The sequence below is a fragment of the Hyla sarda genome, chromosome 11 (assembly GCF_029499605.1).
Source record: "Hyla sarda isolate aHylSar1 chromosome 11, aHylSar1.hap1, whole genome shotgun sequence".
In the NCBI taxonomy this organism is placed as follows: domain Eukaryota; kingdom Metazoa; phylum Chordata; class Amphibia; order Anura; family Hylidae; genus Hyla; species Hyla sarda.
In genome coordinates, this window is record NC_079199.1 from 83,233,333 (window position 1) to 83,377,511 (window position 144,179).

Consider the following 144,179-nt stretch of genomic DNA (forward strand, 5'->3'; position numbering starts at 1 on the left):
CTGGGGGCTCTGTGGGGTGAAACAAACCCCATCTTTATGTTATTAACTTACTACTTGGGTGACAAACTGTAACAAACCTCCTCCTCATTTTTTTCTCCTAACTACTGCGGTGACACACTGTAACAAACCCCATCCTCATATTATTAACTTACTACTGGGTGACAAACTGTAAAAAAAAAAAAAAACATTGTCAAGTAATCACCTTACGACTGGGGTGAAACACTGTAACAAACCCCATTCTTATATTATTAACTTACTACTGGGGTGATACACTGTAACAAACCCCCTCGTCATGTAATCTCCTTACTACTGGAGTGACACACTGAAACAAACCTTCCCCTCATGTAATCTCCTTTCTACTGGGGTGACACACTCTAACAAACCTTCTCATCATGTAATCTTATTACTACTGGAGTGACACACTGTAACAAAACTTCACCTCATGTAATCTCGTTTCTACTGGGGTGACCCACTGTAACAAACCCCATCTTCATATTATTACCTTACTACTGGGGTGACACATAGTAACAAGCCTACTCCCCATGTAATCTCCTTACTACTTGGGTGACACACTGTAACAAACCTCCTCCTCCTTTTTTCTCCTATCTACTGGGGTGACACACTGTAACAAACCCCATCCTCATATTATTAACTTACTACTGGGTGACAAACTGTAAAAAAAAAAAACTCATCGTGTCATCTCCTTACGACTGGGGTGACACACTGTAACAAACCCCATTCTTATATTATTAACTTACTACTGGGGTGACACACTGTAACAAACCTACTGCCCAAGTAATCTTATTAGTAATAGGGTGACACACTGTAACAAACCTCCTCCACATGTAATCTTATTACTACTGAGGTGACACACTGTAACAAACCTCCACCACATGTTATTAACTTACTACTGGGGTGACACACTGTAACAAACCTTCTCCTTATGTAATCTCCTTTCTACTGTGGTGATACACTGTAACAAACCTCCTCCACATGTAATCTTATTACTACAGGGGTGACACACTGTAACAAACCTCCTACACATGTAATCTCCTTTCTACTGGGGTGACACACTGTAACAAAACTTCTCCTCATGTAATCTCCTTTCTACTGGGGTGACACACTGTAACAAACCTCATCATGTTATTAACTTATTACTGGGGTGACACACTGTAACAAAACTTCACCTCATGTAATCTCGTTTCTACTTGAGTGACCCACTGTAACAAACCCCATCTTCATATTATTAACTTACCAATGGGTTGACACACAGTAACAAGCCTACTCCCCATGTAATCTCCTAAATACTGGAGTGACACACTGTAACAAACCCCATCCTCATATTATTAACTTACTACTGGGTGACATACTGTAAAAAAAAAAAAAACCTCCTCATGTCATCTCCTTACGACTGGGGTGACACACTGTAAAAAACCCCATTCTTATATTATTAACTTACTACTGGGGTGACACACTGTAACAAACCCCCTCCTCATGTAATCTCCTTACTACTGGGGTGACACACTGCAACAAACCTTCCCCTCATGTAATCTCCTTTCTACTGGGGTGACACACTGTAACAAACCTCCTCATGTTATTAACTTATCACTGGGGTGACACACTGTAACAAACCTTCTCATCATGTAATCTCCTTACTACTGGGGTGACACACTGTAACAAACCTTCTCATCATGTAATCTCCTTACTACTGGGATGACACACCATTACAAACCCCATCCTCATGTAATCTCTTTACTACTGGGATGACACATTGTAACAAACCTTCTCATCATATAATCTCCTTTCTACTGGGGTGACACATTGTAACAAACCTTCTCATGTTATTAACTTATTACTGGGGTGACACACTGTAACAAACCTCCTCATCATGTAATCTCCTTACAACTGGGGTGACACACTGTAACAAAACTCCTCATCATCATGTAATCTCCTTACAACTGGGGTGACACACTGTAACAAAACTTCTCCTCATCATGTAATCTCCTTTCTACTGGGGTGACACACTGTAACAAATCTCCTCATGTTATTAACTTATTACTGGGGTGACTCACAGTAACAAACCTTCTCATTATGTAATCACCTTACTACTGGGGTGACACACTGTAACAAACCCCCTACTCATATAATCTCCTTACTATTGGGGTGACACACTGTAACAAAACTTCTCATGTTATTAACTTATTACTGGGGTGACTCACTGTAACAAACCTTCTCATCATGTAATCAGCTTACTACTGGGGTAACACACTGTAACAAACCTCCTCCTCCTCATGTCAACTCCTACTACTGGGGTGACACACTGTAACAAACCTTCTCCCCGTGTAATCTCCTTACTACTAGGGTGACACACTGTAACAAACCTCCTCCTTATGTAATCTCCTTACTACTGGGTTGACACTCTGTAACAAATCTCCTCTTCATGATTTTTCTCCTAATTACTGGGGTGACACACACACTGTAACAAACCTCCTCCTCATGGATCTTCCTTACAACTGGGGTGACACAATGTAACAAATCTCATCATGTAATACCCGAAATAAAAAAATGTCAAATTCCTGGTTATAGGCCAGGGGGAGGTGTGGGTCCATGTGCCCAGGAAGGTCAACCTTACCTGGGCAAGTCCTCCTGAAGTGTCCCCTGACTGACTTCCATGCCTAACAATAATTGAAAAACTGAGAACCAGTATGAGATCGGATTTGAAAGCTGAATCCAGCTCATAGTTCCACGAGCTGGGCATGTCCGAGTGGTATGTCCGAGTGCGTTCATAAAACTGTATCGCAGCATCACGAGTTGGTACCTTTGAACGGCCACCTGCCTCAGAATAGCAGGAGAGCAAGCCGTCCGGCTGCTTTCTCAGGGTACGCCAGGGCCGAGCGCGGGCTCCCCTGGGGTCGAACCCCTGGTTTCTCCCTTGATATTTTCCAAGGGGATTGGGATGGTTAAGGTACCCGAACCGGGGCAGGGCTGTCCCCGGGTGAAACCTCTGGAAGGGTCCCCTGAAAGGCTTCCATGCCTGTTGACTTTTGACATGCAGAGAACCAGAGACGCTATAAGGGGTGGGAGGCACGGGTCCCTGTACACAGGCAGGGCGTGCCGTCCTTGGGCACAGGATTGGTGACGCGGACCCCCTGGCGACGGGGAGCAGAAGCGTCGGGCGAGTCGGCAAACATTGGTGGGCGGTCTACCAAGGCACCCCGGCCCTCCGGAGGCGAAATTAAAAATTCCAGGTTGTCGGCCAGGGGCAGATGCGAGTCCAAATGCACAGGAGGGTCAACAGAACACGGGCAAGGCCTCTGTAAGGGTCTTCCATGCCTGTAGACTTTTGAAACACAGAGAACCAGAGAAGGCTATAAGGGCGGGAGGCTCCGGTCCCTGTACCCAGGTAGGGCGCGCCGTCCTTGCGCACAGGATCGGTGACGCGGACCCCAGGGTTGCGGGGAACAGAAGCATCAGGCGAGTAAGAATACATAGGCGAGCGGTCCACCGAGGAGATTCATCCCCAGGGGAGCCCGTACTCAGCCGCTCTCTCAGGTTACGCCAGGGCCAATCGCGGGGTCCCCTGGGGACGAACCTTCAGGTTTTTCCCTTAGTATTTTACAGGGGGAAAGGGCTGGTTCATGTACCCCACCCAGGGCGTGGCGGTCCCCATGCGAAGCCTTTGAAACAGTCTCCTGACAGGCTTCCATGCCTGTAGACCTTTGACATGTAGAGAACCAGAAATGGCTATAAGGGCGGGAGGCGCAGGTCCCTGTACCCAGACAGGGCACGCCATCCTTGGGCACAGGATCGGTGATGCAGACCCCCCAGCGTCGGGGAGCAGAACCGTCAGGCGAGTCGGCAAACATCGGCGGGCGGTCCGCCGAGGAGGTTCATCCCCACGGGAGCCCGTACTCAGCCGTTCTCTCAGGGTATGCGAGGGCCGAGCGTGGGCTAACCTGGGGACGAACCTTCCGGTTTCTCCCTTGGTATTTTCCAGGGGGATTGGGCTGGTTCGTCCCCGGGCGAAACCTCCGGAACGGTCCCCTGGCAGGCTTCCATGCCTGAAGACCTTTGACACGCAGAGAACCAGAGAGGCTATAAGGGAGGGAGGCGCGGGTCCCTGTACCCAGACAGGGCGTGCCGTCCATGGGCACAGGATCAGTGTCGCGGCCCTGGCGTAACCTGAGAGAGCGGCCGAGTACGGGCTCCGGTGGGGATGAACCTCCTCGGCGGACCGCCCGCCGATGTTTGCCGACTCGCCCTACGCTTCTGCTCCCTGACGCTGGGGGGTCAGCATCACTGATCCTGTGCCCATGGACGGCACTCCCTGTCTGGGTACAGGGACCCGCGCTTCCCTCCCTTATAGCCTCTCTGGTTCTCTGCGTGTCAACGGTCTTCAGGCATGGAAGCCTGTCAGGGGACCGTTCCGGAGGTTTCGCCCTGGGACCACCCAGGCCTGGGCTGGGTACATGAACCAGCCCAATCCACCTAGAAAATACCAAGGGAGAAAACGGAAGATTCGTCCCCAGGGGACCCCGCGCTCGGCCCTGGCGTAACCTGAGAGAGCGGCCGAGTACGGGCTCATCTGGGGATGAATTTCCTCGGCGGACCGTTCGGGAGCAGAATTGTCGGGCGAGTTGGCAAACATCGGCCGGCGGTCCGCCGAGGAGGTTCATCCCAACGGGTGCCTGTACTCAGCCGTTCTCTCAGGGTACGCAAGGCATGGAAGCCTGTCAGGGGACCGTTCCGGATTTTTCGCCTTGGGACCACCCAGCCCTGTACTCCCATACTCAGCCGTTCTCTCAGGGTACGCAAGGGCCTAAAGCGGGCTCCCCTGGGGACGATTCTTCAAGTTTCTCCCTTGGTATTTTACAGGGGGAATGGGCTGGTTCATGTACCCCACCCGAACTGGGCGGTCCCTGAGCAAAGCTTTTGTAACAGTCCTCTGACAAGCTTCCATGCCTGTAGACCTTTGACACGCAGGAAGGGTCCTCTGGAAGGGTCCCCTGAAAGGCTTCCATGCCTGTTGACTTTTGACATGCAGAGAACCATAGACGCTATAAGGGGCGGGAGGCACGGGTCCCTGTACACAGGCAGGGCGTGCCGTCCTTGGGCACAGGATCGGTGACGCGGATCCCCTGGTGACGGGGAGCAGAAGCGTTGAGTGAGTCGGTAAACATTGGCGGGCGGTCCACCAAGGCACCCCGGCCCTCCGGAGGCGAAATTAAAAATTCCAGGTTGTCGGCCAGGGGCAGATGCGAGTCCAAATTCACAGGAGGGTCAACAGAACACAGGCAAGGCCTCTGGAAGGGTCTTCCATGCCTGTAAGTTTTGACACGCTGAGAACCAGAGAAGGCTATAAGGGCGGGAGGCGTGGGTCCCTGTACCCAGACAGTGTGTGCTGTATTTGGGCACAGGATCAGTGATGAAGACCCCCCAGCGTCGGGGAGCAGAAGCGGCGGGCGAGTCGGCAAACATCGGCGGGCGGTCCTCCGAGGAGGTTCATCCCCAAGGGAGCCCGTACTCAGCCGCTTTCTCAGGGTACGCCAGGACAGAGCGCGGGCTCCCCTGGGGACGAACCTTGAGGTTTCTCCCTTGGTATTTTACAGGGGGAAAGGGCTGGTTCATGTACCCGACCAGGGGCTGGGCGGTCCCCGGGTGAAGCCTCTGAAACAGTCCCCTGTAGACCTTTGACACGTAGAGAACCAGAGAGGCTATAAGGGTGGGAGGCACGGGTCCCTGTACGCAAGCAGGGCGTGCCGTCCTTGGGCACAGGATCAGTGATGCGGACCCCTGGCGATGGGGAGAAGAAGCGTCGGGCGAGTGGGCAAACATTGGCGGGCGGTCCACCAAGGCACCCCGGCCCTCCGGAGGCGAAATTAAAAATTCCAGGTTGTCGGCCAAGGGCAGATGCGAGTCCAAATGCACAGGAGGGTCAACACAACACGGGCAAGGCCTCTTGAAGTTGTACACCCCGATAAATACGGTAATGTTCCCTTATGCTGCTATCCTTTTATAATCCATAATTTTTGGGCCAGGTAGTCTAATTACTTGGCGACATAATAACAGTATGAGTGCATGGTTTGGGAAAATAGATGCAGAAGGACAAATGGATGAAAGGATGGCCGCATCTGGCAACTTTACTGTTTGCTTTTTTTCAATGCAAAGGAGGAGCGTATAATTATTAAAAAGGGTATTTTTGGAGATTGACAGGCAGGCTGTAGGGGCGGAGGTAGGCCTGTATTTTGAACTTAAAAACTCAAATGGGTTTTTGGGTTCAAAATGTGTATTTTTCACTAATGCTGCTATCCTTTTATAATCCATAATTTTTGGGCCAGGTAGTCTAATTACTTGGCGACATAATAACAGTATGAGTGCATGGTTTGGGAAAATAGATGCAGAAGGACAAATGGATGAAAGGATGGCCGCATCTGGCAACTTTACTGTTTGCTTTTTTTCAATGCAAAGGAGGAGCGTATAATTATTAAAAAGGGTATTTTTGGAGATGGACAGGCAGGCTGTAGGGGAGGAAGTAGGCCTGTATTTTGAACTTAAAAACTAAAATGGGTTTTTGGGTTCAAAATGTGTATTTTTCCCTTATGCTGCTATCCTTTTATAATCCATCATTTTGAGGCCAGGTAGTCTAATTACTTGGCGACATAATAACAGTATGAGTGCATGGTTTGGGAAAATAAATGCAGAAGGACAAATGGATGAAAGGATGGCCGCATCTGGCAACTTTACTGTTTGCTTTTTTTCAATGCAAAGGAGGAGCGTATAATTATTAAAAAGGGTATTTTTGGAGATGGACAGGCAGGCTGTAGGGGAGGAGGTAGGCCTGTATTTTGAACTTAAAAACTCAAATGGGTTTTTGGGTTCAAAATGTGTATTTTTCCCTTATGCTGCTATCCTTTTATAATCCATAATTTTGGGGCCAGATTGTTCGATAACTTGGCAAAGTGAAAACAGTATGAGTGTATGATGGTTTGGGAACATAGGTGTAGAAGCACAAATTGATGAAAGGATAGCAACATATGGCAACTTAACTGTTTGTTTTCCAAAGCAAACGAAGAGTGTATAATTATTAAAAACTGTATTTTTGGAGATGGACAGGCAGGCTGTAGGGGAGGAGGTAGGCCTGTATTTTGAACTTAAAAACTCAAATGGGTTTTTGGGTTCAAAATGTGTATTTTTCACTAATGCTGCTATCCTTTTATAATCCATAATTTTTGGGCCAGGTAGTCTAATTACTTGGCGACATAATAACAGTATGAGTGCATGGTTTGGGAAAATAGATGCAGAAGGACAAATGGATGAAAGGATGGCCGCATCTGGCAACTTTACTGTTTGCTTTTTTTCAATGCAAAGGAGGAGCGTATAATTATTAAAAAGGGTATTTTTGGAGATGGACAGGCAGGCTGTAGGGGAGGAGGTAGGCCTGTATTTTGAACTTAAAAACTCAAATGGGTTTTTGGGTTCAAAATGTGTATTTTTCCCTTATGCTGCTATCCTTTTATAATCCATAATTTTGGGGCCAGGTTGTTCGATAACTTGGCAAAGTGAAAACAGTATGAGTGTATGATGGTTTGGGAACATAGGTGTAGAAGCACAAATCGATGAAAGGATAGCAGCATATGGCAACTTAACTGTTTGCTTTTCCAAAGCAAATGAAGAGTGCATAATTATTAAAACAGGGTATTTTTGGAGATGGACAGGCAGGCTGATGGGGAGGAGGTAGGCCTGGATTTTGAACTTAAAAACTCAAATGGGTTTTTGGGTTCAAAATGTGTATTTTTCCCTTATGCTGCTATCCTTTTATAATCCATAATTTTGGGGCCAGGTTGTCCGATAACTTAGCAAAGTGAAAACAGTATGAGTGTATGATGGTTACCCCTGCTATCGGCGCTGCTGCCCCTTCTCTCCCCCTGGCTATCAGTGACGCTGCCCCATTGCCGGCGCCGATAGCCAGGGGTAGAGAAACGGCGCCGGCAATGGGGCAGCGTCGTCGACAGACAGGGGGAAAGAAGAGGCAGCGGCACCCATTGCTGGCGCCGCTGCCCCGTGTCCCCCCACCGGAGGCCTGAAGCAGCACGGACCCGACCCCGGCAACATTGTAATTATACAACTAGGGATGGGGGAGGCAACGGGGCAGCGGCATCGGCAATGGGTGCCCCTGCCCCTTATCCCCCCCTGGCTATCGGTGCCGTTGCCCCATTGCCGGCGCCGCTTCTCTCCCCCTGGCTATCGGCACTGGCAATGGGACAGCGGCATCGATAGCCAGGGGGAGAGAAGGGGCAGCGGCGCCGATAGCAGGGGGAGAGAAGCGGCGGTAGCAGGGCTCTAGACCCCAGAAAAGGCAGGGGGAGAGAAGCAGGCAGCGATGGCCTCTCTCCCCTGCCTTTCCTGGGGGCTCTGTGGGGTGAGAAGCAGTGTATCGGGGTATACACATGCACACACACGCACCCTCATTTTATGAAGGATATTTGGGTAAAAAACTTTTTTTAACTAAATATCATTGGTAAAATGAGGGTGCGTGTTATAGGCCAGTGCGTGGTACACCCCGATAAATACAGTAATTTTCCCTTATGCTGCTACCCTTTTATAATCCATAATTTTTGGGCCAGGTAGTCTAATAACTTGGCGACATGATAACAGTATGAGTGCATGGTTTCGGAAAATAGGTGCAGAAGGACAAATGGATGAAAGGATGGCTGCATATGGCAACTTTACTGTTTGTTTTTTTTCAATGCAAAGGAGGAGCGTAAAATTATTAAAAAGGGTATATTTGGAGATGGACAGGCAGGCTAAAGGTGAGGACGTAGGCCTGTATTTTGAATGGGTTTTTGGTTCAAAATGTGTATTTTTCCCTTATGCTGCTATCCTTTTAAAATCCATAATTTTGGGGCTAGGTACTCCGATAACTTGTTAAAGTGAGAACAGTATGAGTGTATGATGGTTTTGGAACATAGGTGTTGAAGCACAATTCGATGAAAGGATGGCCGCATATGGCAACTTTACTGTTTGCTTTTTTTCAATGCAAAGGAGGAGCGTTTAATTATTAAAAAGGGTATTTTTGGAGATGGACAGGCAGGCTGTAGGGGAGGAGGTAGGCCTGTATTTTAAACTTAAAAACTCAAATGAGTTTTTGGGTTCAAAATGTGTATTTTTCCCTTATGCTGCTATCCTTTTATAATCCATCATTTTGGGGCCAGGTAGTCTAATTACTTGGCGACATAATAACAGTATGAGTGCATGGTTTGGGAAAATAGATGCAGAAGGACAAATGGATGAAAGGATGGCCGCATCTGGCAACTTTACTGTTTGCTTTTTTTCAATGCAAAGGAGGAGCGTATAATTATTAAAAAGGGTATTTTTGGAGATGGACAGGCAGGCTGTAGGGGAGGAGGTAGGCCTGTATTTTGAACTTAAAAACTCAAATGGGTTTTTGGGTTCAAAATGTGTATTTTTCCCTTATGCTGCTATCCTTTTATAATCCATAATTTTGGGGCCAGATTGTTCGATAACTTGGCAAAGTGAAAACAGTATGAGTGTATGATGGTTTGGGAACATAGGTGTAGAAGCACAAATCGATGAAAGGATAGCAGCATATGGCAACTTAACTGTTTGTTTTCCAAAGCAAACGAAGAGTGTATAATTATTAAAAACTGTATTTTTGAAGATGGACAGGCAGGCTGTAGGGGAGGAGGTAGGCCTGTATTTTGAACTTAAAAACTCAAATGGGTTTTTGGGTTCAAAATGTGTATTTTTCACTAATGCTGCTATCCTTTTATAATCCATAATTTTGGGGCCAGGTTGTCCGATAACTTAGCAAAGTGAAAACAGTATGAGTGTATGATGGTTACCCCTGCTATCGGCGCTGCTGCCCCTTCTCTCCCCCTGGCTATCAGTGCCGCTGCCCCATTGCCGGCGCCGATAGCCAGGGGTAGAGAAACGGCGCCGGCAATGGGGCAGCGTCGTCGACAGACAGGGGGAAAGAAGAGGCAGCGGCACCCATTGCTGGCGCCGCTGCCCCGTGTCCCCCCACCGGAGGCCTGAAGCAGCACGGACCCGACCCCGGCAACATTGTAATTATACAACTAGGGATGGGGGAGGCAACGGGGCAGCGGCATCGGCAATGGGTGCCCCTGCCCCTTATCCCCCCCTGGCTATCGGTGCCGTTGCCCCATTGCCGGCGCCGCTTCTCTCCCCCTGGCTATCGGCACTGGCAATGGGACAGCGGCATCGATAGCCAGGGGGAGAGAAGGGGCAGCGGCGCCGATAGCAGGGGGAGAGAAGCGGCGGTAGCAGGGCTCTAGACCCCCAGAAAAGGCAGGGGGAGAGAAGCAGGCAGCGATGGCCTCTCTCCCCTGCCTTTCCTGGGGGCTCTGTGGGGTGAGAAGCAGTGTATCGGGGTATACACATGCACACACACGCACCCTCATTTTATGAAGGATATTTGGGTAAAAAACTTTTTTTAACTAAATATCATTGGTAAAATGAGGGTGCGTGTTATAGGCCAGTGCGTGGTACACCCCGATAAATACAGTAATTTTCCCTTATGCTGCTACCCTTTTATAATCCATAATTTTTGGGCCAGGTAGTCTAATAACTTGGCGACATGATAACAGTATGAGTGCATGGTTTCGGAAAATAGGTGCAGAAGGACAAATGGATGAAAGGATGGCTGCATATGGCAACTTTACTGTTTGCTTTTTTTCAATGCAAAGGAGGAGCGTAAAATTATTAAAAAGGGTATATTTGAAGATGAACAGGCAGGCTAAAGGTGAGGACGTAGGCCTGTATTTTGAATGGGTTTTTGGTTCAAAATGTGTATTTTTCCCTTATGCTGCTATCCTTTTAAAATCCATAATTTTGGGGCTAGGTACTCCGATAACTTGTTAAAGTGAGAACAGTATGAGTGTATGATGGTTTTGGAACATAGGTGTTGAAGCACAATTCGATGAAAGGATGGCCGCATATGGCAACTTTACTGTTTGCTTTTTTTCAATGCAAAGGAGGAGCGTTTAATTATTAAAAAGGGTATTTTTGGAGATGGACAGGCAGGCTGTAGGGGAGGAGGTAGGCCTGTATTTTAAACTTAAAAACTCAAATGAGTTTTTGGGTTCAAAATGTGTATTTTTCCCTTATGCTGCTATCCTTTTATAATCCATCATTTTGGGGCCAGGTAGTCTAATTACTTGGCGACATAATAACAGTATGAGTGCATGGTTTGGGAAAATAGATGCAGAAGGACAAATGGATGAAAGGATGGCCGCATCTGGCAACTTTACTGTTTGCTTTTTTTCAATGCAAAGGAGGAGCGTATAATTATTAAAAAGGGTATTTTTGGAGATGGACAGGCAGGCTGTAGGGGAGGAGGTAGGCCTGTATTTTGAACTTAAAAACTCAAATGGGTTTTTGGGTTCAAAATGTGTATTTTTCCCTTATGCTGCTATCCTTTTATAATCCATAATTTTGGGGCCAGATTGTTCGATAACTTGGCAAAGTGAAAACAGTATGAGTGTATGATGGTTTGGGAACATAGGTGTAGAAGCACAAATCGATGAAAGGATAGCAGCATATGGCAACTTAACTGTTTGTTTTCCAAAGCAAACGAAGAGTGTATAATTATTAAAAACTGTATTTTTGAAGATGGACAGGCAGGCTGTAGGGGAGGAGGTAGGCCTGTATTTTGAACTTAAAAACTCAAATGGGTTTTTGGGTTCAAAATGTGTATTTTTCACTAATGCTGCTATCCTTTTATAATCCATAATTTTGGGGCCAGGTTGTCCGATAACTTAGCAAAGTGAAAACAGTATGAGTGTATGATGGTTACCCCTGCTATCGGCGCTGCTGCCCCTTCTCTCCCCCTGGCTATCAGTGCCGCTGCCCCATTGCCGGCGCCGATAGCCAGGGGTAGAGAAACGGCGCCGGCAATGGGGCAGCGTCGTCGACAGACAGGGGGAAAGAAGAGGCAGCGGCACCCATTGCTGGCGCCGCTGCCCCGTGTCCCCCCACCGGAGGCCTGAAGCAGCACGGACCCGACCCCGGCAACATTGTAATTATACAACTAGGGATGGGGGAGGCAACGGGGCAGCGGCATCGGCAATGGGTGCCCCTGCCCCTTATCCCCCCCTGGCTATCGGTGCCGTTGCCCCATTGCCGGCGCCGCTTCTCTCCCCCTGGCTATCGGCACTGGCAATGGGACAGCGGCATCGATAGCCAGGGGGAGAGAAGGGGCAGCGGCGCCGATAGCAGGGGGAGAGAAGCGGCGGTAGCAGGGCTCTAGACCCCCAGAAAAGGCAGGGGGAGAGAAGCAGGCAGCGATGGCCTCTCTCCCCTGCCTTTCCTGGGGGCTCTGTGGGGTGAGAAGCAGTGTATCGGGGTATACACATGCACACACACGCACCCTCATTTTATGAAGGATATTTGGGTAAAAAACTTTTTTTAACTAAATATCATTGGTAAAATGAGGGTGCGTGTTATAGGCCAGTGCGTGGTACACCCCGATAAATACAGTAATTTTCCCTTATGCTGCTACCCTTTTATAATCCATAATTTTTGGGCCAGGTAGTCTAATAACTTGGCGACATGATAACAGTATGAGTGCATGGTTTCGGAAAATAGGTGCAGAAGGACAAATGGATGAAAGGATGGCTGCATATGGCAACTTTACTGTTTGCTTTTTTTCAATGCAAAGGAGGAGCGTAAAATTATTAAAAAGGGTATATTTGGAGATGGACAGGCAGGCTAAAGGTGAGGACGTAGGCCTGTATTTTGAATGGGTTTTTGGTTCAAAATGTGTATTTTTCCCTTATGCTGCTATCCTTTTAAAATCCATAATTTTGGGGCTAGGTACTCCGATAACTTGTTAAAGTGAGAACAGTATGAGTGTATGATGGTTTTGGAACATAGGTGTTGAAGCACAATTCGATGAAAGGATGGCCGCATATGGCAACTTTACTGTTTGCTTTTTTTCAATGCAAAGGAGGAGCGTTTAATTATTAAAAAGGGTATTTTTGGAGATGGACAGGCAGGCTGTAGGGGAGGAGGTAGGCCTGTATTTTAAACTTAAAAACTCAAATGAGTTTTTGGGTTCAAAATGTGTATTTTTCCCTTATGCTGCTATCCTTTTATAATCCATCATTTTGGGGCCAGGTAGTCTAATTACTTGGCGACATAATAACAGTATGAGTGCATGGTTTGGGAAAATAGATGCAGAAGGACAAATGGATGAAAGGATGGCCGCATCTGGCAACTTTACTGTTTGCTTTTTTTCAATGCAAAGGAGGAGCGTATAATTATTAAAAAGGGTATTTTTGGAGATGGACAGGCAGGCTGTAGGGGAGGAGGTAGGCCTGTATTTTGAACTTAAAAACTCAAATGGGTTTTTGGGTTCAAAATGTGTCTTTTTCCCTTATGCTGCTATCCTTTCATAATCCATAATTTTGGGGCCAGGTTGTCCGATAACTTGGCAAAGTGAAAACAAAATGAGTGTATGATGGTTTGGGAACATAGGTGTAGAAGCACAAATCGATGAAAGGATAGCAGCATATGGCAACTTAACTGTTTGTTTGTTTTTCCAAAGCAAATGAAGAGTGCATAATTATTAAAAAAAGGGTATTTTTGGAGATGGACAGGCAGGCTGATGGGGAGGAGGTAGGCCTGTATTTTGAACTTAAAAACTCAAATGGGTTTTTGGGTTCAAAATGTGTATTTTTCCCTTATGCTGCTATCCTTTTATAATCCATAATTTTGGGGCCAGGTTGTCCGATAACTTGGCAAAGTGAAAACAGTATGATTGTATGATGGTTACCCCTGCTATTGGCGCTGCTGTCCCTTCTCTCCCCCTGGCTATCAGAGACGCTGCCCCATTGCCGGCGCCGATAGCCAGGGGGAGAGAAACGGCGCCGGCAATGGGGCAGCGGCGTCGACTGACAGGGGGAAAGAAGTGTCAGCGGCACCCATTGCCGGTGCCGCTGCCCCGTTGCCTCCACCATCCCCGGTTATATAATTACCTGTTGCTAGGGTCGGGTCAGCACTGCTTCAGGCCTCCGGTGTGCATTCCCTGCGTCGTTGCTATGCTTTGCATGGCGCGGCGCAATGACGAGAGTAGTCACTCGTCATTGCGTCTCGCAACGCATAGCAATGATGCAGGGGACGCACACCGGAGGCCTGAAGCAGCGCGTACCCGACCCCGGCAACAGGTAATTATACAACTAGGGATGAGGTAGGCAACGGGGCAGCGGCGCCGGCAATGGGTGCCGCTGCCCCTTATCTCCTCCTGGCTATCGATGCCGCTGCCCCATTGCCGGCGCCGCTTCTCTCCCCCTGGCAATCGGTGCTGGCAATGGGACAGCAGCACCGATAGCCAGGGGGAGAGAAGGGGCAGCGGCGCCGATAGCAGGGGGAGAGAAGCGGCGGTAGCAGGGCCCTAGACCCCAGGAAAGGCAGGGGGAGAGAAGAAGGCAGCGACGGCCTCTCTTCCCCTGCCTTTCCTGGGGGCTTTGTGGGGTGAGAAGCAGTGTATCGGGGTATACACATGCACACACACGCATCCTCATTTTATGAAGGATATTTGGGTAAAAAAAAATTTTTACCCACATATCCTTTGTAAAATGAGGGTGCGTGTTATAGGCCGGTGCGTGGTACACCCCGATAAATACGGTAATTTTCCTTTATGCTGCTACCCTTTTATAATCCATAATTTTTGGGCCAGGTAGTCTAATAACTTGGCGACATGATAACAGTATGAGTGCATGGTTTTGGAAAATAGGTGCAGAAGGACAAATGGATGAAAGGATGGCTGCATATGGCAACTTTACTGTTTGCAATTTTTTAATGCAAAGGAGGAGCGTAAAATTATTAAAAAGGGTATATTTGGAGATGGACAGGCAGGCTGAAGGTGAGGACGTAGGCCTGTATTTTGAAATGTTTTTTGGGTTCAAAATGTGTATTTTTCCCTTATGCTGCTATCCTTTTAAAATCCATAATTTTGGGGCTAGGTACTCCGATAACTTGTTAAAGTGAGAACAGTATGAGTGTATGATGGTTTTGGAACATAGGTGTTGAAGCACAATTCGATGAAAGGATGGCCGCATATGGCAAGTTTACTGTTTGATTTTTTTCAATGCAGTGGAGGAGCTTATAATTATTAAAAAGGGTATTTTTGGAGATGGACAGGCAGGCTGTAGGGGAGGAGGTAGGCCTGTATTTTGAACTTAAAAACTCAAATGGGTTTTTGGGTTCAAAATGTGTATTTTTCCCTCATGCTGCTATACTTTTATAATCCATAATTTTAGGGCCAGGTTGTCCGATAACTTGGCAAAGTGAAAACAGTATGAGTGTATGATGGTTTGGGACCATGGGTGTAGAAGCACAAATCGATGAAAGGATAGCGGCATATGGCAACTTAACTGTTTGTTTTTCCAAAGCAAACAAAGAGTGTATAATTATTAAAAAAGGTATTTTTGGAGATGGACAGGCAGGCTGAAGGGGAGGAGGTAGGCCTGTATTTTGAACTTAAAAACTCAAATGGGTTTTTGGGTTCAAAATGTGTATTTTTCACTACTGCTGCTATCCTTTTATAATCCATAATTTTTGGGCCAGGTAGTCTAATTACTTGGCGACATAATAACAGTATGAGTGCATGGTTTGGGAAAATAGATGCAGAAGGACAAATGGATGAAAGGATGGCCGCATCTGGCATCTTTTTTTGCTTTTTTCAATGCAAAGGAGGAGCGTTTAATTATTAAAAAGGGTATTTTTGGAGATGGACAGGCAGGCTGTAGGGGAGGAGGTAGGCCTGTATTTTGAACTTAAAAACTCAAATGGGTTTTTGGGTTCAAAATGTGTATTTTTCCCTTATGCTGCTATCCTTTTATAATCCATAATTTTGGGGCCAGGTAGTCCGATAACTTGGCAAAGTGAAAACAGTATGAGTGTATGATGGTTTGGGAACATAGGTGTAGAAGCACAAATCGATGAAAGGATAGCAGCATATGGCAACTTAACTGTTTGTTTTTCCAAAGCAAATAAAGAGTGCATAATTATTAAAACAGGGTATTTTTGGAGATGGACAGGCAGGCTGATGGGGAGGAGGTAGGCCTGTATTTTGAACTTAAAATCTCAAATGGGATTTTGGGTTCAAAATGTGTATTTTTCCCTTATGCTGCTATCCTTTTATAATCCATAATTTTGGGGCCAGGTTGTCCGATAACTTGGCAAAGTGAAAACAGTATGAGTTTTTGATGGTTACCCCTGCTATCGGCGCTGCTGCCCCTTCTCTCCCCCTGGCTATCAGAGCCGCTGCCCCATTGCCGGCGCCGATAGCCAGGGGGAGAGAAACGGCGACCGCAATGGATGCAGCGGCGTCGACAGACAGGGTGAAAGAAGGGGCAGCGGCACCCATTGCCGGTGCCGCTGCCCCGTTGCCTTTCCCATCCCCGGTTGTATAATTACCTGTTGCTGGGGTCGGGTCAGCGCTGCTTCAGGCCTCCGGTGTGCATTCCGTTGTTGCTATGCTTTGCATGGCGCGGCACAATGACGAGAGACGTCACTCGTCATTGCGTCTCGCAACGCATAGCAATGATGCAGGGGACGCACACCGGAGGCCTGAAGCAGCACGGACCCGACCCGGCAACACGTAATTATACAACTAGGGATGGGGGAGGCAACGGGGCAGCGGCGCTGGTAATGGGTGCCGCTACCCCTTATCTCCCCCTGGCTATCGCTGCCGCTGCCCCATTGCCACCAATAGCCAGGGGGAGAGAAGGGGCAGCGGCGCCGATAGCAGTTGGAGAGAAAGCAGGGCTCTAGACCACAGGAAAGGCAGGGGGCGAGAAGCAGGCAGCGACGGCATCTCTCCCCTGCCTTTCCTGGGGGCTCTGTGGGGTGAAACAAACCCCATCTTTATGTTATTAACTTACTACTTGGGTGACACACTGTAACAAACCTCCTCCTCATTTTTTTCTCCTAACTACTGGGGTGAAACACTGTAACAAACCCCATCCTCATATTATTAACTTACTACTGGGTGACAAACTGTAAAAAAAAAAAAAAACATTGTCAAGTAATCACCTTACGACTGAGGTGAAACACTGTAACAAACCCCATTCTTATATTATTAACTTACTACTGGGGTGATACACTGTAACAAACCCCCTCCTCATGTAATCTCCTTACTACTGGAGTGACACACTGTAACAAACCTTCCCCTCATGTAATCTCCTTTCTACTGGGGTGACACACTGTAACAAACCTTCTCATCATGTAATCTAATTACTACTGGGGTGACACACTGTAACAAAACTTCACCTCATGTAATCTCGTTTCTACTGGGGTGACCCACTGTAACAAACCCCATCTTCATATTATTACCTTACTACTGGGGTGACACATAGTAACAAGCCTACTCACCATGTACTCTCCTTACTACTTGGGTGACACACTGTAACAAACCTCCTCCTCATTTTTTCTCCTATCTACTGGGGTGACACACTGTAACAAACCCCATCCTCATATTATTAACTTACTACTGGGTGACAAACTGTAAAAAAAAAAAACTCATCATGTCATCTCCTTACGACTGGGGTGACACACTGTAACAAACCCCATTCTTATATTATTAACTTACTACTGGGGTGACACACTGTAACAAACCTACTGCCCATGTAATCTTATTAGTACTAGGGTGACACACTGTAACAAACCTCCTCGACATGTAATCTTATTACTACTGAGGTGACACACTGTAACAAACCTCCTCCACATGTTCTTAACTTACTACTGGGGTGACACACTGTAACAAACCTTCTCATGTAATCTCCTTTCTACTGGGGTGATACACTGTAAAAAACCTCCTCCACATGTAATCTTATTACTACTGGGGTGACACACTGTAACAAACCTTCTCCACATGTAATCTTATTACTTCTGGGGTGACACACTGTAACAAACCTCCTCCACATGTTATTAACTTACTACTGGGGTGACACACTGTAACAAACCTTCTCCTCATGTAATCTCCTTTCTACTGGGGTGATACATTGTAACAAACCTCCTCCACATGTAATCTTATTACTACTGGGGTGACACACTGTAACAAACCTCCTCCACATGTAATCTCCTTTCTACTGGGGTGACACACTGTAACAAAACTTCTCCTCATGTAATCTCCTTTCTACTGGGGTGACACACTGTAACAAACCTCATCATGTTATTAACTTATTACTGGGGTGACACACTGTAACAAACCTACTCCCCATGTAATCTCCTAAATACTGGAGTGACACACTGTAACAAACCCCACCCTCATATTATTAACTTACTACTGGGTGACATACTGTAAAAAAAAAAAAACTCCTCATGTCATCTCCTTACGACTGGGGTGACACACTGTAACAAACCCCATTCTTATATTATTAACTTACTACTGGGGTGACACACTGTAACAAACCCCCTCCTCATGTAATCTCCTTACTACTGTGGTGACACACTGCAACAAACTTTCCCCTCATGTAATCTCCTTTCTACTGGGGTGACACACTGTAGCAAACCTCCTCATGTTATTAACTTATCAGTGGGGTGACACACTGTAACAAACCTTCTCATCATGTAATCTCCTTACTACTGGGGTGACACACTGTAACAAACCTTCTCATCATGTAATCTCCTTACTACTGGGATGACACACCTTTACAAACCCCATCCTCATGTAATCTCCTTACTACTGGGATGACACATTGTAACAAACCTTCTCATCATATAATCTCCTTTCTACTGGGGTGACACATTGTAACAAACCTCCTCATGTTATTAACTTATTACTGGGGTGACACACTGTAACAAACCTCCTCATCATGTAATCTCCTTTCTACTGGGGTGACACACTGTAACAAATCTCCTCATGTTATTAACTTATTACTGGGGTGACTCACAGTAACAAACCTTCTCATTATGTAATCACCTTACTACTGGGGTGACACACTGTAACAAACCCCCTACTCATGTAATCTCCTTACTATTGGGGTGACACACTGTAACAAAACTTCTCATGTTATTAACTTATTACTGGGGTGACTCACTGTAACAAACCTTCTCATCATGTAATCAGCTTACTACTGGGGTAACACACTGTAACAAACCTCCTCCTCCTCATGTAAACTCCTACTACTGGGGTGACACACTGTAACAAACCTTCTCCCCGTGTAATCTCCTTACTACTAGGGTGACACACTGTAACAAACCTCCTCCTTATGTAATCTATTACTACTGGGTTGACACTCTGTAAAAAATCTCTTCATGATTTTTCTCCTAATTACTGGGGTGACACACACACTGTAACAAACCTCCTCCTCATGGATCTTCCTTACAACTGGGGTGACACAATGTAACAAATCTCATCATGTAATACCCGAAATAAAAAAATGTCAAATTCCTGGTTATAGGCCAGGGGGAGGTGTGGGTCCATGTGCCCAGGAAGGTCAACCTTACCTGGGCAAGTCCTCCTGAAGGGTCCCCTGACTGACTTCCATGCCTAACAATAATTGAAAAACTGAGAACCAGTATGAGATCGGATTTGAAAGCTGAATCCAGCTCACAGTTCCACGAGCTGGGCATGTCCGAGTGGTATGTCCGAGTGCGTTCATAAAACTGTATCGCAGCATCACGAGTTGGTACCTTTGAACGGCCACCTGCCTCAGAATAGCAGGAGAGCAAGCCGTCCGGCTGCTTTCTCAGGGTACGCCAGGGCCGAGCGCGGGCTCCCCTGGGGTCGAACCCCTGGTTTCTCCCTTGATATTTTCCAAGGGGATTGGGATGGTTCACGTACCCGAACCGGGCAGGGCTGTCCCCGGGTGAAACCTCTGGAAGGGTTCCCTGAAAGGCTTCCATGCCTGTTGACTTTTGACATGCAGAGAACCAGAGACGCTATAAGGGGTGGGAGGCGCGGGTCCATGTACACAGGCAGGGCGTGCCGTCCTTGGGCACAGGATCGGTGACGCGGACCCCCTGGCGACGGGGAGCAGAAGCGTCGGGCGAGTCGGCAAACATTGGTGGGCGGTCCACCAAGGCACCCCGGCCCTCCGGAGGCGAAATAAAAAATTCCAGGTTGTCGGCCAGGGGCAGATGCGAGTCCAAATACACAGGAGGGTCAACAGAACAAGGGCAAGGCCTCTGGAAGGGTCTTCCATGCCTGTAGATTTTTGACACACAGAGAACCAGAGAAGGTTATAAGGGGGGGTAGGCGCCGGTCCCTGTACCCAGGCAGGGCGCGCCGTCCTTGGGCACAGGATCGGTGACGCAGAAGCATCAGGCGAGTAAGAATACATAGGCGGGCCAAGGAGGCTCGTCCCCAGGGGAGCCCGTACTCGGCCACTCTCTCAGGGTACGCCAGGGACAAGCGCGGGCTCCCCTGGGGACGAACCTTCCGGTTTCTCCCTTTGTATTTTCCAGGGGGATTGGGCTGGTTCATGTACCCAGCCCAGGGCTGGGTGGTCCCCGGGCAAAACCTCCGGAACGGTCCCCTGACAGGCTTCCATGCCTGAAGACCTTTGACACGCAGAGAACCAGAGAGGCTATAAGTGAGGGAGGCGCGGGTCCCTGTACCCAGACAGGGCGTGCCGTCCATGGGCACAGGATCAGTAATGCGGACCCCCCAGCGTCAGGGAGCAGAAGCGTCGGACGAGTCGGCAAACATCGGCGGGCGGTCTGCCGAGGAGGTTCATCCCCAGGGGAGCCCGTACTCAGACGCTCTCTCAGGTTACGCCACGGCCGAGCCCGGGTTCTCCTGGGGACGAACCTTCAGGTTTCTCCCTTGGTATTTTACAGGGGGATTGGGCTGGTTCATGTACCCCACCCAGGGCAGGGAGGTCCCCGAGCGAAGCCTTTGAAACAGTCCCCTGACAGGCTTCCATGCCTGTAGACCTTTGACACGTAGAGAACCAGAAATGGCTATAAGGGCGGGAGGCGCAGGTCCCTGTACCCAGACAGGGCGCGCCATCCTTGGGCACAGGATCGGTGATGCAGACCCCCCAGCGTCGGGGAGCAGAACCGTCTGGCGAGTCGGCAAACATCGGCGGGCGGTCCGCCGAGGAGGTTCATCCCCACGGGAGCCCGTACTCAGCCGTTCTCTCAGGGTATGCAAGGGCCGAGCGCGGGCTCCCCTGGGGACGAGCCTTCCGGTTTCTCCCTTGGTATTTTCCAGGGGGATTGGGCTGGTTCATGTACCCAGCCCAAGGCTGGGTGGTCCCCGGGCGAAACTACGGAACGGTCCCCTGACAGGCTTCCATGCCTGAAGACCTTTGACACGCAGAGAACCAGAGAGGCTATAAGGGAGGGATGTGCGGGTCCCTGTACCCAAACAGGGCGTGCCGTCCATGGGCACAGGATCAGTGATGCGGACCCTCCAGCGTCAGGGAGCAGAAGCGTCGGGCGAGTCGGCAAACATCGGTGGGCGGTCCGTCGAGGAGGTTCATCCTTAGGGGAGCCCGTACTCAGCCGCTCTCTCAGGTTACGCCAGGGCCGAGCGCGGGGTCCCCTGGGGACGAACCTTGGTATTTTACAGGGGGAAAGGGCTGGTTCATGTACCCCACCAAGGGCAGGGCGGTCCCCGAGCGAAGCCTTTGAAACAGTCCCCTGACAGGCTTCCATGCCTGTAGACCTTTGACACGTAGAGAACCAGAAATGGCTATAAGGGCAGGAGGCGCAGGTCCCTGTACCCAGACAGGGTGCGCCATCCTTGGGCACAGGATCGGTGATACGGACCCCCCAGTGTCGGGAAGCAGAACCGTCGGGCGAGTCGGCAAACATCGGCGGGCGGTCCGCCGAGGAGGTTCATCCCCATGGGAGCCCGTACTCAGCCGTTCTCTCAGGGTACGCAAGGGCCGAGCGCGGGCTCCCCTGGGGACGATTCTTCAGGTTTCTCCCTTGGTATTTTACAAGGGGAATGGGCTGGTTCATGTACCCCACCCTGGGCCGGGCGGTCCCTGAGCAAAGCCTTTGTAACAGTCTCCTGACACGCTTCCATGCCTGTAGACCTTTGACACGCAGAGAACCAGAGAGGCTATAAGGCAGGGAGGCGCGGGTCCCTGTAGCCAGGCAGGGCATGCCGTTCTTGGGCACAGGATCGGTGATGCGGACCCCCAGGCGACGGGGAGCAGAAGCGTCGGGCGAGTCGGCAAACATTGGCGGGCGGTCCACCAAGGCACTCAGGCCCTCCGGAGGTGAAATTAAAAATTCCAGGTTGTCGGCCAGGGGCAGATGCAAGTCCAAATGCACAGGAGGGTCAACAGAACACGGGCAAGGCCTCTGTAAGGGTCTTCCATGCCTGTAGACTTTGACACACAGAGAACTAGAGAAGGCTATAAGGGCGGGAGGCGCCGGTCCCTGTACCCAGGTAGGGCGCGCCATCCTTGGGCACAGGATCGGTGACGCGGACCCCAGGGTTGCGGGGAGCAGAAGCATCAGGCTAGTAAGAATACATAGGCGGGCGGTCCGCCAAGGAGGTTCGTCCCCAGGGGAGCCCGTACTCGGCCACTCTCTCAGGGTACGCCAGGGACAAGCGCGGGCTCCCCTGGGGACGAACCTTCAGGTTTCTCCCTTGGTATTTTACAGGGGGAAAGGGCTGGTTCATGTACCCCACCCAGGGCAGGGCGTTCCCCGAGCGAAGCCTTTGAAACAGTCCCCTGACAGGCTTCCATGCCTGTAGACCTTTGACACGTAGAGAAGCAGAAATGGCTATAAGGGTGGGAGGCGCAGGTCCCTGTACCCAGACAGGGCGTGCCATCCTTGGGCACAGGATCGGTGATGCAGACCCCCCAGCGTCGGGGAGCAGAACCGTCGGGCGAGTCGGCAAACATCGGCGGGCGGTCCGCCGAGGAGGTTCATCCCCACGGGAGCCCGTACTCAGCCGTTCTCTCAGGGTATGCAAGGGCCGAGCGCGGGCTCCCCTGGGGACGAACCTTCCGTTTTCTCCCTTGGTATTTTCCAGGGGGATTGGGCTGGTTCATGTACCCAGCCCAGGGCTGGGTGGTCCCCGGGCGAAACCTCCGGAACGGTCCCCTGACAGGCTTCCATGCCTGAAGACCTTTGACACGCAGAGAACCAGAGAGGCTATAAGGGAGGGAGGCGCGGGTCCCTGTACCCAGACAGGGCGTGCCGTCCATGGGCACAGGATCAGTGATGCCGACCCCCCAGCGTCAGGGAGCAGAAGCGTCGGGCGAGTCGGCAAACATCGGCGGGCGGTCCGCAGAGGAGGTTCATCCCCAGGGGAGCCTGTACTCAGCCGCTCAGGTTACGCCAGGGCCGAGCGCAGTGTCCCCTGGGGACGAACCTTCCGGTTTCTACCTTTGTATTTTCCAGGGGGATTGGGCTGGTTCATGTACCCAGCCCAGGGCTGGGTAGTCCCCGGGCGAAACCTCAGGAACGGTCCCTGACAGGCTTCCATGTCTGAAGACCATTGACATGCAGAGAACCAGAGAGGCTATAAGGGAAGGAGGCGCGGGTCTCTGTACCCAGACAGGGCGTGCCGTCCATGGGCAGAGGATCAGTGATGCGGACCCCCCAGCGCCAAGGAGCAAAAGCGTTGGGCGAGTCGGCAAACATCGGCGGGCGGTCCGCTGAGGAGATTCATCCCCAGGGGAGCCAGTACTCAGCCGCTCTCTCAGGTTACGCCAGGGCCGAGCGCGGGGTCCCCTGGGGACAAACCTTCAGGTTTCTCCCTTGGTATTTTACAGGGGGAATGGGCTGGTTCATGTACCCCACCCAGGCTGGGCTGTCCCTGAGCAAAGCCTTTGTAACAGTCCCCTGACAGGCTTCCATGCCTGTAGACCTTTGACAGGCAGAGAATCAGAGAGGCTATAAGGCAGGGAGGCGCGGGTCCCTGTAGCCAGGCAGGGCATGCCGTCCTTGGGCACAGAATCGATGATGTGGACCCCCAGGCGACGGGGAGCAGAAGCGTCAGGCGAGTCGGCAAACATTGGCGGCGGTCCACCAAGGCACCCCGGCCCTCCGGAGGTGAAATAAAAAATTCCAGGTTGTCGGCCAGGGGCAGATGCGAGTCCAAATGCACAGGAGGGTCAACAGAACACAGGCAAATCCTCTGGAAGGGTCTTCCATGCCTGTAGACTTTTGACACGCTGAGAACCAGAGAAGGCTATAAGGGCGGGAGGCGTGGGTCCCTGTACCCAGACAGGGTGCGCTGTCCTTGGGCACAGGATCAGTGACGAAGACCCCCCAGCGTCGGGGAGCAGAAGCGGCGGGCGAGTCGGCAAACATCGCGGGCGGTCTGCCGAGGAGGGTAATCCACAGGGGAGCCCGTACTCAGCCGCTTTCTCAGGGTACGCCAGGACCGAGTGCGGGCTCCCCTGGGGACGTACCTTGAGGTTTCTCCCTTGGTATTTTACAGGGGGAATGGGCTGGTTCATGTGCCCGACCCGGGGCCGGGCGGTCCCCGAGCGAAGCTTTGAAACAGACCCCTGACAGGCTTCCATGCCTGTAGACCTTTGACACGTAGAGAACCAGAGAAGCTATAAAGGGCGGGAGGCACGGTTCCCTGTACCCAGACAGGGCGCGCCGTCTTTGGGCACAGGATAGGTGACGTGGACATCCCTGCAGCGAGGAGCAGAAGCGTCGGGCGAGTCAAAAAACATCGGCGTACGGTCCACTGAGACGCCTAGGCCCTCCAGAGGCAAAATGAAAGATTACAAAGTCCAGGTTGTCGGCCAGGGGGAGATGCGAGTCCCTATGCCCAGGATGGTCAACCGAACATGGCAAGGCCTCTGGAAGGATCTTCTATGCCTGTAGACTTTTGAAACGCAGAGAACAAGGGAGGCTATAACAGTGGGAGGCACGGGTCCCTGTACCCAGACAGGGCGCACTGTCCTTGGGCACAGAATCGGTGATGCGGACCCCCCAGGATCGGGGAGCAGAACCGTCGGGCAAGTCGGCAAACATCGGCAGGCGGTCCGCTGAGGAGGTTCATCCCCACGCACTGGAGCCCGTACTCAGACGTTCTCTCAGGGTACGCCAGGGCCGAGCGCAGGCTCCCAAGGAAATTATTCTTCCGGTTTCTCCCTTGGTATTTTACAGGTGGAATGGGCTGGTTCATGTACCCGACCCGGGGCTGGGCGGTCCCCGAGCGAAGCCTTTGAAACAGTCCCCTGACAGGCTTCATTGCCTGTAGACCTTTGACACGTAGAGAACCAGAGAGGCTATAAGGGCAGGAGGCACGGGTCCCTGTACACAGGCAGGGCGTGCCGTCCTTGGGCACAGGATCGGTGATGCGGACCCCCTGGCGACGGGGAGCAGAAGCGTCGGACGAGTCGGCAAACATTGGCGGGCGGTCCACCAAAGCACCCCGGCCCTCCAGAGGCAAAATTAAAAATTCCAGGTTTTCGGCCAGGGGCAGATGCAAGTCCAAATGCACAGGAGGGTCAACAGAACACGGGCAAGGCATCTGGAAGGGTCTTCCATGCATGTAGACTTTTGACATGCAGAGAACCAGAGAAGGCTATAAGGGCAGGAGGCGCGGGTCCCTGTACCCAGGCAGGGCGCACCGTCCTTGGACACAGGATAGGTGACGCAGACATCCCGGCAGAGGGGAGCAGAAGCGCCGGGGGAGTCAAAAAACATTGGCGTACGGTCCACTGAGGCGCCTCGGCCCTCCAGAGGCAAAATGAAAGATTACAAAGTCCAGGTCTCTGGAAGGATCTTCCAGGCAAAGCCTCTGGAAGGATCTTCTATGCCTGTAGACTTTTGACACGCAGAGAACAAGAGAGGCTATAAGGGCGGGAGGCGTGGGTCCCTGTACCCAGACAGGGCGCGCCGTCCTTGGGCACAGGATCGGTGATTCGGCCCCCCAGCATCAGGGAGGATAACCGTTGGGCGAGTCGCCAAACATCGGCGGGCGGTCCGCCGAGGAGGTTCATCCCCACGGGAGCCCGTACTCAGCCGTTCTCTCAGGGTACGCCAGGGCCGAGCGCTGGCTCCCCTGGGGACGATTCTTCAGGTTTCTCCCTTGGTATTTTACAGGGGGAATGGGCTGGTTCATGTACCCGACCCGGGGCTGGGCGGTCCCCGGGCGAAGCCTCTGAAACAGTCCCCTGACAGGCTTCCATGCCTGTAGACCTTTGACACGTAGAGAACCAGAGAGGCTATAAGGGCGGGAGGTGCGGGTCCCTGTACCCAGGCAGGGCGCGCCGTCCTTGGGCACAGGATCGGTGACGTGGACATCCCGGCAGCAGGGAGCAGAAGCGTCAGGCGAGTCAACAAACATCAGCGTGTGGTCCGCTGAGGCGCCTTGGCCCTCCAGAGGCGAAATGAAAGATTACAAAGTCCAAGTTGTCGGCCAGGGGGAGATGAGAGTCCCTATGCCCAGGATGGTCAACCGAATATGGGCAAGGCCTCTGAAAGGGTCTATCATGCCTGCCTTTAGACTTTTGACATGCAGTGAACAAGAGAGGCTATACGGGAGTGAGGCGTGGGTCCCTGTACAAAGGCAGGGCGCGCCGTCCTTGTGCACAGGATCAGTGACGCGGACCCCCGGTGGCGTGGTGCAAAAGCGTTGGGCAAGTCGGCAAACATCGGGGGTGGGCGGTGGTGCCCTGGCCCTCTGGAGGCCAGTTGTTGGCCAGGGGGAGGTACGGGTCCCTGTGCCCAGGAGGGTCACTGGAGGTAACTCACTGTAACAAACCTCCTAATCTCCTTACTACTGGGGTGACACACTGTAACAAACCTCCTTCTCAAGTAATCTCCTTACTACTTGGGTGACAAACTGTAAGGAACTCATGTAATCTCCTTACTACTGGGGTGACACACTTTAACAAACCCCATTCTCATGTTATTAATTTATTACTGGGTTGACACAATGTAACAAACCTCCTCCTCATGTAATCTCCTTACTATTTGGGTTACAGACTGTAACAAACCTCCTCCATATGTAATCTCCTTACTACTGAGGTGACACACTGCAATAAACCTCCTCCTCATGTTATTGTGACACACTGTAACAAACCCCATCCTCATGTAATCTCCTTACTATTGGAGCGACACAATGTAACAAACCACCTGACCATGTATTCTCCTTACTACTGGGGTGACTCACTGTAACAAACCTCCTCCTCATGTCATCTCCTTACTGCGGGGGTGATACACTATAACAAATCCCCTGCTCATGGAATCTCCTTACTACTAGGGTGACACACTGTATCAAACCTCCTCCACATGTAATCTTATTACTATTAGGGTGACACACTGTAACAAACCTCCTCCACGTGTTATTAACTTACTACTTGGGTGACACACTGTAACACACCTTCTCCTCATGTAATCTCCTTTCTACTGGGGTGACACACTGTAACAAAACTTCTCCTCATGTAATATCCTTTCTACTGGGGTAACACACTGTAACAAACCTCCTCATGTTATTAACTTATTACTGGGGTGACACACTGTAACAAGCCTCCTTATCATGTTATCTCCTTACTAGTAGGGTGACACACTGTAACAAAACTTCTCCTCATGTAATCTAATTTCTACTGGGGAGACCCACTGTAACAAACCCCCTTTTCATGTTATTAACTTACTACTGGGGTGACACACTGTAACAAACGCCCTCCTCATGTAATCTCCTTACTACTGGGGTGATACACTGTAAAAAACCTCATCCTCATGTCATATCCTTACTACCGGGGTGACACACTATAACCAACCCCATCCTCATTTTATTAACTTACTACTGGGGTGACACACTGTAACAAACCCCTCCTCATGTAATCTCCTTACTACTGGGGTGACACAAAGTTACAAAACTCCTCCTCGTGTAATCTCCTTACTACTGGGGTGACACACTGGAACAAACCTCCTTATTTAATCTCCTTACTACTGGGGTGACACAAAGTAACAAACCTCCTGCCCATGTAATCTTATTACTACTAGTGTGACACACTGTAACAAACCTCCTCCACATGTAATCTTATTACTACTGGGGTGACACACTGTAACAAACCTCCTAATGTTAATAACTTATTACTGGGGTGACACACTGTAACAAACCTTCTCATCATGCAATCTCCTTACTACTGGGGTGATACACTGTAACAAACCTCCTCCACATGTTATTAACTTACTACTAGGGTGACACACTGTAACAAACCTTCTCCTCATGTATTCTCCTTTCTACTGGGGTGACATACTGTAACAAAACTTCTCCTCATGTAATCTCCTTTCTACTGGGGTGACACACTGTAACAAATCTCCTCATGTTATTAACGTATTACTGGGGTGACACACTGTAACAAAACTTCTCCTCATGTAATCTCGTTTCTACTGGGTTGACCCACTGTAACAAACCCCATCTTCATGTTATTAACTTACTACTGGGGTGACACACAGTAACAAACCTACTCCCGATGTAATCTCCTTACTACTTGGGTGACACACTGTAAAAAACACCCTCCTCATGTAATCTCCTTACTACTGGGGTGATACACTGTAATAAACCTTCTCCTTATGGAATCTCCTTACTACGGGGTGACACACTGTAACAAATCTCATCCTCATGTCATATCCTTACTACCTGGGTGACACACTATAACCAACCTCATCCTCATTTTATTAACTTACTACTGGGGTGACACACTGTAACAAAACCCCTCCTCATGTAATCTCCTTACTACTGGGGTGACACACTGTAACAAACCTCCTTATTTAATCTCCTTACTACTGGGGTGACACAAAGTAACAAACCTCCTGCCCATGTAATCTTATTACTACTAGGGTGACACACTGTGACAAACCTCATAATGTTAATAACTTATTACTATGGTGAAACACTGTAACAAACCTCATCCTCATTTTATTAACTTACTACTGGGGTGACACACTGTAACAAAACCCCTCCTCATGTAATCTCCTTACTACGGGGTGACACACTGTAACAAACCTCTCCTCATGTAATCTCCTTACTACTGGGGTGACACAAAGTAACAAACCCCCTCCTCATGTAATTTACTTACTACTGGGGTGACACAATGTAACAAACCTCCTTATTTAATCTCCTTACTACTGGGGTGACACAAAGTAACAAACCTCCTGCCCATGTAATCTTATTACTACTAGGCTGACACACTGTAACAAACCTCCTAATGTTAATAACTTATTACTGGGGTGAAACACTGTTACAAACCTCCTCCACATGTTATTAACTTACTACTGGGGTGAAACACTGTAACAAACCTTCTCCTCGTGCAATCTCCTTTCTACTGGGATGACACACTGTAACAAAACCCCCTCCTCATGTAATCTCCTTACTACGGGGTGACACACTGTAACAAACCTCTCCTCATGCAATCTCCTTACTACTGGGGTGACACAAAGTAACAAACCCCCTCCTCATGTAATCTCCTAACTACTGGGGTGACACACTGTAACAAACCTCCTTATTTAATCTCCTTACTACTGGGGTGACACAAAGTAACAAACCTCCTGCCCATGTAATCTCCTTTCTACTGGAGTGACACACTGTAACAAACCTCATCATGTTATTAACTTATTACTGGGGTGACACACTGTAACAAACCTCCTCATCATGTAATCTCTTTACTACTGGGGTGACACACTGTAACAAAACTTCCCCTCATGTAATCTCGTTTCTACTGGGGTGACCCACTGAAACAAACCCCATTTTCATGTTATTAACTTACTACTGGGGTGACACACAATAACAAACCTACTCCCCATGTAATCTCCTTACTACTTGGGTGACACACTGTGACAAACCTCCTCCTTATTTTTTTCTCCTAACTACTGGGGTGACACACTGTAACAAACCCCATCCTCATATTATTAACTTACTACTGGGTGACAAACTGTAAAAAAAAACAAAAAAAAAACCTTGTCATGTAATCACCTTACGACTGGGGTGACACACTGTAACAAACCTCCTAATGTTAATAACTTATTACTGGGGTGACACACTGTAACAAACCTTCTTATCATGTAATCTCCTTACTACTGGGGTGACACACTGTAACAACCTCCTCCACATGTTATTAACTTACTACTGGGGTGACACACCGTAACAAACCTTCTCCTTGTTCAATCTCCTTTCTATTGGAATGACACATTGTAACAAAACTTCCCCTCATGTAATCTACTTTCTACTGGGGTGACACACTGTAAAAAACCTCCTCACGTTATTAACTTATTACTGGGGTGACACACTGTAACAAACCTCCTCATCAAGTAATCTCTTTACTACTGGGGTGACACACTGTAACAAAACTTCCCCTCATGTAATCTCGTTTCTACTGGGGTGACCCACTGAAACAAACCCCATCTTCATGTTATTAACTTACTACTAGGGTGACACACAGTAACAAACCTACTCCCATGTAATCTCCTTACTACTTGGGTGACACACTGTAACAAACCTCCTCCTCATTTGTTTTTCTCCTAACTACTGGGGTGACACACTGTAACAAACCCCATCCTCATATGATTAACTTACTACTGGGTGACAAACTGTAAAAAAAAAAAAAAACCTTGTCATGTAATCACCTTACGACTGGGGTGACACACTGTAACAAACCCCATTCTTATATTATTAACTTACTACTGGGGTGACCCACTGTAACAAACCCAATGTTCATGTTATTAACTTACTACTGGGGTGACACACAGTAACAAACCTACTCCCCATGTAATCTCCTTACTACTTGGGTGACACACTGTAACAAACCTCCTCCTCATTTTTTCTCCTAACTACTGGGGTGACACACTGTAACAAACCTCATCCTCATGTAATCTCCCTTACTACTGGGGTGACACACTGTAACAAACGCCCACCTCATGTAATCTCCTTACTACTGGGGTGACACAAAGTAACAAACCTCCTGCCCATGTAATCTTATTACTACTAGGGTGACACACTGTAACAAACCTCCTCCACATGTAATCTTATTACTACTGGGGTGATACACTGTAACAAACCTCCTCCACATGTTATTAACTTACTACTAGGGTGACACACTGTAACAAACCTTTTCCTCATGTATTCTCCTTTCTACTGGGGTGACATACTGTAACAAAACTTCTCCTCATGTAATCTCCTTTCTACTTGGGTGACACACTGTAAAAAACCTCCTCATGTTATTAACGTATTACTGGGGTGACACACTGTAACAAAACTTCTCCTCATGTAATCTCGTTTCTACTGGGTTGACCCACTGTAACAAACCCCATCTTCATGTAATTAACTTACCACTGGGGTGACACACAGTAACAAACCTACTCCCCATGTAATCTCCATACTACTTGGGTGACACACTGTAACAAACACCCTCCTCATGTAATCTCCTTACTACGGGGTGACACACTGTAACAAACCTCTCCTCATGTAATCTCCTTACTACTGGGGTGACACAAAGTAACAAACCCCCTCCTCATGTAATCTCCTTACTACTGGGGTGACACACTGTAACAAACCTCCTTATTTAATCTCCTTACTACTGGGGTGACACAAAGTAACAAACCTCCTGCCCATGTAATCTTATTACTACTAGGGTGACACACTGTAACAAACCTCCTAATGTTAATAACTTATTACTGGGGTGAAACACTGTAACAAACCTTCTCCTCGTGCAATCTCCTTTCTATTGGGATGACACACTGTAACAAAACCCCCTCCTCATGTAATCTCCTTACTACGGGGTGACACACTGTAAAAAATCTCTCCTCATGTAATCTCCTTACTACTGGGGTGACACAAAGTAACAAACCCCCTCCTCATGTAATCTCCTTACTACTGGGGTGACACACTGTAAGAAACCTCCTTATTTAATCTCCTTACTACTGGGGTGACACAAAGTAACAAACCTCCTGCCCATGTAATCTCCTTTCTACTGGAGTGACACACTGTAACAAACCTCCTCATGTTATTAACGTATTACTGGGGTGACACACTGTAACAAAACTTCTCCTCATGTAATCTCGTTTCTACTGGGTTGACCCACTGTAACAAACCCCATCTTCATGTTATTAACTTACTACTGGGGCGACACACAGTAACAAACCTACTCCCCATGTAATCTCCTTACTACTTGGGTGACACACTGTAACAAACACCCTCCTCATGTAATCTCCTTACTACTGGGGTGATACACTGTAATAAACCTTCTCCTTATGTAATCTCCTTACTACTGGGGTGACACACTGTAACAAACCTCATCCTCATGTCATATCCATACTACCGGGGTGACACACTATAACCAACCTCATCCTCATTTTATTAACTTACTACTGGGGTGACACACTGTAACAAATCCCCTCCTCATGTAAACTCCTTACTACGGGGTGACACACTGTAACAAACCTCTCCTCATGTAATCTCCTTACTACTGGGGTGACACAAAGTAACAAACCCCCTCCACATGTAATCTCCTTACTACTGGGGTGACACACTGTAACAAACCTCCTTATTTAATCTCCTTACTACTGGGGTGACACAAAGTAACAAACCTCCTGCCCATGTAATCTTATTACTACTAGGGTGACACACTGTAACAAACCTCCTCCACATGTAATCTTATTACTACTGGGGTGATACACTGTAACAAACCTCCTCCACATGTTATTAACTTACTACTAGGGTGACACACTTTAACAAACCTTTTCCTCATGTATTCTCCTTTCTACTGGGGTGACATACTGTAACAAAACTTCTCCTCATGTAATCTCCTTTCTACTTGGGTGACACACTGTAACAAACCTCCTCATGTTATTAACGTATTACTGGGGTGACACACTGTAACAAAACTTCTCCTCATGTAATCTCGTTTCTACTGGGTTGACCCACTGTAACAAACCCCATCTTCATGTTATTAACTTACTACTGGGGTGACACACAGTAACAAACCTACTCCCCATGTAATCTCCTTACTACTTGGGTGACACACTGTAACAAACACCCTCCTCATGTAATCTCCTTACTACTGGGGTGATACACTGTAATAAACCTTCTCCTTATGTAATCTCCTTACTACTGGGGTGACACACTGTAACAAACCTCATCCTCATGTCATATCCATACTACCGGGGTGACACACTATAACCAACCTCATCCTCATTTTATTAACTTACTACTGGGGTGACACACTGTAACAAACCCCCTCCTCATGTAAACTCCTTACTACGGGGTGACACACTGTAACAAACCTCTCCTCATGTAATCTCCTTACTACTGGGGTGACACAAAGTAACAAACCCCTCCACATGTAATCTCCTTACTACTGGGGTGACACACTGTAACAAACCTCCTTATTTAATCTCCTTACTACTGGGGTGACACAAAGTAACAAACCTCCTGCCCATGTAATCTTATTACTACTAGGGTGACACACTGTAACAAACCTCCTAATGTTAATAACTTATTACTGGGGTGAAACACTGTAACAAACCTCCTCCACATGTGATTAACTTACTACTGGGGTGAAACACTGTAACAAACCTTCTCCTCGTACAATCTCCTTTCTACTGGGATGACACACTGTAACAAAACCCCTCCTCATGTAAACTCCTTACTATGGGGTGACACACTGTAACAAACCTCTCCTCATGTAATCTCCTTACTACTGGGGTGACACAAAGTAACAAACCCCCTCCTCATGTAATCTCCTTACTACTGGGGTGACACACTGTAACAAACCTCCTTATTTAATCTCCTTACTACTGGGGTGACACAAAGTAACAAACCTCCTGCCCATGTAATCTCCTTTCTACTGGAGTGACACACTGTAACAAACCTCATCATGTTATTAACTTATTACTGGGGTGACACACTGTAACAAACCTCCTCATCATGTAATCTCTTTACTACTGGGGTGACACACTGTAACAAAACTTCCCCTCATGTAATCTCGTTTCTACTGGGGTGACCCACTGAAACAAACCCCATTTTCATGTTATTAACTTACTACTGGGGTGACACACAATAACAAACCTACTCCCCATGTAATCACCTTACGACTGGGGTGGCACACTGTAACAAACCTCCTAATGTTAATAACTTATTACTGGGGTGACACACTGTAACAAACCTTCTCATCATGTAATCTCCTTACTACTGGGGTGACACACTGTAACAAACCTCCTCCACATGTTATTAACTTACTACTGGGGTGACACACTGTAACAAACCTTCTCCTCGTGCAATCTCCTTTCTACTGGGATGACACACTGTAACAAAACTTCCCCTCATGTAATCTACTTTCTACTGGGGTGACACACTGTAACAAACCTCCTCACGTTATTAACTTATTACTGGGGTGACACACTGTAACAAACCTCCTCATCAAGTAATCTCTTTACTACTGGGGTGACACACTGTAACAAAACTTCCCCTCATGTAATCTCGTTTCTACTGGGGTGAACCACTGAAACAAACCCCATCTTCATGTTATTAACTTACTACTGGGGTGACACACAGTAACAAACCTACTCCCCATGTAATCTCCTTACTACTTGGGTGACACACTGTAACAAACCTCCTCCTCATTTTTTTTCTCCTAACTACTGGGGTGACACACTGTAACAAACCCCATCCTCATATTATTAACTTACTACTGGGTGACAAACTGTAAAAAAAAAAACAAAAAAACCTTGTCATGTAATCACCTTACGACTGGGGTGACACACTGTAACAAACCCCATTCTTATATTTTTAACTTACTACTAGAGTGACCCACTGTAACAAACCCAATCTTCATGTTATTAACTTACTACTGGGGTGACACACAGGAACAAACCTACTCCCCATGTAATCTCCTTACTACTTGGGTGACACACTGTAACAAACCTCCTCCTCATTTTTTCTCCTAACTACTGGGGTGACACACTGTAACAAACCTCATCCTCATGTAATCTCCCTTACAACTGGGGTGACACACTGTAACAAACGCCCTCCTCATGTAATCACCTTACTACTGGGGTGACAAACTGTAACAAACCTCCTTATTTAATCTCCTTACTACTGGGGTGACACAAAGTAACAAACCTCCTGCCCATGTAATCTTATTACTACTAGGGTGACACACTGTAACAAACCTCCTCCACATGTAATCTTATTACTACTGGGGTGATACACTGTAACAAACCTCCTCCACATGTTATTAACTTACTACTAGGGTGACACACTGTAACAAACCTTTTCCTCATGTATTCTCCTTTCTACTGGGGTGACATACTGTAACAAAACTTCTCCTCATGTAATCTCCTTTCTACTTGGGTGACACACTGTAACAAACCTCCTCATGTTATTAACGTATTACTGGGGTGACACACTGTAACAAAACTTCTCCTCATGTAATCTCGTTTCTACTGGGTTGACCCACTGTAACAAACCCCATCTTCATGTTATTAACTTACTACTGGGGTGACACACAGTAACAAACCTACTCCCCATGTAATCTCCTTACTACTTGGGTGACACACTGTAACAAACACCCTCCTCATGTAATCTCCTTACTACTGGGGTGATACACTGTAATAAACCTTCTCCTTATGTAATCTCCTTACTACTGGGGTGACACACTGTAACAAACCTCATCCTCATGTCATATCCATACTACCGGGGTGACACACTATAACCAACCTCATCCTCATTTTATTAACTTACTACTGGGGTGACACACTGTAACAAACCCCCTCCTCATGTAAACTCCTTACTACGGGGTGACACACTGTAACAAACCTCTCCTCATGTAATCTCCTTACTACTGGGGTGACACAAAGTAACAAACCCCTCCACATGTAATCTCCTTACTACTGGGGTGACACACTGTAACAAACCTCCTTATTTAATCTCCTTACTACTGGGGTGACACAAAGTAACAAACCTCCTGCCCATGTAATCTTATTACTACTAGGGTGACACACTGTAACAAACCTCCTAATGTTAATAACTTATTACTGGGGTGAAACACTGTAACAAACCTCCTCCACATGTGATTAACTTACTACTGGGGTGAAACACTGTAACAAACCTTCTCCTCGTACAATCTCCTTTCTACTGGGATGACACACTGTAACAAAACCCCTCCTCATGTAAACTCCTTACTATGGGGTGACACACTGTAACAAACCTCTCCTCATGTAATCTCCTTACTACTGGGGTGACACAAAGTAACAAACCCCCTCCTCATGTAATCTCCTTACTACTGGGGTGACACACTGTAACAAACCTCCTTATTTAATCTCCTTACTACTGGGGTGACACAAAGTAACAAACCTCCTGCCCATGTAATCTCCTTTCTACTGGAGTGACACACTGTAACAAACCTCATCATGTTATTAACTTATTACTGGGGTGACACACTGTAACAAACCTCCTCATCATGTAATCTCTTTACTACTGGGGTGACACACTGTAACAAAACTTCCCCTCATGTAATCTCGTTTCTACTGGGGTGACCCACTGAAACAAACCCCATTTTCATGTTATTAACTTACTACTGGGGTGACACACAATAACAAACCTACTCCCCATGTAATCACCTTACGACTGGGGTGGCACACTGTAACAAACCTCCTAATGTTAATAACTTATTACTGGGGTGACACACTGTAACAAACCTTCTCATCATGTAATCTCCTTACTACTGGGGTGACACACTGTAACAAACCTCCTCCACATGTTATTAACTTACTACTGGGGTGACACACTGTAACAAACCTTCTCCTCGTGCAATCTCCTTTCTACTGGGATGACACACTGTAACAAAACTTCCCCTCATGTAATCTACTTTCTACTGGGGTGACACACTGTAACAAACCTCCTCACGTTATTAACTTATTACTGGGGTGACACACTGTAACAAACCTCCTCATCAAGTAATCTCTTTACTACTGGGGTGACACACTGTAACAAAACTTCCCCTCATGTAATCTCGTTTCTACTGGGGTGAACCACTGAAACAAACCCCATCTTCATGTTATTAACTTACTACTGGGGTGACACACAGTAACAAACCTACTCCCCATGTAATCTCCTTACTACTTGGGTGACACACTGTAACAAACCTCCTCCTCATTTTTTTTCTCCTAACTACTGGGGTGACACACTGTAACAAACCCCATCCTCATATTATTAACTTACTACTGGGTGACAAACTGTAAAAAAAAAAACAAAAAAACCTTGTCATGTAATCACCTTACGACTGGGGTGACACACTGTAACAAACCCCATTCTTATATTTTTAACTTACTACTAGAGTGACCCACTGTAACAAACCCAATCTTCATGTTATTAACTTACTACTGGGGTGACACACAGGAACAAACCTACTCCCCATGTAATCTCCTTACTACTTGGGTGACACACTGTAACAAACCTCCTCCTCATTTTTTCTCCTAACTACTGGGGTGACACACTGTAACAAACCTCATCCTCATGTAATCTCCCTTACAACTGGGGTGACACACTGTAACAAACGCCCTCCTCATGTAATCACCTTACTACTGGGGTGACAAACTGTAACAAACCTCCTTATTTAATCTCCTTACTACTGGGGTGACACAAAGTAACAAACCTCCTGCCCATGTAATCTTATTACTACTAGGGTGACACACTGTAACAAACCTCCTCCACATGTAATCTTATTACTACTGGGGTGATACACTGTAACAAACCTCCTCCACATGTTATTAACTTACTACTAGGGTGACACACTGTAACAAACCTTTTCCTCATGTATTCTCCTTTCTACTGGGGTGACATACTGTAACAAAACTTCTCCTCATGTAATCTCCTTTCTACTTGGGTGACACACTGTAAAAAACCTCCTCATGTTATTAACGTATTACTGGGGTGACACACTGTAACAAAACTTCTCCTCATGTAATCTCGTTTCTACTGGGTTGACCCACTGTAACAAACCCCATCTTCATGTAATTAACTTACCACTGGGGTGACACACAGTAACAAACCTACTCCCCATGTAATCTCCATACTACTTGGGTGACACACTGTAACAAACACCCTCCTCATGTAATCTCCTTACTACGGGGTGACACACTGTAACAAACCCCATCCTCATATTATTAACTTACTACTGGGTGACAAACTGTAAAAAAAAAAAAAAAAACCTTGTCATGTAATCACCTTACGACTGGGGTGACACACTGTAACAAACCCCATTCTTATATTTTTAACTTACTACTGGGGTGACCCACTGTAACAAACCCAATCTTCATGTTATTAACTTACTACTGGGGTGACACACAGGAACAAACCTACTCGCCATGTAATCTCCTTACTACTTGGGTGACACACTGTAACAAACCTCCTCCTCATTTTTTCTCCTAACTACTGGGGTGACACACTGTAACAAACCTCATCCTCATGTAATCTCCCTTACTACTGGGGTGACACACTGTAACAAACGCCCTCCTCATGTAATCACCTTACTACTGGGGTGACAAACTGTAACAAACCTCCTGATTTAATCTCCTTACTACTGGGGTGACACAAAGTAACAAACCTCCTGCCCATGTAATCTTATTACTACTAGGGTGACACACTGTAACAAACCTCCTCCACATGTAATCTTATTACTACTGGGGTGATACACTGTAACAAACCTCCTCCACATGTTATTAACTTACTACTAGGGTGACACACTGTAACAAACCTTTTCCTCATGTATTCTCCTTTCTACTGGGGTGACATACTGTAACAAAACTTCTCCTCATGTAATCTCCTTTCTACTTGGGTGACACACTGTAAAAAACCTCCTCATGTTATTAACGTATTACTGGGGTGACACACTGTAACAAAACTTCTCCTCATGTAATCTCGTTTCTACTGGGTTGACCCACTGTAACAAACCCCATCTTCATGTAATTAACTTACCACTGGGGTGACACACAGTAACAAACCTACTCCCCATGTAATCTCCATACTACTTGGGTGACACACTGTAACAGACACCCTCCTCATGTAATCTCCTTACTACGGGGTGACACACTGTAACAAACCTCTCCTCATGTAATCTCCTTACTACTGGGGTGACACAAAGTAACAAACCCCCTCCTCATGTAATCTCCTTACTACTGGGGTGACACACTGTAAAAAACCTCCTTATTTAATCTCCTTACTACTGGGGTGACACAAAGTAACAAACCTCCTGCCCATGTAATCTTATTACTACTAGGGTGACACACTGTAACAAACCTCCTAATGTTAATAACTTATTACTGGGATGAAACACTGTAACAAACCTTCTCCTCGTGCAATCTCCTTTCTATTGGGATGACACACTGTAACAAAACCCCCTCCTCATGTAATCTCCTTACTACGGGGTGACACACTGTAACAAACCTCTCCTCATGTAATCTCCTTACTACTGATGTGACACAAAGTAACAAACCCCCTCCTCATGTAATCTCCTTACTACTGGGGTGACACACTGTAACAAACCTCCTTATTTAATCTCCTTACTACTGGGGTGACACAAAGTAACAAACCTGCCCATGTAATCTCCTTTCTACTGGAGTGACACACTGTAACAAACCTCATCATGTTATTAACTTATTACTGGGGTGACACACTGTAACAAACCTCCTCATCATGTAATCTCTTTACTACTGGGGTGACACACTGTAACAAAACTTCCCCTCATGTAATCTCGTTTCTACTGGGGTGACCCACTGAAACAAACCACATTTTCATGTTATTAACTTGCTACTGGGGTGACACACAATAACAAACCTACTCCCCATGTAATCTCCTTACTACTTGGGTGACACACTGTAACAAACCTCCTCCTTAATTTTTTCTCCTAACTACTGGGGTGACACACTGTAACAAACCCCATCCTCATATTATTAACTTACTACTGGGTGACAAACTGTAAAAAAAAAAAAAAACCTTGTCATGTAATCACCTTACGACTGGGGTGACACACTGTAACAAACCTCCTAATGTTAATAATTTATTACTGGGGTGACACACTGTAACAAACCTTCTCATCATGTAATCTCCTTACTACTGGTGTGACACACTGTAACAAACCTCCTCCACATGTTATTAACTTACTACTGGGGTGACACACTGTAACAAACCTTCTCCTCGTGCAATCTCCTTTCTAATGGGATGACAAACTGTAACAAAACTTCTCCTCATGTAATCTCCTTTCTACTGGGGTGACACACTGTAACAAACCTCCTCACGTTATTAACTTATTACTGGGGTGACACACTGTAACATACCTCCTCATCAAGTAATTTCTTTACTACTGGGGTGACACACTGTAACAAAACTTCCCCTCATGTAATCTCATTTCTACTGGGATGACCCACTAAAACAAACCCCATCTTCATGTTATTAACTTACTACTGGGGTTACACACAGTAACAAACCTACTCCCCATGTAATCTCCTTACTACTTGTGTGACACACTGTAACAAACCTCCTCCTCATTTTTTTCTCCTAACTACTGGGGTGACACACTGTAACAAACCCCATCCTCATATTATTAACTTACTACTGGGTGACAAACTGTAAAAAAAAAAAAAACCTTGTCATGTAATCACCTTACGACTGGGGTGACACACTGTAACAAACCCCATTCTTATATTATTAACTTACTACTGGGGTGACCCACTGTAACAAACCCAATCTTCATGTTATTAACTTACTACTGGGGTGACACACAGTAACAAACCTACTCCCCATGTAATCTCCTTACTACTTGGGTGACACACTGTAACAAACCTCCTCCTCATTTTTTCTCCTAACTACTGGGGTGACACACTGTAACAAACCTCATCCTCATGTAATCTCCCTTACTACTGGGGTGACACACTGTAACAAACGCCCACCTCATATAATCTCCTTACTACTCGGGTGACACAAAGTAACAAACCTCCTGCCCATGTAATCTTATTACTAATAGGGTGACACACTGTAACAAACCTCCTCCACATGTAATCTTATTACTACTGGGGTGATACACTGTAACAAACCTCCTCCACATGTTATTAACTTACTACTAGGGTGACACACTGTAACAAACCTTTTCCTCATGTATTCTCCTTTCTACTGGGGTGACATACTGGAACAAAACTTCTCCTCATGTAATCTCCTTTCTACTTGGGTGACACACTGTAACAAACCTCCTCATGTTATTAACGTATTACTGGGGTGACACACTGTAACAAAACTTCTCCTCATGTAATCTCGTTTCTACTGGGTGGACCCACTGTAACAAACCCCATCTTCATGTTATTAACTTACTACTGGGGTGACACACAGTAACAAACCTACTCCCCATGTAATCTCCTTACTACTTGGGTGACACACTGTAACAAACACCCTCCTCATGTAATCTCCTTACTACTGGGGTGATACACTGTAATAAACCTTCTCCTTATGTAATCTCCTTACTACTGGGGTGACACACTGTAACAAACCTCATCCTCATGTCATATCCATACTACCGGGGTGACACACTATTACCAACCTTATCCTCATTTTATTAACTTTCTACTGGGGTGACACACTGTAACAAACCCCCTCCTCATGTAAACTCCTTACTACGGGGTGACACACTGTAACAAACCTCTCCTCATGTAATCTCCTTACTACTGGGGTGACACACTGTAACAAACCTCCTTATTTAATCTCCTTACTACTGGGGTGACACAAAGTAACAAACCTGCCCATGTAATCTCCTTTCTACTGGAGTGACACACTGTAATAAACCTCATCATGTTATTAACTTATTACTGGGGTGACACACTGTAACAAACCTCCTCATCATGTAATCTCTTTACTACTGGGGTGACACACTGTAACAAAACTTCCCCTCATGTAATCTCGTTTCTACTGGGGTGACCCACTGAAACAAACCACATTTTCATGTTATTAACTTGCTACTGGGGTGACACACAATAACAAACCTACTCCCCATGTAATCTCCTTACTACTTGGGTGACACACTGTAACAAACCTCCTCCTTAATTTTTTCTCCTAACTACTGGGGTGACACACTGTAACAAACCCCATCCTCATATTATTAACTTACTACTGGGTGACAAACTGTAAAAAAAAAAAAAAAACCTTGTCATGTAATCACCTTACGACTGGGGTGACACACTGTAACAAACCTCCTAATGTTAATAATTTATTACTGGGGTGACACACTGTAACAAACCTTCTCATCATGTAATCTCCTTACTACTGGTGTGACACACTGTAACAAACCTCCTCCACATGTTATTAACTTACTACTGGGGTGACACACTGTAACAAACCTTCTCCTCGTGCAATCTCCTTTCTAATGGGATGACAAACTGTAACAAAACTTCTCCTCATGTAATCTCCTTACTACTTGGGTGACACACTGTAACAAACACCCTCCTCATGTAATCTCCTTACTACTGGGGTGATACACTGTAATAAACCTTCTCCTTATGTAATCTCCTTACTACTGGGGTGACACACTGTAACAAACCTCATCCTCATGTCATATCCATACTACCGGGGTGACACACTATTACCAACCTTATCCTCATTTTATTAACTTTCTACTGGGGTGACACACTGTAACAAACCCCCTCCTCATGTAAACTCCTTACTACGGGGTGACACACTGTAACAAACCTCTCCTCATGTAATCTCCTTACTACTGGGGTGACACAAAGTAACAAACCCCCTCCACATGTAATCTCCTTACTACTGGGGTGACACACTGTAACAAACCTCCTTATTTAATCTCCTTACTACTGGGGTGACACAAAGTAACAAACCTCCTGCCCATGTAATCTTATTACTACTAGGGTGACACACTGTAACAAACCTCCTAATGTTAATAACTTATTACTGGGGTGAAACACTGTAACAAACCTCCTCCACATGTTATTAACTTACTACTGGGGTGAAACACTGTAACAAACCTTCTCCTCGTGCAATCTCCTTTCTACAAGGGATGACACACTGTAACAAAACCCCTCCTCATGTAAACTCCTTACTACGGGGTGACACACTGTAACAAACCTCTCCTCATGTAATCTCCTTACTACTAGGGTGACACAAAGTAACAAACCCCCTCCTCATGTAATCTCCTTACTACTGGGGTGACACACTGTAACAAACCTCCTTATTTAATCTCCTTACTACTGGGGTGACACAAAGTAACAAACCTCCTGCCCATGTAATCTCCTTTCTACTGGAGTGACACACTGTAACAAACCTCATCATGTTATTAACTTATTACTGGGGTGACACACTGTAACAAACCTCCTCATCAAGTAATCTTTTTACTACTGGGGTGACACACTGTAACAAAACTTCCCCTCGTGTAATCTCGTTTCTACTGGGGTGACCCACTGAAACAAACCCCATTTTCATGTTATTAACTTACTACTGGGGTGACAAACTGTAAAAAAAAAAAAAAAAAAACTTGTCATGTAATCACCTTACGACTGGGGTGACACACTGTAACAAACCTCCTCCTTATTTTTTTCTCCTAACTACTGGGGTGACACACTGTAACAAACCCCATCCTAATATTATTAACTTACTACTGGGTGACAAACTGTAAAAAAAAAAAAAAAAAAACCTTGTCATGTAATCACCTTACGACTGGGTTGACACACTGTAACAAACCTCCTAATGTTAATAACTTATTACTGGGGTGACACACTGTAACAAACCTTCTCATCATGTAATCTCCTTACTACTGGGGTGACACACTATAACAAACCTCCTCCACATGTTATTAACTTACTACTGGGGTGACACACTGTAACAAACCTTCTCCTCGTGCAATCTCCTTTCTACTGGGATGACACACTGTAACAAAACTTCTCCTCATGTAATCTTCTTTCTACTGGGGTGACACACTGTAACAAACCTCCTCACGTTATTAACTTATTTCTGGGGTGACACACTGTAACAAACCTCCTCATCAAGTAATCTCTTTACTACTGGGGTGACACACTATAACAAAACTTCCCCTCATGTAATCTCATTTCTACTGGGGTGACCCACTGAAACAAACCCCATCTTCATGTTATTAACTTACTACTGGGGTTACACACAGTAACAAACCTACTCCCCATGTAATCTCCTTACTACTTGGGTGACACACTGTAACAAACCTCCTCCTCATTTTTTTTCTCCTAACTACTGGGGTGACACACTGTAACAAACCCCATCCTCATATTATTAACTTACTACTGGGTGACAAACTGTAAAAAAAAAAAAAACCTTGTCATTTAATCACCTTACAACTGGGGTGACACACTGTAACAAACTCCATTCTTATATTATTAACTTACTACTGGGGTGACCCACTGTAACAAACCCAATCTTCATGTTATTAACTTACTGCTGGGGTGACACACAGTAACAAACCTACTCCCCATGTAATCTCCTTATTACTTGGGTGACACACTGTAACAAACCTCATCCTCATTTTTTCTCCTAACTACTGGGGTGACACAGTGTAACAAACCTCATCCTCATGTAATCTCCCTTACTACTGGGGTGACACACTGTAACAAACGCCCTCCTCATGTAATCACCTTACTACTGGGGTGACACACTGTAACAAACCTCCTTATTTAATCTCCTTACTACTGGGGTGATACAAAGTAACAAACCTCCTGCCCATGTAATCTTATTACTACTAGGGTGACACACTGTAACAAACCTCCTAATGTTAATAACTTATTACTGGGGTGAAACACTGTAACAAACCTCCTCCACATGTTATTAACTTACTACTGGGGTGAAACACTGTAACAAACCTTCTCCTCGTGCAATCTCCTTTCTACTGGGATGACACACTGTAACAAAACCCCCTCCTCATGTAATCTCCTTACTACGGGGTGACACACTGTAACAAACCTCTCCTCATGTAATCTCCTTACTACTGGGGTGACACAAAGTAACAAACCCCCTCCTCATGTAATCTCCTTACTACTGGGGTGACACACTGTAACAAAACTTCTCCTCATCATGTAATCTCCTTTCTACTGGGGTGACACACTGTAACAAATCTCCTCATGTTATTAACTTATTACTGGGGTGACTCACAGTAACAAACCTTCTCATTATGTAATCACCTTACTACTGGGGTGACACACTGTAACAAACCCCCTACTCATGTAATCTCCTTACTATTGGGGTGACACACTGTAACAAAACTTCTCATGTTATTAACTTATTACTGGGGTGACTCACTGTAACAAACCTTCTCATCATGTAATCAGCTTACTACTGGGGTAACACACTGTAACAAACCTCCTCCTCCTCATGTAATCTCCTACTACTGGGGTGACACACTGTAACAAACCTTCTCCCCGTGTAATCTCCTTACTACTAGGGTGACACACTGTAACAAACCTCCTCCTTATGTAATCTCCTTACTACTGGGTTGACACTCTGTAACAAATCTCCTCTTCATGATTTTTCTCCTAATTACTGGGGTGACACACACACTGTAACAAACCTTCTCCTCATGGATCTTCCTTACAACTGGGGTGACACAATGTAACAAATCTCATCATGTAATACCCGAAATAAAAAATGTCAAATTCCTGGTTATAGGCCAAGGGGAGGTGTAGGTCCATGTGCCCAGGAAGGTCAACCTTACCTGGGCAAGTCCTCCTGAAGGGTCCCCTGACTGACTTCCATGCCTAACAATAATTGAAAAACTGAGAACCAGTATGAGATCGGATTTGAAAGCTGAATCCAGCTCAGAGTTCCACGAGCTGGGCATGTCCGAGTGGTATGCGTTCATAAAACTGTATCGCAGCATCGCAAGTAGGTACCTTTGAACGGCCACCTGCCTCAGAATAGCAGGAGAGCACGCCGTCCGGCTGCTTTCTCAGGGTACGCCAGGGCCGAGCGCGGGCTCCCCTGGGGTCGAACCCCTGGTTTCTCCCTTGATATTTTCCAAGGGGATTGGGATGGTTCACGTACCCGAACCGGGGCAGGGCTGTCCCCGGGTGAAACCTCTGGAAGGGTCCCCTGAAAGGCTTCAATGCCTGTTGTCTCTGGTTCTCTGCATGTCAAAAGTCGCTATAAGGGGTGGGAGGCACGGGTCCCTGTACACAGGCAGGGCGTGCCGTCCTTGGGCACAGGATCGGTGACGCGGACCCCCTGGCGATGGGGAGCATAAGCGTGGGGCGAGTCGGCAAACATTGGTGGGCGGTCCACCAAGGCACCCCGGCCCTCCGGAGGCGAAATTAAAAATTCCAGGTTGTCGGCCAGGGGCAGATGCGAGTCCAAATGCACAGGAGGGTCAACAGAACACGGGCAAGGCCTCTGGAAGGGTCTTCCATGCCTGTAGAATTTTGACACACAGAGAACCAGAGAAGGCTATATGGGCGGGAGGCGCCAATCCCTGTACCCAGGGACCCCAGGGTTGCGGGGAGCAGAAGCATCAGGCGAGTAAGAATACATAGGTGGGCGGTCCACCAAGGAGGTTCGTCCCCAGGGGAGCCCGTACTCGGCCACTCTCTCAGGGTACGCCAGGGACAAGCGCGGGCTCCCCTGGGGAGGAACCTTCCGGTTTCTCCCTTTGTATTTTCCAGGGGGATTGGGCTGGTTCATGTACCCAGCCCAGGGCTTGGTGGTCCCCGGGCGAAACCTCCGGAACGGTCCCCTGACAGGCTTCCATGCCTGAAGACCTTTGACACGCAGAGAACCAGAGAGGCTATAAGTGAGGGAGGCGCGGGTCCCTGTACCCAGGCAAGGCGTGCCGTCCATGGGCACAGGATCAGTGATGCGGACCCCCCAGTGTCAGGGAGCAGAAGCGTCGGACGAGTCGGCAAACATCGGCGGGCGGTCTGCCGAGGAGGTTCATCCCCAGGGGAGCCCGTACTCAGCCGCTCTCTCAGGTTACGCCACGGCCGAGCCCGGGTTCTCCTGTTGACGAACCTTCAGGTTTCTCCCTTGGTATTTTACAGGGGGAAAGGGCTGGTTCATGTACCCCACCCAGGGCAGGGCGGGCGAAGCCTTTGAAACAGTCTCCTGACAGGCTTCCATGCCTGTAGACCGTTGACATGTAGAGAACCAGAAATGGCTATAAGGGCGGGAGGCGCAGGTCCCTGTACCCAGACAGGGCACGCCATCCTTGTCACAGGATCGGTGATGCAGACCCCCCAGCGTCGGGGAGCAGAACCGTCGGGCGAGTCGGCAAACGTCGGCGGGCGGTCCGCCGAGGAGGTTCATCCCCACGGGAGCCCGTACTCAGCTGTTCTCTCAGGGTATGCGAGGGCCGAGCGTGGGCTAACCTGGGGACGAACCTTCCGGTTTCTCCCTTGGTATTTTCCAGGGGGATTGGGCTGGTTCATGTACCCAGCCCAGGGCTGGGTGGTCCCCGGGCGAAACCTCCGGAACGTTCCCCTGGCAGGCTTCCATGCCTGTAGACCTTTGACACGTAGAGAACCAGAGATGGCAATAAGGGCGGGAGGCGCAGGTCCCTGTACCCAGACAGGGCGCACCATCCTTGGGCACAGGATTGGTGATGCAGACCCCCCAGCATCCGGGAGCAGAACCGTCGGGCGAGTCGGAAAACATTGGCGGGCGGTCCGCCGAGGAGGTTCATACCCACGGGAGCCCGTACTCAGCCGTTCTCTCAGGGTATGCAAGGGCCGAGCGCGGGCACCCCTGGGGACGAACCTTCCGGTTTCTCCCTTGGTATTTTCCAGGGGGATTGGGCTGGTTCATGTACCCAGCCCAGGGCTGGGTGGTCCCCGGGCAAAAGCTCCGGAACGGTCCCATGACAGGCATTCATGCGTTGCGTACCCTGAGAGAACGGCTGAGTACGGGCTCCGGTGGGGATGAACCTCCTCGGCGGACCGCCCGCCGATGTTTGCCGACTCGCCCGACCACTTCTGCTCCCTGACGCTGAGGGGTCCGCATCACTGATCCTGTGCCCATGGACGGCACTCCCTGTCTGGGTACAGGGACCCGCGCTTCCCTCCCTTATAGCCTCTCTGGTTCTCTGCGTGTCAAAGGTCTTCAGGCATGGAAGCCTGTCAGGGGACCGTTCCGGAGGTTTCGCCCTGGGACCACCCAGGCCTGGGCTGGGTACATGAACCAGCCCAATCCACCTGGAAAATACCAAGGGAGAAACCGGAAGATTCGTCCCCAGGGGACCCCGCGCTCGGCCCTGGCGTAACCTGAGAGAGCGGCCCAGTACGGGCTCCCCTGGGGATGAATTTCCTCGGCGGACCGTTCGGGAGCAGAATTGTCGGGCGAGTCGGCAAACATCGGCGGGCGATCCGCCGAGGAGGTTCATCCCCACGGGAGCCCGTACTCAGCCGTTCTCTCAGGGTACGCAAGGCATGGAAGCCTGTCAGGGGACCGTTCCGGATTTTTCGCCTTGGGACCACCCAGCCTTGTACTCCCATACTCAGCCGTTCTCTCAGGGTACGCAAGGGCCTAGAGCGGGCTCCCCTGGGGACGATTCTTCAAGTTTCTCCCTCGGTATTTTACAGGGGGAATGGGCTGGTTCATGTACCCCACCCGGGCTGGGCGGTCCCTGAGCAAAGCCTTTGTAACAGTCCTCTGAGAAGCTTCCATGCCTGTAGACCTTTGACATGCAGAAAGGGTCCTCTGGAAGGGTCCCCTGAAAGGCTTCCATGCCTGTTGACTTTTGACATGCAGAGAACCATAGACGCTATAAGGGGCGGGAGGCACGGGTCCCTGTACACAGGCAGGGCGTGCCGTCAATGGGCACAGGATCGGTGACGCGGACCCCCTGGTGATGGGGAGCAGAAGCATTGAGTGAGTCGGTAAACATTGGCGGGCGGTCCACCAAGGCGACCCGGCCCTCCGGAGGCGAAATTAAAAATTAAAGGTTGTCGGCCAGGGGCAGATGCGAGTCCAAATGCACAGGAGGGTCAACACGGGCAAGGCCTCTGGAAGTTGTACTCCCCGATAAATACGGTAATGTTCCCTTATGGTGCTATCCTTTTATGATCCATAATTTTTGGGCCAGGTAGTCTAATTACTTGGCGACATAATAACAGTATGAGTGCATGGTTTGGGAAAATAGATGCAGAAGGACAAATGGATGAAAGGATTGCCGCATATGGCAACTTTACTGTTGGCTTTTTTTCAATGCAAAGGAGGAGCGTATAATTATTAAAAAGGGTATTTTTGGAGATGGACAGGCAGGCTGTAAAGGAGGAGGTAGGCCTGTATTTTGAACTTAAAAACTCAAATGGGATTTTGGGTTCAAAATGTGTATTTTTCCCTTATGCTGCTATCCTTTTATAATCCATAATTTTTGGGCCAGGTAGTCTAATTACTTTGCGACATAATAACAGTATGAGTGCATGGTTTGGGAAAATAGATGCGGAAGGACAAATGGATGAAAGGATGGCCGCATCTGGCAACTTTACTGTTTGCTTTTTTTCAATGCAAAGGAGGAGCGTATAATTATTAAAAAGGGTATTTTTGGAAATGGACAGGCAGGCTGTAGGGGAGGAGGTAGGCCTGTATTTTGAACTTAAAAACTCAAATGGGTTTTTGGGTTCAAAATGTGTATTTTTCACTAATGCTGCTATCCTTTTATAATCCATAATTTTTGGGCCAGGTAGTCTAATTACTTGGCGACATAATAACAGTATGAGTGCATGGTTTGGGAAAATAGATGCAGAAGGACAAATGGATGAAAGGATGCCCGCATCTGGCAACTTTACTGTTTGCTTTTTTTCAATGCAAAGGAGGAGCGTATAATTATTAAAAAGGGTATTTTTGGAGATGGACAGGCAGGCTGTAGGGTAGGAGGTAGGCCTGTATTTTGAACTTAAAAACTCAAATGGGTTTTTGGGTTCAAAATGTGTATTTTTCCCTTATGCTGCTATCCTTTAATAATCCATAATTTTTGGGCCAGTGAGTCTAATTACTTGGCGACATAATAACAGTATGAGTGCATGGTTTGGGAAAAATAGATGCAGAAGGACAAATGGATGAAAGGATGGCCGCATCTGGCAACTTTACTGTTTGCTTTTTTTCAATGCAATGGAGGAGCGTATAATTATTAAAAAGGGTATTTTTGGAGATGGACAGGCAGGCTGTAGGGGAGGAGGTAGGCCTGTATTTTGAACTTAAAAACTCAAATGGGTTTTTGGGTTCAAAATGTGTATTTTTCACTAATGCTGCTATCCTTTTATAATCCATAATTTTTGGGCCAGGTAGTCTAATTACTTGGCGACATAATAACAGTATGAGTGCATGGTTTGGGAAAATAGATGCAGAAGGACAAATGGATGAAAGGATGGCCGCATCTGGCAACTTTACTGTTTGCTTTTTTTCAATGCAAAGGAGGAGCGTATAATTATTAAAAAGGGTATTTTTGGAGATGGACAGGCAGGCTGTAGGGGAGGAGGTAGGCCTGTATTTTGAACTTAAAAACTCAAAGGGTTTTTGGGTTCAAAATGTGTATTTTTCCCTCATGCTGCTATCCTTTTACAATCCATAATTTTGGCTCCAGGTTGTCCGATAACTTGACAAAGTGAAAACAGTATGAGTGTATGATGGTTTGGGAACATAGGTGTAGAAGCACAAATCGATGAAAGGATAGCAGCATATGGCAACTTAACTGTTTGTTTTCCAAAGCAAACGAAGAGTGTATAATTATTAAAAAGGGTATTTTTGGAGATGGACAGGTAACTTGGCAAAGTGAAAACAGTATGAGTGTATGATGGTTTGGGAACATAGGTGTAGAAGCACAAATCGATGACAGGATAGCAGCATATGGCAACTTAACTATTTGCTTTTCCAAAGCAAATGAAGAGTGCATAATTATTAAAAAGGGTATTTTTGGAGATGGACAGGCAGGCTGTAGGGGAGGAGGTAGGCCTGTATTTTGAACTTAAAAACTCAAATGGGTTTTTGGGTTCAAAATGTGTATTTTTCCCTTATGCTGCTATCCTTTTATAATCCATAATTTTGGGGCCAGGTTGTTCGATAACTTGGCAAAGTGAAAACAGTATGAGTGTATGATGGTTTGGGAACATAGGTGTAGAAGCACAAATCGATGAAAGGATAGCAGCATATGGCAACTTAACTATTTGCTTTTCCAAAGCAAATGAAGAGTGCATAATTATTAAAACAGGGTATTTTTGGAGATGGACAGGCAGGCTGATGGGGAGGAGGTAGGCCTGGATTTTGAACTTAAAAACTCAAATGGGTTTTTGGGTTCAAAATGTGTATTTTTCCCTTATGCTGCTATCCTTTTATAATCCATAATTTTGGGGCCAGGTTGTCCGATAACTTAGCAAAGTGAAAACAGTATCAGTGTTTGATGGTTACCCCTGCTATCGGCGCTGCTGCCCCTTCTCTCCCCCTGGCTATCAGTGCCGCTGCCCCATTGCCGGCGCCGATAGCCAGGGGTAGAGAAACGGCGCCGGCAATGGGGCAGCGTCGTCGACAGACGGGGGAAAGAAGAGGCAGCGGCACCCATTGCTGGCGCCGCTGCCCCGTGTCCCCCCACCAGAGGCCTGAAGCAGCACGGACCTGACCCCGGCAACAGGGTAATTATACAACTAGGGATGGGGGAGGCAACGGGGGCAGCGGCACCGGCAATGGGTGCCGCTGCCCCTTATCCCCCCCTGGCTATCGGTGCCGTTGCCCCATTGCCGGCGCCGCTTCTCTCCCCCTGTATTTTGAACTTAAAAACTCAAATGGATTTTTGGCTTCAAAATGTGTATTTTTCACTAATGCTGCTATCCTTTTATAATCCATAATTTTTGGGCCAGGTAGTCTAATTACTTGGCGACATAATAACAGTATGAGTGCATGGTTTGGGAAAATAGATGCAGAAGGACAAATGGATGAAAGGATGGCCGCATCTGGCAACTTTACTGTTTGCTTTTTTTCAATGCAAAGGAGGAGCGTATAATTATTAAAAAGGGTATTTTTGGAGATGGACAGGCAGGCTGTAGGGGAGGAGGTAGGCCTGTATTTTGAACTTAAAAACTCAAATGGGTTTTTGGGTTCAAAATGTGTATTTTTCCCTTATGCTGCTATCCTTTTATAATCCATAATTTTGGGGCCAGGTTGTTCGATAACTTGGCAAAGTGAAAACAGTATGAGTGTATGATGGTTTGGGAACATAGGTGTAGAAGCACAAATCGATGAAAGGATAGCAGCATATGGCAACTTAACTGTTTGTTTTCCAAAGCAAATGAAGAGTGTATAATTATTAAAAACTGTATTTTTGGAGATGGACAGGCAGGCTGTAGGGGAGGAGGTAGGCCTGTATTTTGAACTTAAAAACTCAAATGGGTTTTTGGCTTCAAAATGTGTATTTTTCACTAATGCTGCTATCCTTTTATAATCCATAATTTTTGGGCCAGGTAGTCTAATTACTTGGCGACATAATAACAGTATGAGTGCATGGTTTGGGAAAATAGATGCAGAAGGACAAATGGATGAAAGGATGGCCGCATCTGGCAACTTTACTGTTTGCTTTTTTTCAATGCAAAGGAGGAGCGTATAATTATTAAAAAGGGTATTTTTGGAGATGGACAGGCAGGCTGTAGGGGAGGAGGTAGGCCTGTATTTTGAACTTAAAAACTCAAATGGGTTTTTGGGTTCAAAATGTGTATTTTTTCCTTATGCTGCTATCCTTTTATAATCCATAATTTTGGGGCCAGGTTGTTCGATAACTTGGCAAAGTGAAAACAGTATGAGTGTATGATGGTTTGGGAACATAGGTGTAGAAGCACAAATCGATGAAAGGATAGCAGCATATGGCAACTTAACTGTTTGTTTTCCAAAGCAAATGAAGAGTGTATAATTATTAAAAACTGTATTTTTGGAGATGGACAGGCAGTTTGTAGGGGAGGATGTAGGCCTGTATTTTGAACTTAAAAACTCAAATGGGTTTTTGGCTTCAAAATGTGTATTTTTCACTAATGCTGCTATCCTTTTATAATCCATAATTTTTGGGCCAGGTAGTCTAATTACTTGGCGACATAATAACAGTATGAGTGCATGGTTTGGGAAAATAGATGCAGAAGGACAAATGGATGAAAGGATGGCCGCATCTGGCAACTTTACTGTTTGCTTTTTTTCAATACAAAGGAGGAGCGTATAATTATTAAAAAGGGTATTTTTGGAGATGGACAGGCAGGCTGTAGGGGAGGAGGTAGGCCTGTATTTTGAACTTAAAAACTCAAATGGGTTTTTGGGTTCAAAATGTGTATTTTTCCCTTATGCTGCTATCCTTTTATAATCCATAATTTTGGGGCCAGGTTGTTCGATAACTTGGCAAAGTGAAAACAGTATGAGTGTATGATGGTTTGGGAACATAGGTGTAGAAGCACAAATCGATGAAAGGATAGCAGCATATGGCAACTTAACTGTTTGTTTTCCAAAGCAAACGAAGAGTGTATAATTATTAAAAACTGTATTTTTGGAGATGGACAGGCAGGCTGTAGGGGAGGAGGTAGGCCTGTATTTTGAACTTAAAAACTCAAATGGGTTTTTGGCTTCAAAATGTGTATTTTTCACTAATGCTGCTATCCTTTTATAATCCATAATTTTTGGGCCAGGTAGTCTAATTACTTGGCGACATAATAACAGTATGAGTGCATGTTTTGGGAAAATAGATGCAGAAGGACAAATGGATGAAAGGATGGCCGCATCTGGCAACTTTACTGTTTGCTTTTTTTCAATGCAAAGGAGGAGCGTATAATTATTAAAAAGGGTATTTTTGGAAATGGACAGGCAGGCTGTAGGGGAGGAGGTAGGCCTGTATTTTGAACTTAAAAACTCAAATGGGTTTTTGGGTTCAAAATGTGTATTTTTCACTAATGCTGCTATCCTTTTATAATCCATAATTTTTGGGCCAGGTAGTCTAATTACTTGGCGACATAATAACAGTATGAGTGCATGGTTTGGGAAAATAGATGCAGAAGGACAAATGGATGAAAGGATGCCCGCATCTGGCAACTTTACTGTTTGCTTTTTTTCAATGCAAAGGAGGAGCGTATAATTATTAAAAAGGGTATTTTTGGAGATGGACAGGCAGGCTGTAGGGGAGGAGGTAGGCCTGTATTTTGAACTTAAAAACTCAAATGGGTTTTTGGGTTCAAAATGTGTATTTTTCCCTTATGCTGCTATTCTTTAATAATCCATAATTTTTGGGCTAGTGAGTCTAATTACTTGGCGACATAATAACAGTATGAGTGCATGGTTTGGGAAAAATAGATGCAGAAGGACAAATGGATGAAAGGATGGCCGCATCTGGCAACTTTACTGTTTGCTTTTTTTCAATGCAAAGGAGGAGCGTATAATTATTAAAAAGGGTATTTTGGAGATGGACAGGCAGGCTGTAGGGGAGGAGGTAGGCCTGTATTTTGAACTTAAAAACTCAAATAGGTTTTTGGGTTCAAAATGTGTATTTTTCACTAATGCTGCTATCCTTTTATAATCCATAATTTTTGGGCCAGGTAGTCTAATTACTTGGCGACATAATAACAGTATGAGTGCATGGTTTGGGAAAATAGATGCAGAAGGACAAATGGATGAAAGGATGGCCGCATCTGGCAACTTTACTGTTTGCTTTTTTTCAATGCAAAGGAGGAGCGTATAATTATTAAAAAGGGTATTTTTGGAGATGGACAGGCAGGCTGTAGGGGAGGAGGTAGGCCTGTATTTTGAACTTAAAAACTCAAATGGGTTTTTGGGTTCAAAATGTGTATTTTTCACTAATGCTGCTATCCTTTTATAATCCATAATTTTTGGGCCAGGTAGTCTAATTACTTGGCGACATAATAACAGTATGAGTGCATGGTTTGGGAAAATAGATGCAGAAGGACAAATGGATGAAAGGATGGCCGCATCTGGCAACTTTACTGTTTGCTTTTTTTCAATGCAAAGGAGGAGCGTATAATTATTAAAAAGGGTATTTTTGGAGATGGACAGGCAGGCTGTAGGGGAGGAGGTAGGCCTGTATTTTGAACTTAAAAACTCAAATGGGTTTTTGGGTTCAAAATGTGTATTTTTCACTAATGCTGCTATCCTTTTATAATCCATAATTTTTGGGCCAGGTAGTCTAATTACTTGGCGACATAATAACAGTATGAGTGCATGGTTTGGGAAAATAGATGCAGAAGGACAAATGGATGAAAGGATGGCCGCATATGGCAACTTTATTGTTTGCTTTTTTTCAATGCAAAGGAGGAGCGTATAATTATTAAAAAGGGTATTTTTGGAGATGGACAGGCAGGCTGTAGGGGAGGAGGTAGGCCTGTATTTTGAACTTAAAAACTCAAATGGGTTTTTGGGTTCAAAATGTGTATTTTTCCCTTATGCTGCTATCCTTTTATAATCCATAATTTTTGGGCCAGGTAGTCTAATTACTTGGCGACATAATAACAGCATGAGTGCATGGTTTGGGAAAATAGATGCAGAAGGACAAATGGATGAAAGGATGGCCGCATCTGGCAACTTTACTGTTTGCTTTTTTTCAATGCAAAGGAGGAGCGTATAATTATTAAAAAGGGTATTTTTGGAGATGGACAGGCAGGCTGTAGGGGTGGAGGTAGGCCTGTATTTTGAACTTAAAAACTCAAATGGGTTTTTGGGTTCAAAATGTGTATTTTTCCCTTATGCTGCTATCCTTTTATAATCCATAATTTTGGGGCCAGGTTGTCCGATAACTTAGCAAAGTGAAAACAGTATGAGTGCCCCTTCTCTCCCCCTGGCTATCAGTGCCGCTGCCCCATTGCCGGCGCCGATAGCCAGGGGTAGAGAAACGGCGCCGGCAATGGGGCAGCGTCGTCGACAGACAGGGGGAAAGAAGAGGCAGCGGCACCCATTGCTGGCGCCGCTGCCCCGTGTCCCCCCACCGGAGGCCTGAAGCAGCACGGACCCGACCCCGGCAACAGGGTAATTATACAACTAGGGATGGGGGAGGCAACGGGGCAGCAGCACCGGCAATGGGTGCCGCTGCCCCTTATCCCCCCCTGGCTATCGGTGCCGTTGCCCCATTGCCGGCGCCTCTTCTCTCCCCCTGTATTTTGAACTTAAAAATTCAAATGGGTTTTTGGCTTCAAAATGTGTATTTTTCACTAATGCTGCTATCCTTTTATAATCCATAATTTTTGGGCCAGGTAGTCTAATTACTTGGCGACATAATAACGGTATGAGTGCATGGTTTGGGAAAATAGATGCAGAAGGACAAATGGATGAAAGGATGGCCGCATCTGGCAACTTTATTGTTTGCTTTTTTTCAATGCAAAGGAGGAGCGTATAATTATTAAAAAGGGTATTTTTGGAGATGGACAGGCAGGCTGTAGGGGAGGAGGTAGGCCTGTATTTTGAACTTAAAAACTCAAATGGGTTTTTGGGTTCAAAATGTGTATTTTTCCCTTATGCTGCTATCCTTTTATAATCCATAATTTTGGGGCCAGGTAGTCTAATTACTTGGCGACATAATAACAGTATGAGTGCATGGTTTGGGAAAATAGATGCAGAAGGACAAATGGATGAAAGGATGCCCGCATCTGGCAACTTTACTGTTTGCTTTTTTTCAATGCAAAGGAGGAGCGTATAATTATTAAAAAGGGTATTTTTGGAGATGGACAGGCAGGCTGTAGGGGAGGAGGTAGGCCTGTATTTTGAACTTAAAAACTCAAATGGGTTTTTGGGTTCAAAATGTGTATTTTTCCCTTATGCTGCTATTCTTTAATAATCCATAATTTTTGGGCCAGTGAGTCTAATTACTTGGCGACATAATAACAGTATGAGTGCATGGTTTGGGAAAAATAGATGCAGAAGGACAAATGGATGAAAGGATGGCCGCATCTGGCAACTTTACTGTTTGCTTTTTTTCAATGCAAAGGAGGAGCGTATAATTATTAAAAAGGGTATTTTTGGAGATGGACAGGCAGGCTGTAGGGGAGGAGGTAGGCCTGAATTTTGAACTTAAAAACTCAAATGGGTTTTTTGGGTTTAAAATGTGTATTTTTCACTAATGCTGCTATCCTTTTATAATCCATAATTTTTGGGCCAGGTAGTCTAATTACTTGGCGACATAATAACAGTATGAGTGCATGGTTTGGGAAAATAGATGCAGAAGGACAAATGGATGAAAGGATGGCCGCATCTGGCAACTTTACTGTTTGCTTTTTTTCAATGCAAAGGAGGAGCGTATAATTATTAAAAAGGGTATTTTTGGAAATGGACAGGCAGGCTGTAGGGGAGGAGGTAGGCCTGTATTTTGAACTTAAAAACTCAAATGGGTTTTTGGGTTCAAAATGTGTATTTTTCACTAATGCTGCTATCCTTTTATAATCCATAATTTTTGGGCCAGGTAGTCTAATTACTTGGCGACATAATAACAGTATGAGTGCATGTTTTGGGAAAATAGATGCAGAAGGACAAATGGATGAAAGGATGGCCGCATCTGGCAACTTTACTGTTTGCTTTTTTTCAATGCAAAGGAGGAGCGTATAATTATTAAAAAGGGTATTTTTGGAAATGGACAGGCAGGCTGTAGGGGAGGAGGTAGGCCTGTATTTTGAACTTAAAAACTCAAATGGGTTTTTGGGTTCAAAATGTGTATTTTTCCCTTATGCTGCTATCCTTTTATAATCCATAATTTTGGGGCCAGGTAGTCTAATTACTTGGCGACATAATAACAGTATGAGTGCATGGTTTGGGAAAATAGATGCAGAAGGACAAATGGATGAAAGGATGCCCGCATCTGGCAACTTTACTGTTTGCTTTTTTTCAATGCAAAGGAGGAGCGTATAATTATTAAAAAGGGTATTTTTGGAGATGGACAGGCAGGCTGTAGGGGAGGAGGTAGGCCTGTATTTTGAACTTAAAAACTCAAATGGGTTTTTGGGTTCAAAATGTGTATTTTTCCCTTATGCTGCTATCCTTTTATATTCCATAATTTTGGGGCCAGGTTGTTCGATAACTTGGCAAAGTGAAAACAGTATGAGTGTATGATGGTTTGGGAACATAGGTGTAGAAGCACAAATCGATGAAAGGATAGCAGCATATGGCAACTTAACTGTTTGTTTTCCAAAGCAAACGAAGAGTGTATAATTATTAAAAACTGTATTTTTGGAGATGGACAGGCAGGCTGTAGGGGAGGAGGTAGGCCTGTATTTTGAACTTAAAAACTCAAATGGGTTTTTGGCTTCAAAATGTGTATTTTTCACTAATGCTGCTATCCTTTTATAATCCATAATTTTTGGGCCAGGTAGTCTAATTACTTGGCGACATAATAACAGTATGAGTGCATGGTTTGGGAAAATAGATGCAGAAGGACAAATGGATGAAAGGATGGCCGCATCTGGCAACTTTACTGTTTGCTTTTTTTCAATGCAAAGGAGGAGCGTATAATTATTAAAAAGGGTATTTTTGGAGATGGACAGGCAGGCTGTAGGGGAGGAGGTAGGCCTGTATTTTGAACTTAAAAACTCAAATGGGTTTTTGGGTTCAAAATGTGTATTTTTCCCTCATGCTGCTATCCTTTTACAATCCATAATTTTGGCTCCAGGTTGTCCGATAACTTGACAAAGTGAAAACAGTATGAGTGTATGATGGTTTGGGAACATAGGTGTAGAAGCACAAATCGATGAAAGGATAGCAGCATATGGCAACTTAACTGTTTGTTTTCCAAAGCAAACGAAGAGTGTATAATTATTAAAAAGGGTATTTTTGGAGATGGACAGGTAACTTGGCAAAGTGAAAACAGTATGAGTGTATGATGGTTTGGGAACATAGGTGTAGAAGCACAAATCGATGACAGGATAGCAGCATATGGCAACTTAACTATTTGCTTTTCCAAAGCAAATGAAGAGTGCATAATTATTAAAACAGGGTATTTTTGGAGATGGACAGGCAGGCTGATGGGGAGGAGGTAGGCCTGGATTTTGAACTTAAAAACTCAAATGGGTTTTTGGGTTCAAAATGTGTATTTTTCCCTTATGCTGCTATCCTTTTATAATCCATAATTTTGGGGCCAGGTTGTCCGATAACTTAGCAAAGTGAAAACAGTATCAGTGTTTGATGGTTACCCCTGCTATCGGCGCTGCTGCCCCTTCTCTCCCCCTGGCTATCAGTGCCGCTGCCCCATTGCCGGCGCCGATAGCCAGGGGTAGAGAAACGGCGCTGGCAATGGGGCAGCGTCGTCGACAGACAGGGGGAAAGAAGAGGCAGCGGCACCCATTGCTGGCGCTGCTGCCCCGTGTCCCCCCACCAGAGGCCTGAAGCAGCACGGACCTGACCCCGGCAACAGGGTAATTATACAACTAGGGATGGGGGAGGCAACGGGGCAGCGGCACCGGCAATGGGTGCCGCTGCCCCTTATCCCCCCCTGGCTATCGGTGCCATTGCCCCATTGCCGGCGCCGCTTCTCTCCCCCTGTATTTTGAACTTAAAAACTCAAATGGATTTTTGGCTTCAAAATGTGTATTTTTCACTAATGCTGCTATCCTTTTATAATCCATAATTTTTGGGCCAGGTAGTCTAATTACTTGGCGACATAATAACAGTATGAGTGCATGGTTTGGGAAAATAGATGCAGAAGGACAAATGGATGAAAGGATGGCCGCATCTGGCAACTTTACTGTTTGCTTTTTTTCAATGCAAAGGAGGAGAGTATAATTATTAAAAAGGGTATTTTTGGAGATGGACAGGCAGGCTGTAGGGGAGGAGGTAGGCCTGTATTTTGAACTTAAAAACTCAAATGGGTTTTTGGGTTCAAAATGTGTATTTTCCCTTATGCTGCTATCCTTTTATATTCCATAATTTTGGGGCCAGGTTGTTCGATAACTTGGCAAAGTGAAAACAGTATGAGTGTATGATGGTTTGGGAACATAGGTGTAGAAGCACAAATCGATGAAAGGATAGCAGCATATGGCAACTTAACTGTTTGTTTTCCAAAGCAAACGAAGAGTGTATAATTATTAAAAACTGTATTTTTGGAGATGGACAGGCAGGCTGTAGGGGAGGAGGTAGGCCTGTATTTTGAACTTAAAAACTCAAATGGGTTTTTGGCTTCAAAATGTGTATTTTTCACTAATGCTGCTATCCTTTTATAATCCATAATTTTTGGGCCAGGTAGTCTAATTACTTGGCGACATAATAACAGTATGAGTGCATGGTTTGGGAAAATAGATGCAGAAGGACAAATGGATGAAAGGATGGCCGCATCTGGCAACTTTACTGTTTGCTTTTTTTCAATGCAAAGGAGGAGCGTATAATTATTAAAAAGGGTATTTTTGGAGATGGACAGGCAGGCTGTAGGGGAGGAGGTAGGCCTGTATTTTGAACTTAAAAACTCAAATGGGTTTTTGGGTTCAAAATGTGTATTTTTCCCTTATGCTGCTATCCTTTTATAATCCATAATTTTGGGGCCAGGTTGGTCGATAACTTGGCAAAGTGAAAACAGTATGAGTGTATGATGGTTTGGGAACATAGGTGTAGAAGCACAAATCGATGAAAGGATAGCAGCATATGGCAACTTAACTGTTTGTTTTCCAAAGCAAACGAAGAGTGTATAATTATTAAAAACTGTATTTTTGGAGATGGACAGGCAGGCTGTAGGGGAGGAGGTAGGCCTGTATTTTGAACTTAAAAACTCAAATGGGTTTTTGGCTTCAAAATGTGTATTTTTCACTAATGCTGCTATCCTTTTATAATCCATAATTTTTGGGCCAGGTAGTCTAATTACTTGGCGACATAATAACAGTATGAATGCATGTTTTGGGAAAATAGATGCAGAAGGACAAATGGATGAAAGGATGGCCGCATCTGGCAACTTTACTGTTTGCTTTTTTTCAATGCAAAGGAGGAGCGTATAATTATTAAAAAGGGTATTTTTGGAAATGGACAGGCAGGCTGTAGGGGAGGAGGTAGGCCTGTATTTTGAACTTAAAAACTCAAATGGGTTTTTGGGTTCAAAATGTGTATTTTTCACTAATGCTGCTATCCTTTTATAATCCATAATTTTTGGGCCAGGTTGTCTAATTACTTGGCGACATAATAACAGTATGAGTGCATGGTTTGGGAAAATAGATGCAGAAGGACAAATGGATGAAAGGATGCCCGCATCTGGCAACTTTACTGTTTGCTTTTTTTCAATGCAAAGGAGGAGTGTATAATTATTAAAAAGGGTATTTTTGGAGATGGACAGGCAGGCTGTAGGGGAGGAGGTAGGCCTGTATTTTGAACTTAAAAACTCAAATGGGTTTTTGGGTTCAAAATGTGTATTTTTCCCTCATGCTGCTATCCTTTTACAATCCATAATTTTGGCTCCAGGTTGTCCGATAACTTGACAAAGTGAAAACAGTATGAGTGTATGATGGTTTGGGAACATAGGTGTAGAAGCACAAATCGATGAAAGGATAGCAGCATATGGCAACTTAACTGTTTGTTTTCCAAAGCAAACGAAGAGTGTATAATTATTAAAAAGGGTATTTTTGGAGATGGACAGGTAACTTGGCAAAGTGAAAACAGTATGTGTATGATGGTTTGGGAACATAGGTGTAGAAGCACAAATCGATGACAGGATAGCAGCATATGGCAACTTAACTATTTGCTTTTCCAAAGCAAATGAAGAGTGCATAATTATTAAAACAGGGTATTTTTGGAGATGGACAGGCAGGCTGATGGGGAGGAGGTAGGCCTGGATTTTGAACTTAAAAACTCAAATGGGTTTTTGGGGTTCAAAATGTGTATTTTTCCCTTATGCTGCTATCCTTTTATAATCCATAATTTTGGGGCCAGGTTGTCCGATAACTTAGCAAAGTGAAAACAGTATCAGTGTTTGATGGTTACCCCTGCTATCGGCGCTGCTGCCCCTTCTCTCCCCCTGGCTATCAGTGCCGCTGCCCCATTGCCGGCGCCGATAGCCAGGGGTAGAGAAACGGCGCTGGCAATGGGGCAGCGTCGTCGACAGACAGGGGGAAAGAAGAGGCAGCGGCACCCATTGCTGGCGCCGCTGCCCCGTGTCCCCCCACCAGAGGCCTGAAGCAGCACGGACCTGACCCCGGCAACAGGGTAATTATACAACTAGGGATGGGGGAGGCAACGGGGCAGCGGCACCGGCAATGGGTGCCGCTGCCCCTTATCCCCCCCTGGCTATCGGTGCCGTTGCCCCATTGCCGGCGCCGCTTCTCTCCCCCTGTATTTTGAACTTAAAAACTCAAATGGATTTTTGGCTTCAAAATGTGTATTTTTCACTAATGCTGCTATCCTTTTATAATCCATAATTTTTGGGCCAGGTAGTCTAATTACTTGGCGACATAATAACAGTATGAGTGCATGGTTTGGGAAAATAGATGCAGAAGGACAAATGGATGAAAGGATGGCCGCATCTGGCAACTTTACTGTTTGCTTTTTTTCAATGCAAAGGAGGAGAGTATAATTATTAAAAAGGGTATTTTTGGAGATGGACAGGCAGGCTGTAGGGGAGGAGGTAGGCCTGTATTTTGAACTTAAAAACTCAAATGGGTTTTTGGGTTCAAAATGTGTATTTTTCCCTTATGCTGCTATCCTTTTATATTCCATAATTTTGGGGCCAGGTTGTTCGATAACTTGGCAAAGTGAAAACAGTATGAGTGTATGATGGTTTGGGAACATAGGTGTAGAAGCACAAATCGATGAAAGGATAGCAGCATATGGCAACTTAACTGTTTGTTTTCCAAAGCAAACGAAGAGTGTATAATTATTAAAAACTGTATTTTTGGAGATGGACAGGCAGGCTGTAGGGGAGGAGGTAGGCCTGTATTTTGAACTTAAAAACTCAAATGGGTTTTTGGCTTCAAAATGTGTATTTTTCACTAATGCTGCTATCCTTTTATAATCCATAATTTTTGGGCCAGGTAGTCTAATTACTTGGCGACATAATAACAGTATGAGTGCATGGTTTGGGAAAATAGATGCAGAAGGACAAATGGATGAAAGGATGGCCGCATCTGGCAACTTTACTGTTTGCTTTTTTTCAATGCAAAGGAGGAGCGTATAATTATTAAAAAGGGTATTTTTGGAGATGGACAGGCAGGCTGTAGGGGAGGAGGTAGGCCTGTATTTTGAACTTAAAAACTCAAATGGGTTTTTGGGTTCAAAATGTGTATTTTTCCCTTATGCTGCTATCCTTTTATAATCCATAATTTTGGGGCCAGGTTGGTCGATAACTTGGCAAAGTGAAAACAGTATGAGTGTATGATGGTTTGGGAACATAGGTGTAGAAGCACAAATCGATGAAAGGATAGCAGCATATGGCAACTTAACTGTTTGTTTTCCAAAGCAAACGAAGAGTGTATAATTATTAAAAACTGTATTTTTGGAGATGGACAGGCAGGCTGTAGGGGAGGAGGTAGGCCTGTATTTTGAACTTAAAAACTCAAATGGGTTTTTGGCTTCAAAATGTGTATTTTTCACTAATGCTGCTATCCTTTTATAATCCATAATTTTTGGGCCAGGTAGTCTAATTACTTGGCGACATAATAACAGTATGAATGCATGTTTTGGGAAAATAGATGCAGAAGGACAAATGGATGAAAGGATGGCCGCATCTGGCAACTTTACTGTTTGCTTTTTTTCAATGCAAAGGAGGAGCGTATAATTATTAAAAAGGGTATTTTTGGAAATGGACAGGCAGGCTGTAGGGGAGGAGGTAGGCCTGTATTTTGAACTTAAAAACTCAAATGGGTTTTTGGGTTCAAAATGTGTATTTTTCACTAATGCTGCTATCCTTTTATAATCCATAATTTTTGGGCCAGGTTGTCTAATTACTTGGCGACATAATAACAGTATGAGTGCATGGTTTGGGAAAATAGATGCAGAAGGACAAATGGATGAAAGGATGCCCGCATCTGGCAACTTTACTGTTTGCTTTTTTTCAATGCAAAGGAGGAGTGTATAATTATTAAAAAGGGTATTTTTGGAGATGGACAGGCAGGCTGTAGGGGAGGAGGTAGGCCTGTATTTTGAACTTAAAAACTCAAATGGGTTTTTGGGTTCAAAATGTGTATTTTTCCCTTATGCTGCTATCCTTTAATAATCCATAATTTTTGGGCCAGGTAGTCTAATTACTTGGCGACATAATAACAGTATGAGTGCATGGTTTGGGAAAATAGATGCAGAAGGACAAATGGATGAAAGGATGGCCGCATCTGGCAACTTTACTGTTTGCTTTTTTTCAATGCAAAGGAGGAGCGTATAATTATTAAAAAGGGTATTTTTGGAGATGGACAGGCAGGCTGTAGGGGTGGAGGTAGGCCTGTATTTTGAACTTAAAAACTCAAATGGGTTTTTGGGTTCAAAATGTATATTTTTCCCTTATGCTGCTATCCTTTTATAATCCATAATTTTGGGGCCAGGTTGTTCGATAACTTGGCAAAGTGAAAACAGTATGAGTGTATGATGGTTTGGGAACATAGGTGTAGAAGCACAAATCGATGAAAGGATAGCAGCATATGGCAACTTAACTATTTGCTTTTCCAAAGCAAATGAAGAGTGCATAATTATTAAAACAGGGTATTTTTGGAGATGGACAGGCAGGCTGATGGGGAGGAGGTAGGCCTGGATTTTGAACTTAAAAACTCAAATGGGTTTTTGGGTTCAAAATGTGTATTTTTCCCTTATGCTGCTATCCTTTTATAATCCATAATTTTGGGGCCAGGTTGTCCGATAACTTAGCAAAGTGAAAACAGTATCAGTGTTTGATGGTTACCCCTGCTATCGGCGCTGTTGCCCCTTTTCTCCCCCTGGCTATCAGTGCCGCTGCCCCATTGCCGGCGCCGATAGCCAGGGGTAGAGAAACGGCGCCGGCAATGGGGCAGCGTCGTCGACAGACGGGGGAAAGAAGAGGCAGCGGCACCCATTGCTGGCGCCGCTGCCCCGTGTCCCCCCACCAGAGGCCTGAAGCAGCACGGACCTGACCCCGGCAACAGGGTAATTATACAACTAGGGATGGGGGAGGCAACGGGGCAGCGGCACCGGCAATGGGTGCCGCTGCCCCTTATCCCCCCCTGGCTATCGGTGCCGTTGCCCCATTGCCGGCGCCACTTCTCTCCCCCTGTATTTTGAACTTAAAAACTCAAAATGGATTTTTGGCTTCAAAATGTGTATTTTTCACTAATGCTGCTATCCTTTTATAATCCATAATTTTTGGGCCAGGTAGTCTAATTACTTGGCGACATAATAACAGTATGAGTGCATGGTTTGGGAAAATAGATGCAGAAGGACAAATGGATGAAAGGAGGGCCGCATCTGGCAACTTTATTGTTTGCTTTTTTTCAATGCAAAGGAGGAGCGTATAATTATTAAAAAGGGTATTTTTGGAGATGGACAGGCAGGCTGTAGGGGAGGAGGTAGGCCTGTATTTTGAACTTAAAAACTCAAATGGGTTTTTGGGTTCAAAATGTGTATTTTTCCCTTATGCTGCTATCCTTTTATAATCCATAATTTTTGGGCCAGGTAGTCTAATTACTTGGCGACATAATAACAGTATGAGTGCATGGTTTGGGAAAATAGATGCAGAAGGACAAATGGATGAAAGGATGGCCGCATCTGGCAACTTACTGTTTGCTTTTTTTCAATGCAAAGGAGGAGCGTATAATTATTAAAAAGGGTATTTTTGGAGATGGACAGGCAGGCTGTAGGGGAGGAGGTAGGCCTGTATTTTGAACTTAAAAACTCAAATGGGTTTTTGGGTTCAAAATGTGTATTTTTCCCTTATGCTGCTATCCTTTTATAATCCATAATTTTGGGGCCAGGTTGTTCGATAACTTGGCAAAGTGAAAACAGTATGAGTGTATGATGGTTTGGGAACATAGGTGTAGAAGCACAAATCGATGAAAGGATAGCAGCATATGGCAACTTAACTATTTGCTTTTCCAAAGCAAATGAAGAGTGCATAATTATTAAAACAGGGTATTTTTGGAGATGGACAGGCAGGCTGATGGGGAGGAGGTAGGCCTGGATTTTGAACTTAAAAACTCAAATGGGTTTTTGGGTTCAAAATGTGTATTTTTCCCTTATGCTGCTATCCTTTTATAATCCATAATTTTGGGGCCAGGTTGTCCGATAACTTAGCAAAGTGAAAACAGTATCAGTGTTTGATGGTTACCCCTGCTATCGGCGCTGCTGCCCCTTCTCTCCCCCTGGCTATCAGTGCCGCTGCCCCATTGCCGGCGCCGATAGCCAGGGGTAGAGAAACGGCGCCGGCAATGGGGCAGCGTCGTCGACAGACGGGGGAAAGAAGAGGCAGCGGCACCCATTGCTGGCGCCGCTGCCCCCGTGTCCCCCCCACCAGAGGCCTGAAGCAGCACGGACCTGACCCCGGCAACAGGGTAATTATACAACTAGGGATGGGGGAGGCAACGGGGCAGCGGCACCGGCAATGGGTGCCGCTGCCCCTTATCCCCCCCTGGCTATCGGTGCCGTTGCCCCATTGCCGGCGCCGCTTCTCTCCCCCTGTATTTTGAACTTAAAAACTCAAATGGATTTTTGGCTTCAAAATGTGTATTTTTCACTAATGCTGCTATCCTTTTATAATCCATAATTTTTGGGCCAGGTAGTCTAATTACTTGGCGACATAATAACAGTATGAGTGCATGGTTTGGGAAAATAGATGCAGAAGGACAAATGGATGAAAGGATGGCCGCATCTGGCAACTTTACTGTTTGCTTTTTTTCAATGCAAAGGAGGAGCGTATAATTATTAAAAAGGGTATTTTTGGAGATGGACAGGCAGGCTGTAGGGGAGGAGGTAGGCCTGTATTTTGAACTTAAAAACTCAAATGGGTTTTTGGGTTCAAAATGTGTATTTTTCCCTTATGCTGCTATCCTTTTATAATCCATAATTTTGGGGCCAGGTTGTTCGATAACTTGGCAAAGTGAAAACAGTATGAGTGTATGATGGTTTGGGAACATAGGTGTAGAAGCACAAATCGATGAAAGGATAGCAGCATATGGCAACTTAACTGTTTGTTTTCCAAAGCAAATGAAGAGTGTATAATTATTAAAAACTGTATTTTTGGAGATGGACAGGCAGTTTGTAGGGGAGGATGTAGGCCTGTATTTTGAACTTAAAAACTCAAATGGGTTTTTGGCTTCAAAATGTGTATTTTTCACTAATGCTGCTATCCTTTTATAATCCATAATTTTTGGGCCAGGTAGTCTAATTACTTGGCGACATAATAACAGTATGAGTGCATGGTTTGGGAAAATAGATGCAGAAGGACAAATGGATGAAAGGATGGCCGCATCTGGCAACTTTACTGTTTGCTTTTTTTCAATGCAAAGGAGGAGCGTATAATTATTAAAAAGGGTATTTTTGGAGATGGACAGGCAGGCTGTAGGGGAGGAGGTAGGCCTGTATTTTGAACTTAAAAACTCAAATGGGTTTTTGGGTTCAAAATGTGTATTTTTCCCTTATGCTGCTATCCTTTTATAATCCATAATTTTGGGGCCAGGTTGTTCGATAACTTGGCAAAGTGAAAACAGTATGAGTGTATGATGGTTTGGGAACATAGGTGTAGAAGCACAAATCGATGAAAGGATAGCAGCATATGGCAACTTAACTGTTTGTTTTCCAAAGCAAACGAAGAGTGTATAATTATTAAAAACTGTATTTTTGGAGATGGACAGGCAGGCTGTAGGGGAGGAGGTAGGCCTGTATTTTGAACTTAAAAACTCAAATGGGTTTTTGGCTTCAAAATGTGTATTTTTCACTAATGCTGCTATCCTTTTATAATCCATAATTTTTGGGCCAGGTAGTCTAATTACTTGGCGACATAATAACAGTATGAGTGCATGTTTTGGGAAAATAGATGCAGAAGGACAAATGGATGAAAGGATGGCCGCATCTGGCAACTTTACTGTTTGCTTTTTTTCAATGCAAAGGAGGAGCGTATAATTATTAAAAAGGGTATTTTTGGAAATGGACAGGCAGGCTGTAGGGGAGGAGGTAGGCCTGTATTTTGAACTTAAAAACTCAAATGGGTTTTTGGGTTCAAAATGTGTATTTTTCACTAATGCTGCTATCCTTTTATAATCCATAATTTTTGGGCCAGGTAGTCTAATTACTTGGCGACATAATAACAGTATGAGTGCATGGTTTGGGAAAATAGATGCAGAAGGACAAATGGATGAAAGGATGCCCGCATCTGGCAACTTTACTGTTTGCTTTTTTTCAATGCAAAGGAGGAGCGTATAATTATTAAAAAGGGTATTTTTGGAGATGGACAGGCAGGCTGTAGGGGAGGAGGTAGGCCTGTATTTTGAACTTAAAAACTAAAATGGGTTTTTGGGTTCAAAATGTGTATTTTTCCCTTATGCTGCTATTCTTTAATAATCCATAATTTTTGGGCTAGTGAGTCTAATTACTTGGCGACATAATAACAGTATGAGTGCATGGTTTGGGAAAAATAGATGCAGAAGGACAAATGGATGAAAGGATGGCCGCATCTGGCAACTTTACTGTTTGCTTTTTTTCAATGCAAAGGAGGAGCGTATAATTATTAAAAAGGGTATTTTGGAGATGGACAGGCAGGCTGTAGGGGAGGAGGTAGGCCTGTATTTTGAACTTAAAAACTCAAATAGGTTTTTGGGTTCAAAATGTGTATTTTTCACTAATGCTGCTATCCTTTTATAATCCATAATTTTTGGGCCAGGTAGTCTAATTACTTGGCGACATAATAACAGTATGAGTGCATGGTTTGGGAAAATAGATGCAGAAGGACAAATGGATGAAAGGATGGCCGCATCTGGCAACTTTACTGTTTGCTTTTTTTCAATGCAAAGGAGGAGCGTATAATTATTAAAAAGGGTATTTTTGGAGATGGACAGGCAGGCTGTAGGGGAGGAGGTAGGCCTGTATTTTGAACTTAAAAACTCAAATGGGTTTTTGGGTTCAAAATGTGTATTTTTCACTAATGCTGCTATCCTTTTATAATCCATAATTTTTGGGCCAGGTAGTCTAATTACTTGGCGACATAATAACAGTATGAGTGCATGGTTTGGGAAAATAGATGCAGAAGGACAAATGGATGAAAGGATGGCCGCATCTGGCAACTTTACTGTTTGCTTTTTTTCAATGCAAAGGAGGAGCGTATAATTATTAAAAAGGGTATTTTTGGAGATGGACAGGCAGGCTGTAGGGGAGGAGGTAGGCCTGTATTTTGAACTTAAAAACTCAAATGGGTTTTTGGGTTCAAAATGTGTATTTTTCACTAATGCTGCTATCCTTTTATAATCCATAATTTTTGGGCCAGGTAGTCTAATTACTTGGCGACATAATAACAGTATGAGTGCATGGTTTGGGAAAATAGATGCAGAAGGACAAATGGATGAAAGGATGGCCGCATCTGGCAACTTTATTGTTTGCTTTTTTTCAATGCAAAGGAGGAGCGTATAATTATTAAAAAGGGTATTTTTGGAGATGGACAGGCAGGCTGTAGGGGAGGAGGTAGGCCTGTATTTTGAACTTAAAAACTCAAATGGGTTTTTGGGTTCAAAATGTGTATTTTTCCCTTATGCTGCTATCCTTTTATAATCCATAATTTTGGGGCCAGGTTGTCCGATAACTTAGCAAAGTGAAAACAGTATCAGTGTTTGATGGTTACCCCCTGCTATCGGCGCTGCTGCCCCTTCTCTCCCCCTGGCTATCAGTGCCGCTGCCCCATTGCCGGCGCCGATAGCCAGGGGTAGAGAAACGGCGCCGGCAATGGGGCAGCGTCGTCGACAGACGGGGGAAAGAAGAGGCAGCGGCACCCATTGCTGGCGCCGCTGCCCCGTGTCCCCCCACCAGAGGCCTGAAGCAGCACGGACCTGACCCCGGCAACAGGGTAATTATACAACTAGGGATGGGGGAGGCAACGGGGCAGCGGCACCGGCAATGGGTGCCGCTGCCCCTTATCCCCCCCTGGCTATCGGTGCCGTTGCCCCATTGCCGGCGCCGCTTCTCTCCCCCTGTATTTTGAACTTAAAAACTCAAATGGATTTTTGGCTTCAAAATGTGTATTTTTTCACTAATGCTGCTATCCTTTTATAATCCATAATTTTTGGGCCAGGTAGTCTAATTACTTGGCGACATAATAACAGTATGAGTGCATGGTTTGGGAAAATAGATGCAGAAGGACAAATGGATGAAAGGATGGCCGCATCTGGCAACTTTACTGTTTGCTTTTTTTCAATGCAAAGGAGGAGCGTATAATTATTAAAAAGGGTATTTTTGGAGATGGACAGGCAGGCTGTAGGGGAGGAGGTAGGCCTGTATTTTGAACTTAAAAACTCAAATGGGTTTTTGGGTTCAAAATGTGTATTTTTCCCTTATGCTGCTATCCTTTTATAATCCATAATTTTGGGGCCAGGTTGTTCGATAACTTGGCAAAGTGAAAACAGTATGAGTGTATGATGGTTTGGGAACATAGGTGTAGAAGCACAAATCGATGAAAGGATAGCAGCATATGGCAACTTAACTGTTTGTTTTCCAAAGCAAATGAAGAGTGTATAATTATTAAAAACTGTATTTTTGGAGATGGACAGGCAGTTTGTAGGGGAGGATGTAGGCCTGTATTTTGAACTTAAAAACTCAAATGGGTTTTTGGCTTCAAAATGTGTATTTTTCACTAATGCTGCTATCCTTTTATAATCCATAATTTTTGGCCAGGTAGTCTAATTACTTGGCGACATAATAACAGTATGAGTGCATGGTTTGGGAAAATAGATGCAGAAGGACAAATGGATGAAAGGATGGCCGCATCTGGCAACTTTACTGTTTGCTTTTTTTCAATGCAAAGGAGGAGCGTATAATTATTAAAAAGGGTATTTTTGGAGATGGACAGGCAGGCTGTAGGGGAGGAGGTAGGCCTGTATTTTGAACTTAAAAACTCAAATGGGTTTTTGGGTTCAAAATGTGTATTTTTCCCTTATGCTGCTATCCTTTTATAATCCATAATTTTGGGGCCAGGTTGTTCGATAACTTGGCAAAGTGAAAACAGTATGAGTGTATGATGGTTTGGGAACATAGGTGTAGAAGCACAAATCGATGAAAGGATAGCAGCATATGGCAACTTAACTGTTTGTTTTCCAAAGCAAACGAAGAGTGTATAATTATTAAAAACTGTATTTTTGGAGATGGACAGGCAGGCTGTAGGGGAGGAGGTAGGCCTGTATTTTGAACTTAAAAACTCAAATGGGTTTTTGGCTTCAAAATGTGTATTTTTCACTAATGCTGCTATCCTTTTATAATCCATAATTTTTGGGCCAGGTAGTCTAATTACTTGGCGACATAATAACAGTATGAGTGCATGTTTTGGGAAAATAGATGCAGAAGGACAAATGGATGAAAGGATGGCCGCATCTGGCAACTTTACTGTTTGCTTTTTTTCAATGCAAAGGAGGAGCGTATAATTATTAAAAAGGGTATTTTTGGAAATGGACAGGCAGGCTGTAGGGGAGGAGGTAGGCCTGTATTTTGAACTTAAAAACTCAAATGGGTTTTTGGGTTCAAAATGTGTATTTTTCACTAATGCTGCTATCCTTTTATAATCCATAATTTTTGGGCCAGGTAGTCTAATTACTTGGCGACATAATAACAGTATGAGTGCATGGTTTGGGAAAATAGATGCAGAAGGACAAATGGATGAAAGGATGCCCGCATCTGGCAACTTTACTGTTTGCTTTTTTTCAATGCAAAGGAGGAGCGTATAATTATTAAAAAGGGTATTTTTGGAGATGGACAGGCAGGCTGTAGGGGAGGAGGTAGGCCTGTATTTTGAACTTAAAAACTCAAATGGGTTTTTGGGTTCAAAATGTGTATTTTTCCCTTATGCTGCTATTCTTTAATAATCCATAATTTTTGGGCTAGTGAGTCTAATTACTTGGCGACATAATAACAGTATGAGTGCATGGTTTGGGAAAAATAGATGCAGAAGGACAAATGGATGAAAGGATGGCCGCATCTGGCAACTTTACTGTTTGCTTTTTTTCAATGCAAAGGAGGAGCGTATAATTATTAAAAAGGGTATTTTGGAGATGGACAGGCAGGCTGTAGGGGAGGAGGTAGGCCTGTATTTTGAACTTAAAAACTCAAATAGGTTTTTGGGTTCAAAATGTGTATTTTTCACTAATGCTGCTATCCTTTTATAATCCATAATTTTTGGGCCAGGTAGTCTAATTACTTGGCGACATAATAACAGTATGAGTGCATGGTTTGGGAAAATAGATGCAGAAGGACAAATGGATGAAAGGATGGCCGCATCTGGCAACTTTACTGTTTGCTTTTTTTCAATGCAAAGGAGGAGCGTATAATTATTAAAAAGGGTATTTTTGGAGATGGACAGGCAGGCTGTAGGGGAGGAGGTAGGCCTGTATTTTGAACTTAAAAACTCAAATGGGTTTTTGGGTTCAAAATGTGTATTTTTCACTAATGCTGCTATCCTTTTATAATCCATAATTTTTGGGCCAGGTAGTCTAATTACTTGGCGACATAATAACAGTATGAGTGCATGGTTTGGGAAAATAGATGCAGAAGGACAAATGGATGAAAGGATGGCCGCATCTGGCAACTTTACTGTTTGCTTTTTTTCAATGCAAAGGAGGAGCGTATAATTATTAAAAAGGGTATTTTTGGAGATGGACAGGCAGGCTGTAGGGGAGGAGGTAGGCCTGTATTTTGAACTTAAAAACTCAAATGGGTTTTTGGGTTCAAAATGTGTATTTTTCACTAATGCTGCTATCCTTTTATAATCCATAATTTTTGGGCCAGGTAGTCTAATTACTTGGCGACATAATAACAGTATGAGTGCATGGTTTGGGAAAATAGATGCAGAAGGACAAATGGATGAAAGGATGGCCGCATCTGGCAACTTTATTGTTTGCTTTTTTTCAATGCAAAGGAGGAGCGTATAATTATTAAAAAGGGTATTTTTGGAGATGGACAGGCAGGCTGTAGGGGAGGAGGTAGGCCTGTATTTTGAACTTAAAAACTCAAATGGGTTTTTGGGTTCAAAATGTGTATTTTTCCCTTATGCTGCTATCCTTTTATAATCCATAATTTTTGGGCCAGGTAGTCTAATTACTTGGCGACATAATAACAGTATGAGTGCATGGTTTGGGAAAATAGATGCAGAAGGACAAATGGATGAAAGGATGGCCGCATCTGGCAACTTTACTGTTTGCTTTTTTTCAATGCAAAGGAGGAGCGTATAATTATTAAAAAGGGTATTTTTGGAGATGGACAGGCAGGCTGTAGGGGTGGAGGTAGGCCTGTATTTTGAACTTAAAAACTCAAATGGGTTTTTGGGTTCAAAATGTGTATTTTTCCCTTATGCTGCTATCCTTTTATAATCCATAATTTTGGGGCCAGGTTGTCCGATAACTTAGCAAAGTGAAAACAGTATGAGTGCCCCTTCTCTCCCCCTGGCTATCAGTGCCGCTGCCCCATTGCCGGCGCCGATAGCCAGGGGTAGAGAAACGGCGCCGGCAATGGGGCAGCGTCGTCGACAGACAGGGGGAAAGAAGAGGCAGCGGCACCCATTGCTGGCGCCGCTGCCCCGTGTCCCCCCACCGGAGGCCTGAAGCAGCACGGACCCGACCCCGGCAACAGGGTAATTATACAACTAGGGATGGGGGAGGCAACGGGGCAGCAGCACCGGCAATGGGTGCCGCTGCCCCTTATCCCCCCCTGGCTATCGGTGCCGTTGCCCCATTGCCGGCGCCTCTTCTCTCCCCCTGTATTTTGAACTTAAAAATTCAAATGGGTTTTTGGCTTCAAAATGTGTATTTTTCACTAATGCTGCTATCCTTTTATAATCCATAATTTTTGGGCCAGGTAGTCTAATTACTTGGCGACATAATAACGGTATGAGTGCATGGTTTGGGAAAATAGATGCAGAAGGACAAATGGATGAAAGGATGGCCGCATCTGGCAACTTTATTGTTTGCTTTTTTTCAATGCAAAGGAGGAGCGTATAATTATTAAAAAGGGTATTTTTGGAGATGGACAGGCAGGCTGTAGGGGAGGAGGTAGGCCTGTATTTTGAACTTAAAAACTCAAATGGGTTTTTGGGTTCAAAATGTGTATTTTTCCCTTATGCTGCTATCCTTTTATAATCCATAATTTTGGGGCCAGGTAGTCTAATTACTTGGCGACATAATAACAGTATGAGTGCATGGTTTGGGAAAATAGATGCAGAAGGACAAATGGATGAAAGGATGCCCGCATCTGGCAACTTTACTGTTTGCTTTTTTTCAATGCAAAGGAGGAGCGTATAATTATTAAAAAGGGTATTTTTGGAGATGGACAGGCAGGCTGTAGGGGAGGAGGTAGGCCTGTATTTTGAACTTAAAAACTCAAATGGGTTTTTGGGTTCAAAATGTGTATTTTTCCCTTATGCTGCTATTCTTTAATAATCCATAATTTTTGGGCCAGTGAGTCTAATTACTTGGCGACATAATAACAGTATGAGTGCATGGTTTGGGAAAAATAGATGCAGAAGGACAAATGGATGAAAGGATGGCCGCATCTGGCAACTTTACTGTTTGCTTTTTTTCAATGCAAAGGAGGAGCGTATAATTATTAAAAAGGGTATTTTTGGAGATGGACAGGCAGGCTGTAGGGGAGGAGGTAGGCCTGTATTTTGAACTTAAAAACTCAAATGGGTTTTTTGGGTTTAAAATGTGTATTTTTCACTAATGCTGCTATCCTTTTATAATCCATAATTTTTGGGCCAGGTAGTCTAATTACTTGGCGACATAATAACAGTATGAGTGCATGGTTTGGGAAAATAGATGCAGAAGGACAAATGGATGAAAGGATGGCCGCATCTGGCAACTTTACTGTTTGCTTTTTTTCAATGCAAAGGAGGAGCGTATAATTATTAAAAAGGGTATTTTTGGAAATGGACAGGCAGGCTGTAGGGGAGGAGGTAGGCCTGTATTTTGAACTTAAAAACTCAAATGGGTTTTTGGGTTCAAAATGTGTATTTTTCACTAATGCTGCTATCCTTTTATAATCCATAATTTTTGGGCCAGGTAGTCTAATTACTTGGCGACATAATAACAGTATGAGTGCATGTTTTGGGAAAATAGATGCAGAAGGACAAATGGATGAAAGGATGGCCGCATCTGGCAACTTTACTGTTTGCTTTTTTTCAATGCAAAGGAGGAGCGTATAATTATTAAAAAGGGTATTTTTGGAAATGGACAGGCAGGCTGTAGGGGAGGAGGTAGGCCTGTATTTTGAACTTAAAAACTCAAATGGGTTTTTGGGTTCAAAATGTGTATTTTTCCCTTATGCTGCTATCCTTTTATAATCCATAATTTTGGGGCCAGGTAGTCTAATTACTTGGCGACATAATAACAGTATGAGTGCATGGTTTGGGAAAATAGATGCAGAAGGACAAATGGATGAAAGGATGCCCGCATCTGGCAACTTTACTGTTTGCTTTTTTTCAATGCAAAGGAGGAGCGTATAATTATTAAAAAGGGTATTTTTGGAGATGGACAGGCAGGCTGTAGGGGAGGAGGTAGGCCTGTATTTTGAACTTAAAAACTCAAATGGGTTTTTGGGTTCAAAATGTGTATTTTTCCCTTATGCTGCTATTCTTTAATAATCCATAATTTTTGGGCCAGTGAGTCTAATTACTTGGCGACATAATAACAGTATGAGTGCATGGTTTGGGAAAAATAGATGCAGAAGGACAAATGGATGAAAGGATGGCCGCATCTGGCAACTTTACTGTTTGCTTTTTTTCAATGCAAAGGAGGAGCGTATAATTATTAAAAAGGGTATTTTTGGAGATGGACAGGCAGGCTGTAGGGGAGGAGGTAGGCCTGTATTTTGAACTTAAAAACTCAAATGGGTTTTTTGGGTTCAAAATGTGTATTTTTCACTAATGCTGCTATCCTTTTATAATCCATAATTTTTGGGCCAGGTAGTCTAATTACTTGGCGACATAATAACAGTATGAGTGCATGGTTTGGGAAAATAGATGCAGAAGGACAAATGGATGAAAGGATGGCCGCATCTGGCAACTTTACTGTTTGCTTTTTTTCAATGCAAAGGAGGAGCGTATAATTATTAAAAAGGGTATTTTTGGAGATGGACAGGCAGGCTGTAGGGGAGGAGGTAGGCCTGTATTTTGAACTTAAAAACTCAAATGGGTTTTTGGGTTCAAAATGTGTATTTTTCACTAATGCTGCTATCCTTTTATAATCCATAATTTTTGGCCCAGGTAGTCTAATTACTTGGCGACATAATAACAGTATGAGTGCATGGTTTGGGAAAATAGATGCAGAAGGACAAATGGATGAAAGGATGGCCGCATCTGGCAACTTTATTGTTTGCTTTTTTTCAATGCAAAGGAGGAGCGTATAATTATTAAAAAGGGTATTTTTGGAGATGGACAGGCAGGCTGTAGGGGAGGAGGTAGGCCTGTATTTTGAACTTAAAAACTCAAATGGGTTTTTGGGTTCAAAATGTGTATTTTTCCCTTATGCTGCTATCCTTTTATAATCCATAATTTTTGGGCCAGGTAGTCTAATTACTTGGCGACATAATAACAGTATGAGTGCATGGTTTGGGAAAATAGATGCAGAAGGACAAATGGATGAAAGGATGGCCGCATCTGGCAACTTTACTGTTTGCTTTTTTTCAATGCAAAGGAGGAGCGTATAATTATTAAAAAGGGTATTTTTGGAGATGGACAGGCAGGCTGTAGGGGTGGAGGTAGGCCTGTATTTTGAACTTAAAAACTCAAATGGGTTTTTGGGTTCAAAATGTGTATTTTTCCCTTATGCTGCTATCCTTTTATAATCCATATTTTTGGGGCCAGGTTGTCCGATAACTTAGCAAAGTGAAAACAGTATGAGTGCCCCTTCTCTCCCCCTGGCTATCAGTTCCGCTGCCCCATTGCCGGCGCCGATAGCCAGGGGTAGAGAAACGGCGCCGGCAATGGTGCAGCGTCGTCGACAGACAGGGGGAAAGAAGAGGCAGCGGCACCCATTGCTGGCGCCGCTGCCCCGTGTCCCCCCACCGGAGGCCTGAAGCAGCACGGACCCGACCCCGGCAACAGGGTAATTATACAACTAGGGATGGGGGAGGCAACGGGGCAGCGGCACCGGCAATGGGTGCCGCTGCCCCTTATCCCCCCTGGCTATCGGTGCCGTTGTCCCATTGCCGGTGCCTCTTCTCTCCCCCTGTATTTTGAACTTAAAAACTCAAATGGGTTTTTGGCTTCAAAATGTGTATTTTTCACTAATGCTGCTATCCTTTTATAATCCATAATTTTTGGGCCAGGTAGTCTAATTACTTGGCGACATAATAACGGTATGAGTGCATGGTTTGGGAAAATAGATGCAGAAGGACAAATGGATGAAAGGATGGCCGCATCTGGCAACTTTATTGTTTGCTTTTTTTCAATGCAAAGGAGGAGCGTATAATTATTAAAAAGGGTATTTTTGGAGATGGACAGGCAGGCTGTAGGGGAGGAGGTAGGCCTGTATTTTGAACTTAAAAACTCAAATGGGTTTTTGGGTTCAAAATGTGTATTTTTCCCTTATGCTGCTATCCTTTTATAATCCATAATTTTTGGGCCAGGTAGTCTAATTACTTGGCGACATAATAACAGTATGAGTGCATGGTTTGGGAAAATAGATGCAGAAGGACAAATGGATGAAAGGATGGCCGCATCTGGCAACTTTACTGTTTGCTTTTTTTCAATGCAAAGGAGGAGCGTATAATTATTAAAAAGGGTATTTTTGGAGATGGACAGGCAGGCTGTAGGGGTGGAGGTAGGCCTGTATATTGAACTTAAAAACTCAAATGGGTTTTTGGGTTCAAAATGTGTATTTTTCCCTTATGCTGCTATCCTTTTATAATCCATAATTTTGGGGCCAGGTTGTCCGATAACTTAGCAAAGTGAAAACAGTATGAGTGCCCCTTCTCTCCCCCTGGCTATCAGTGCCGCTGCCCCATTGCCGGCGCCGATAGCCAGGGGTAGAGAAACGGCGCCGGCAATGGGGCAGCGTCGTCGACAGACAGGGGGAAAGAAGAGGCAGCGGCACCCATTGCTGGCGCCGCTGCCCCGTGTCCCCCCACCGGAGGCCTGAAGCAGCACGGACCCGACCCCGGCAACAGGGTAATTATACAACTAGGGATGGGGGAGGCAACGGGGCAGCGGCACCGGCAATGGGTGCCGCTGCCCCTTATCCCCCCCTGGCTATCGGTGCCGTTGCCCCATTGCCGGCGCCTCTTCTCTCCCCCTGTATTTTGAACTTAAAAACTCAAATGGGTTTTTGGCTTCAAAATGTGTATTTTTCACTAATGCTGCTATCCTTTTATAATCCATAATTTTTGGGCCAGGTAGTCTAATTACTTGGCGACATAATAACGGTATGATTGCATGGTTTGGGAAAATAGATGCAGAAGGACAAATGGATGAAAGGATGGCCGCATCTGGCAACTTTATTGTTTGCTTTTTTTCAATGCAAAGGAGGAGCGTATAATTATTAAAAAGGGTATTTTTGGAGATGGACAGGCAGGCTGTAGGGGAGGAGGTAGGCCTGTATTTTGAACTTAAAAACTCAAATGGGTTTTTGGGTTCAAAATGTGTATTTTTCCCTTATGCTGCTATCCTTTTATAATCCATAATTTTTGGGCCAGGTAGTCTAATTACTTGGCGACATAATAACAGTATGAGTGCATGGTTTGGGAAAATAGATGCAGAAGGACAAATGGATGAAAGGATGGCCGCATCTGGCAACTTTACTGTTTGCTTTTTTTCAATGCAAAGGAGGAGCGTATAATTATTAAAAAATGTATTTTTGGAGATGGACAGGCAGGCTGTAGGGGAGGAGGTAGGCCTGTATTTTGAACTTAAAAACTCAAATGGGTTTTTGGGTTCAAAATGTGTATTTTTTCCCTTATGCTGCTATCCTTTTATAATCCATAATTTTTGGGCCAGGTTGTTCGATAACTTGGCAAAGTGAAAACAGTATGAGTGTATGATGGTTTGGGAACATAGGTGTAGAAGCACAAATCGATGAAAGGATAGCAGCATATGGCAACTTAACTGTTTGTTTTCCAAAGCAAACGAAGAGTGTATAATTATTAAAAACTGTATTTTTGGAGATGGACAGGCAGGCTGTAGGGGAGGAGGTAGGCCTGTATTTTGAACTTAAAAACTCAAATGGGTTTTTGGGTTCAAAATGTGTATTTTTCCCTTATGCTGCTATCCTTTTATAATCCATAATTTTGGGGCCAGGTAGTCTAATTACTTGGCGACATAATAACAGTATGAGTGCATGGTTTGGGAAAATAGATGCAGAAGGACAAATGGATGAAAGGATGGCCGCATCTGGCAACTTTACTGTTTGCTTTTTTTCAATGCAAAGGAGGAGCGTATAATTATTAAAAAGGGTATTTTTGGAGATGGACAGGCAGGCTGTAGGGGTGGAGGTAGGCCTGTATTTTGAACTTAAAAACTCAAATGGGTTTTTGGGTTCAAAATGTGTATTTTTCCCTTATGCTGCTATCCTTTTATAATCCATAATTTTGGGGCCAGGTTGTCCGATAACTCAGCAAAGTGAAAACAGTATGAGTGCCCCTTCTCTCCCCCTGGCTATCAGTGCCGCTGCCCCATTGCCGGCGCCGATAGCCAGGGGTAGAGAAACGGCGCCGGCAATGGGGCAGCGTCGTCGACAGACAGGGGGAAAGAAGAGGCAGCGGCACCCATTGCTGGCGCCGCTGCCCCGTGTCCCCCCACCGGAGGCCTGAAGCAGCACGGACCCGACCCCGGCAACAGGGTAATTATACAACTAGGGATGGGGGAGGCAACGGGGCAGCGGCACCGGCAATGGGTGCCGCTGCCCCTTATCCCCCCTGGCTATCGGTGCCGTTGCCCCATTGCCGGCGCCTCTTCTCTCCCCCTGTATTTTGAACTTAAAAACTCAAATGGGTTTTTGGCTTCAAAATGTGTATTTTTCACTAATGCTGCTATCCTTTTATAATCCATAATTTTTGGGCCAGGTAGTCTAATTACTTGGCGACATAATAACGGTATGAGTGCATGGTTTGGGAAAATAGATGCAGAAGGACAAATGGATGAAAGGATGGCCGCATCTGGCAACTTTATTGTTTGCTTTTTTTCAATGCAAAGGAGGAGCGTATAATTATTAAAAAGGGTATTTTTGGAGATGGACAGGCAGGCTGTAGGGGAGGAGGTAGGCCTGTATTTTGAACTTAAAAACTCAAATGGGTTTTTGGGTTCAAAATGTGTATTTTTCCCTTATGCTGCTATCCTTTTATAATCCATAATTTTTGGGCCAGGTAGTCTAATTACTTGGCGACATAATAACAGTATGAGTGCATGGTTTGGGAAAATAGATGCAGAAGGACAAATGGATGAAAGGATGGCCGCATCTGGCAACTTTATTGTTTGCTTTTTTTCAATGCAAAGGAGGAGCGTATAATTATTAAAAACGGTATTTTTGGAGATGGACAGGCAGGCTGTAGGGGAGGAGGTAGGCCTGTATTTTGAACTTAAAAACTCAAATGGGTTTTTGGGTTCAAAATGTGTATTTTTCCCTTATGCTGCTATCCTTTTATAATCCATAATTTTTGGGCCAGGTAGTCTAATTACTTGGCGACATAATATCAGTATGAGTGCATGGTTTGGGAAAATAGATGCAGAAGGACAAATGGATGAAAGGATGGCCGCATCTGGCAACTTTACTGTTTGCTTTTTTTCAATGCAAAGGAGGAGCGTATAATTATTAAAAAGGGTATTTTTGGAGATGGACAGGCAGGCTGTAGGGGTGGAGGTAGGCCTGTATTTTGAACTTAAAAACTCAAATGGGTTTTTGGGTTCAAAATGTGTATTTTTCCCTTATGCTGCTATCCTTTTATAATCCATAATTTTGGGGCCAGGTTGTCCGATAACTTAGCAAAGTGAAAACAGTATGAGTGCCCCTTCTCTCCCCCTGGCTATCAGTGCCGCTGCCCCATTGCCGGCGCCGATAGCCAGGGGTAGAGAAACGGCGCCGGCAATGGGGCAGCGTCGTCGACAGACAGGGGGAAAGAAGAGGCAGCGGCACCCATTGCTGGCGCCGCTGCCCCGTGTCCCCCCACCGGAGGCCTGAAGCAGCACGGACCCGACCCCGGCAACAGGGTAATTATACAACTAGGGATGGGGAGGCAACGGGGCAGCGGCACCGGCAATGGGTGCCGCTGCCCCTTATCCCCCCCTGGCTATCGGTGCCGTTGCCCCATTGCCGGCGCCTCTTCTCTCCCCCTGTATTTTGAACTTAAAAATTCAAATGGGATTTTGGCTTCAAAATGTGTATTTTTCACTAATGCTGCTATCCTTTTATAATCCATAATTTTTGGGCCAGGTAGTCTAATTACTTGGCGACATAATAACGGTATGAGTGCATGGTTTGGGAAAATAGATGCAGAAGGACAAATGGATGAAAGGATGGCCGCATCTGGCAACTTTATTGCTTGCTTTTTTTCAATGCAAAGGAGGAGCGTAAAATTATTAAAAAGGGTATTTTTGGAGATGGACAGGCAGGCTGTAGGGGAGGAGGTAGGCCTGTATTTTGAACTTAAAAACTCAAATGGGTTTTTGGGTTCAAAATGTGTATTTTTCCCTTATGCTGCTATCCTTTTATAATCCATAATTTTTGGGCCAGGTAGTCTAATTACTTGGCGACATAATAACAGTATAAGTGCATGGTTTGGGAAAATAGATGCAGAAGGACAAATGGATGAAAGGATGGCCGCATCTGGCAACTTTACTGTTTGCTTTTTTTCAATGCAAAGGAGGAGCGTATAATTATTAAAAAATGTATTTTTGGAGATGGACAGGCAGGCTGTAGGGGAGGAGGTAGGCCTGTATTTTGAACTTAAAAACTCAAATGGGTTTTTGGGTTCAAAATGTGTATTTTTCCCTTATGCTGCTATCCTTTTATAATCCATAATTTTTGGGCCAGGTAGTCTAATTACTTGGCGACATAATAACAGTATAAGTGAATGGTTTGGGAAAATAGATGCAGAAGGACAAATGGATGAAAGGATGGCCGCATCTGGCAACTTTACTGTTTGCTTTTTTTCAATGCAAAGGAGGAGCGTATAATTATTAAAAAATGTATTTTTGGAGATGGACAGGCAGGCTGTAGGGGAGGAGGTAGGCCTGTATTTTGAACTTAAAAACTCAAATGGGTTTTTGGGTTCAAAATGTGTATTTTTTCCCTTATGCTGCTATCCTTTTATAATCCATAATTTTGGGGCCAGGTTGTTCGATAACTTGGCAAAGTGAAAACAGTATGAGTGTATGTATGATGGTTTGGGAACATAGGTGTAGAAGCACAAATCGATGAAAGGATAGCAGCATATGGCAACTTAACTGTTTGTTTTCCAAAGCAAACGAAGAGTGTATAATTATTAAAAACTGTATTTTTGGAGATGGACAGGCAGGCTGTAGGGGAGGAGGTAGGCCTGTATTTTGAACTTAAAAACTCAAATGGGTTTTTGGGTTCAAAATGTGTATTTTTCCCTTATGCTGCTATCCTTTTATAATCCATAATTTTGGGGCCAGGTAGTCTAATTACTTGGCGACATAATAACAGTATGAGTGCATGGTTTGGGAAAATAGATGCAGAAGGACAAATGGATGAAAGGATGGCCGCATCTGGCAACTTTATTGTTTGCTTTTTTTCAATGCAAAGGAGGAGCGTATAATTATTAAAAAGGGTATTTTTGGAGATGGACAGGCAGGCTGTAGGGGAGGAGGTAGGCCTGTATTTTGAACTTAAAAACTCAAATGGGTTTTTGGGTTCAAAATGTGTATTTTTCCCTTATGCTGCTATCCTTTTATAATCCATAATTTTTGGGCCAGGTAGTCTAATTACTTGGCGACATAATAACAGTATGAGTGCATGGTTTGGGAAAATAGATGCAGAAGGACAAATGGATGAAAGGATGGCCGCATCTCGCAACTTTACTGTTTGCTTTTTTTCAATGCAAAGGAGGAGCGTATAATTATTAAAAAGGGTATTTTTGGAGATGGACAGGCAGGCTGTAGGGGAGGAGGTAGGCCTGTATTTTGAACTTAAAAACTCAAATGGGTTTTTGGGTTCAAAATGTGTATTTTTCCCTTATGCTGCTATCCTTTTATAATCCATAATTTTGGGGCCAGGTTGTTCGATAACTTGGCAAAGTGAAAACAGTATGAGTGTATGATGGTTTGGGAACATAGGTGTAGAAGCACAAATCGATGAAAGGATAGCAGCATATGGCAACTTAACTATTTGCTTTTCCATAGCAAATGAAGAGTGCATAATTATTAAAACAGGGTATTTTTGGAGATGGACAGGCAGGCTGATGGGGAGGAGGTAGGCCTGGATTTTGAACTTAAAAACTCAAATGGGTTTTTGGGTTCAAAATGTGTATTTTTCCCTTATGCTGCTATCCTTTTATAATCCATAATTTTGGGGCCAGGTTGTCCGATAACTTAGCAAAGTGCAAACAGTATGAGTGTATGATGGTTACCCCTGCTATCGGTGCTGCTGCCCCTTCTCTCCCCCTGGCTATCAGTGCCGCTGCCCCATTGCCGGCGCCGATAGCCAGGGGTAGAGAAATGGCGCCGGCAATGGGGCAGCGTCGTCGACAGACAGGGGGAAAGAAGAGGCAGCGGCACCCATTGCTGGTGCCGCTGCCCCGTGTCCCCCCACGGGAGGCCTGAAGCAGCACGGACCCGACCCCGGCAACAGGGTAATTATACAACTAGGGATGGGGGAGGCAACGGGGCAGCGGCACCGGCAATGGGTGCCGCTGCCCCTTATCCCCCCCTGGCTATCGGTGCCGTTGCCCCATTGCCGGCGCCTCTTCTCTCCCCCTGTATTTTGAACTTAAAAACTCAAATGGGTTTTTGGCTTCAAAATGTGTATTTTTCACTAATGCTGCTATCCTTTTATAATCCATAATTTTTGGGCCAGGTAGTCTAATTACTTGGCGACATAATAACGGTATGAGTGCATGGTTTGGGAAAATAGATGCAGAAGGACAAATGGATGAAAGGAAGGTTGCATCTGGCAACTTTACTGTTTGCTTTTTTTCAATGCAAAGGAGGAGCGTATAATTATTAAAAAGGGTATTTTTGGAGATGGACAGGCAGGCTGTAGGGGAGGAGGTAGGCCTGTATTTTGAACTTAAAAACTCAAATGGGTTTTTGGGTTCAAAATGTGTATTTTTCCCTTATGCTGCTATCCTTTTATAATCCATAATTTTGGGGCCAGGTTGTCCGATAACTTGGCAAAGTGAAAACAGTATGAGTGTATGATGGTTTGGGACCATGGGTGTAGAAGCACAAATCGATGAAAGGATAGCAGTATATGGCAACTTAACTGTTTGTTTTTCCAAAGCAAACGAAGAGTGTATAATTATTAAAAAAAGGTATTTTTGGAGATGGACAGGCAGGCTGAAGGGGAGGAGGTAGGCCTGTATTTTGAACTTAAAATCTCAAATGGGTTTTTGGGTTCAAAATGTGTATTTTTCCCTTATGCTGCTATCCTTTTATAATCCATAATTTTGGGGCCAGGTTGTCCGATAATTTGGCAAAGTGAAAACAGTATGAGTGTATGATGGTTACCCCTGCTATCGGCGCTGCTGCCCCTTCTCTCCCCCTGGCTATCAGAGCCGCTGCCCCATTGCCGGCGCCGATAGCCAGGGGGAGAGAAACGGCGACGGCAATGGGGCAGCGGCGTCGACAGACAGGGAGAAAGAAGGGGCAGCGGCACCCATTGCCGGTGCCGCTGCCCCGTTGCCTCCCCCATCCCCGGCTGTATAATTACCTGTTGCTGGGGTCGGGTCAGCGCTGCTTCAGGCCTCCGGTGTGCATTCCCTGCGTCGTTGCTATGCTTTGCATGGCGCGGCGCAATGACGAGAGACGTCACTCGTCATTGCGTCTCGCAATGCATAGCAATGATGCAGGGGACGCACACCGGAGGCCTGAAGCAGAACGGACCCGACCCCGGCAACACGTAATTATACAACTAGGGATGGGGGAGGCAACGGGGCAGCGGCGCCGGCAATGGGTGCCGCTGCCCCTTATCTCCCCCTGGCTATCGGTGCCGCTGCCCCATTGCCGGCACCGCTTCTCTCCCCCTGGCTATCGGCGCTGGCAATGGGACAGCGGCACCGATAGCCAGGGGGAGAGAAGGGGCAGCGGCGCCGATAGCAGGGGGAGAGAAAGCAGGGCTCTAGACCACAGGAAAGGCAGGGGGAGAGAAACAGGCAGTGACGGCATCTCTCCCCCTGCCTTTCCTGGGGGCTCTGTGGGGTGAAACAAACCCCATCTTTATGTTATTAACTTACTACTTGGGTGACACACTGTAACAAACCTCCTCCTCATTTTTTCTCCTAACTACTGCGGTGACACACTGTAACAAACCCCATCCTCATATTATTAACTTACTACTGGGTGACAAACTGTAAAAAAAAAAAAAAACATTGTCAAGTAATCACCTTACGACTGGGGTGAAACACTGTAACAAACCCCATTCTTATATTATTAACTTACTACTGGGGTGATACACTGTAACAAACCCCCTCGTCATGTAATCTCCTTACTACTGGAGTGACACACTGAAACAAACCTTCCCCTCATGTAATCTCCTTTCTACTGGGGTGACACACTCTAACAAACCTTCTCATCATGTAATCTTATTACTACTGGAGTGACACACTGTAACAAAACTTCACCTTATGTAATCTCGTTTCTACTGGGGTGACCCACTGTAACAAACCCCATCTTCATATTATTACCTTACTACTGGGGTAACACATAGTAACAAGCCTACTCCCCATGTAATCTCCTTACTACTTGGGTGACACACTGTAACAAACCTCCTCCTCCTTTTTTCTCCTATCTACTGGGGTGACACACTGTAACAAACCCCATCCTCATATTATTAACTTACTACTGGGTGACAAACTGTAAAAAAAAAAAAACTCATCGTGTCATCTCCTTACGACTGGGGTGACACACTGTAACAAACCCCATTCTTATATTATTAACTTACTACTGGGGTGACACACTGTAACAAGCCTACTGCCCAAGTAATCTTATTAGTAATAGGGTGACACACTGTAACAAACCTCCTCCACATGTAATCTTATTACTACTGAGGTGACACACTGTAACAAACCTCCACCACATGTTATTAACTTACTACTGGGGTGACACACTGTAACAAACCTTCTCCTTATGTAATCTCCTTTCTACTGTGGTGATACACTGTAACAAACCTCCTCCACATGTAATCTTATTACTACTGGGGTGACACACTGTAACAAACCTCCTACACATGTAATCTCCTTTCTACTGGGGTGACACACTGTAACAAAACTTCTCCTCATGTAATCTCCTTTCTACTGGGGTGACACACTGTAACAAACCTCATCATGTTATTAACTTATTACTGGGGTGACACACTGTAACAAAACTTCACCTCATGTAATCTCGTTTCTACTTGAGTGACCCACTGTAACAAACCCCATCTTCATATTATTAACTTACCAATGGGTTGACACACAGTAACAAGCCTACTCCCCATGTAATCTCCTAAATACTGGAGTGACACACTGTAACAAACCCCATCCTCATATTATTAACTTACTACTGGGTGACATACTGTAAAAAAAAAAAAACCTCCTCATGTCATCTCCTTACGACTGGGGTGACACACTGTAAAAAACCCCATTCTTATATTATTAACTTACTACTGGGGTGACACACTGTAACAAACCCCCTCCTCATGTAATCTCCTTACTACTGGGGTGACACACTGCAACAAACCTTCCCCTCATGTAATCTCCTTTCTACTGGGGTGACACACTGTAACAAACCTCCTCATGTTATTAACTTATCACTGGGGTGACACACTGTAACAAACCTTCTCATCATGTAATCTCCTTACTACTGGGGTGACACACTGTAACAAACCTTCTCATCATGTAATCTCCTTACTACTGGGATGACACACCATTACAAACCCCATCCTCATGTAATCTCTTTACTACTGGGATGACACATTGTAACAAACCTTCTCATCATATAATCTCCTTTCTACTGGGGTGACACATTGTAACAAACCTTCTCATGTTATTAACTTATTACTGGGGTGACACACTGTAACAAACCTCCTCATCATGTAATCTCCTTACAACTGGGGTGACACACTGTAACAAAACTCCTCATCATCATGTAATCTCCTTACAACTGGGGTGACACACTGTAACAAAACTTCTCCTCATCATGTAATCTCCTTTCTACTGGGGTGACACACTGTAACAAATCTCCTCATGTTATTAACTTATTACTGGGGTGACTCACAATAACAAACCTTCTCATTATGTAATCACCTTACTACTGGGGTGACACACTGTAACAAACCCCCTACTCATATAATCTCCTTACTATTGGGGTGACACACTGTAACAAAACTTCTCATGTTATTAACTTATTACTGGGGTGACTCACTGTAACAAACCTTCTCATCATGTAATCAGCTTACTACTGGGGTAACACACTGTAACAAACCTCCTCCTCCTCATGTCAACTCCTACTACTGGGGTGACACACTGTAACAAACCTTCTCCCCGTGTAATCTCCTTACTACTAGGGTGACACACTGTAACAAACCTCCTCCTTATGTAATCTCCTTACTACTGGGTTGACACTCTGTAACAAATCTCCTCTTCATGATTTTTCTCCTAATTACTGGGGTGACACACACACTGTAACAAACCTCCTCCTCATGGATCTTCCTTACAACTGGGGTGACACAATGTAACAAATCTCATCATGTAATACCCGAAATAAAAAAATGTCAAATTCCTGGTTATAGGCCAGGGGGAGGTGTGGGTCCATGTGCCCAGGAAGGTCAACCTTACCTGGGCAAGTCCTCCTGAAGTGTCCCCTGACTGACTTCCATGCCTAACAATAATTGAAAAACTGAGAACCAGTATGAGATCGGATTTGAAAGCTGAATCCAGCTCACAGTTCCACGAGCTGGGCATGTCCGAGTGGTATGTCCGAGTGCGTTCATAAAACTGTATCGCAGCATCACGAGTTGGTACCTTTGAACGGCCACCTGCCTCAGAATAGCAGGAGAGCAAGCCGTCCGGCTGCTTTCTCAGGGTACGCCAGGGCCGAGCGCGGGCTCCCCTGGGGTCGAACCCCTGGTTTCTCCCTTGATATTTTCCAAGGGGATTGGGATGGTTAAGGTACCCGAACCGGGGCAGGGCTGTCCCCGGGTGAAACCTCTGGAAGGGTCCCCTGAAAGGCTTCCATGCCTGTTGACTTTTGACATGCAGAGAACCAGAGACGCTATAAGGGGTGGGAGGCACGGGTCCCTGTACACAGGCAGGGCGTGCCGTCCTTGGGCACAGGATTGGTGACGCGGACCCCCTGGCGACGGGGAGCAGAAGCGTCGGGCGAGTCGGCAAACATTGGTGGGCGGTCTACCAAGGCACCCCGGCCCTCCGGAGGCGAAATTAAAAATTCCAGGTTGTCGGCCAGGGGCAGATGCGAGTCCAAATGCACAGGAGGGTCAACAGAACACGGGCAAGGCCTCTGTAAGGGTCTTCCATGCCTGTAGACTTTTGAAACACAGAGAACCAGAGAAGGCTATAAGGGCGGGAGGCTCCGGTCCCTGTACCCAGGTAGGGCGCGCCGTCCTTGCGCACAGGATCGGTGACGCGGACCCCAGGGTTTCGGGGAACAGAAGCATCAGGCGAGTAAGAATACATAGGCGAGCGGTCCACCGAGGAGATTCATCCCCAGGGGAGCCCGTACTCAGCCGCTCTCTCAGGTTACGCCAGGGCCAATCGCGGGGTCCCCTGGGGACGAACCTTCAGGTTTTTCCCTTAGTATTTTACAGGGGGAAAGGGCTGGTTCATGTACCCCACCCAGGGCGTGGCGGTCCCCATGCGAAGCCTTTGAAACAGTCTCCTGACAGGCTTCCATGCCTGTAGACCTTTGACATGTAGAGAACCAGAAATGGCTATAAGGGCGGGAGGCGCAGGTCCCTGTACCCAGACAGGGCACGCCATCCTTGGGCACAGGATCGGTGATGCAGACCCCCCAGCGTCGGGGAGCAGAACCGTCAGGCGAGTCGGCAAACATCGGGGGGCGGTCCGCCGAGGAGGTTCATCCCCACGGGAGCCCGTACTCAGCCGTTCTCTCAGGGTATGCGAGGGCCGAGCGTGGGCTAACCTGGGGACGAACCTTCCGGTTTCTCCCTTGGTATTTTCCAGGGGGATTGGGCTGGTTCGTCCCCGGGCGAAACCTCCGGAACGGTCCCCTGGCAGGCTTCCATGCCTGAAGACCTTTGACACGCAGAGAACCAGAGAGGCTATAAGGGAGGGAGGCGCGGGTCCCTGTACCCAGACAGGGCGTGCCGTCCATGGGCACAGGATCAGTGTCGCGGCCCTGGCGTAACCTGAGAGAGCGGCCGAGTACGGGCTCCGGTGGGGATGAACCTCCTCGGCGGACCGCCCGCCGATGTTTGCCGACTCGCCCTACGCTTCTGCTCCCTGACGCTGGGGGGTCAGCATCACTGATCCTGTGCCCATGGACGGCACTCCCTGTCTGGGTACAGGGACCCGCGCTTCCCTCCCTTATAGCCTCTCTGGTTCTCTGCGTGTCAACGGTCTTCAGGCATGGAAGCCTGTCAGGGGACCGTTCCGGAGGTTTCGCCCTGGGACCACCCAGGCCTGGGCTGGGTACATGAACCAGCCCAATCCACCTAGAAAATACCAAGGGAGAAACCGGAAGATTCGTCCCCAGGGGACCCCGCGCTCGGCCCTGGCGTAACCTGAGAGAGCGGCCGAGTACGGGCTCATCTGGGGATGAATTTCCTCGGCGGACCGTTCGGGAGCAGAATTGTCGGGCGAGTCGGCAAACATCGGCCGGCGGTCCGCCGAGGAGGTTCATCCCAACGGGTGCCTGTACTCAGCCGTTCTCTCAGGGTACGCAAGGCATGGAAGCCTGTCAGGGGACCGTTCCGGATTTTTCGCCTTGGGACCACCCAGCCCTGTACTCCCATACTCAGCCGTTCTCTCAGGGTATGCAAGGGCCTAAAGCGGGCTCCCCTGGGGACGATTCTTCAAGTTTCTCCCTTGGTATTTTACAGGGGGAATGGGCTGGTTCATGTACCCCACCCGAACTGGGCGGTCCCTGAGCAAAGCCTTTGTAACAGTCCTCTGACAAGCTTCCATGCCTGTAGACCTTTGACACGCAGGAAGGGTCCTCTGGAAGGGTCCCCTGAAAGGCTTCCATGCCTGTTGACTTTTGACATGCAGAGAACCATAGACGCTATAAGGGGCGGGAGGCACGGGTCCCTGTACACAGGCAGGGTGTGCCGTCCTTGGGCACAGGATCGGTGACGCGGATCCCCTGGTGACGGGGAGCAGAAGCGTTGAGTGAGTCGGTAAACATTGGCGGGCGGTCCACCAAGGCACCCCGGCCCTCCGGAGGCGAAATTAAAAATTCCAGGTTGTCGGCCAGGGGCAGATGCGAGTCCAAATTCACAGGAGGGTCAACAGAACACAGGCAAGGCCTCTGGAAGGGTCTTCCATGCCTGTAACTTTTGACACGCTGAGAACCAGAGAAGGCTATAAGGGCGGGAGGCGTGGGTCCCTGTACCCAGACAGTGTGTGCTGTATTTGGGCACAGGATCAGTGATGAAGACCCCCCAGCGTCGGGGAGTAGAAGCGGCGGGCGAGTCGGCAAACATCGGCGGGCGGTCCTCCGAGGAGGTTCATCCCCAGGGGAGCCCGTACTCAGCCGCTTTCTCAGGGTACGCCAGGACAGAGCGCGGGCTCCCCTGGGGACGAACCTTGAGGTTTCTCCCTTGGTATTTTACAGGGGGAAAGGGCTGGTTCATGTACCCGACCAGGGGCTGGGCGGTCCCCGGGTGAAGCCTCTGAAACAGTCCCCTGTAGACCTTTGACACGTAGAGAACCAGAGAGGCTATAAGGGTGGGAGGCACGGGTCCCTGTACGCAAGCAGGGCGTGCCATCCTTGGGCACAGGATCAGTGATGCGGACCCCTGGCGACGGGGAGAAGAAGCGTCGGGCGAGTTGGCAAACATTGGCGGGCGGTCCACCAAGGCACCCCGGCCCTCCGGAGGCAAAATTAAAAATTCCAGGTTGTCGGCCAGGGGCAGATGCGAGTCCAAATGCACAGGAGGGTCAACACAACACGGGCAAGGCCTCTTGAAGTTGTACACCCCGATAAATACGGTAATGTTCCCTTATGGTGCTAGCCTTTTATAATCCATAATTTTTGGGCCAGGTAGTCTAATTACTTGGCGACATAATAACAGTATGAGTGCATGGTTTGGGAAAATAGATGCAGAAGGACAAATGGATGAAAGGATGGCCGCATCTGGCAACTTTACTGTTTGCTTTTTTTCAATGCAAAGGAGGAGCGTATAATTATTAAAAAGGGTATTTTTGGAGATGGACAGGCAGGCTGTAGGGGAGGAGGTAGGCCTGTATTTTGAACTTAAAAACTCAAATGGGTTTTTGGGTTCAAAATGTGTATTTTTCCCTTATGCTGCTATCCTTTTATAATCCATAATTTTTGGGCCAGGTAGTCTAATTACTTGGCGACATAATAACAGTATGAGTGCATGGTTTGGGAAAATAGATGCAGAAGGACAAATGGATGAAAGGATGGCCGCATCTGGCAACTTTACTGTTTGCTTTTTTTCAATGCAAAGGAGGAGCGTATAATTATTAAAAAGGGTATTTTTGGAGATTGACAGGCAGGCTGTAAGGGAGGAGGTAGGCCTGTATTTTGAACTTAAAAACTCAAATGGGTTTTTGGGTTCAAAATGTGTATTTTTCACTAATGCTGCTATCCTTTTATAATCCATAATTTTTGGGCCAGGTAGTCTAATTACTTGGCGACATAATAACAGTATGAGTGCATGGTTTGGGAAAATAGATGCAGAAGGACAAATGGATGAAAGGATGGCCGCATCTGGCAACTTTACTGTTTGCTTTTTTTCAATGCAAAGGAGGAGCGTATAATTATTAAAAAGGGTATTTTTGGAGATGGACAGGCAGGCTGTAGGGGAGGAGGTAGGCCTGTATTTTGAACTTAAAAACTCAAATGGGTTTTTGGGTTCAAAATGTGTATTTTTCCCTTATGCTGCTATCCTTTTATAATCCATAATTTTTGGGCCAGGTAGTCTAATTACTTGGCGACATAATAACAGTATGAGAGCATGGTTTGGGAAAATAGATGCAGAAGGACAAATGGATGAAAGGATGGCCGCATCTGGCAACTTTACTGTTTGCTTTTTTTCAATGCAAAGGGGGAGCGTATAATTATTAAAAAGGGTATTTTTGGAGATTGACAGGCAGGCTGTAGGGGAGGAGGTAGGCCTGTATTTTGAACTTAAAAACTCAAATGGGTTTTTGGGTTCAAAATGTGTATTTTTCACTAATGCTGCTATCCTTTTATAATCCATAATTTTTGGGCCAGGTAGTCTAATTACTTGGCGACATAATAACAGTATGAGTGCATGGTTTGGGAAAATAGATGCAGAAGGACAAATGGATGAAAGGATGGCCGCATCTGGCAACTTTACTGTTTGCTTTTTTTCAATGCAAAGGAGGAGCGTATAATTATTAAAAAGGGTATTTTTGGAGATGGACAGGCAGGCTGTAGGGGAGGAGGTAGGCCTGTATTTTGAACTTAAAAACTCAAACAGGTTTTTGGGTTCAAAATGTGTATTTTTCACTACTGCTGCTATCCTTTTATAATCCATAATTTTTGGGCCAGGTAGTCTAATTACTTGGCGACATAATAACAGTATGAGTGCATGGTTTGGGAAAATAGATGCAGAAGGACAAATGGATGAAAGGATGGCCGCATCTGGCAACTTTACTGTTTGCTTTTTTTCAATGCAAAGGAGGAGCGTATCATTAATAAAAAGGGTATTTTTGGAGATGGACAGGCAGGCTGTAGGGGAGGAGGTAGGCCTGTATTTTGAACTTAAAAACTCAAATGGGTTTTTGGGTTCAAAATGTGTATTTTTCACTAATGCTGCTATCCTTTTATAATCCATAATTTTTGGGCCAGGTAGTCTAATTACTTGGCGACATAATAACAGTGTGAGTGCATGGTTTGGGAAAATAGATGCAGAAGGACAAATGGATGAAAGGATGGCCGCATCTGGCAACTTTACTGTTTGCTTTTTTTCAATGCAAAGGAGGAGCGTATAATTATTAAAAAGGGTATTTTTGGAGATGGACAGGCAGGCTGTAGGGGAGGAGGTAGGCCTGTATTTTGAACTTAAAAACTCAAATGGGTTTTTGGGTTCAAAATGTGTATTTTTCCCTTATGCTGCTATCCTTTTATAATCCATCATTTTGGGGCCAGGTAGTCTAATTACTTGGCGACATAATAACAGTATGAGTGCATGGTTTGGGAAAATAAATGCAGAAGGACAAATGGATGAAAGGATGGCCGCATCTGGCAACTTTACTGTTTGCTTTTTTTCAATGCAAAGGAGGAGCGTATAATTATTAAAAAGGGTATTTTTGGAGATGGACAGGCAGGCTGTAGGGGAGGAGGTAGGCCTGTATTTTGAACTTAAAAACTCAAATGGGTTTTTGGGTTCAAACAGTGTATTTTTCCCTTATGCTGCTATCCTTTTATAATCCATAATTTTGGGGCCAGATTGTTCGATAACTTGGCAAAGTGAAAACAGTATGAGTGTATGATGGTTTGGGAACATAGGTGTAGAAGCACAAATCGATGAAAGGATAGCAACATATGGCAACTTAACTGTTTGTTTTCCAAAGCAAACGAAGAGTGTATAATTATTAAAAACTGTATTTTTGGAGATGGACAGGCAGGCTGTAGGGGAGGAGGTAGGCCTGTATTTTGAACTTAAAAACTCAAATGGGTTTTTGGGTTCAAAATGTGTATTTTTCACTAATGCTGCTATCCTTTTATAATCCATAATTTTTGGGCCAGGTAGTCTAATTACTTGGCGACATAATAACAGTATGAGTGCATGGTTTGGGAAAATAGATGCAGAAGGACAAATGGATGAAAGGATGGCCACATCTGGCAACTTTACTGTTTGCTTTTTTTCAATGCTGAGGAGGAGCTTATAATTATTAAAAAGGGTATTTTTGGAGATGGACAGGCAGGCTGTAGGGGAGGAGGTAGGCCTGTATTTTGAACTTAATAACTCAAATGGGTTTTTGGGTTCAAAATGTGTATTTTTCCCTTATGCTGCTATCCTTTTATAATCCATAATTTTGGGGCCAGGTTGTTCGATAACTTGGCAAAGTGAAAACAGTATGAGTGTATGATGGTTTGGGAACATAGGTGTAGAAGCACAAATCGATGAAAGGATAGCAGCATATGGCAACTTAACTGTTTGCTTTTCCAAAGCAAATGAAGAGTGCATAATTATTAAAACAGGGTATTTTTGGAGATGGACAGGCAGGCTGATGGGGAGGAGGTAGGCCTGGATTTTGAACTTAAAAACTCAAATGGGTTTTTGGGTTCAAAATGTGTATTTTTCCCTTATGCTGCTATCCTTTTATAATCCATAATTTTGGGGCCAGGTTGTCCGATAACTTAGCAAAGTGAAAACAGTATGAGTGTATGATGGTTACCCCTGCTATCGGCGCTGCTGCCCCTTCTCTCCCCCTGGCTATCAGTGCCGCTGCCCCATTGCCGGCGCCGATAGCCAGGGGTAGAGAAACGGCGCCGGCAATGGGGCAGCGTCGTCGACAGACAGGGGGAAAGAAGAGGCAGCGGCACCCATTGCTGGCGCCGCTGCCCCGTGTCCCCCCACCGGAGGCCTGAAGCAGCACGGACCTGACCCCGGCAACATTGTAATTATACAACTAGGGATGGGGGAGGCAACGGGGCAGCGGCATCGGCAATGGGTGCCCCTGCCCCTTATCCCCCCCTGGCTATCGGTGCCGTTGCCCCATTGCCGGCGCCGCTTCTCTCCCCCTGGCTATCGGCACTGGCAATGGGACAGCGGCACCGATAGCCAGGGGGAGAGAAGGGGCAGCGGCGCCGATAGCAGGGGGAGAGAAGCGGCGGTAGCAGGGCTCTAGACCCCAGAAAAGGCAGGGGGAGAGAAGCAGGCAGCGATAGCCTCTCTCCCCTGCCTTTCCTGGGGGCTCTGTGGGGTGAGAAGCAGTGTATCGGGGTATACACATGCACACACACGCACCCTCATTTTATGAAGGATATTTGGGTAAAAAACTTTTTTTAACTAAATATCATTTGTAAAATGAGGGTGCGTGTTATAGGCCAGTGCGTGGTACACCCCGATAAATACAGTAATTTTCCCTTATGCTGCTACCCTTTTATAATCCATAATTTTTGGGCCAGGTAGTCTAATAACTTGGCGACATGATAACAGTATGAGTGCATGGTTTCGGAAAATAGGTGCAGAAGGACAAATGGATGAAAGGATGGCTGCATATGGCAACTTTACTGTTTGCTTTTTTTCAATGCAAAGGAGGAGCGTAAAATTATTAAAAAGGGTATATTTGGAGATGGACAGGCAGGCTAAAGGTGAGGACGTAGGCCTGTATTTTGAATGGGTTTTTGGTTCAAAATGTGTATTTTTCCCTTATGCTGCTATCCTTTTAAAATCCATAATTTTGGGGCTAGGTACTCCGATAACTTGTTAAAGTGAGAACAGTATGAGTGTATGATGGTTTTGGAACATAGGTGTTGAAGCACAATTCGATGAAAGGATGGCCGCATATGGCAACTTTACTGTTTGCTTTTTTTCAATGCAAAGGAGGAGCGTTTAATTATTAAAAAGGGTATTTTTGGAGATGGACAGGCAGGCTGTAGGGGAGGAGGTAGGCCTGTATTTTAAACTTAAAAACTCAAATGAGTTTTTGGGTTCAAAATGTGTATTTTTCCCTTATGCTGCTATCCTTTTATAATCCATCATTTTGGGGCCAGGTAGTCTAATTACTTGGCGACATAATAACAGTATGAGTGCATGGTTTGGGAACATAGATGCAGAAGGACAAATGGATGAAAGGATGGCCGCATCTGGCAACTTTACTGTTTGCTTTTTTTCAATGCAAAGGAGGAGCGTATAATTATTAAAAAGGGTATTTTTGGAGATGGACAGGCAGGCTGTAGGGGAGGAGGTAGGCCTGTATTTTGAACTTAAAAACTCAAATGGGTTTTTGGGTTCAAAATGTGTATTTTTCCCTTATGCTGCTATCCTTTTATAATCCATAATTTTGGGGCCAGATTGTTCGATAACTTGGCAAAGTGAAAACAGTATGAGTGTATGATGGTTTGGGAACATAGGTGTAGAAGCACAAATCGATGAAAGGATAGCAGCATATGGCAACTTAACTGTTTGTTTTCCAAAGCAAACGAAGAGTGTATAATTATTAAAAACTGTATTTTTGGAGATGGACAGGCAGGCTGTAGGGGAGGAGGTAGGCCTGTATTTTGAACTTAAAAACTCAAATGGGTTTTTGGGTTCAAAATGTGTATTTTTCACTAATGCTGCTATCCTTTTATAATCCATAATTTTGGGGCCAGGTTGTCCGATAACTTAGCAAAGTGAAAACAGTATGAGTGTATGATGGTTACCCCTGCTATCGGCGCTGCTGCCCCTTCTCTCCCCCTGGCTATCAGTGCCGCTGCCCCATTGCCGGCGCCGATAGCCAGAGGTAGAGAAACGGCGCCGGCAATGGGGCAGCGTCGTCGACAGACAGGGGGAAAGAAGAGGCAGTGGCACCCATTGCTGGCGCCGCTGCCCCGTGTCCTCCCCCTCCCCGGTTGTATAATTACCTGTTGCTGGGGTCGGGTCAGCGCTGCTTCAGGCCTCCGGTGTGCATTCCCTGTGTCGTTACTATGCTTTGCATGGCGCGGCGCAATGACGAGAGACGTCACTCGTCATTGCGTCTCGCAACGCATAGCAATGATGCAGGGGACGCACACCGGAGGCCTGAAGCAGCACGGACCCGACCCCGGCAACAGGGTTATTATACAACTAGGGATGGGGGAGGCAACGGGGCAGCGGCGCCGGCAATGGGTGCTGCTGCCCCTTATCCCCCCCTGGCTATCGGTGCCGTTGCCCCATTGCCGGCGCCGCTTCTCTCCCCCTGGCTATCGGCACTGGCAATGGGACAGCGGCACCGATAGCCAGGGGGAGAGAAGGGGAAGCGGCGCCGATAGCAGGGGGAGAGAAGCGGCGGTAGCAGGGCTCTAGACCCCAGAAAAGGCAGGGGGAGAGAAGCAGGCAGCGATGGCCTCTCTCCCCCTGCCTTTCCTGGGGGCTCTGTGGGGTGAGAAGCAGTGTATCGGGGTATACACATGCACACACACGCACCCTCATTTTATGAAGGATATTTGGGTAAAAAACTTTTTTTAACTAAATATCATTTGTAAAATGAGGGTGCGTGTTATAGGCCAGTGCGTGGTACACCCCGATAAATACAGTAATTTTCCCTTATGCTGCTACCCTTTTATAATCCATAATTTTTGGGCCAGGTAGTCTAATAACTTGGCGACATGATAACAGTATGAGTGCATGGTTTCGGAAAATAGGTGCAGAAGGACAAATGGATGAAAGGATGGCTGCATATGGCAACTTTACTGTTTGCTTTTTTTCAATGCAAAGGAGGAGCGTAAAATTATTAAAAAGGGTATATTTGGAGATGGACAGGCAGGCTAAAGGTGAGGACGTAGGCCTGTATTTTGAATGGGTTTTTGGTTCAAAATGTGTATTTTTCCCTTATGCTGCTATCCTTTTAAAATCCATAATTTTGGGGCTAGGTACTCCGATAACTTGTTAAAGTGAGAACAGTATGAGTGTATGATGGTTTTGGAACATAGGTGTTGAAGCACAATTCGATGAAAGGATGGCCGCATATGGCAACTTTACTGTTTGCTTTTTTTCAATGCAAAGGAGGAGCGTTTAATTATTAAAAAGGGTATTTTTGGAGATGGACAGGCAGGCTGTAGGGGAGGAGGTAGGCCTGTATTTTAAACTTAAAAACTCAAATGAGTTTTTGGGTTCAAAATGTGTATTTTTCCCTTATGCTGCTATCCTTTTATAATCCATCATTTTGGGGCCAGGTAGTCTAATTACTTGGCGACATAATAACAGTATGAGTGCATGGTTTGGGAACATAGATGCAGAAGGACAAATAGATGAAAGGATGGCCGCATCTGGCAACTTTACTGTTTGCTTTTTTTCAATGCAAAGGAGGAGCGTATAATTATTAAAAAGGGTATTTTTGGAGATGGACAGGCAGGCTGTAGGGGAGGAGGTAGGCCTGTATTTTGAACTTAAAAACTCAAATGGGTTTTTGGGTTCAAAATGTGTATTTTTCCCTTATGCTGCTATCCTTTTATAATCCATAATTTTGGGGCCAGATTGTTCGATAACTTGGCAAAGTGAAAACAGTATGAGTGTATGATGGTTTGGGAACATAGGTGTAGAAGCACAAATCGATGAAAGGATAGCAGCATATGGCAACTTAACTGTTTGTTTTCCAAAGCAAACGAAGAGTGTATAATTATTAAAAACTGTATTTTTGGAGATGGACAGGCAGGCTGTAGGGGAGGAGGTAGGCCTGTATTTTGAACTTAAAAACTCAAATGGGTTTTTGGGTTCAAAATGTGTATTTTTCACTAATGCTGCTATCCTTTTATAATCCATAATTTTGGGGCCAGGTTGTCCGATAACTTAGCAAAGTGAAAACAGTATGAGTGTATGATGGTTACCCCTGCTATCGGCGCTGCTGCCCCTTCTCTCCCCCTGGCTATCAGTGCCGCTGCCCCATTGCCGGCGCCGATAGCCAGAGGTAGAGAAACGGCGCCGGCAATGGGGCAGCGTCGTCGACAGACAGGGGGAAAGAAGAGGCAGTGGCACCCATTGCTGGCGCCGCTGCCCCGTGTCCTCCCCCTCCCCGGTTGTATAATTACCTGTTGCTGGGGTCGGGTCAGCGCTGCTTCAGGCCTCCGGTGTGCATTCCCTGTGTCGTTACTATGCTTTGCATGGCGCGGCGCAATGACGAGAGACGTCACTCGTCATTGCGTCTCGCAACGCATAGCAATGATGCAGGGGACGCACACCGGAGGCCTGAAGCAGCACCGACCCGACCCCGGCAACAGGGTTATTATACAACTAGGGATGGGGGAGGCAACGGGGCAGCGGCGCCGGCAATGGGTGCTGCTGCCCCTTATCCCCCCCTGGCTATCGGTGCCGTTGCCCCATTGCCGGCGCCGCTTCTCTCCCCCTGGCTATCGGCACTGGCAATGGGACAGCGGCACCGATAGCCAGGGGGAGAGAAGGGGAAGCGGCGCCGATAGCAGGGGGAGAGAAGCGGCGGTAGCAGGGCTCTAGACCCCAGAAAAGGCAGGGGGAGAGAAGCAGGCAGCGATGGCCTCTCTCCCCCTGCCTTTCCTGGGGGCTCTGTGGGGTGAGAAGCAGTGTATCGGGGTATACACATGCACACACACGCACCCTCATTTTATGAAGGATATTTGGGTAAAAAACTTTTTTTACCCAAATATCCTTGGTAAAATGAGGGTGCGTGTTATAGGCCGGTGCGTGGTACACCCCGATAAATACGGTAATTTTCCCTTATGCTGCTACCCTTTTATAATCCATAATTTTTGGGCCAGGTAGTCTAATAACTTGGCAACATGATAACAGTATGAGTGCATGGTTTCGGAAAATAGGTGCCGGAAAATAGGTGTAGAAGGACAAATGGATGAAAGGTTGGCTGCATATGGCAATTTTACTGTTTGCTTTTTTTCAATGCAAAGGAGGAGCGTATAATTATTAAAAAGGGTATTTTTGGAGATGGACAGGCAGGCTGTAGGGGAGGAGGTAGGCCTGTATTTTGAACTTAAAAACTCAAATGGGTTTTTGGGTTCAAAATGTGTCTTTTTCCCTTATGCTGCTATCCTTTTATAATCCATAATTTTGGGGCCAGGTTGTCCGATAACTTGGCAAAGTGAAAACAGTATGATTGTATGATGGTTACCCCTGCTATTGGCGCTGCTGTCCCTTCTCTCCCCCTGGCTATCAGAGACGCTGCCCCATTGCCGGCGCCGATAGCCAGGGGGAGAGAAACGGCGCCGGCAATGGGGCAGCAGCGTCGACTGACAGGGGGAAAGAAGTGGCAGCGGCACCCATTGCCGGTGCCGCTGCCCCGTTGCCTCCACCATCCCCGGTTGTATAATTACCTGTTGCTAGGGTCGGGTCAGCACTGCTTCAGGCCTCCGGTGTGCATTCCCTGCGTCGTTGCTATGCTTTGCATGGCGCGGCGCAATGACGAGAGTAGTCACTCGTCATTGCGTCTCGCAACGCATAGCAATGATGCAGGGGACGCACACCGGAGGCCTGAAGCAGCGCGTACCCGACCCCGGCAACAGGTAATTATACAACTAGGGATGGGGTAGGCAACGGGGCAGCGGCGCCGGCAATGGGTGCCGCTGCCCCTTATCTCCTCCTGGCTATCGATGCCGCTGCCCCATTGCCGGCGCCGCTTCTCTCCCCCTGGCAATCGGTGCTGGCAATGGGACAGCAGCACCGATAGCCAGGGGGAGAGAAGGGGCAGCGGCGCCGATAGCAGGGGGAGAGAAGCGGCGGTAGCAGGGCCCTAGACCCCAGGAAAGGCAGGGGAGAGAAGAAGGCAGCGACGGCCTCTCTTCCCCTGCCTTTCCTGGGGGCTCTGTGGGGTGAGAAGCAGTGTATCGGGGTATACACATGCACACACACGCATCCTCATTTTATGAAGGATATTTAAGTAAAAAAAAATTTTTACCCACATATCCTTTGTAAAATGAGGGTGCGTGTTATAGGCCGGTGCGTGGTACACCCCGATAAATACGGTAATTTTCCTTTATGCTGCTACCCTTTTATAATCCATAATTTTTGGGCCAGGTAGTCTAATAACTTGGCGACATGATAACAGTATGAGTGCATGGTTTTGGAAAATAGGTGCAGAAGGACAAATGGATGAAAGGATGGCTGCATATGGCAACTTTACTGTTTGCAATTTTTTAATGCAAAGGAGGAGCGTAAAATTATTAAAAAGGGTATATTTGGAGATGGAGAGGCAGGCTGAAGGTGAGGACGTAGGCCTGTATTTTGAAATGTTTTTTGGGTTCAAAATGTGTATTTTTCCCTTATGCTGCTATCCTTTTAAAATCCATAATTTTGGGGCTAGGTACTCCGATAACTTGTTAAAGTGAGAACAGTATGAGTGTATGATGGTTTTGGAACATAGGTGTTGAAGCACAATTCGATGAAAGGATGGCCGCATATGGCAAGTTTACTGTTTGATTTTTTTCAATGCAGTGGAGGAGCTTATAATTATTAAAAAGGGTATTTTTGGAGATGGACAGGCAGGCTGTAGGGGAGGAGGTAGGCCTGTATTTTGAACTTAAAAACTCAAATGGGTTTTTGGGTTCAAAATGTGTATTTTTCCCTCATGCTGCTATACTTTTATAATCCATAATTTTAGGGCCAGGTTGTCCGATAACTTGGCAAAGTGAAAACAGTATGAGTGTATGATGGTTTGGGACCATGGGTGTAGAAGCACAAATCGATGAAAGGATAGCGGCATATGGTAACTTAACTGTTTGTTTTTCCAAAGCAAACAAAGAGTGTATAATTATTAAAAAAGGTATTTTTGGAGATGGACAGGCAGGCTGAAGGGGAGGAGGTAGGCCTGTATTTTGAACTTAAAAACTCAAATGGGTTTTTGGGTTCAAAATGTGTATTTTTCACTACTGCTGCTATCCTTTTATAATCCATAATTTTTGGGCCAGGTAGTCTAATTACTTGGCGACATAATAACAGTATGAGTGCATGGTTTGGGAAAATAGATGCAGAAGGACAAATGGATGAAAGGTTGGCCGCATCTGGCATCTTTTTTTGCTTTTTTCAATGCAAAGGAGGAGCGTTTAATTATTAAAAAGGGTATTTTTGGAGATGGACAGGCAGGCTGATGGGGAGGAGGTAGGCCTGTATTTTGAACTTAAAAACTCAAATGGGTTTTTGGGTTCAAAATGTGTATTTTTCCCTTATGCTGCTATCCTTTTATAATCCATAATTTTGGGGCCAGGTAGTCCGATAACTTGGCAAAGTGAAAACAGTATGAGTGTATGATGGTTTGGGAACATAAGTGTAGAAGCACAAATCGATGAAAGGATAGCAGCATATGGCAACTTAACTGTTTGTTTTTCCAAAGCAAATAAAGAGTGCATAATTATTAAAACAGGGTATTTTTGGAGATGGACAGGCAGGCTGATGGGGAGGAGGTAGGCCTGTATTTTGAACTTAAAAACTCAAATGGGTTTTTGGGTTAAAAATGTGTATTTTTCACTAATGCTGCTATCCTTTTATAATCCATAATTTTTGGGCCAGGTAGTCTAATTACTTGGCGACATAATTACAGTATGAGTGCATGGTTTGGGAAAATAGATGCAGAAGGACAAATGGATGAAAGGATGGCCGCATCTGGCATCTTTTTTTGCTTTTTTCAATGCAAAGGAGGAGCGTTTAATTATTAAAAAGGGTATTTTTGGAGATGGACAGGCAGGCTGATGGGGAGGAGGTAGGCCTGTATTTTGAACTTAAAATCTCAAATGGGATTTTGGGTTCAAAATGTGTATTTTTCCCTTATGCTGCTATCCTTTTATAATCCATAATTTTGGGGCCAGGTTGTCCGATAACTTGGCAAAGTGAAAACAGTATGAGTTTTTGATGGTTACCCCTGCTATCGGCGCTGCTGCCCCTTCTCTCCCCCTGGCTATCAGAGCCGCTGCCCCATTGCCGGCGCCGATAGCCAGGGGGAGAGAAACGGTGACCGCAATGGATGCAGCGGCGTCGACAGACAGGGGGAAAGAAGGGGCAGCGGCACCCATTGCCGGTTCCGCTGCCCCGTTGCCTTTCCCATCCCCGGTTGTATAATTACCTGTTGCTGGGGTCGGGTCAGCGCTGCTTCAGGCCTCCGGTGTGCATTCCGTTGTTGCTATGCTTTGCATGGCGCGGCGCAATGACGAGAGACGTCACTCGTCATTGCGTCTCGCAACGCATAGCAATGATGCAGGGGACGCACACCGGAGGCCTGAAGCAGCACGGACCCGACCCGGCAACACGTAATTATACAACTAGGGATGGGGGAGGCAACGGGGCAGCGGCGCCGGTAATGGGTGCCGCTACCCCTTATCTCCCCCTGGCTATCGGTGCCGCTGCCCCATTGCCACCAATAGCCAGGGGGAGAGAAGGGGCAGCGGCGCCGATAGCAGTTGGAGAGAAAGCAGGGCTCTAGACCACAGGAAAGGCAGGGGGCGAGAAGCAGGCAGCGACGGCATCCCTCCCCTGCCTTTCCTGGGGGCTCTGTGGGGTGAAACAAACCCCATCTTTATGTTATTAACTTACTACTTGGGTGACACACTGTAACAAACCTCCTCCTCATTTTTTTCTCCTAACTACTGGGGTGAAACACTGTAACAAACCCCATCCTCATATTATTAACTTACTACTGGGTGACAAACTGTAAAAAAAAAAAAACATTGTCAAGTAATCACCTTACGACTGAGGTGAAACACTGTAACAAACCCCATTCTTATATTATTAACTTACTACTGGGGTGATACACTGTAACAAACCCCCTCCTCATGTAATCTCCTTACTACTGGAGTGACACACTGTAACAAACCTTCCCCTCATGTAATCTCCTTTCTACTGGGGTGACACACTGTAACAAACCTTCTCATCATGTTATCTAATTACTACTGGGGTGACACACTGTAACAAAACTTCACCTCATGTAATCTCGTTTCTACTGGGGTGACCCACTGTAACAAACCCCATCTTCATATTATTACCTTACTACTGGGGTGACACATAGTAACAAGCCTACTCACCATGTAATCTCCTTACTACTTGGGTGACACACTGTAACAAACCTCCTCCTCATTTTTTCTCCTATCTACTGGGGTGACACACTGTAACAAACCCCATCCTCATATTATTAACTTACTACTGGGTGACAAACTGTAAAAAAAAAAACTCATCATGTCATCTCCTTACGACTGGGGTGACACACTGTAACAAACCCCATTCTTATATTATTAACTTACTACTGGGGTGACACACTGTAACAAACCTACTGCCCATGTAATCTTATTAGTACTAGGGTGACACACTGTAACAAACCTCCTCGACATGTAATCTTATTACTACTGAGGTGACACACTGTAACAAACCTCCTCCACATGTTCTTAACTTACTACTGGGGTGACACACTGTAACAAACCTTCTCATGTAATCTCCTTTCTACTGGGGTGATACACTGTAAAAAACCTCCTCCACATGTAATCTTATTACTACTGGGGTGACACACTGTAACAAACCTTCTCCACATGTAATCTTATTACTTCTGGGGTGACACACTGTAACAAACCTCCTCCACATGTTATTAACTTACTACTGGGGTGACACACTGTAACAAACCTTCTCCTCATGTAATCTCCTTTCTACTGGGGTGATACATTGTAACAAACCTCCTCCACATGTAATCTTATTAATACTGGGGTGACACACTGTAACAAACCTCCTCCACATGTAATCTCCTTTCTACTGGGGTGACACACTGTAACAAAACTTCTCCTCATGTAATCTCCTTTCTACTGGGGTGACACACTGTAACAAACCTCATCATGTTATTAACTTATTACTGGGGTGACACACTGTAACAAACCTACTCCCCATGTAATCTCCTAAATACTGGAGTGACACACTGTAACAAACCCCATCCTCATATTATTAACTTACTACTGGGTGACATACTGTAAAAAAAAAAAAAACTCCTCATGTCATCTCCTTACGACTGGGGTGACACACTGTAACAAACCCCATTCTTATATTATTAACTTACTACTGTGGTGACACACTGCAACAAACTTTCCCCTCATGTAATCTCCTTTCTACTGGGGTGACACACTGTAACAAACTTCCTCATGTTATTAACTTATCACTGGGGTGACACACTGTAACAAACCTTCTCATCATGTAATCTCCTTACTACTGGGGTGACACACTGTAACAAACCTTCTCATCATGTAATCTCCTTACTACTGGGATGACACACCATTACAAACCCCATCCTCATGTAATCTCCTTACTACTGGGATGACACATTGTAACAAACCTTCTCATCATATAATCTCCTTTCTACTGGGGTGACACATTGTAACAAACCTCCTCATGTTATTAACTTATTACTGGGGTGACACACTGTAACAAACCTCCTCATCATGTAATCTCCTTTCTACTGGGGTGACACACTGTAACAAATCTCCTCATGTTATTAACTTATTACTGGGGTGACTCACAGTAACAAACCTTCTCATTATGTAATCACCTTACTACTGGGGTGACACACTGTAACAAACCCCCTACTCATGTAATCTCCTTACTATTGGGGTGACACACTGTAACAAAACTTCTCATGTTATTAACTTATTACTGGGGTGACTCACTGTAACAAACCTTCTCATCATGTAATCAGCTTACTACTGGGGTAACACACTGTAACAAACCTCCTCCTCCTCATGTAAACTCCTACTACTGGGGTGACACACTGTAACAAACCTTCTCCCCGTGTAATCTCCTTACTACTAGGGTGACACACTGTAACAAACCTCCTCCTTATGTAATCTATTACTACTGGGTTGACACTCTGTAAAAAATCTCTTCATGATTTTTCTCCTAATTACTGGGGTGACACACACACTGTAACAAACCTCCTCCTCACGGATCTTCCTTACAACTGGGGTGACACAATGTAACAAATCTCATCATGTAATACCCGAAATAAAAAAATGTCAAATTCCTGGTTATAGGCCAGGGGGAGGTGTGGGTCCATGTGCCCAGGAAGGTCAACCTTACCTGGGCAAGTCCTCCTGAAGGGTCCCCTGACTGACTTCCATGCCTAACAATAATTGAAAAACTGAGAACCAGTATGAGATCGGATTTGAAAGCTGAATCCAGCTCACAGTTCCACGAGCTGGGCATGTCCGAGTGGTATGTCCGAGTGCGTTCATAAAACTGTATCGCAGCATCACGAGTTGGTACCTTTGAACGGCCACCTGCCTCAGAATAGCAGGAGAGCAAGCCGTCCGGCTGCTTTCTCAGGGTACGCCAGGGCCGAGCGCGGGCTCCCCTGGGGTCGAACCCCTGGTTTCTCCCTTGATATTTTCCAAGGGGATTGGGATGGTTCACGTACCCGAACCGGGGCAGGGCTGTCCCCGGGTGAAACCTCTGGAAGGGTCCCCTGAAAGGCTTCCATGCCTGTTGACTTTTGACATGCAGAGAACCAGAGACGCTATAAGGGGTGGGAGGCGCGGGTCCCTGTACACAGGCAGGGCGTGCCGTCCTTGGGCACAGGATCGGTGACGCGGACCCCCTGGCGACGGGGAGCAGAAGCGTCGGGCGAGTCGGCAAACATTGGTGGGCGGTCCACCAAGGCACCCCGGCCCTCCGGAGGCGAAATAAAAAATTCCAGGTTGTCGGCCAGGGGCAGATGCGAGTCCAAATACACAGGAGGGTCAACAGAACAAGGGCAAGGCCTCTGGAAGGGTTTTCCATGCCTGTAGATTTTTGACACACAGAGAACCAGAGAAGGTTATAAGGGGGGGTAGGCGCCGGTCCCTGTACCCAGGCAGGGCGCGCCGTCCTTGGGCACAGGATCGGTGACGCAGAAGCATCAGGCGAGTAAGAATACATAGGCGGGCGGTCCGCCAAGGAGGCTCGTCCCCAGGGGAGCCCGTACTCGGCCACTCTCTCAGGGTACGCCAGGGACAAGCGCGGGCTCCCCTGGGGACGAACCTTCCGGTTTCTCCCTTTGTATTTTCCAGGGGGATTGGGCTGGTTCATGTACCCAGCCCAGGGCTGGGTGGTCCCCGGGCGAAACCTCCGGAACGGTCCCCTGACAGGCTTCCATGCCTGAAGACCTTTGACACGCAGAGAACCAGAGAGGCTATGAGTGAGGGAGGCGCGGGTCCCTGTACCCAGACAGGGCGTGCCGTCCATGGGCACAGGATCAGTAATGCGGACCCCCCAGCGTCAGGGAGCAGAAGCGTCGGACGAGTCGGCAAACATCGGCGGGCGGTCTGCCGAGGAGGTTCATCCCCAGGGGAGCCCGTACTCAGACGCTCTCTCAGGTTACGCCACGGCCGAGCCCGGGTTCTCCTGGGGACGAACCTTCAGGTTTCTCCCTTGGTATTTTACAGGGGGATTGGGCTGGTTCATGTACCCCACCCAGGGCAGGGAGGTCCCCGAGCGAAGCCTTTGAAACAGTCCCCTGACAGGCTTCCATGCCTGTAGACCTTTGACACGTAGAGAACCAGAAATGGCTATAAGGGCGGGAGGCGCAGGTCCCTGTACCCAGACAGGGCGCGCCATCCTTGGGCACAGGATCGGTGATGCAGACCCCCCAGCGTCGGGGAGCAGAACCGTCTGGCGAGTCGGCAAACATCGGCGGGCGGTCCGCCGAGGAGGTTCATCCCCACGGGAGCCCGTACTCAGCCGTTCTCTCAGGGTATGCAAGGGCCGAACGCGGGCTCCCCTGGGACGAACCTTCCGGTTTCTCCCTTGGTATTTTCCAGGGGGATTGGGCTGGTTCATGTACCCAGCCCAGGGCTGGGTGGTCCCCAGCGAAACCTCCGGAACAGTCCTCTGACAGGCTTCCATGCCTGAAGACCTTTGACACGCAGAGAACCAGAGAGGCTATAAGGGAGGGATGTGCGGGTCCCTGTACCCAAACAGGGCGTGCCGTCCATGGGCACAGGATCAGTGATGCGGACCCTCCAGCATCAGGGAGCAGAAGCGTCGGGCGAGTCGGCAAACATCGGTGGGCGGTCCGTCGAGGAGGTTCATCCTTAGGGGAGCCCGTACTCAGCCGCTCTCTCAGGTTACGCCAGGGCCGAGCGCGGGGTCCCCTGGGGACGAACCTTGGTATTTTACAGGGGGAAAGGGCTGGTTCATGTACCCCACCAAGGGCAGGGCGGTCCCCGAGCGAAGCCTTTGAAACAGTCCCCTGACAGGCTTCCATGCCTGTAGACCTTTGACACGTAGAGAACCAGAAATGGCTATAAGGGCAGGAGGCGCAGGTCCCTGTACCCAGACAGGGCGCGCCATCCTTGGGCACAGGATCGGTGATACGGACCCCCCAGTGTCGGGAAGCAGAACCGTCGGGCGAGTCGGCAAACATCGGCGGGCGGTCCGCCGAGGAGGTTCATCCCCATGGGAGCCCGTACTCAGCCGTTCTCTCAGGGTACGCAAGGGCCGAGCGCGGGCTCCCCTGGGGACGATTCTTCAGGTTTCTCCCTTGGTATTTTACAGGGGGAATGGGCTGGTTCATGTACCCCACCCGGGGCTGGGCGGTCCCTGAGCAAAGCCTTTGTAACAGTCTCCTGACACGCTTCCATGCCTGAAGACCTTTGACACGCAGAGAACCAGAGAGGCTATAAGGCAGGGAGGCGCGGGTCCCTGTAGCCAGGCAGGGCATGCCGTTCTTGGGCACAGGATCGGTGATGCGGACCCCCAGGCGACGGGGAGCAGAAGCGTCGGGCGAGTCGGCAAACATTGGCGGGCGGTCCACCAAGGCACTCAGGCCCTCCGGAGGTGAAATTAAAAATTCCAGGTTGTCGGCCAGGGGCAGATGCGAGTCCAAATGCACAGGAGGGTCAACAGAACACGGGCAAGGCCTCTGTAAGGGTCTTCCATGCCTGTAGACTTTGACACACAGAGAACTAGAGAAGGCTATAAGGGCGGGAGGCGCCGGTCCCTGTACCCAGGTAGGGCGCGCCATCCTTGGGCACAGGATCGGTGACGCGGACCCCAGGGTTGCGGGGAGCAGAAGCATCAGGCTAGTAAGGATACATAGGCGGGCGGTCCGCCAAGGAGGTTCGTCCCCAGGGGAGCCCGTACTCGGCCACTCTCTCAGGGTACGCCAGGGACAAGCGCGGGCTCCCCTGGGGACGAACCTTCAGGTTTCTCCCTTGGTATTTTACAGGGGGAAAGGGCTGGTTCATGTACCCCACCCAGGGCAGGGCGGTCCCCGAGCGAAGCCTTTGAAACAGTCCCCTGACAGGCTTCCATGCCTGTAGACCTTTGACACGTAGAGAAGCAGAAATGGCTATAAGGGTGGGAGGCGCAGGTCCCTGTACCCAGACAGGGCGTGCCATCCTTGGGCACAGGATCGGTGATGCAGACCCCCCAGCGTCGGGGAGCAGAACCGTCGGGCGAGTCGGCAAACATCGGCGGGCGGTCCGCCGAGGAGGTTCATCCCCACGGGAGCCCGTACTCAGCCGTTCTCTCAGGGTATGCAAGGGCCGAGCGCGGGCTCCCCTGGGGACGAACCTTCCGGTTTCTCCCTTGGTATTTTCCAGGGGGATTGGGCTGGTTCATGTACCCAGCCCAGGGCTGGGTGGTCCCCGGGCGAAACCTCCGGAACGGTCCCCTGACAGGCTTCCATGCCTGAAGACCTTTGACACGCAGAGAACCAGAGAGGCTATAAGGGAGGGAGGCGCGGGTCCCTGTACCCAGACAGGGCGTGCCGTCCATGGGCAGAGGATCAGTGATGCGGACCCCCCAGCGCCAGGGAGCAAAAGCGTTGGGCGAGTCGGCAAACATCGGCGGGCGGTCCGCTGAGGAGATTCATCCCCAGGGGAGCCAGTACTCAGCCGCTCTCTCAGGTTACGCCAGGGCCGAGCGCGGGGTCCCCTGGGGACAAACCTTCAGGTTTCTCCCTTAGTATTTTACAGGGGGAAAGGGCTGGTTTACAGGGGTAAAGGCCTGTAGACCTTTGACACGTAGAGAACCAGAAATGGCTATAAGGGCGGGAGGCGCAGGTCCCTGCACCCAGACAGGGCGCGCCATCCTTGGACACAGGATTGGTGATGCAGACCCCCCAGCGTCGGGGAGCAGAACCGTCGGTGGAGTTGGCAAAGATCGGCGGCCGGTCCGCCGAGGAGGTTCATCCCCACGGTAGCCCGTACTCAGCCGTTCTCCCAGGGTACGCCAGGACCAAGCGCGGGCTCCCCTGGGTACGAACCTTCAGGTTTCTCCCTTGGTATTTTACAGGGGGAATGGGCTGGTTCATGTACCCCACCCAGGCTGGGCTGTCCCTGAGCAAAGCCTTTGTAACAGTCCCCTGACAGGCTTCCATGCCTGTAGACCTTTGACAGGCAGAGAATCAGAGAGGCTATAAGGCAGGGAGGCGCGGGTCCCTGTAGCCAGGCAGGGCATGCCGTCCTTGGGCACAGAATCGATGATGTGGACCCCCAGGCGACGGGGAGCAGAAGCGTCAGGCGAGTCGGAAAACATTGGCGGCTGTCCACCAAGGCACCCCGGCCCTCCGGAGGTGAAATTAAAAATTCCAGGTTGTCGGCCAGGGGCAGATGCGAGTCCAAATGCACAGGAGGGTCAACAGAACACAGGCAAATCCTCTGGAAGGGTCTTCCATGCCTGTAGACTTTTGACACGCTGAGAACCAGAGAAGGCTATAAGGGCGGGAGGCCTGGGTCCCTGTACCCAGACAGGGTGCGCTGTCCTTGGGCACAGGATCAGTGACGAAGACCCCCCAGCGTCGGGGAGCAGAAGCGGCGGGCGAGTCGGCAAACATCGCGGGCGGTCCGCCGAGGAGGGTAATCCACAGGGGAGCCCGTACTCAGCCGCTTTCTCAGGGTACGCCAGGACCGAGTGCGGGCTCCCCTGGGGACGAACCTTGAGGTTTCTCCCTTGGTATTTTACAGGGGGAATGGGCTGGTTCATGTGCCCGACCCGGGGCCGGGCGGTCCCCGAGCGAAGCTTTGAAACAGACCCCTGACAGGCTTCCATGCCTGTAGACCTTTGACACGTAGAGAACCAGAGAAGCTATAAAGGGCGGGAGGCACGGTTCCCTGTACCCAGACAGGGCGCGCCGTCTTTGGGCACAGGATAGGTGACGTGGACATCCCTGCAGCGAGGAGCAGAAGCGTCGGGCGTGTCAAAAAACATCGGCGTACGGTCCACTGAGACGCCTAGGCCCTCCAGAGGCAAAATGAAAGATTACAAAGTCCAGGTTGTCGGCCAGGGGGAGATGCGAGTCCCTATGCCCAGGATGGTCAACCGAACATGGCAAGGCCTCTGGAAGGATCTTCTATGCCTGTAGACTTTTGAAACGCAGAGAACAAGGGAGGCTATAACGGTGGGAGGCACGGGTCCCTGTACCCAGACAGGGCGCACTGTCCTTGGGCACAGAATCGGTGATGCGGACCCCCCAGGATCGGGGAGCAGAACCGTCGGGCAAGTCGGCAAACATCGGCAGGCGGTCCGCTGAGGAGGTTCATCCCCACGCACTGGAGCCCGTACTCAGACGTTCTCTCAGGGTACGCCAGGGCCGAGCGCAGGCTCCCAAGGAAATTATTCTTCCGGTTTCTCCCTTGGTATTTTACAGGTGGAATGGGCTGGTTCATGTACCCGACCCGGGGCTGGGTGGTCCCCGAGCGAAGCCTTTGAAACAGTCCCCTGACAGGCTTAATTGCCTGTAGACCTTTGACACGTAGAGAACCAGAGAGGCTATAAGGGCAGGAGGCACGGGTCCCTGTACACAGGCAGGGCGTGCCGTCCTTGGGCACAGGATCGGTGATGCGGACCCCCTGGCGACGGGGAGCAGAAGCGTCGGACGAGTCGGCAAACATTGGCGGGCGGTCGACCAAAGCACCCCGGCCCTCCAGAGGCAAAATTAAAAATTCCAGGTTTTCGGCCAGGGGCAGATGCAAGTCCAAATGCACAGGAGGGTCAACAGAACACGGGCAAGGCATCTGGAAGGGTCTTCCATGCATGTAGACTTTTGACATGCAGAGAACCAGAGAAGGCTATAAGGGCAGGAGGCGCGGGTCCCTGTACCCAGGCAGGGCGCACCGTCCTTGGACACAGGATAGGTGACGCAGACATCCCGGCAGCGGGGAGCAGAAGCGCCGGGGGAGTCAAAAAACATTGGCGTACGGTCCACTGAGGCGCCTCGGCCCTCCAGAGGCAAAATGAAAGATTACAAAGTCCAGGTCTCTGGAAGGATCTTCCAGGCAAAGCCTCTGGAAGGATCTTCTATGCCTGTAGACTTTTGACACGCAGAGAACAAGAGAGGCTATAAGGGCGGGAGGCGTGGGTCCCTGTACCCAGACAGGGCGCGCCGTCCTTGGGCACAGGATCGGTGATTCGGCCCCCCAGCATCAGGGAGGATAACCGTTGGGCGAGTCGCTAAACATCGGCGGGCGGTCCGCCGAGGAGGTTCATCCCCACGGGAGCCCGTACTCAGCCGTTCTCTCAGGGTACGCCAGGGCCGAGCGCTGGCTCCCCTGGGGACGATTCTTCAGGTTTCTCCCTTGGTATTTTACAGGGGGAATGGGCTGGTTCATGTACCCGACCCGGGGCTGGGAGGTCCCCGGGCGAAGCCTCTGAAACAGTCCCCTGACAGGCTTCCATGCCTGTAGACCTTTGACACGTAGAGAACCAGAGAGGCTATAAGGGCGGGAGGTGCGGGTCCCTGTACCCAGGCAGGGCGCGCCGTCCTTGGGCACAGGATCGGTGACGTGGACATCCCGGCAGCAGGGAGCAGAAGCGTCAGGCGAGTCAACAAACATCAGCGTGTGGTCCGCTGAGGCGCCTTGGCCCTCCAGAGGCGAAATGAAAGATTACAAAGTCCAAGTTGTCGGCCAGGGGGAGATGAGAGTCCCTATGCCCAGGATGGTCAACCGAATATGGGCAAGGCCTCTGAAAGGGTCTATCATGCCTGCCTTTAGACTTTTGACATGCAGTGAACAAGAGAGGCTATACGGGAGTGAGGCGTGGGTCCCTGTACAAAGGCAGGGCGCGCCGTCCTTGTGCACAGGATCAGTGACGCGGACCCCCGGTGGCGTGGTGCAAAAGCGTTGGGCGAGTCGGCAAACATCGGGGGTGGGCGGTGGTGCCCTGGCCCTCTGGAGGCCAGTTGTTGGCCAGGGGGAGGTACGGGTCCCTGTGCCCAGGAGGGTCACTGGAGGTAACTCACTGTAACAAACCTCCTAATCTCCTTACTACTGGGGTGACACACTGTAACAAACCTCCTTCTCAAGTAATCTCCTTACTATCGGGGTGACACACTATAACCAACCTCATCCTCATTTTATTAACTTACTACTGCGGTTACACACTGTAACAAAACCCCTCCTCATGTAATCTCCTTACTACGGGGTGACACACTGTAACAAACCTCTCCTCATGTAATCTCCTTACTACTGGGGTGACACAAAGTAACAAACCCCCTCCTCATGTAATCTCCTTACTACTGGGGTGACACACTGTAACAAACCTCCTTATTTAATCTCCTTACTACTGGGGTGACACAAAGTAACAAACCTCCTGCCCATGTAATCTTATTACTACTAGGGTGACACACTGTAACAAACCTCCTAATGTTAATAACTTATTACTATGGTGAAACACTGTAACAAACCTCATCCTCATTTTATTAACTTACTACTGGGGTGACACACTGTAACAAAACCCCTCCTCATGTAATCTCCTTACTACGGGGTGACACACTGTAACAAACCTCTCCTCATGTAATCTCCTTACTACTGGGGTGACACACTGTAACAAACCTCCTTATTTAATCTCCTTACTACTGGGGTGACACAAAGTAACAAACCTCCTGCCCATGTAATCTTATTACTACTAGGGTGACACACTGTAACAAACCTCCTAATGTTAATAACTTATTACTGGGGTGAAACACTGTAACAAACCTCCTCCACATGTTATTAACTTACTACTGGGGTGAAACACTGTAACAAACCTTCTCCTCGTGCAATCTCCTTTCTACTGGGATGACACACTGTAACAAAATCCCCTCCTCATGTAATCTCCTTACTACGGGGTGACACACTGTAACAAACCTCTCCTCATGTAATCTCCTTACTACTGGGGTGACACAAAGTAAAAAACCCCCTCCTCATGTAATCTCCTTACTACTGGGGTGACACACTGTAACAAACCTCCTTATTTAATCTCCTTACTACTGGGGTGACACAAAGTAACAAACCTCCTGCCCATGTAATCTCCTTTCTACTGGAGTGACACACTGTAACAAACCTCATCATGTTATTAACTTATTACTGGGGTGACACACTGTAACAAACCTCCTCATCATGTAATCTCTTTACTACTGGGGTGACACACTGTAACAAAACTTCCCCTCATGTAATCTCGTTTCTACTGGGGTGACCCACTGAAACAAACCCCATTTTCATGTTATTAACTTACTACTGGGGTGACACACAATAACAAACCTACTCCCCATGTAATCTCCTTACTACTTGGGTGACACACTGTAACAAACCTCCTCCTTATTTTTTGCTCCTAACTACTGGGGTGACACACTGTAACAAACCCCATCCTCATATTATTAACTTACTACTGGGTGACAAACTGTAAAAAAACCAAAAAAAAAACCTTGTCATGTAATCACCTTACGACTGGGGTGACACACTGTAACAAACCTCCTAATGTTAATAACTTATTACTGGGGTGACACACTGTAACAAACCTTCTTATCATGTAATCTCCTTACTACTGGGGTGACACACTGTAACAACCTCCTCCACATGTTATTAACTTACTACTGGGGTGACACACCGTAACAAACCTTCTCCTCGTTCAATCTCCTTTCTATTGGGATGACACACTGTAACAAAACTTCCCCTCATGTAATCTACTTTCTACTGGGGTGACACACTGTAAAAAACCTCCTCACGTTATTAACTTATTACTGGGGTGACACACTGTAACAAACCTCCTCATCAAGTAATCTCTTTACTACTGGGGTGACACACTGTAACAAAACTTCCCCTCATGTAATCTCGTTTCTACTGGGGTGACCCACTGAAACAAACCCCATCTTCATGTTATTAACTTACTACTAGGGTGACACACAGTAACAAACCTACTCCCATGTAATCTCCTTACTACTTGGGTGACACACTGTAACAAACCTCCTCCTCATTTTTTTTCTCCTAACTACTGGGGTGACACACTGTAACAAACCCCATCCTCATATTATTAACTTACTACTGGGTGACAAACTGTAAAAAAAAAAAAAAAACCTTGTCATGTAATCACCTTACGACTGGGGTGACACACTGTAACAAACCCCATTCTTATATTATTAACTTACTACTGGGGTGACCCACTGTAACAAACCCAATCTTCATGTTATTAACTTACTACTGGGGTGACACACAGTAACAAACCTACTCCCCATGTAATATCCTTACTACTTGGGTGACACACTGTAACAAACCTCCTCCTCATTTTTTCTCCTAACTACTGGGATGACACACTGTAACAAACCTCATCCTCATGTAATCTACCTTACTACTGGGGTGACACACTGTAACAAACGCCCACCTCATGTAATCTCCTTACTACTGGGGTGACACAAAGTAACAAACCTCCTGCCCATGTAATGTTATTACTACTAGGGTGACACACTGTAACAAACCTCCTCCACATGTAATCTTATTACTACTGGGGTGATACACTGTAACAAACCTCCTCCACATGTTATTAACTTACTACTAGGGTGACACACTTTAACAAACCTTTTCCTCATGTATTCTCCTTTCTACTGGGGTGACATACTGTAACAAAACTTCTCCTCATGTAATCTCCTTTCTACTTGGGTGACACACTGTAACAAACCTCCTCATGTTATTAACGTATTACTGGGGTGACACACTGTAACAAAACTTCTCCTCATGTAATCTCGTTTCTACTGGGTTGACCCACTGTAACAAACCCCATCTTCATGTTATTAACTTACTACTGGGGTGACACACAGTAACAAACCTACTCCCCATGTAATCTCCTTACTACTTGGGTGACACACTGTAACAAACACCCTCCTCATGTAATCTCCTTACTACTGGGGTGATACACTGTAATAAACCTTCTCCTTATGTAATCTCCTTACTACTGGGGTGACACACTGTAACAAACCTCATCCTCATGTCATATCCATACTACCGGGGAGACACACTATAACCAACCTCATCCTCATTTTATTAACTTACTACTGGGGTGACACACTGTAACAAACCCCCTCCTCATGTAAACTCCTTACTACGGGGTGACACACTGTAACAAACCTCTCCTCATGTAATCTCCTTACTACTGGGGTGACACAAAGTAACAAACCCCCTCCACATGTAATCTCCTTACTACTGGGGTGACACACTGTAACAAACCTCCTTATTTAATCTCCTTACTACTGGGTTGACACAAAGTAACAAACCTCCTGCCCATGTAATCTTATTACTACTAGGGTGACACACTGTAACAAACCTCCTCCACATGTAATCTTATTACTACTGGGGTGATACACTGTAACAAACCTCCTCCACATGTTATTAACTTACTACTAGGGTGACACACTTTAACAAACCTTTTCCTCATGTATTCTCCTTTCTACTGGGGTGACATACTGTAACAAAACTTCTCCTCATGTAATCTCCTTTCTACTTGGGTGACACACTGTAACAAACCTCCTCATGTTATTAACGTATTACTGGGGTGACACACTGTAACAAAACTTCTCCTCATGTAATCTCGTTTCTACTGGGTTGACCCACTGTAACAAACCCCATCTTCATGTTATTAACTTACTACTGGGGTGACACACAGTAACAAACCTACTCCCCATGTAATCTCCTTACTACTTGGGTGACACACTGTAACAAACACCCTCCTCATGTAATCTCCTTACTACTGGGGTGATACACTGTAATAAACCTTCTCCTTATGTAATCTCCTTACTACTGGGGTGACACACTGTAACAAACCTCATCCTCATGTCATATCCATACTACCGGGGTGACACACTATAACCAACCTCATCCTCATTTTATTAACTTACTACTGGGGTGACACACTGTAACAAACCCCCTCCTCATGTAAACTCCTTACTACGGGGTGACACACTGTAACAAACCTCTCCTCATGTAATCTCCTTACTACTGGGGTGACACAAAGTAACAAACCCCCTCCACATGTAATCTCCTTACTACTGGGTTGACACACTGTAACAAACCTCCTTATTTAATCTCCTTACTACTGGGGTGACACAAAGTAACAAACCTCCTGCTAATGTAATCTTATTACTACTAGGGTGACACACTGTAACAAACCTCCTAATGTTAATAACTTATTACTGGGGTGAAACACTGTAACAAACCTCCTCCACATGTGATTAACTTACTACTGGGGTGAAACACTGTAACAAACCTTCTCCTCGTGCAATCTCCTTTCTACTGGGATGACACACTGTAACAAAACCCCTCCTCATGTAAACTCCTTACTACGGGGTGACACACTGTAACAAACCTCTCCTCATGTAATCTCCTTACTACTGGGGTGACACAAAGTAACAAACCCCCTCCTCATGTAATCTCCTTACTACTGGGGTGACACACTGTAACAAAACTTCCCCTCATGTAATCTCGTTTCTACTGGGGTGACCCACTGAAACAAACCCCATTTTCATGTTATTAATTTACTACTGGGGTGACACACAATAACAAACCTACTCCCCATGTAATCTCCTTACTACTTGGGTGACACACTGTAACAAATCTCCTCCTTATTTTTTTCTCCTAACTACTGGGGTGACACACTGTAACAAACCCCATCCTCATATTATTAACTTACTACTGGGTGACAAACTGTAAAAAAAAAACAAAAAAACCTTGTCATGTAATCACCTTACGACTGGGGTGGCACACTGTAACAAACCTCCTAATGTTAATAACTTATTACTGGGGTGACACACTGTAACAAACCTTCTCATCATGTAATCTCCTTACTACTGGGGTGACACACTGTAACAAACCTCCTCCACATGTTATTAACTTACTACTGGGGTGACACACTGTAACAAACCTTCTCCTCGTGCAATCTCCTTTCTACTGGGATGACACACTGTAACAAAACTTCCCCTCATGTAATCTACTTTCTACTGGGGTGACACACTGTAACAAATCTCCTCACGTTATTAACTTATTACTGGGGTGACACACTGTAACAAACCTCCTCATCAAGTAATCTCTTTACTACTGGGGTGACACACTGTAACAAAACTTCACCTCATGTAATCTCGTTTCTACTGGGGTGAACCACTGAAACAAACCCCATCTTCATGTTATTAACTTACTACTGGGGTGACACACAGTAACAAACCTATTCCCCATGTAATCTCCTTACTACTTGGGTGACACACTGTAACAAACCTCCTCCTCATTTTTTTTCTCCTAACTACTGGGGTGACACACTGTAACAAACCCCATCCTCATATTATTAACTTACTACTGGGTGACAAACTGTAAAAAAAAAAAAAAAAACCTTGTCATGTAATCACCTTACGACTGGGGTGACACACTGTAACAAACCCCATTCTTATATTTTTAACTTACTACTGGGGTGACCCACTGTAACAAACCCAATCTTCATGTTATTAACTTACTACTGGGTTGACACACAGGAACAAACCTACTCCCCTTGTAATCTCCTTACTACTTGGGTGACACACTGTAACAAACCTCCTCCTCATTTTTTCTCCTAACTACTGGGGTGACACACTGTAACAAACCTCATCCTCATGTAATCTCCCTTACAACTGGGGTGACACACTGTAACAAACGCCCTCCTCATGTAATCACCTTACTACTGGGGTGACAAACTGTAACAAACCTCCTTATTTAATCTCCTTACTACTGGGGTGACACAAAGTAACAAACCTCCTGCCCATGTAATCTTATTACTACTAGGGTGACACACTGTAACAAACCTCCTCCACATGTTAATAACTTACTATTAGGGTGACACACTGTAACAAACCTTTTCCTCATGTATTCTCCTTTCTACTGGGGTGACATACTGTAACAAAACTTCTCCTCATGTAATCTCCTTTCTACTTGGGTGACACACTGTAACAAACCTCCTCATGTTATTAACGTATTACTGGGGTGACACACTGTAACAAAACTTCTCCTCATGTAATCTCGTTTCTACTGGGTGGACCCACTGTAACAAACCCCATCTTCATGTTATTAACTTACTACTGGGGTGACACAGTAACAAACCTACTCCCCATGTAATCTCCTTACTACTTGGGTGACACACTGTAACAAACCCCCTCCTCATGTAAACTCCTTACTACGGGGTGACACACTGTAACAAACCTCTCCTCATGTAATCTCCTTACTACTGGGGTGACACAAAGTGACAAACCCCCTCCACATGTAATCTCCTTACTACTGGGGTGACACACTGTAACAAACCTCCTTATTTAATCTCCTTACTACTGGGGTGACACAAAGTAACAAACCTCCTGCCCATGTAATCTTATTACTACTAGGGTGACACACTGTAACAAACCTCCTAATGTTAATAACTTATTACTGGGGTGAAACACTGTAACAAACCTCCTCCACATGTTATTAACTTACTACTGGGGTGAAACACTGTAACAAACCTTCTCCTCGTGCAATCTCCTTTCTACTGGGATGACACACTGTAACAAAACCCCTCCTCATGTAAACTCCTTACTACGGGGTGACACACTGTAACAAACCTCTCCTCATGTAATCTCCTTACTACTGGGGTGACACAAAGTAACAAACCCCCTCCTCATGTAATCTCCTTACTACTGGGGTGACACACTGTAACAAAACTTCTCCTCATCATGTAATCTCCTTTCTACTGGGGTGACACACTGTAACAAATCTCCTCATGTTATTAACTTATTACTGGGGTGACTCACAGTAACAAACCTTCTCATTATGTAATAACCTTACTACTGGGGTGACACACTGTAACAAACCCCCTACTCATGTAATCTCCTTACTATTGGGGTGACACACTGTAACAAAACTTCTCATGTTATTAACTTATTACTGGGGTGACTCACTGTAACAAACCTTCTCATCATGTAATCAGCTTACTACTGGGGTAACACACTGTAACAAACCTCCTCCTCCTCATGTAATCTCCTACTACTGGGGTGACACACTGTAACAAACCTTCTCCCCGTGTAATCTCCTTACTACTAGGGTGACACACTGTAACAAACCTCCTCCTTATGTAATCTCCTTACTACTGGGTTGACACTCTGTAACAAATCTCCTCTTCATGATTTTTCTCCTAATTACTGGGGTGACACACACACTGTAACAAACCTTCTCCTCATGGATCTTCCTTACAACTGGGGTGACACAATGTAACAAATCTCATCATGTAATACCCGAAATAAAAAATGTCAAATTCCTGGTTATAGGCCAAGGGGAGGTGTAGGTCCATGTGCCCAGGAAGGTCAACCTTACCTGGGCAAGTCCTCCTGAAGGGTCCCCTGACTGACTTCCATGCCTAACAATAATTGAAAAACTGAGAACCAGTATGAGATCGGATTTGAAAGCTGAATCCAGCTCAGAGTTCCACGAGCTGGGCATGTCCGAGTGGTATGCGTTCATAAAACTGTATCGCAGCATCGCAAGTAGGTACCTTTGAACGGCCACCTGCCTCAGAATAGCAGGAGAGCACGCCGTCCGGCTGCTTTCTCAGGGTACGCCAGGGCCGAGCGCGGGCTCCCCTGGGGTCGAACCCCTGGTTTCTCCCTTGATATTTTCCAAGGGGATTGGGATGGTTCACGTACCCGAACCGGGGCAGGGCTGTCCCCGGGTGAAACCTCTGGAAGGGTCCCCTGAAAGGCTTCAATGCCTGTTGTCTCTGGTTCTCTGCATGTCAAAAGTCGCTATAAGGGGTGGGAGGCATGGGTCCCTGTACACAGGCAGGGCGTGCCGTCCTTGGGCACAGGATCGGTGACGCGGACCCCCTGGCGACGGGGAGCAGAAGCGTGGGGCGAGTCGGCAAACATTGGTGGGCGGTCCACCAAGGCACCCCGGCCCTCCGGAGGCGAAATTAAAAATTCCAGGTTGTCGGCCAGGGGCAGATGCGAGTCCAAATGCACAGGAGGGTCAACAGAACACGGGCAAGGCCTCTGGAAGGGTCTTCCATGCCTGTAGAATTTTGACACACAGAGAACCAGAGAAGGCTATATGGGCGGGAGGCGCCAATCCCTGTACCCAGGGACCCCAGGGTTGCGGGGAGCAGAAGCATCAGGCGAGTAAGAATACATAGGTGGGCGGTCCGCCAAGGAGGTTCGTCCCCAGGGGAGCCCGTACTCGGCCACTCTCTCAGGGTACGCCAGGGACAAGCGCGGGCTCCCCTGGGGACGAACCTTCCGGTTTCTCCCTTTGTATTTTCCAGGGGGATTGGACTGGTTCATGTACCCAGCCCAGGGCTTGGTGGTCCCCGGGCGAAACCTCCGGAACGGTCCGGTGACAGGCTTCCATGCCTGAAGACCTTTGACACGCAGAGAACCAGAGAGGCTATAAGTGAGGGAGGCGCGGGTCCCTGTACCCAGACAGGGCGTGCCGTCCATGGGCACAGGATCAGTGATGCGGACCCCCCAGTGTCAGGGAGCAGAAGCGTCGGACGAGTCGGCAAACATCGGCGGGCGGTCTGCCGAGGAGGTTCATCCCCAGGGGAGCCCGTACTCAGCCGCTCTCTCAGGTTACGCCACGGCCGAGCCCGGGTTCTCCTGTTGACGAACCTTCAGGTTTCTCCCTTGGTATTTTACAGGGGGAAAGGGCTGGTTCATGTACCCCACCCAGGGCAGGGCGGGCGAAGCCTTTGAAACAGTCTCCTGACAGGCTTCCATGCCTGTAGACCGTTGACATGTAGAGAACCAGAAATGGCTATAAGGGCGGGAGGCGCAGGTCCCTGTACCCAGACAGGGCACGCCATCCTTGTCACAGGATCGGTGATGCAGACCCCCCAGCGTCGGGGAGCAGAACCGTCGGGCGAGTCGGCAAACGTCGGCGGGCGGTCCGCCGAGGAGGTTCATCCCCACGGGAGCCCGTACTCAGCTGTTCTCTCAGGGTATGCGAGGGCCGAGCGTGGGCTAACCTGGGGACGAACCTTCCGGTTTCTCCCTTGGTATTTTCCAGGGGGATTGGGCTGGTTCATGTACCCAGCCCAGGGCTGGGTGGTCCCCGGGCGAAACCTCCGGAACGGTCCCCTGGCAGGCTTCCATGCCTGAAGACCTTTGACACGCAGAGAACCAGAGAGGCCATAAGGGAGGGAGGCGCGGGTCCCTGTACCCAGACAGGGCGTGCCGTCCATGGGCACAGGATCAGTGATGCGGACCCCCCAGCGTCAGGGAGCAGAAGCATTGGGCGAGTCGGCAAACATCGGCGGGCGGTCCGCCGAGAAAATTCATCCACAGGGGAGCCCGTACTCAGCTGCTCTCTCAGGCTACGTACGCCAGGGCCGAGCGCGGGGTCCCCTGGGGACGAACCTTGAGGTTTCTCCCTTGGTATTTTACAGGGGAAAGGGCTGGTTCATGTACCCGACCAGGGGCTGGGCGGTCCCCGGGTGAAGCCTCTGAAACAGTCCCCTGACAGGCTTCCATGCCTGTAGACCTTTGACACGTAGAGAACCAGAGATGGCAATAAGGGCGGGAGGCGCAGGTCCCTGTACCCAGACAGGGCGCGCCATCCTTGGGCACAGGATTGGTGATGCAGACCCCCCAGCATCCGGGAGCAGAACCGTCGGGCGAGTCGGAAAACATTGGCGGGCGGTCCGCCGAGGAGGTTCATACCCACGGGAGCCCGTACTCAGCCGTTCTCTCAGGGTATGCAAGGGCTGAGCGCGGGCACCCCTGGGGACGAACCTTCCGGTTTCTCCCTTGGTATTTTCCAGGGGGATTGGGCTGGTTCATGTACCCAGCCCAGGGCTGGGTGGTCCCCGGGCAAAAGCTCCGGAACGGTCCCCTGACAGGCATTCATGCGTTGCGTACCCTGAGAGAACGGCTGAGTACGGGCTCCGGTGGGGATGAACCTCCTCGGCGGACCGCCCGCCGATGTTTGCCGACTCGCCGACCACTTCTGCTCCCTGATGCTGAGGGGTCCGCATCACTGATCCTGTGCCCATGGACGGCACTCCCTGTCTGGGTACAGGGACCCGCGCTTCCCTCCCTTATAGCCTCTCTGGTTCTCTGCGTGTCAAAGGTCTTCAGGCATGGAAGCCTGTCAGGGGACCGTTCCGGAGGTTTCGCCCTGGGACCACCCAGGCCTGGGCTGGGTACATGAACCAGCCCAATCCACCTGGAAAATACCAAGGGAGAAACCGGAAGATTCGTCCCCAGGGGACCCCGCGCTCGGCCCTGGCGTAACCTGAGAGAGCGGCCGAGTACGGGCTCCCCTGGGGATGAATTTCCTCGGCGGACCGTTCGGGAGCAGAATTGTCGGGCGAGTCGGCAAACATCGGCGGGCGGTCCGCCGAGGAGGTTCATCCCCACGGGAGCCCGTACTCAGCCGTTCTCTCAGGGTACGCAAGGCATGGAAGCCTGTCAGGGGACCGTTCCGGATTTTTCGCCTTGGGACCACCCAGCCTTGTACTCCCATACTCAGACGTTCTCTCAGGGTACACAAGGGCCTAGAGCGGGCTCCCCTGGGGATGATTCTTCAAGTTTCTCCCTTGGTATTTTACAGGGGGAATGGGCTGGTTCATGTACCCCACCCGGGCTGGGCGGTCCCTGAGCAAAGCCTTTGTAACAGTCCTCTGAGAAGCTTCCATGCCTGTAGACCTTTGACACGCAGAAAGGGTCCTCTGGAAGGGTCCCCTGAAAGGCTTCCATGCCTGTTGACTTTTGACATGCAGAGAACCATAGACGCTATAAGGGGCGGGAGGCACGGGTCCCTGTACACAGGCAGGGCGTGCCGTCAATGGGCACAGGATCGGTGACGCGGACCCCCTGGTGATGGGGAGCAGAAGCATTGAGTGAGTCGGTAAACATTGGCGGGCGGTCCACCAAGGCACCCCGGCCCTCCGGAGGCGAAATTAAAAATTCCAGGTTGTCGGCCAGGGGCAGATGCGAGTCCAAATGCACAGGAGGGTCAACACGGGCAAGGCCTCTGGAAGTTGTACACCCCGATAAATACGGTAATGTTCCCTTATGGTGCTATCCTTTTATAATCCATAATTTTTGGGCCAGGTAGTCTAATTACTTGGCGACATAATAACAGTATGAGTTCATGGTTTGGGAAAATAGATGCAGAAGGACAAATGGATGAAAGGATTGCCGCATCTGGCAACTTTACTGTTGGCTTTTTTTTCAATGAAAAGGAGGAGCGTATAATTATTAAAAAGGGTATTTTTGAAGATGGACAGGCAGGCTGTAGGGGAGGAGGTAGGCCTGTATTTTGAACTTAAAAACTCAAATGGGTTTTTGGGTTCAAAATGTGTATTTTTCCCTTATGCTGCTATCCTTTTATAATCCATAATTTTGGGGCCAGGTAGTCTAATTACTTGGCGACATAATAACAGTATGAGTGCATGGTTTGGGAAAATAGAAGCAGAAGGACAAATGGATGAAAGAATGGCCGCATCTGGCAACTTTACTGTTTGCTTTTTTTCAATGCAAAGGAGGAGCGTATAATTATTAAAAAGGGTATTTTTGGAAATGGACAGGCAGAGGCTGTAGGGGAGGAGGTAGGCCTGTATTTTGAACTTAAAAACTCAAATGGGTTTTTGGGTTCAAAATGTGTATTTTTCACTAATGCTGCTATCTTTTTATAATCCATAATTTTTGGGCCAGGTAGTCTAATTACTTGGCGACATAATAACAGTATGAGTGCATGGTTTGGGAAAATAGATGCAGAAGGACAAATGGATGAAAGGATGCCCGCATCTGGCAACTTTACTGTTTGCTTTTTTTCAATGCAAAGGAGGAGTGTATAATTATTAAAAAGGGTATTTTTGGAGATGGACAGGCAGGCTGTAGGGGAGGAGGTAGGCCTGTATTTTGAACTTAAAAACTCAAATGGGTTTTTGGGTTCAAAATGTGTATTTTTCCCTTATGCTGCTATCCTTTAATAATCCATAATTTTTGGGCCAGTGAGTCTAATTACTTGGCGACATAATAACAGTATGAGTGCATGGTTTGGGAAAAATAGATGCAGAAGGACAAATGGATGAAAGGATGGCCGCATCTGGCAACTTTACTGTTTGCTTTTTTTCAATGCAAAGGAGGAGCGTATAATTATTAAAAAGGGTATTTTTGGAGATGGACAGGCAGGCTGTAGGGGAGGAGGTAGGCCTGTATTTTGAACTTAAAAACTCAAATGGGTTTTTGGGTTCAAAATGTGTATTTTTCCCTTATGCTGCTATCCTTTTATAATCCATAATTTTGGGGCCAGGTTGTTCGATAACTTGGCAAAGTGAAAACAGTATGAGTGTATGATGGTTTGGGAACATAGGTGTAGAAGCACAAATCGATGAAAGGATAACAGCATATGGCAACTTAACTGTTTGTTTTCCAAAGCAAACGAAGAGTGTATAATTATTAAAAACTTTATTTTTGGAGATGGACAGGCAGGCTGTAGGGGAGGAGGTAGGCCTGTATTTTGAACTTAAAAACTCAAATGGGTTTTTGGCTTCAAAATGTGTATTTTTCACTAATGCTGCTATCCTTTTATAATCCATAATTTTTGGGCCAGGTAGTCTAATTACTTGGCGACATAATAACAGTATGAGTGCATGGTTTGGGAAAATAGATGCAGAAGGACAAATGGATGAAAGGATGGCCGCATCTGGCAACTTTACTGTTTGCTTTTTTTCAATGCAAAGGAGGAGCGTATAATTATTAAAAAGGGTATTTTTGGAGATGGACAGGCAGGCTGTAGGGGAGGAGGTAGGCCTGTATTTTGAACTTAAAAACTCAAATGGGTTTTTGGGTTCAAAATGTGTATTTTTCACTAATGCTGCTATCCTTTTATAATCCATAATTTTTGGGCCAGGTAGTCTAATTACTTGGCGACATAATAACAGTATGAGTGCATGGTTTGGGAAAATAGATGCAGAAGGACAAATGGATGAAAGGATGGCCGCATCTGGCAACTTTATTGTTTGCTTTTTTTCAATGCAAAGGAGGAGCGTATAATTATTAAAAAGGGTATTTTTGGAGATGGACAGGCAGGCTGTAGGGGAGGAGGTAGGCCTGTATTTTGAACTTAAAAACTCAAATGGGTTTTTGGGTTCAAAATGTGTATTTTTCCCTTATGCTGCTATCCTTTTATAATCCATAATTTTTGGGCCAGGTAGTCTAATTACTTGGCGACATAATAACAGTATGAGTGCATGGTTTGGGAAAATAGATGCAGAAGGACAAATGGATGAAAGGATGGCCGCATCTGGCAACTTTACTGTTTGCTTTTTTTCAATGCAAAGGAGGAGCGTATAATTATTAAAAAGGGTATTTTTGGAGATGGACAGGCAGGCTGTAGGGGTGGAGGTAGGCCTGTATTTTGAACTTAAAAACTCAAATGGGTTTTTGGGTTCAAAATGTGTATTTTTCCCTTCTGCTGCTATCCTTTTATAATCCATAATTTTGGGGCCAGGTTGTCCGATAACTTGGCAAAGTGAAAACAGTATGAGTGTATGATGGTTTGGGAACATAGGTGTAGAAGCACAAATCGATGAAAGGATAGCAGCATATGGCAACTTAACTATTTGCTTTTCCAAAGCAAATGAAGAGTGCATAATTATTAAAACAGGGTATTTTTGGAGATGGACAGGCAGGCTGATGGGGAGGAGGTAGGCCTGGATTTTGAACTTAAAAACTCAAATGGGTTTTTGGGTTCAAAATGTGTATTTTTTCCCTTATGCTGCTATCCTTTTATAATCCATAATTTTGGGGCCAGGTTGTCCGATAACTTGGCAAAGTGAAAACAGTATGAGTGTATGATGGTTTGGGAACATAGGTGTAGAAGCACAAATCGATGAAAGGATAGCAGCATATGGCAACTTAACTGTTTGTTTTCCAAAGCAAACGAAGAGTGTATAATTATTAAAAACTTTATTTTTGGAGATGGACAGGCAGGCTGTAGGGGAGGAGGTAGGCCTGTATTTTGAACTTAAAAACTCAAATGGGTTTTTGGCTTCAAAATGTGTATTTTTCACTAATGCTGCTATCCTTTTATAATCCATAATTTTTGGGCCAGGTAGTCTAATTACTTGGCGACATAATAACAGTATGAGTGCATGGTTTGGGAAAATAGATGCAGAAGGACAAATGGATGAAAGGATGGCCGCATCTGGCAACTTTACTGTTTGCTTTTTTTCAATGCAAAGGAGGAGCGTATAATTATTAAAAAGGGTATTTTTGGAGATGGACAGGCAGGCTGTAGGGGAGGAGGTAGGCCTGTATTTTGAACTTAAAAACTCAAATGGGTTTTTGGGTTCAAAATGTGTATTTTTCACTAATGCTGCTATCCTTTTATAATCCATAATTTTTGGGCCAGGTAGTCTAATTACTTGGCGACATAATAACAGTATGAGTGCATGGTTTGGGAAAATAGATGCAGAAGGACAAATGGATGAAAGGATGGCCGCATCTGGCAACTTTATTGTTTGCTTTTTTTCAATGCAAAGGAGGAGCGTATAATTATTAAAAAGGGTATTTTTGGAGATGGACAGGCAGGCTGTAGGGGAGGAGGTAGGCCTGTATTTTGAACTTAAAAACTCAAATGGGTTTTTGGGTTCAAAATGTGTATTTTTCCCTTATGCTGCTATCCTTTTATAATCCATAATTTTTGGGCCAGGTAGTCTAATTACTTGGCGACATAATAACAGTATGAGTGCATGGTTTGGGAAAATAGATGCAGAAGGACAAATGGATGAAAGGATGGCCGCATCTGGCAACTTTACTGTTTGCTTTTTTTCAATGCAAAGGAGGAGCGTATAATTATTAAAAAGGGTATTTTTGGAGATGGACAGGCAGGCTGTAGGGGTGGAGGTAGGCCTGTATTTTGAACTTAAAAACTCAAATGGGTTTTTGGGTTCAAAATGTGTATTTTTCCCTTATGCTGCTATCCTTTTATAATCCATAATTTTGGGGCCAGGTTGTCCGATAACTTGGCAAAGTGAAAACAGTATGAGTGTATGATGGTTTGGGAACATAGGTGTAGAAGCACAAATCGATGAAAGGATAGCAGCATATGGCAACTTAACTATTTGCTTTTCCAAAGCAAATGAAGAGTGCATAATTATTAAAACAGGGTATTTTTGGAGATGGACAGGCAGGCTGATGGGGAGGAGGTAGGCCTGGATTTTGAACTTAAAAACTCAAATGGGTTTTTGGGTTCAAAATGTGTATTTTTTCCCTTATGCTGCTATCCTTTTATAATCCATAATTTTGGGGCCAGGTTGTCCGATAACTTGGCAAATTGAAAACAGTATGAGTGTATGATGGTTTGGGAACATAGGTGTAGAAGCACAAATCGATGAAAGGATAGCAGCATATGGCAACTTAACTGTTTGTTTTCCAAAGCAAACGAAGAGTGTATAATTATTAAAAACTTTATTTTTGGAGATGGACAGGCAGGCTGTAGGGGAGGAGGTAGGCCTGTATTTTGAACTTAAAAACTCAAATGGGTTTTTGGCTTCAAAATGTGTATTTTTCACTAATGCTGCTATCCTTTTATAATCCATAATTTTTGGGCCAGGTAGTCCAATTCCTTGGCGACATAATAACAGTATGAGTGCATGGTTTGGGAAAATAGATGCAGAAGGACAAATGGATGAAAGGATGGCCGCATCTGGCAACTTTACTGTTTGCTTTTTTTCAATGCAAAGGAGGAGCGTATAATTATTAAAAAGGGTATTTTTGGAGATGGACAGGCAGGCTGTAGGGGAGGAGGTAGGCCTGTATTTTGAACTTAAAAACTCAAATGGGTTTTTGGGTTCAAAATGTGTATTTTTCACTAATGCTGCTATCCTTTTATAATCCATAATTTTTGGGCCAGGTAGTCTAATTACTTGGCGATATAATAACAGTATGAGTGCATGGTTTGGGAAAATAGATGCAGAAGGACAAATGGATGAAAGGATGGCCGCATCTGGCAACTTTATTGTTTGCTTTTTTTCAATGCAAAGGAGGAGCGTATAATTATTAAAAAGGGTATTTTTGGAGATGGACAGGCAGGCTGTAGGGGAGGAGGTAGGCCTGTATTTTGAACTTAAAAACTCAAATGGGTTTTTGGGTTCAAAATGTGTATTTTTCCCTTATGCTGCTATCCTTTTATAATCCATAATTTTTGGGCCAGGTAGTCTAATTACTTGGCGACATTATAACAGTATGAGTGCATGGTTTGGGAAAATAGATGCAGAAGGACAAATGGATGAAAGGATGGCCGCATCTGGCAACTTTACTGTTTGCTTTTTTTCAATGCAAAGGAGGAGCGTATAATTATTAAAAAGGGTATTTTTGGAGATGGACAGGCAGGCTGTAGGGGAGGAGGTAGGCCTGTATTTTGAACTTAAAAACTCAAATGGGTTTTTGGCTTCAAAATGTGTATTTTTCACTAATGCTGCTATCCTTTTATAATCCATAATTTTTGGGCCAGGTAGTCTAATTACTTGGCGACATAATAACAGTATGAGTGCATGGTTTGGGAAAATAGATGCAGAAGGACAAATGGATGAAAGGATGGCCGCATCTGGCAACTTTACTGTTTGCTTTTTTTCAATGCAAAGGAGGAGCGTATAATTATTAAAAAGGGTATTTTTGGAGATGGACAGGCAGGCTGTAGGGGAGGATGTAGGCCTGTATTTTGAACTTAAAAACTCAAATGGGTTTTTGGGTTCAAAATGTGTATTTTTCACTAATGCTGCTATCCTTTTATAATCCATAATTTTTGGGCCAGGTAGTCTAATTACTTGGCGACATAATAACAGTATGAGTGCATGGTTTGGGAAAATAGATGCAGAAGGACAAATGGATGAAAGGATGGCCGCATCTGGCAACTTTATTGTTTGCTTTTTTTCAATGCAAAGGAGGAGCGTATAATTATTAAAAAGGGTATTTTTGGAGATGGACAGGCAGGCTGTAGGGGAGGAGGTAGGCCTGTATTTTGAACTTAAAAACTCAAATGGGTTTTTGGGTTCAAAATGTGTATTTTTAACTAATGCTGCTATCCTTTTATAATCCATAATTTTTGGGCCAGGTAGTCTAATTACTTGGCGACATAATAACAGTATGAGTGCATGGTTTGAGAAAATAGATGCAGAAGGACAAATGGATGAAAGGATGGCCGCATCTGGCAACTTTACTGTTTGCTTTTTTTCAATGCAAAGGAGGAGTGTATAATTATTAAAAAGGGTATTTTTGGAGATGGACAGGCAGGCTGTAGGGGAGGAGGTAGGCCTGTATTTTGAACTTAAAAACTCAAATGGGTTTTTGGGTTCAAAATGTGTATTTTTCCCTTATGCTGCTATCCTTTTATAATCCATAATTTTGGGGCCAGGTTGTTCGATAACTTGGCAAAGTGAAAACAGTATGAGTGTATGATGGTTTGGGAACATAGGTGTAGAAGCACAAATCGATGAAAGGATAGCAGCATATGGCAACTTAACTGTTTGTTTTCCAAAGCAAACGAAGAGTGTATAATTATTAAAAACTTTATTTTTGGAGATGGACAGGCAGGCTGTAGGGGAGGAGGTAGGCCTGTATTTTGAACTTAAAAACTCAAATGGGTTTTTGGCTTCAAAATGTGTATTTTTCACTAATGCTGCTATCCTTTTATAATCCATAATTTTTGGGCCAGGTAGTCTAATTACTTGGCGACATAATAACAGTAAGAGTGCATGGTTTGGGAAAATAGATGCAGAAGGACAAATGGATGAAAGGATGGCCGCATCTGGCAACTTTACTGTTTGCTTTTTTTTCAATGCAAAGGAGGAGCGTATAATTATTAAAAAGGGTATTTTTGGAGATGGACAGGCAGGCTGTAGGGGAGGAGGTAGGCCTGTATTTTGAACTTAAAAACTCAAATGGGTTTTTGGGTTCAAAATGTGTATTTTTCACTAATGCTGCTATCCTTTTATAATCCATAATTTTTGGGCCAGGTAGTCTAATTACTTGGCGACATAATAACAGTATGAGTGCATGGTTTGGGAAAATAGATGCAGAAGGACAAATGGATGAAAGGATGGCCGCATCTGGCAACTTTACTGTTTGCTTTTTTTCAATGCAAAGGAGGAGCGTATAATTATTAAAAAGGGTATTTTTGGAGATGGACAGGCAGGCTGTAGGGGTGGAGGTAGGCCTGTATTTTGAACTTCAAAACTCAAATGGGTTTTTGGGTTCAAAATGTGTATTTTTCCCTTATGCTGCTATCCTTTTATAATCCATAATTTTGGGGCCAGGTTGTCCGATAACTTGGCAAAGTGAAAACAGTATGAGTGTATGATGGTTTGGGAACATAGGTGTAGAAGCACAAATCGATGAAAGGATAGCAGCATATGGCAACTTAACTATTTGCTTTTCCAAAGCAAATGAAGAGTGCATAATTATTAAAACAGGGTATTTTTGGAGATGGACAGGCAGGCTGATGGGGAGGAGGTAGGCCTGGATTTTGAACTTAAAAACTCAAATGGGTTTTTGGGTTCAAAATGTGTATTTTTTCCCTTATGCTGCTATCCTTTTATAATCCATAATTTTGGGGCCAGGTTGTCCGATAACTTGGCAAAGTGAAAACAGTATGAGTGTATGATGGTTTGGGAACATAGGTGTAGAAGCACAAATCGATGAAAGGATAGCAGCATATGGCAACTTAACTGTTTGTTTTCCAAAGCAAACGAAGAGTGTATAATTATTAAAAACTTTATTTTTGGAGATGGACAGGCAGGCTGTAGGGGAGGAGGTAGGCTTGTATTTTGAACTTAAAAACTCAAATGGGTTTTTGGCTTCAAAATGTGTATTTTTCACTAATGCTGCTATCCTTTTATAATCCATAATTTTTGAGCCAGGTAGTCTAATTACTTGGCGACATAATAACAGTATGAGTGCATGGTTTGGGAAAATAGATGCAGAAGGACAAATGGATGAAAGGATGGCCGCATCTGGCAACTTTACTGTTTGCTTTTTTTCAATGCAAAGGAGGAGCGTATAATTATTAAAAAGGGTATTTTTGGAGATGGACAGGCAGGCTGTAGGGGAGGAGGTAGGCCTGTATTTTGAACTTAAAAACTCAAATGGGTTTTTGGGTTCAAAATGTGTATTTTTCACTAATGCTGCTATCCTTTTATAATCCATAATTTTTGGGCCAGGTAGTCTAATTACTTGGCGACATAATAACAGTATGAGTGCATGGTTTGGGAAAATAGATGCAGAAGGACAAATGGATGAAAGGATGGCCGCATCTGGCAACTTTATTGTTTGCTTTTTTTCAATGCAAAGGAGGAGCGTATAATTATTAAAAAGGGTATTTTTGGAGATGGACAGGCAGGCTGTAGGGGAGGAGGTAGGCCTGTATTTTGAACTTAAAAACTCAAATGGGTTTTTGGGTTCAAAATGTGTATTTTTAACTAATGCTGCTATCCTTTAATAATCCATAATTTTTGGGCCAGTGAGTCTAATTACTTGGCGACATAATAACAGTATGAGTGCATGGTTTGGGAAAAATAGATGCAGAAGGACAAATGGATGAAAGGATGGCCGCATCTGGCAACTTTACTGTTTGCTTTTTTTCAATGCAAAGGAGGAGCGTATAATTATTAAAAAGGGTATTTTTGGAGATGGACAGGCAGGCTGTAGGGGAGGAGGTAGGCCTGTATTTTGAACTTAAAAACTTAAATGGGTTTTTGGGTTCAAAATGTGTATTTTTCCCTTATGCTGCTATCCTTTTATAATCCATAATTTTGGGGCCAGGTTGTTCGATAACTTGGCAAAGTGAAAACAGTATGAGTGTATGATGGTTTGGGAACATAGGTGTAGAAGCACAAATCGATGAAAGGATAGCAGCATATGGCAACTTAACTGTTTGTTTTCCAAAGCAAACGAAGAGTGTATAATTATTAAAAACTTTATTTTTGGAGATGGACAGGCAGGCTGTAGGGGAGGAGGTAGGCCTGTATTTTGAACTTAAAAACTCAAATGGGTTTTTGGCTTCAAAATGTGTATTTTTCACTAATGCTGCTATCCTTTTATAATCCATAATTTTTGGGCCAGGTAGTCTAATTACTTGGCGACATAATAACAGTATGAGTGCATGGTTTGGGAAAATAGATGCAGAAGGACAAATGGATGAAAGGATGGCCGCATCTGGCAACTTTATTGTTTGCTTTTTTTCAATGCAAAGGAGGAGCGTATAATTATTAAAAAGGGTATTTTTGGAGATGGACAGGCAGGCTGTAGGGGAGGAGGTAGGCCTGTATTTTGAACTTAAAAACTCAAATGGGTTTTTGGGTTCAAAATGTGTATTTTTCCCTTATGCTGCTATCCTTTTATAATCCATAATTTTTGGGCCAGGTAGTCTAATTACTTGGCGACATAATAACAGTATGAGTGCATGGTTTGGGAAAATAGATGCAGAAGGACAAATGGATGAAAGGATGGCCGCATCTGGCAACTTTACTGTTTGCTTTTTTTCAATGCAAAGGAGGAGCGTATAATTATTAAAAAGGGTATTTTTGGAGATGGACAGGCAGGCTGTAGGGGTGGAGGTAGGCCTGTATTTTGAACTTCAAAACTCAAATGGGTTTTTGGGTTCAAAATGTGTATTTTTCCCTTATGCTGCTATCCTTTTATAATCCATAATTTTGGGGCCAGGTTGTCCGATAACTTGGCAAAGTGAAAACAGTATGAGTGTATGATGGTTTGGGAACATAGGTGTAGAAGCACAAATCGATGAAAGGATAGCAGCATATGGCAACTTAACTATTTGCTTTTCCAAAGCAAATGAAGAGTGCATAATTATTAAAACAGGGTATTTTTGGAGATGGACAGGCAGGCTGATGGGGAGGAGGTAGGCCTGGATTTTGAACTTAAAAACTCAAATGGGTTTTTGGGTTCAAAATGTGTATTTTTTCCCTTATGCTGCTATCCTTTTATAATCCATAATTTTGGGGCCAGGTTGTCCGATAACTTGGCAAAGTGAAAACAGTATGAGTGTATGATGGTTTGGGAACATAGGTGTAGAAGCACAAATCGATGAAAGGATAGCAGCATATGGCAACTTAACTGTTTGTTTTCCAAAGCAAACGAAGAGTGTATAATTATTAAAAACTTTATTTTTGGAGATGGACAGGCAGGCTGTAGGGGAGGAGGTAGGCCTGTATTTTGAACTTAAAAACTCAAATGGGTTTTTGGCTTCAAAATGTGTATTTTTCACTAATGCTGCTATCCTTTTATAATCCATAATTTTTGGGCCAGGTAGTCTAATTACTTGGCGACATAATAACAGTATGAGTGCATGGTTTGGGAAAATAGATGCAGAAGGACAAATGGATGAAAGGATGGCCGCATCTGGCAACTTTATTGTTTGCTTTTTTTCAATGCAAAGGAGGAGCGTATAATTATTAAAAAGGGTATTTTTGGAGATGGACAGGCAGGCTGTAGGGGAGGAGGTAGGCCTGTATTTTGAACTTAAAAACTCAAATGGGTTTTTGGGTTCAAAATGTGTATTTTTCCCTTATGCTGCTATCCTTTTATAATCCATAATTTTTGGGCCAGGTAGTCTAATTACTTGGCGACATAATAACAGTATGAGTGCATGGTTTGGGAAAATAGATGCAGAAGGACAAATGGATGAAAGGATGGCCGCATCTGGCAACTTTACTGTTTGCTTTTTTTCAATGCAAAGGAGGAGCGTATAATTATTAAAAAGGGTATTTTTGGAGATGGACAGGCAGGCTGTAGGGGTGGAGGTAGGCCTGTATTTTGAACTTAAAAACTCAAATGGGTTTTTGGGTTCAAAATGTGTATTTTTCCCTTATGCTGCTATCCTTTTATAATCCATAATTTTGGGGCCAGGTTGTCCGATAACTTGGCAAAGTGAAAACAGTATGAGTGTATGATGGTTTGGGAACATAGGTGTAGAAGCACAAATCGATGAAAGGATAGCAGCATATGGCAACTTAACTATTTGCTTTTCCAAAGCAAATGAAGAGTGCATAATTATTAAAACAGGGTATTTTTGGAGATGGACAGGCAGGCTGATGGGGAGGAGGTAGGCCTGGATTTTGAACTTAAAAACTCAAATGGGTTTTTGGGTTCAAAATGTGTATTTTTTCCCTTATGCTGCTATCCTTTTATAATCCATAATTTTGGGGCCAGGTTGTCCGATAACTTGGCAAAGTGAAAACAGTATGAGTGTATGATGGTTTGGGAACATAGGTGTAGAAGCACAAATCGATGAAAGGATAGCAGCATATGGCAACTTAACTGTTTGTTTTCCAAAGCAAACGAAGAGTGTATAATTATTAAAAACTTTATTTTTGGAGATGGACAGGCAGGCTGTAGGGGAGGAGGTAGGCCTGTATTTTGAACTTAAAAACTCAAATGGGTTTTTGGCTTCAAAATGTGTATTTTTCACTAATGCTGCTATCCTTTTATAATCCATAATTTTTGGGCCAGGTAGTCTAATTACTTGGCGACATAATAACAGTATGAGTGCATGGTTTGGGAAAATAGATGCAGAAGGACAAATGGATGAAAGGATGGCCGCATCTGGCAACTTTACTGTTTGCTTTTTTTCAATGCAAAGGAGGAGCGTATAATTATTAAAAAGGGTATTTTTGGAGATGGACAGGCAGGCTGTAGGGGAGGAGGTAGGCCTGTATTTTGAACTTAAAAACTCAAATGGGTTTTTGGGTTCAAAATGTGTATTTTTCACTAATGCTGCTATCCTTTTATAATCCATAATTTTTGGGCCAGGTAGTCTAATTACTTGGCGACATAATAACAGTATGAGTGCATGGTTTGGGAAAATAGATGCAGAAGGACAAATGGATGAAAGGATGGCCGCATCTGGCAACTTTATTGTTTGCTTTTTTTCAATGCAAAGGAGGAGCGTATAATTATTAAAGAGGGTATTTTTGGAGATGGACAGGCAGGCTGTAGGGGAGGAGGTAGGCCTGTATTTTGAACTTAAAAACTCAAATGGGTTTTTGGGTTCAAAATGTGTATTTTTCCCTTATGCTGCTATCCTTTTATAATCCATAATTTTTGGGCCAGGTAGTCTAATTACTTGGCGACATAATAACAGTATGAGTGCATGGTTTGGGAAAATAGATGCAGAAGGACAAATGGATGAAAGGATGGCCGCATCTGGCAACTTTACTGTTTGCTTTTTTTCAATGCAAAGGAGGAGCGTATAATTATTAAAAAGGGTATTTTTGGAGATGGACAGGCAGGCTGTAGGGGTGGAGGTAGGCCTGTATTTTGAACTTAAAAACTCAAATGGGTTTTTGGGTTCAAAATGTGTATTTTTCCCTTATGCTGCTATCCTTTTATAATCCATAATTTTGGGGCCAGGTTGTCCGATAACTTGGCAAAGTGAAAACAGTATGAGTGTATGATGGTTTGGGAACATAGGTGTAGAAGCACAAATCGATGAAAGGATAGCAGCATATGGCAACTTAACTATTTGCTTTTCCAAAGCAAATGAAGAGTGCATAATTATTAAAACAGGGTATTTTTGGAGATGGACAGGCAGGCTGATGGGGAGGAGGTAGGCCTGGATTTTGAACTTAAAAACTCAAATGGGTTTTTGGGTTCAAAATGTGTATTTTTTCCCTTATGCTGCTATCCTTTTATAATCCATAATTTTGGGGCCAGGTTGTCCGATAACTTGGCAAATTGAAAACAGTATGAGTGTATGATGGTTTGGGAACATAGGTGTAGAAGCACAAATCGATGAAAGGATAGCAGCATATGGCAACTTAACTGTTTGTTTTCCAAAGCAAACGAAGAGTGTATAATTATTAAAAACTTTATTTTTGGAGATGGACAGGCAGGCTGTAGGGGAGGAGGTAGGCCTGTATTTTGAACTTAAAAACTCAAATGGGTTTTTGGCTTCAAAATGTGTATTTTTCACTAATGCTGCTATCCTTTTATAATCCATAATTTTTGGGCCAGGTAGTCCAATTACTTGGCGACATAATAACAGTATGAGTGCATGGTTTGGGAAAATAGATGCAGAAGGACAAATGGATGAAAGGATGGCCGCATCTGGCAACTTTACTGTTTGCTTTTTTTCAATGCAAAGGAGGAGCGTATAATTATTAAAAAGGGTATTTTTGGAGATGGACAGGCAGGCTGTAGGGGAGGAGGTAGGCCTGTATTTTGAACTTAAAAACTCAAATGGGTTTTTGGGTTCAAAATGTGTATTTTTCACTAATGCTGCTATCCTTTTATAATCCATAATTTTTGGGCCAGGTAGTCTAATTACTTGGCGATATAATAACAGTATGAGTGCATGGTTTGGGAAAATAGATGCAGAAGGACAAATGGATGAAAGGATGGCCGCATCTGGCAACTTTATTGTTTGCTTTTTTTCAATGCAAAGGAGGAGCGTATAATTATTAAAAAGGGTATTTTTGGAGATGGACAGGCAGGCTGTAGGGGAGGAGGTAGGCCTGTATTTTGAACTTAAAAACTCAAATGGGTTTTTGGGTTCAAAATGTGTATTTTTCCCTTATGCTGCTATCCTTTTATAATCCATAATTTTTGGGCCAGGTAGTCTAATTACTTGGCGACATAATAACAGTATGAGTGCATGGTTTGGGAAAATAGATGCAGAAGGACAAATGGATGAAAGGATGGCCGCATCTGGCAACTTTACTGTTTGCTTTTTTTCAATGCAAAGGAGGAGCGTATAATTATTAAAAAGGGTATTTTTGGAGATGGACAGGCAGGCTGTAGGGGAGGAGGTAGGCCTGTATTTTGAACTTAAAAACTCAAATGGGTTTTTGGCTTCAAAATGTGTATTTTTCACTAATGCTGCTATCCTTTTATAATCCATAATTTTTGGGCCAGGTAGTCTAATTACTTGGCGACATAATAACAGTATGAGTGCATGGTTTGGGAAAATAGATGCAGAAGGACAAATGGATGAAAGGATGGCCGCATCTGGCAACTTTACTGTTTGCTTTTTTTCAATGCAAAGGAGGAGCGTATAATTATTAAAAAGGGTATTTTTGGAGATGGACAGGCAGGCTGTAGGGGAGGAGGTAGGCCTGTATTTTGAACTTAAAAACTCAAATGGGTTTTTGGGTTCAAAATGTGTATTTTTCACTAATGCTGCTATCCTTTTATAATCCATAATTTTTGGGCCAGGTAGTCTAATTACTTGGCGACATAATAACAGTATGAGTGCATGGTTTGGGAAAATAGATGCAGAAGGACAAATGGATGAAAGGATGGCCGCATCTGGCAACTTTATTGTTTGCTTTTTTTCAATGCAAAGGAGGAGCGTATAATTATTAAAAAGGGTATTTTTGGAGATGGACAGGCAGGCTGTAGGGGAGGAGGTAGGCCTGTATTTTGAACTTAAAAACTCAAATGGGTTTTTGGGTTCAAAATATGTATTTTTAACTAATGCTGCTATCCTTTTATAATCCATAATTTTTGGGCCAGGTAGTCTAATTACTTGGCGACATAATAACAGTATGAGTGCATGGTTTGAGAAAATAGATGCAGAAGGACAAATGGATGAAAGGATGCCCGCATCTGGCAACTTTACTGTTTGCTTTTTTTCAATGCAAAGGAGGAGTGTATAATTATTAAAAAGGGTATTTTTGGAGATGGACAGGCAGGCTGTAGGGGAGGAGGTAGGCCTGTATTTTGAACTTAAAAACTCAAATGGGTTTTTGGGTTCAAAATGTGTATTTTTCCCTTATGCTGCTATCCTTTAATAATCCATAATTTTTGGGCCAGTGAGTCTAATTACTTGGCGACATAATAACAGTATGAGTGCATGGTTTGGGAAAAATAGATGCAGAAGGACAAATGGATGAAAGGATGGCCGCATCTGGCAACTTTACTGTTTGCTTATTTTCAATGCAAAGGAGGAGCGTATAATTATTAAAAAGGGTATTTTTGGAGATGGACAGGCAGGCTGTAGGGGAGGAGGTAGGCCTGTATTTTGAACTTAAAAACTCAAATGGGTTTTTGGGTTCAAAATGTGTATTTTTCCCTTATGCTGCTATCCTTTTATAATCCATAATTTTGGGGCCAGGTTGTTCGATAACTTGGCAAAGTGAAAACAGTATGAGTGTATGATGGTTTGGGAACATAGGTGTAGAAGCACAAATCGATGAAAGGATAGCAGCATATGGCAACTTAACTGTTTGTTTTCCAAAGCAAACGAAGAGTGTATAATTATTAAAAACTTTATTTTTGGAGATGGACAGGCAGGCTGTAGGGGAGGAGGTAGGCCTGTATTTTGAACTTAAAAACTCAAATGGGTTTTTGGCTTCAAAATGTGTATTTTTCACTAATGCTGCTATCCTTTTATAATCCATAATTTTTGGGCCAGGTAGTCTAATTACTTGGCGACATAATAACAGTATGAGTGCATGGTTTGGGAAAATAGATGCAGAAGGACAAATGGATGAAAGGATGGCCGCATCTGGCAACTTTACTGTTTGCTTTTTTTTCAATGCAAAGGAGGAGCGTATAATTATTAAAAAGGGTATTTTTGGAGATGGACAGGCAGGCTGTAGGGGAGGAGGTAGGCCTGTATTTTGAACTTAAAAACTCAAATGGGTTTTTGGGTTCAAAATGTGTATTTTTCACTAATGCTGCTATCCTTTTATAATCCATAATTTTTGGGCCAGGTAGTCTAATTACTTGGCGACATAATAACAGTATGAGTGCATGGTTTGGGAAAATAGATGCAGAAGGACAAATGGATGAAAGGATGGCCGCATCTGGCAACTTTACTGTTTGCTTTTTTTCAATGCAAAGGAGGAGCGTATAATTATTAAAAAGGGTATTTTTGGAGATGGACAGGCAGGCTGTAGGGGTGGAGGTAGGCCTGTATTTTGAACTTAAAAACTCAAATGGGTTTTTGGGTTCAAAATGTGTATTTTTCCCTTATGCTGCTATCCTTTTATAATCCATAATTTTGGGGCCAGGTTGTCCGATAACTTGGCAAAGTGAAAACAGTATGAGTGTATGATGGTTTGGGAACATAGGTGTAGAAGCACAAATCGATGAAAGGATAGCAGCATATGGCAACTTAACTATTTGCTTTTCCAAAGCAAATGAAGAGTGCATAATTATTAAAACAGGGTATTTTTGGAGATGGACAGGCAGGCTGATGGGGAGGAGGTAGGCCTGGATTTTGAACTTAAAAACTCAAATGGGTTTTTGGGTTCAAAATGTGTATTTTTTCCCTTATGCTGCTATCCTTTTATAATCCATAATTTTGGGGCCAGGTTGTCCGATAACTTGGCAAAGTGAAAACAGTATGAGTGTATGATGGTTTGGGAACATAGGTGTAGAAGCACAAATCGATGAAAGGATAGCAGCATATGGCAACTTAACTGTTTGTTTTCCAAAGCAAACGAAGAGTGTATAATTATTAAAAACTTTATTTTTGGAGATGGACAGGCAGGCTGTAGGGGAGGAGGTAGGCTTGTATTTTGAACTTAAAAACTCAAATGGGTTTTTGGCTTCAAAATGTGTATTTTTCACTAATGCTGCTATCCTTTTATAATCCATAATTTTTGAGCCAGGTAGTCTAATTACTTGGCGACATAATAACAGTATGAGTGCATGGTTTGGGAAAATAGATGCAGAAGGACAAATGGATGAAAGGATGGCCGCATCTGGCAACTTTACTGTTTGCTTTTTTTCAATGCAAAGGAGGAGCGTATAATTATTAAAAAGGGTATTTTTGGAGATGGACAGGCAGGCTGTAGGGGAGGAGGTAGGCCTGTATTTTGAACTTAAAAACTCAAATGGGTTTTTGGGTTCAAAATGTGTATTTTTCACTAATGCTGCTATCCTTTTATAATCCATAATTTTTGGGCCAGGTAGTCTAATTACTTGGCGACATAATAACAGTATGAGTGCATGGTTTGGGAAAATAGATGCAGAAGGACAAATGGATGAAAGGATGGCCGCATCTGGCAACTTTATTGTTTGCTTTTTTTCAATGCAAAGGAGGAGCGTATAATTATTAAAAAGGGTATTTTTGGAGATGGACAGGCAGGCTGTAGGGGAGGAGGTAGGCCTGTATTTTGAACTTAAAAACTCAAATGGGTTTTTGGGTTCAAAATGTGTATTTTTAACTAATGCTGCTATCCTTTAATAATCCATAATTTTTGGGCCAGTGAGTCTAATTACTTGGCGACATAATAACAGTATGAGTGCATGGTTTGGGAAAAATAGATGCAGAAGGACAAATGGATGAAAGGATGGCCGCATCTGGCAACTTTACTGTTTGCTTTTTTTCAATGCAAAGGAGGAGCGTATAATTATTAAAAAGGGTATTTTTGGAGATGGACAGGCAGGCTGTAGGGGAGGAGGTAGGCCTGTATTTTGAACTTAAAAACTTAAATGGGTTTTTGGGTTCAAAATGTGTATTTTTCCCTTATGCTGCTATCCTTTTATAATCCATAATTTTGGGGCCAGGTTGTTCGATAACTTGGCAAAGTGAAAACAGTATGAGTGTATGATGGTTTGGGAACATAGGTGTAGAAGCACAAATCGATGAAAGGATAGCAGCATATGGCAACTTAACTGTTTGTTTTCCAAAGCAAACGAAGAGTGTATAATTATTAAAAACTTTATTTTTGGAGATGGACAGGCAGGCTGTAGGGGAGGAGGTAGGCCTGTATTTTGAACTTAAAAACTCAAATGGGTTTTTGGCTTCAAAATGTGTATTTTTCACTAATGCTGCTATCCTTTTATAATCCATAATTTTTGGGCCAGGTAGTCTAATTACTTGGCGACATAATAACAGTATGAGTGCATGGTTTGGGAAAATAGATGCAGAAGGACAAATGGATGAAAGGATGGCCGCATCTGGCAACTTTATTGTTTGCTTTTTTTCAATGCAAAGGAGGAGCGTATAATTATTAAAAAGGGTATTTTTGGAGATGGACAGGCAGGCTGTAGGGGAGGAGGTAGGCCTGTATTTTGAACTTAAAAACTCAAATGGGTTTTTGGGTTCAAAATGTGTATTTTTCCCTTATGCTGCTATCCTTTTATAATCCATAATTTTTGGGCCAGGTAGTCTAATTACTTGGCGACATAATAACAGTATGAGTGCATGGTTTGGGAAAATAGATGCAGAAGGACAAATGGATGAAAGGATGGCCGCATCTGGCAACTTTACTGTTTGCTTTTTTTCAATGCAAAGGAGGAGCGTATAATTATTAAAAAGGGTATTTTTGGAGATGGACAGGCAGGCTGTAGGGGTGGAGGTAGGCCTGTATTTTGAACTTCAAAACTCAAATGGGTTTTTGGGTTCAAAATGTGTATTTTTCCCTTATGCTGCTATCCTTTTATAATCCATAATTTTGGGGCCAGGTTGTCCGATAACTTGGCAAAGTGAAAACAGTATGAGTGTATGATGGTTTGGGAACATAGGTGTAGAAGCACAAATCGATGAAAGGATAGCAGCATATGGCAACTTAACTATTTGCTTTTCCAAAGCAAATGAAGAGTGCATAATTATTAAAACAGGGTATTTTTGGAGATGGACAGGCAGGCTGATGGGGAGGAGGTAGGCCTGGATTTTGAACTTAAAAACTCAAATGGGTTTTTGGGTTCAAAATGTGTATTTTTTCCCTTATGCTGCTATCCTTTTATAATCCATAATTTTGGGGCCAGGTTGTCCGATAACTTGGCAAAGTGAAAACAGTATGAGTGTATGATGGTTTGGGAACATAGGTGTAGAAGCACAAATCGATGAAAGGATAGCAGCATATGGCAACTTAACTGTTTGTTTTCCAAAGCAAACGAAGAGTGTATAATTATTAAAAACTTTATTTTTGGAGATGGACAGGCAGGCTGTAGGGGAGGAGGTAGGCCTGTATTTTGAACTTAAAAACTCAAATGGGTTTTTGGCTTCAAAATGTGTATTTTTCACTAATGCTGCTATCCTTTTATAATCCATAATTTTTGGGCCAGGTAGTCTAATTACTTGGCGACATAATAACAGTATGAGTGCATGGTTTGGGAAAATAGATGCAGAAGGACAAATGGATGAAAGGATGGCCGCATCTGGCAACTTTATTGTTTGCTTTTTTTCAATGCAAAGGAGGAGCGTATAATTATTAAAAAGGGTATTTTTGGAGATGGACAGGCAGGCTGTAGGGGAGGAGGTAGGCCTGTATTTTGAACTTAAAAACTCAAATGGGTTTTTGGGTTCAAAATGTGTATTTTTCCCTTATGCTGCTATCCTTTTATAATCCATAATTTTTGGGCCAGGTAGTCTAATTACTTGGCGACATAATAACAGTATGAGTGCATGGTTTGGGAAAATAGATGCAGAAGGACAAATGGATGAAAGGATGGCCGCATCTGGCAACTTTACTGTTTGCTTTTTTTCAATGCAAAGGAGGAGCGTATAATTATTAAAAAGGGTATTTTTGGAGATGGACAGGCAGGCTGTAGGGGTGGAGGTAGGCCTGTATTTTGAACTTAAAAACTCAAATGGGTTTTTGGGTTCAAAATGTGTATTTTTCCCTTATGCTGCTATCCTTTTATAATCCATAATTTTGGGGCCAGGTTGTCCGATAACTTGGCAAAGTGAAAACAGTATGAGTGTATGATGGTTTGGGAACATAGGTGTAGAAGCACAAATCGATGAAAGGATAGCAGCATATGGCAACTTAACTATTTGCTTTTCCAAAGCAAATGAAGAGTGCATAATTATTAAAACAGGGTATTTTTGGAGATGGACAGGCAGGCTGATGGGGAGGAGGTAGGCCTGGATTTTGAACTTAAAAACTCAAATGGGTTTTTGGGTTCAAAATGTGTATTTTTTCCCTTATGCTGCTATCCTTTTATAATCCATAATTTTGGGGCCAGGTTGTCCGATAACTTGGCAAAGTGAAAACAGTATGAGTGTATGATGGTTTGGGAACATAGGTGTAGAAGCACAAATCGA